General features: G+C 61.6%; 7 protein-coding genes across 14 annotated transcripts; 4 read left to right on the top strand and 3 right to left on the bottom strand.

Annotated features, from left to right (window-relative positions):
* Nucleotides 1–2,441: 2,441 nt before the first annotated feature.
* Nucleotides 2,442–7,181, top strand: LOC138394407 (tryptase alpha/beta-1-like). Its single transcript, XM_069486345.1, has 6 exons — nucleotides 2,442–2,456; nucleotides 5,129–5,189; nucleotides 5,301–5,472; nucleotides 5,583–5,848; nucleotides 6,780–6,943; nucleotides 7,017–7,181. The coding sequence occupies exons 1-6, from the start codon at nucleotides 2,445–2,447 to the stop codon at nucleotides 7,179–7,181; spliced, it is 840 nt and encodes a 279-aa protein (XP_069342446.1). The 5' UTR covers nucleotides 2,442–2,444.
* Nucleotides 7,182–11,735: 4,554 nt separating this feature from the next.
* On the bottom strand, nucleotides 11,736–13,542 carry LOC138394677 (mastin-like). Its single transcript, XM_069486908.1, has 5 exons — nucleotides 13,485–13,542; nucleotides 13,130–13,310; nucleotides 12,686–12,960; nucleotides 12,025–12,182; nucleotides 11,736–11,906 (listed from the first exon to the last, which is right to left on the bottom strand). The coding sequence occupies exons 1-5, from the start codon at nucleotides 13,540–13,542 to the stop codon at nucleotides 11,736–11,738; spliced, it is 843 nt and encodes a 280-aa protein (XP_069343009.1).
* Nucleotides 13,543–20,298: 6,756 nt separating this feature from the next.
* Nucleotides 20,299–36,957, top strand: UBE2I (ubiquitin conjugating enzyme E2 I). Of its 2 annotated transcripts, none has more exons than XM_069487133.1 (7): nucleotides 20,299–20,672; nucleotides 27,639–27,715; nucleotides 27,819–27,902; nucleotides 28,900–28,972; nucleotides 31,301–31,410; nucleotides 31,492–31,571; nucleotides 34,758–36,957. In XM_069487133.1, the coding sequence occupies exons 1-7, from the start codon at nucleotides 20,543–20,545 to the stop codon at nucleotides 34,819–34,821; spliced, it is 618 nt and encodes a 205-aa protein (XP_069343234.1). In that variant the 5' UTR covers nucleotides 20,299–20,542; the 3' UTR covers nucleotides 34,822–36,957. The 2 variants fall into 2 exon arrangements, with proteins under 2 accessions (XP_069343234.1, XP_069343235.1); XM_069487134.1 differs by lacking the exon at nucleotides 20,299–20,672 and adding an exon at nucleotides 23,354–23,494.
* A 4,277-nt stretch (nucleotides 36,958–41,234) lies between these two features.
* On the top strand, nucleotides 41,235–54,982 carry BAIAP3 (BAI1 associated protein 3). Of its 2 annotated transcripts, XM_069486342.1 has the most exons (35): nucleotides 41,235–41,335; nucleotides 45,498–45,638; nucleotides 45,817–45,904; nucleotides 46,053–46,133; nucleotides 46,404–46,511; nucleotides 47,063–47,122; nucleotides 47,292–47,358; nucleotides 47,447–47,642; nucleotides 47,920–47,964; nucleotides 48,064–48,141; nucleotides 48,245–48,347; nucleotides 48,597–48,704; nucleotides 48,783–48,878; nucleotides 48,962–49,065; nucleotides 49,496–49,616; nucleotides 49,827–49,951; nucleotides 50,235–50,325; nucleotides 50,472–50,528; nucleotides 50,601–50,698; nucleotides 50,787–50,838; nucleotides 50,958–51,088; nucleotides 51,254–51,377; nucleotides 51,450–51,593; nucleotides 51,701–51,793; nucleotides 51,891–52,082; nucleotides 52,172–52,240; nucleotides 52,332–52,411; nucleotides 52,485–52,593; nucleotides 52,903–52,974; nucleotides 53,131–53,211; nucleotides 53,279–53,399; nucleotides 53,468–53,591; nucleotides 53,668–53,873; nucleotides 53,956–54,335; nucleotides 54,939–54,982. In XM_069486342.1, exons 2-34 carry the CDS (start codon nucleotides 45,508–45,510, stop codon nucleotides 54,057–54,059), a joined length of 3,459 nt encoding a protein of 1,152 aa, XP_069342443.1. In that variant the 5' UTR covers nucleotides 41,235–41,335; nucleotides 45,498–45,507; the 3' UTR covers nucleotides 54,060–54,335; nucleotides 54,939–54,982. The 2 variants fall into 2 exon arrangements, with proteins under 2 accessions (XP_069342443.1, XP_069342444.1); XM_069486343.1 differs by lacking the exons at nucleotides 41,235–41,335; nucleotides 48,597–48,704; nucleotides 54,939–54,982 and having other exon boundaries at nucleotides 45,508–45,638; nucleotides 53,956–54,142.
* Nucleotides 54,983–55,033: 51 nt separating this feature from the next.
* TSR3 (TSR3 ribosome maturation factor) lies at nucleotides 55,034–57,900 on the bottom strand. The gene is made up of 6 exons (XM_069486344.1): nucleotides 57,726–57,900; nucleotides 57,424–57,643; nucleotides 56,851–57,044; nucleotides 55,823–55,999; nucleotides 55,626–55,689; nucleotides 55,034–55,368 (listed from the first exon to the last, which is right to left on the bottom strand). Exons 1-6 carry the CDS (start codon nucleotides 57,835–57,837, stop codon nucleotides 55,206–55,208), a joined length of 930 nt encoding a protein of 309 aa, XP_069342445.1. The 5' UTR covers nucleotides 57,838–57,900; the 3' UTR covers nucleotides 55,034–55,205.
* A 95-nt stretch (nucleotides 57,901–57,995) lies between these two features.
* GNPTG (N-acetylglucosamine-1-phosphate transferase subunit gamma) lies at nucleotides 57,996–73,887 on the top strand. The gene is made up of 11 exons (XM_069485718.1): nucleotides 57,996–58,047; nucleotides 58,123–58,174; nucleotides 58,249–58,316; nucleotides 70,875–70,929; nucleotides 70,996–71,079; nucleotides 71,155–71,248; nucleotides 71,329–71,443; nucleotides 71,515–71,597; nucleotides 71,672–71,803; nucleotides 71,884–71,965; nucleotides 72,056–73,887. Exons 1-11 carry the CDS (start codon nucleotides 57,996–57,998, stop codon nucleotides 72,151–72,153), a joined length of 915 nt encoding a protein of 304 aa, XP_069341819.1. The 3' UTR covers nucleotides 72,154–73,887.
* Nucleotides 73,888–73,927: 40 nt separating this feature from the next.
* Nucleotides 73,928–110,859, bottom strand: UNKL (unk like zinc finger). Of its 6 annotated transcripts, none has more exons than XM_069487124.1 (15): nucleotides 110,770–110,859; nucleotides 109,610–109,819; nucleotides 100,595–100,771; nucleotides 100,143–100,276; nucleotides 96,651–96,786; nucleotides 94,156–94,273; nucleotides 92,726–92,810; nucleotides 91,871–91,956; nucleotides 89,083–89,142; nucleotides 85,224–85,401; nucleotides 77,640–77,732; nucleotides 76,960–77,187; nucleotides 75,856–76,055; nucleotides 75,511–75,769; nucleotides 73,928–74,964 (listed from the first exon to the last, which is right to left on the bottom strand). In XM_069487124.1, exons 1-15 carry the CDS (start codon nucleotides 110,844–110,846, stop codon nucleotides 74,870–74,872), a joined length of 2,136 nt encoding a protein of 711 aa, XP_069343225.1. In that variant the 5' UTR covers nucleotides 110,847–110,859; the 3' UTR covers nucleotides 73,928–74,869. The 6 variants fall into 6 exon arrangements, with proteins under 6 accessions (XP_069343225.1, XP_069343224.1, XP_069343226.1 ...); XM_069487123.1 differs by having other exon boundaries at nucleotides 75,515–75,769; XM_069487125.1 differs by having other exon boundaries at nucleotides 75,662–75,769.
* Between the last annotated feature and the right edge of the window lie 1,062 nt (nucleotides 110,860–111,921).

The following is a 111,921-nucleotide window of genomic DNA, read 5'->3' as shown; positions in this document are numbered from 1 at the left end:
GGAACCGGCTCGCCCGGAGGGGCTGTCTCCGCAGGATCAAGGGCCCAAACACCAGAGCATCAAGAACACAGAAAACAAGAAAATATATTAGATACAAGTGTCTCTCACCACTTTGGTCAAATGTATCATTCTTTTGGATGCTATTGTAAATAAAATTGTTTTCTTAATTTCTCTTTTGGATTGTAGCAGCTATTTTTTGTAAATAAAGTTACACTTTGATTCAGCTATGTCACCCCTGGGTATTTATCCGAGAGAAATAAAAACCTCCGTCTTCAATAGTCATATTCACATCAGCTTGGTTTGTCACAGCCCAAAGAGGAAACCACCAAAGCCAGGGACAGGGGAGAAGACAGGTGGACCGCGGCTCATGGCGACCGTGGGAGATGGCACAGCCCGGAGGAGGAACACGGATGCGGACTGCGGCGCGGCAGCCTGACTGCCCTGGGCGCCACCACGCACGGCCAAAGCTGCGGCAACATGAGCAACAAAGTATATGATAAATATCCGAGAGTTGCTGCTGATGTAAATATATACGCGAATAAATGAATAACCGGGGCAGAGAGACGGAGCTCCGTGCAGAAGATCCCAGACAGTGTGAGCAGCGCCCCCTCCCCCATGGACCAAGATGTCCTTCTGGGCCGCACGGCCGTGAGGCCAGGGAGGGGACTCCAGGGGAGACGCCCGACACGCTGCCCCTCTGCCGGGGGGCGAGGTCAACGTCGGAGGAGGTCGGGATGATGGCGTGTGCCCTTGAGACGATGCCATGAGGACACTTCACCTCCCGGCCCTTCTTCCCAAACCCGCAGGCTCAGGCCAACCACGAGCAAACCCCACGGAGGGGACCCCACGGCCCCCGCCCAGCACCCCGCAAAGCTGCCCAGGCCACCAAAGCAAGGACAGACTAAGCCTGTCACAGCCAAGAGGAGCCAAAGGAGATGTGACAACTGAATGTCATGTGGGCTTCTGGATGGGCTCCTGGGACAGAAGAGGGACATTAGGGAAGAGTCAGGGAATCAAGATGAACTCTGGACCTCAGCCGACATAATGCATCAGACCGGTTCATGGACCGCAACAAGCGCGCGCTGCCAGCGAGCGCTGCCAGCGAGCGCTGCCGACCACAGGGAAGCTGCTGCGGCGCAGGGGCATCTCTGTACTGTCGCTGCACCTTCTCTGTAGCCCCCACCTGTTCTGAACTAAGAAGTGTAGTTTCTAAAAAGAAAGAAAGGGCACAGAAGCACAGTTCCAGGCCCAGACCAGGCCAGTCTCCGGGTCCCAAACAGCCCTGTGGAGACAGCTCAGGCCCCGTGACAACCTGCCTCCGAGATGTCCCTGTCCCCACATCCGGCGGTGGGTCCCGAGGGCCCCACCACGATCAGATGGGCACGGTCACACAGCTGCCAGCGGGCAGGCCCTTCCCAACCGTCCTCTATGCGGCCGGGGCCTGATCACCCAGCTGATTAGGGGCCTCGAGCAGCTGGGCCTGCCCAGCTCCAAGTCACAGGCCAGAGTTGCAGGGTCCCACTGAGACCCTTGAGGTCAGGGACCCCCTCCTAGATGTGAGGAAACTGAGGCACGAGGAGGCGTTGCCTGATCACCCACCAGGATGTGGCCTCTTGGGGCCCACACTTGGCCTCCTGCAGGCCAGCACCTGGCTGGTCGGTAGCCCAGGCTCAGAACTCCAGCTAGATGTTGACCTGGTGACCAATGAGGACATCACCCCACTCGCTGTGGCAGGGCCCCTTCCTCCCCCAGGACGGCCACACACCTGGGCGGGTGCAGCTGGCGGGGGGGGGGGGGGGGGACCTGCCCGATCAGCCCTACACAGGGGGAGCAGGGTCTGAGCCAGCAGTCCCCGCCCACCCCTACCGGGGCCCAGGAACCTGGCGTCACCTAGTACAGGGGACAGAGGGCAAGATCTTCATGGAATCAGGTGTCCTGAGTCCTGAGCTCCAGGCCATCCCCGGGTGCCCACAGGAGGGGACTTCCGGGCCCTCACCTGTCCCAGCTCCGTGCGCCTCCAGCACTGGGACCCCCCAACCTGCACCCCGGCATGCGTACGGGAGGCAGGAGGACGGCCCCGAGGGAGGTCTGCACCCTAATCCGCGGGCCTGTGACGACGTGGGCTTACAGAGCAAAAGGGCTTTTGCAGGTGTGATTAAGGTGCCAGACCCTGAGGTGTGGAGAGTGGCCTGAATTACCCAGGTGAGCCCGACGTACCCAGGAGTACCTAAAATCAGGGAACCTCTCCCAGCTGGGGACAGAGGCAACGGAAGCAGCAGGGCAGGCGCAGGCTCGGGAGGGGAGGAAGTGGCGGCGGCCAGCAGGTGGCCTCAGAAAGCGGGAGGATTCTCCCCGGAGCCCCAGAGGAACCAGCCCTGCCGACACCCCGGCGTCCCCCCTCGAGACCGGGAGGACGACGTGCCGTGGGGTTGGGGGTAATTTTGATGGCACCGAAAGCAAATGGACACACCACGGTTCTCTGCAAAGCCTGCAACACTGCAGGAGCCGTGTGGAAGGAAACACCACGCTCCACCCAGCGTCAGCTGTGGACTGCCGGGGGACCCAGTGCAAACTGAAAATGCAGGGTCCCTGGTGCAAAAATGATGACAGATTTCAAATGGTGGCCGCAGCACAGTGAGCCGAGCCCAGCGCCCTTCTGAGGTGCAGCCCCCAGCCTTGGCGACGGCCTCCTGGCCTGTGGGGTCTCCTCTTGCCCACAGCCCCAGCGGGCCCAGGGCTGGGACTGCCTGCAGTGGCCTGACCACCTGGGCACCGTCCCCTCTGGAGGACCCTGGACCTGTCATCGTCAGGCAGGCAACCCTCTTCCTGGCCCCTCCCCAGCTCCTGGCTCCACCTGACCCTGAGGACAGGCAGCCTTGACCGTCCCTGATGAAAGCCAACATCCATTGCTCTTAACTGCTCCGGGGCCAAGCCAGGCCCCATTTCCTGGGTACCCAGGGCCAGGGAAGGCAAAAGCCCTGGAGCCGGAGCCCCTCTGGCCTGCCCCGAGGCCTGTGGCCAAGGCCCTGGGTCCCAGGTATAGAAACCCCCACAAGGTGAAGCCACCTGCCCCAAATCATGTGGCTTCTTCCCCGAAGCCACCCCTCTGCTACCCTGCCTGGGAAGGGATCCCTGGGGGACCCAGAGAAGAGGGGGTCAGGGTAGATGCTGCCCGACCATGACACCATCCCCAACCAAGACGCAACACCAACTGCATCCCAACGTGACCCTGTCTCTCCTAACTGACCCTGAGGTCCATCAGGGCAAACACGCAACAGTCTCCTGGCCACAGAAGCCACGAGGGCGAGCTCAGCTCTCAGTGCCCCGGCCCGGGCCTCTGCCCCGTGGCTGGTACACTCTCCCCCGGACCGTGCAGCCACACAGGCTGAGGCTCTCTGGGCGTCACCAGGCTCCGTCCTGGGGCTCTCAAGGGTCCTGCCTCAGGCCGGTGGGCTGCACTGCCCACGCAGTCAGGACCCCCGTGTCTGGCCCTGGAGTGACCCCGGCGCCTGGGCTCCCCACCCCCTGGCAGGACAGGCCCCGCCACGGGGCTCCCTGCTCGTGCGTCCAGGGCTGGACAAGCACAGGGGCCTCAGACGGGACGGGTCCTCCCTGCTGGGGCCTGGGGGCCCAGCGAGAAACCCGCACAGGGGCCCCCGGGTGCTGGGAACACCCACGGGAATTCATTCACTCCACGGTCTCCAGAGCGCCGGGATTCCGCGGTGAGGTCAGGAGGTCACGGTCTCGGGGCCCTTGGTGGACGCTGCCTGCCGACAGCACGCTCCCAAGCCCGGGACACACATCCCCGCAACGTGGGGACCAAGTCTCAGGAAGCTCTGAACACCGGGACCCCCAGTGACTGCCCGGCTTGTTGTGCGTTTTGGTGACAAACGGGATTGAATCCGCTCCTGAGCACACGGTCACCGGCATTTCTTCAGCGAATTGCGGGTTTTGCTGGCGGATGACACGAGTTAGGATGTTGCATCTACAGCCTGAGGACACCTGCCCTGAGAGGAGCTCTGGGCAGGACCCTGTGGGTCCCTGACCCGGCCTGGCCCTGGGCCCTGCAGGGGACGGGGCGGAGGGGTCCTCAGGGCCGGTCCGGATTGGTCCAGCGTTAGCCAATCATAGCTAGGGCATCCTCTGCTGATTGGACCGCCTGCCAGGCCTGAGCCAATGGGAACACTTCTTGGAGGACGTGGTCCCGGAGCCCCTGACTGGGTGGGGCCTGCAGGGGAGGACCCCCTGGACTCCCCGGGCCCTGGCGCCCTTGTCCCTATGTCCCTGTCCCATCCCCTCACCACCTGGGCTCCTGAGGGTCCCACCTTGTTCCTAGAACCAGGACGGGGCACTTGGAGGCCTCCTGGGAGTTTGTTGGGAGAACGATGGGGACCAGGGTCGCTGACCAAGAGGGGTCTGGACAGCCCCTGCCCCGCCCCCGGGGGCTGCTGCCCGGGAGGAGTCCCCATAATGTGCCCTGGCTGTGCAGGAGAGCCAGCGCGTCCCCAGGCAGGGTGGGGGTGGGCCAGGCCCCCCTTGGGCGCTGTGTGGGGTGCCCAGGGGGACCCCAGGAGTTCAGAGGGTGAGGAGACGGCCCAGCAAGAGTCAGGAGGCGGCAGAGTCTGCCCTGGACGGGGGACGGGGCCCAGGGGTGGTGGGACCAGGGGCGTCCAACGGGGGCAGGCGCTGGCCTCTTGCGCTGTGGCCGCCTCAGTCCTCTGCTCCTTCCTCTGCTGGTGCAGGCCAGATCCCCAGATAACAAGGGGGCCGCACAGATGGCAGCAGAGATGGTGGCCACTGGAGTCCTCCGAGCAGCTGGGTCTGATGTGGGCTGTGGGGACAGCAGGGTCCCTTCCTGGCCGAGCAGACTTGGGCCCTGGGTCTGAGTCACCCACTTCCTCCACGTGTGCCCTGGAGGGGGGAGCCCCCGACCCCATCTGGGTCTGGAAGGATAAAAGGGGAGGGGAGAGCCCACTGGGTAGAGAGGAACAGGAACAGGCCAGGGTGAGGACCCCACCCTCCATACCCCCGAGAGCCCCGATCCCCGTGGACCCCGGCTCCCTCCTGTACCCCACACCCTGCAGACCCCGGCCCAGCCCCGCTGATGCCCCCTCCCTGCCCCTTCCAGATGCTGAGCCTGCTGGTGTTGGCGCTGCCCGTCCTGGGGAGCCTGGTCCACACAGCCCCGGGTGAGTCCTGACCACGTCCCGCCCTCTCCCTGCCCCTCACCCCACAGGCTGGGACACGGGTGGGTCCAGAGGGGGCCAGGCTGACACAAGCTGACCTTGTCCCCTCCCCAGCCCCAGGCCAGACCCTGGAGCGAGCAGGGATCGTGGGGGGCCATGAGGCACATTGGAGGAGGTGGCTCTGGCAGGTGAGCCTGAGATCCCCAGGCCAGTACTGGGAGCACTTCTGCGGGGGCTCCCTCATCCACCCCCAGTGGGTGCTGACGGCGGCGCACTGCGTGGGACCGTGAGTCTCCTCGGGGCCTGGCGGGTGGGGACGGCCCAGGGTCCACCCGACTCCCGGGTGCTCCTGGGGCTGCTCAGGCCCCCTGAGGAGGCTCCGGTCTCCTCCCCCAGGGAATACAGGAACCTGTCAGACATCATGGTGCAGCTGCACGAACAGCACCTCTATTACCGCGACAGACTGCTGCCCGTCAGCAGGATCATCCCCCACCCCAACTACTACACCGTCTGGGACGGGGCGGACGTCGCCCTGCTGGAGCTGGAGGTCCCCGTGAACATCTCCAACCAGGTCCACACGATCACCCTGCCCCAGGCCTCACAGACGTTCCCCCCAAGGACGCGGTGCTGGGTGACAGGCTGGGGTGACGTGGAATATGATGGTACGTGTCAGGGACGGCTGGATGCTGGGTGAGGTGGGGCAGGGGCCTCCCTCCAGGGGACAGGGGCCCGCCAGGCCGGCCCGGGGGTGGGAATTTGGAGACCCTGGGAAGGGGGCGCGGTGGCAGGAGGCAGCGTGTGCGGGAGCAGGGCCTGCAAGTCCAATAGGCCCAGGCCACACCTGGGGGCCTTGAGCAAGTCGCTGGCACCTCTCCGCCTGTTGCGCCTGCCTGAACGGGCCCCTCGCCAGTTCCCATTGCACGAGTTTGACGCGAGGAAGGTGAGAACTCGCCTGTGCGGTGTCTGACTGTGAGGAGGGAAGGAGAACTGCCCGGCGCAGGGCGGAACAGCCCACACCGCACCCCTGTGCCCGGGGACATGGGCAGACACTCCAGGAACTGGGTCTTGGCAGGAGGGCGTTGGGGGGCTAGGACAAAGCTTAGTCTGACCCCTCTGGGGGGCACAGCTTCAGTTCTAGAAGGTCGTATCCCCGTTTTATCCACAAGTCACAGCAAAGTTTTGGCGACACTCACCAAGCAGAGTCACAGCATCCTGTCCCCCTTCCCCATGCACAGAGAGGAAACTGAGTCACGGGGCCAGGGCAGGGCCAGGCAGCAGGCTGGGGCCAATCTTGGGCCATGGCCCCCCTCCCAGACCAAAGTCAGAGGAGCTGGGAGAAGACGGTGAGCACGAGCCCTGCTCCTCACCACCCGGACCCCTTCCCCACGTGGGGCTGAAAGGACGGGGGGGTCCGGGTGCAGAGCGCCCACCACCCAGCGTGCAGGGCTGCGGGCCCTGAAGGCAGGAGCAGCTCTAGGAGGCACTTCGGGAGCACTGCTGTCACTCCTGCCCCATCAGGTGACAGAGTTAGCCCAGGCCATCTGGTGGCATGGCCCAGGTCCAGCCTGTGCCACCTTCTCCTCCCACCCACAGTGCCCCTGCCACCGCCGTATACCCTGAAGGAGGCGGAAGTCCCCATAGTGCCAAACCCCATCTGTGACGCCCAGTACCACACTGAAGTCTACACAGCAGACAACATTCGCATTGTCCAGGACGACATGTTGTGTGCCGGGAACGAACATGGCAACGTCTGCCAGGTGGGCTCCGCGCGTCCCCCACACCCCACCCTCCCGGGCCTGGCCAGCGAGCACTGACTCTTGCCCTCCGCAGGGCGACTCCGGAGGGCCCCTGGCCTGCTGGGTGAACGGCACCTGGGTGCAGGCGGGCGTGGTCAGCTGGGGCTATGGCTGCACCAAGCCCAGCCTGCCCGGCATTTACGCCCGCGTCTCCCACTACGTGGACTGGATCCGCGGCTACGTCCCCAAGGAGCCGTGAGCCAGGTCTCCAGGGCTGCCACCCGGGTCACTGGAGAAGCCAGCACCCTCCTGTCTCCAACACTGCTGCTTCCTACCCAGGTGGGGACCACCCCCAGCACAGCTTCCCCGTCCTCTGGTCCTGAGCCCTGTCACCTGTCCGGAGCCTCCTCCCCTGTCCCACCCGAGCCCCTCCCCCATGCTAACCTCCCTCCCCCATCCGGAGCCCCTTCCCCTCTGCCCCCCCCCCCCGCCCACACACTAATTGTCCCGCACATTGTGTCTCATTAAAGTGCATGAGAAGCAGGCACGGCTGTCACTGTGTTGCTGGTGTGGGTGTTGCTGGGAAGGGGCTCCAGGGCACGGCCGGGTGCAGCTGCCGGAGCCGCAGGGTCCCCGGTCCCCAAACCCCAGTGTGTCACTGTGGGACGGGGCCTCCTGGAACCCAGGGCCGACCCCTCCCTCACAGGCATCCTGCACTCGGTTTGGGTAGAGCAGCAGGGAGGGACCACGAACACTTGGTTACAGGACACCAGGCACCCTGTGCCCGGGCCAGAGACAGCAGGGCCACCGCGCCCCGCAGTCCCCCACCTTCCCCGTGGGCTCTGGGCTTGTCCTGCACCCCCGGCTGCGCCATAGCTTTGTTTCTCCTGAGTTTGTCATTGGTGTGACTGCTCTGATTGTCACACCCTGGGACCTGCTGTTTGCGCTCAACACCAATGGCCTTTCGTTAGAAATTCACACCGATTCCGTGCCCTTGCTGGCGTAAACAGCGCTGGGGCTGCCGGCTGTCTTCCTGGAGCCGCTTCTCTAAGACCTGCTTAAGGGCAGAGTCCCAGCGGACACCATGGCAACGCCACGCTGTTTCTAGAAAGAGGGTTCCCAGCGATCTGCCCGGTCCCCGGCCACAGTGCCGACTTCAGCCCTGGCCAGCACTGGGCGCGTGCTTGTGCGGTGACGCGCAACGCGGGGCACAGATGACAGGTGCACGTGCCACACGCGACACAGTGTGATGCACGTGTCCTCTGCTGCCTTGTGAGAAAAGCAAAATACGTTAACATATTTAAAATTCGAAGTACTGTCTAAGAGCATTTGGCACCTTAAAGAATTCTACTTTCAAGAACCGTCTTAAAATGCATCGTCTTCCCCATTTTAAAGAAAATGGGCAGCGGCTGAGGCACATCCTGGGTGCGCGCCGGGTGCGGCAGCGACCGCGGGCTGTGGGGCCCAAGCCGCCTGCTGCAGGGTCGAGAGGGACCCTGGGCCTGCTGTGGGCCGGGTGCCGTCCGAGGCAGCGATGCTGTTCCCTGGGCCTCCCCAAGTGTAGGATGCGGGACTCCCCTGGGGAGACGGTGGGTGGCGTCAGCACCCACTGGTGGCTGACCAGGCTGCCGTTGTGACCCACTGACCCACCATTCTCCTGTTCACCCATCTCCTCACCCACCCACCCATCTACCGTCCGTTCATCCACCCACCCGCCCGTCCGTCCGGGCGGGAGCCTGCCCTGGGTTCTTGGTGTGCTCTTGGCCAAAGAATGACAAGACACCCCAAAGTGTCAAGTCCAGACTATTATCCGGGTCCTCTGGCTCCTTGCTTGGAAAAATCACCAGCAGGGCCGACGCGACGGAGTAACCTCAGGCAGGAGCAGTTCCACACGAGCCGCTCTTTATTGTAGAGTAAGACAGGTCGGTCCCCGCCAGTGGGGACAGGCAGAGCCACTCTCCAGCGACCAACTCACTCACTCACTCTGACTTCTCCGATCGCTCCTTTGATTAGCCCAGTCGGGGGAGGGCGCTCGGGAGCTGTGGGATGTGATCACGTGATCACCAGGTGTCCTCAAAATGCCGTCTGCATACAGGAGCTCCCTCTAAGAAAGCGCGCTTGGGAAGGGGGGTGAAGTGCAGCGCAGAGTCACGCTAACGGCGTCATAATGACCCCCCGGTTACTCTGGGTCACTTTCCAAACCCTGTCACTCCTGGGCTGGGGAGTCCCGGGCTTCATAAATCGCTCCCTCCTTCCCCAGGTGGAGCAGTTGCTGGGGTGGGACTAAGGGTGGGGCAGCGCCCTGGTGGACGGGGACGCCAGCCTCATCCTCCTCCCCCCGTGGGGCAACTGCCCCAGACAGCACCAGAGCAGGGAGCCTTGTCCGGGAAGAGCCGAGACCCTGACTGTCCACCGGACACGTCCCCACCCCTCCAGGATCCACCCATCTCTCTCTCTCTCCTTCCGTCTCCGCCAGCAGCTGCCCGTTATCAGACTCATCCAGGCACTTCTCCATCCACTCAGCCGCCAATTTACTCCTTCACTCATTAATTCGCTTAAATAAAGCAGAGCCATTGCACTCAGGGTGTGTCCGCCCGAGTCACGGGCCAGGGGCGGATTCCGGCGATGGCCGGACCGGAGCTTGGTGAGGGGCTCCCCGCAGGGCCCTGCCCACCGTGCGGCCTGGGCTGTGGACAGGGGCTCTTGCAGGCGGCACACAGGCCCTGGGGGCTGGGCGCTTGACCACCCCGCTGGAGACAGGAGTGGCCCCTGTCTCGGGGCAGCCCAGAAAGTCCACCTGGGCATGACTTGCCCCTCACATGGGGACGGGCTCCCGGCTGCTGCTGTTGTCCCTCCCTGGCAAGGTCATTCGTGGCAGGGCAAGGAGGAGGCCCTGGGTCCCGGGACGTGCTTGCGTGCTGCAGGATTCCACGCTTCCGATCTTCCCCTTCTCGGGTCTCCCTGTTCCCGAGACTTCTGAACTTTCCCGCCAGCTCCCCGGGCACCCCCCTTGGGCCTCCTCCTGCTTCTCCTGGTCCAGCCTGGGCCCCTCCGCACCCTCCGCCGGCCCGTGCTCATCTCGGGAGCCCTCTTCCCAGATGCAGCTCGGGGATGGGTTTCAGGTAGTCGGTGCTCCTTACACTAACCAGGGGGGGAAGCGGGTCTGGGACGCAGGACGCAGGATTCTCGGGGCTGAGGAAGGAGAGGGAGCTGGAGCCCGAGCCGCTGCACTGACGTCCTCCTCCGCAGCCCGGGGCCTTCCCGAGGAGGGAGACGTCCCCAGGGTCTCCTGGCCAGGTGCTGTGCCCCCACCTCACTCCCCAAGGGCTGGACCGGCGCCCAGGGCAGGCTGCTCGGCCTGGGGCTCGGTTCTCGGGATCCTTCTCTGGCCTGAGGCGCAGCGGAGTGTAGCCCAGGGTGCAAGGCACTCCCAGGCATTTGTCCTCAGCTGTCAGGAGCACGGGGTCCAGGACGGCCAGGTAAGGTGGGGCCGGCGGCCAATCACAGCGAGCCGCCCCAGCCAAGGTGTGTGGGGCACAGGGGGCAGAGGCTGAGGGGGAGCAGAGCCGGCACGGCTGTGGCCGGGCTTCAGGGTGACCTGGGCTGGGCAGTGGCTGTGGGCTGCGGGGAAGCAGGAGCCTTGGGCCCAGGTGAGTTCCCGGCCAGGTGGCCCCAGCTTGTCCCGAGCAGAGGCAGGGACATCCCCGAGTCTCACTTGCTGAGCGTAGGTTATGCTTTCCTGTTTTTTTTTTTTGTTTGTTTGTTTATTTTGTTTTGTTTTTGAGACAGTCTCACTCTGTTGCCCGGGCTAGAGTGAGTGCCCGTGGCGTCAGCCTAGCTCACAGCAACCTCAAATTCCTGGGCTCAAGCGATCCTCCTGCCTCAGCCTCCCGAGTAGCTGGGACTACAGGCAGGCGACACAGTGTAGTGCTCTGTTTCTTGGCCTCTGGGAACGGCTGTATCCCAGGGGACAGGGCGAGGCAGGAACCAGACCCACTTCTTTTTTCTTTTATTTCTTTTTTTTTTTTCACACCGACAAAGCAAAAGCAAAAGGCTCACTATTTAAGCAGAAAGGAATTCAAGAGAAGGAATTAGGTTTTTTAAAAACAGCATTGGAAACTTGGAATGGGCTGGAGTTGGGCCCCCTGGGAGCCAGGCTGGGGTCGGGGCAGGGTGGACGCGGGTGAAGGAGGGCGGGGGAGGACCCCCCTGTCCCTGGACCAGTGACACAGTCAGTCACATTCCTGGCAGGCGAGGCTCCTCCATCCTTTCTTCTCAAACGGGTCTTGGACATGGACGAGCCGGCCCTTCACCCTCGGGAAGGATGAGACTTAGTGTTTTGGCTTAAACCTGCCCAAATCGCTGTGTGTACCTCACCTCCAGAGCTGGCGTGGAGGACAAACTAGAGGGAGGATCGAGGTGTCTTCCCGGCCACGAGACAGGTGGCATCTGGGTGACACTCATTCCAGTGAGGTTGGTGTGGAGGGTCAGCGAGGACAGCGGTAGGCTGATTTTCATACATTAGCGGGTAAGTTTGATTTCTGGTGACAAACATTGCGTATACCTCACATCTTTAAGAGAGAAATTTTGTTCGATGAACGTTGGAGACACCATTTAATGAAAACCAAATTGCCATTAGCCATCTGGGATTTGTGGATTTTGCTTCCACGCCCGACTCACCTCCGTGGCCCGGCTGACAGGAGCACACAGAGCGCTGGGGGGGCCGCAGGGCCAGAAAGGGAGGGTGAGGCTGGGACAGGGGAGGGTGGAGGGCCGCCAGGGAACACGGGGGTCTCCTCCCCGTGAGACCCGTCTAGGGCCCAGGGAACCTGGGGACGTACTGGCGGATCCAGGACACGTAGCTTGTCACACGGGCGTACACCCCAGGGAAGTCCTGGTGACCACAGAAGCTGCCCCAGCTCACTACCCCCACCTGGACCCAGGAGCAGTTCCACCTGCACACCAGGGGGCCCCCGGAGTCGCCCTGTGGGGAGAGGCGGCGCTCAGCGAGGCTTCCCGGGTGCCCCATGGCAACGGGGCACATGGGTCCCCATTTCATGGGCTGGCAGGGACAGTGGAGACAGGGCGGGCGGGGCTCTCACCTGGCAGGAGTCCCTGCCCTCCCTCCCGGCGCACAGCATGTCCTCCCGGATCACCTCGGAGGGGCCGCCTGAGTGGTTCTGGTACTGCCGGCCACAGTCCTCGTTCCCCACGATGGGGACGTCCACCTCCTGCAGGGGGTAGGGCGGGGGCAGCGGCTCTGTGGGGAGAACAGGGGTCGTCCTGGGTGTGAAGGTCCTGACTCTGGGGGGCCCCGACCGTGAGCCCCGGCCCCAGGATCTAGAACCAGCTGCACCGACGCTGTGGTTGGTTTCCCCACACCCACGGGGATCCCATCTGCCACCTGACACCTGAACGTCTAGACACCAGCCCGGCGCCAGGACGCGGGATCCCCTCCGCGGGGGCAGCCTCGTACTCACGAGCCTCCCCACAAATCTGCTTCAGCCGCAGAGGAGCCCTGGGGCTGCCCGTGGTGGCCTGAGTGGAGCTGGGGACGCAGCAACGAAACCCACACCCTCCACCACCCAGGCCTGCCCAGAGCAGTCCCCGTCCCTGACGTCTGTTCCACCAACTCCTGTCCTGGAGCTGGAAGCCACGTCCACCTTGCCCACAGAGGGGGATCCCAGAAGGTCTAGAGTAAGTAACGTTCTGTAAAGACCCCACCACCCCCACCCGTCCCCACCGAGTCTCCTTGTCACCCACTTCTGTACATAATGTCACCCCAGCCGGTCACCCAGCAGGTCTTCCCCGGGGGGACCCTCAGGAAGGCAGGTGGCAGGGAGACGGGGTGCACGTGCTCGGACAGCGTTGCGGGGGCCTCCAGCTCCAGCAGGGCGACGTCCGCGCCCCCCCTGGCAGCCAGGCTCTCGTTGAACTGGGGGTGGCGGATGATCTTCACCACCCTAGTGAGCTCGTCGTGGTCGTAGAGTCTCAGCTGTCCAACTTGGACCCTGAAGGCGCAAGCCTCCAGCTCCTCCCTGGGGACAGGGACCAGAGCCCCTCAGAGGAGGAGCCGGGCTGGATGCTCAGAGCCAGGGCTCCCCTGAATCTTGGGGAGGGGTCCCCAGAAGTCCTGCGTCCCGCCCCAAGACCCTGCCCCACCCCCACACCTGTACCCAGCCAAGGGGACGGGGCGGCCCCACTCACGGCTGGACACAGTGGGCAGCGGTCAGCACCCACTGAGGGTGGATGAGGGAGCCCCCACAGACATGCCTCCACTGGCCGTGCCTCAAGCTGTAGAACCGCAGGCTGACCTGCCAGGGGAACCTCCTGGCCGAGACATCGCAGCCCCCGACGATGCCCACCAGCTCGCGTCCCGGTCGGGGGTCTGGGGAGCAAGCCGAGGGGCCGTCAGGGGACCAGATGAGGGTCTGCCCGTAGCTCGGGAGCAGGTGAGGCTACCGGCAAGTGGACGGGCCCCACGCCACCCGGGGTGGGCTGGGAGCCGGGGCAGGGTGGTGGGGTCCTGGGGCAGCCAGGGCTGTGGGTGGGGTGGACTCGCCTGGGGCCCGGGGCACGGAGCCCCCCAGGCAGGGGAGGGCCAGGAGCAGCCACAGCATCTGGGGAGAGGCCTGGAGAGGGCAGCGGGGACCCCAGCACCGGCGTCCGGAGCAGAGGCTGCGGCTGTCTCGCTCGGGGCTTTATCCTGCCAGCACAGGAAGTGGGCAGTGGCTCCGTGTCTGTGCCAGGTGGGTCCCCCTTGCTGGGGCTGGTGGTGACCGAGGCGGCCCAGGAAGCGCAAGCACACCTGGCCCTCCGAGGGGGTGGGGGCAGGTGGAGGGAGAGGCAGGAGGACAGGACCCTGTGTCCTGTCGGTGACGGACACGGGCCGTGACCCCGCAGTCTGGAGAGGGTGGTAAGCATGAGGAAGAAAGGACGGTCCCCAGGGGGGCTGGCGGCTCAGGTGGCTGGGACGCAGCGCCCAACCTCTGTCTCTGACCCCAGGGCTCCCCGCCAGGCAGGCTGCATCACCCTGAGCCGAGGAGCCTCACCCTGCGGGACGGCAAGAAGCCCACCGGCGGCGCAGAGGGTGGGAAACCGCACGGGGTCTCGGAGAGCGGGAGGCTGTTCCTTTCCTCTCCCCTGGACTGCGGAACCGGGTTTGGGCCTGGAGGGGGTCACTTAGAGACCAGTCAAGGTGAAGACAGAGATGCCGCCTCCCTGCCGGGTCTCCCTGAAGCCCCCTGCCCTGCACCAGCAGGCAGCGCCCACGTCTGCTCCTGTCCACTGAGTCACAGGCTTCTGTCCAGAGAGACCCCTGAACGCTGCAGGCCGAGAGCACGTCTGTGCCCCACCGGGCTCATCACCATGATGACAGGCCACGGCACACAGGCTCCAAGGAGGGAACAACGTCACAGCCAGGACGACAGCCCCCCGAGAACACCATGTAGCAGGGACTTCAGGCAAATGCCCCAGATGCGTCCTCCCATCCCCCCGCCCCTGCCCACCCAGGCTGCCACTCTTCTTCCTGGGTCTCAGACACGAAGGGGCTGGCCATGGTCCCCTGAGGAAAGGACACTTCTCCCCATTGTCCTCCCCCGTGCAGGGGGGGAGGGCCACTTCTGTGCCCACAAGGAGACCTGCAACGGCGAGGGGACCCAGCCTGTCACTCCATTGTGCAGACAGTCCATTTTTCACCAGAGTTAACATGTTTTCACCCCTCTGCGTCGAGAGCAACGTCGCCGGTGCCAGCAGTTTACCCGCTGCAGGGTGGCTCACGACAGGGACACACCACAGCTGCTTTGTTCATTGCAAGCGGAACGGTGTTCAGGTGGCCTCCGGTTGTGGCCACCACAAACACAGCAGCATTTTCGTTCAAACCCAGCGCTGCAGGGCCCACTTCTCTCGGGGCACACGGGCTGGGCTGCAGGGCCCACTTCTCTCGGGGCACACGGGCTGGGCTGCAGGGCCCACTTCTCTCGGGGCACACGGGCTGGGCTGCAGGGCCCACTTCTCTCGGGGCACACGGGCTGGGCTGCAGGGCTCACACATCCGCACGGCACAGGCCGCAGCCGGCCTGCCCCGCGGGGAGGCGGGACCGTCTCCACCCTGCCCCGGTGCGGAGAGCCTGTACCTCGTCGGGTCCCGCCAGCACCAGGCAAGGCCGTGCTCTGAGCTCTTGCCAGCCCAAGGAGTGCAAAATGGCCCCCTGGATATTCTAAATAGCATTTCCCTGGCAACCAACGAAGGTGGCCAGCTTTCATATGCTCCTCGGTGCCTCATCTGTGCACGAGCCTGTCGGCTTTTCTCAAAAGCTCCCTGGGTATTTCCGAGGCCTTGCTCAGGCTGACGAACCACTGACAGCAGCACCAAGGCCAAGGGTCTTCGCTTAGACTTCGAGACCCCACTCCGCTGGATGCCGCGTCCCCTGTGAGCTCACGCTCTGACACCTGCACCCGCAGTGTGCTCCACCGGGAACCTCGCGACCTTGCTCTCCAGCGGACGTCCCTCCACGCCGCAGGAACCAGCGCAGCTTGTCACGTGCTCCCCAGACCAGGCAAACGCGTCCCTTCTTTCCTATCGTTGTGGAACCAACGCAAAGTCAGGTTCTCGTCACACGTAAGCCACGGGCTTCAGTGGGATGAAGAGCGTTCGGTGCCCGGAGCAGGCCCCCACGGAGCCCACACACACTTCCGGGCTCCACCACCTTCGCCAGCTCTGCTCCGGCACAGGGCAGGCTGGCAGTTCCTGGGAGCTGGTGGGTAAAGGCCCCGGCTCGCGGGCCCTCGGAGCTCCCCGGCAGGATCAAACTCCAGGTGCCCGTGGTGGAGACGTGCTTCACGGTGGGCACACCAGCTGCTGCCCCTTCCGACACCTGTGCCTCCTATTCACCCCTGAAGCCTTGTCACAGGGTCTAAAACGAGATAATGAGGCCGGGTGCGGTGGCTCACGCCTGTAATCCCAGCACTCTGGAAGGCCAAGGTGGGAGGATGGCTTGAGGCCAGGAGTTCACAAGCAGCCTGGGCAACATAGTGAGACCCCATCTCTAATAATAATAATAAGCAAATAAAAGTAAAAAATAAATAAAATAAGATAGCATACAACCTTCTAAAGAGAAGCAGGGCCGTGGCTGTGGCGGGTGGAGTGAGGGCTGGGTCCTGTCTTTACTTAACATTTTGAGAAATCACCAATCATTTGAAAAAACACGAAGAAAAATCTATCAGATTTTTCAACTGCAACAGTAGATGCAAGTTGACAATGAAGTGATATTTTAAAATGGTGAGTAAAATAACTTAGAACCTAGAACATTCTATCCAAGAAAACTGCCGTTCAAGGATGAGGGGAACATAAACGCTCTCTCAGGCTTAGCACATCTCCAATCTCTGACACCCTTTGAAACAGTTTAGATAATACTCTTACGTAAAAGGAAAGACAGTTACAGAAACTGTTGTGAAAGAGATATTCGGCAAAAGAAACCAAATAGCATGGTAAAGGTTACTGTTATCTTTTAAAAATAGATAACACCAAAGGAAAAGAGAAAATGTATCCACAATAACCCAGAATTAACAGTCTCGATGATATCAATGAATGTCTCATCTTATTGAGGTTACACGTACATATCTATTCTAGAAAGGAAAGAAAGGGGAAAAAAAACATAGAAAGTAATTGAACCATGTAAAATAATAAATTAAGATGGTAGGAACAAGTCTATCAATGATTCCAATAAATACACAGGAATGAACTTATCAGTTAAAATAAAAATATTGATGGTGGATATAAAAAAGCCAGATAGGACAGTGGGTCAGCCAGTCGGTCTGTCTCCCTCTCCACTCGCAGAAACAGACCCCTTTTATTCTACAATAAAGAGGTGTTTGCATGAAAAAAAAAATCCAGATAGATGCTGTTTACAAGAGAGAAAAAGCTGAAAGTAAAAGAATGGGAAAAGATATCACAGGCAATACCAGCTGAAAAGTAGCACAATTCATTAAAATTTTTTTTTGTTTTGAGACAGAGTCTCACTCTATTGTCTGGGCTAGAGTGCTGTGGCATCAGCCTAGCTCACTGCAACCTCAAACTCCTGGGCTCAAGCGATCCTCCTGCCTCAGCCTCCTGAGCAGCTGGGACTACAGGCGTGTGCCACCATGCCCAGCTAATTTTTTCTACATATTTTTAGTTGTAGAGCTAATTTCTTTCTATTTTTTTAGTAGAGACGGGTCTCACTCTTGCTCAGGCTAGTCTCGAACTTCTGACCTCAAGCGATCCTCCCGCCTCAGCCTCCCAGAGTGCTAGGATTACAGGCGTGAGCCACTGTGCCTGGCCTAAAAAAATTTTTTATTAACTAGATTTTATCAAAATTTAAAACTTACCCTCATCAAAAAACACTCCTTAGCCAGGTGTGGTGGCTCACGTCTCTAATCCTAGCACTCTGTGAGGCCAAGGTGGGAGGATTGCTTGAGGTCAGGAGTTGGAGACCAGGCTGAGTAAGAGGGAGACCACATCTCTACTAAAAATAGAAAAATTAGCCAGGCGTGGTGGCGCATGCCTGTAGTCCCAGCTATTCAGGAGACTGAGGCAGGAGGATCGCTTGAGCCCAGGAGTTTGAGGCTGCTGTGAGCTAGGATGACACCATGGCACTCCAGCCCAGGCAACAGAGTAAGACCCTGTCAAGAAAGAAAGTAAGTTGACCCTTAAAAAAAATGATAAGAATTTGTGAAAACAAACATGAAATCAAGACCATAAAAGAAATTTTATGATGATAAAAGCACCAGGTATGGATTATTTTAAGTGTCAAATTTCAAACAATTGATCAGCCCAGTTTTAACAAGATCTTCCCCAAAAATAGGGAAAGAGGAAATCTGACACATCATATTCTGAAGTCACCATAACATTGATGTCAACACCAGACCAAAATCATTATAAGAAAGGAAAATGTAAACTTGAACATAGCTTTGAAAACTAGCAAATCATATCCAATGGGTATACAGTAGACACTACATTACAACCAAGCTGTGATTATCAGAGGAATTCAAGTTTTGTTTGTTAGAAAATCCATAAATGTACTTTACCACTTGGATAGACTAAAACAGAGAAATCGTATGACCATCTCAATAAGCACAAAAAATTCAACATTAATTCATTGTGTAAAAAAATAAATCTTATAAAAAGTGATAGAAAAAATGTTCTTTATTAGGTAAAGTGCAGTTATAAAAAAGAACCTAGGCCGGGCGCGGTGGCTCACGCCTGTAATCCTAGCACTCTGGGAGGCCGAGGTGGGCGGATCGTTTGAGCTCAGGAGTTCGAGACCAGCCTGAGCAAGAGCGAGACCCCATCTCTACTAAAAATAGAAAGAAATTATATAGACAGCTAAAAATATATATAGAAAAAATTAGCCGGGCATGGTGGCGCATGCCTGTAGTCCCAGCTACTCGGGAGGCTGAGACAGGAGGATCGCTTGAGCTCAGGAGTTTGAGGTTGCTGTGAGCTAGGCTGACGCCACGGCACTCACTCTAGCCTGGGCAACAGAGAGAGACTCTGTCTCAAAAAAAAAAAAAAAAAAAAAAGAACCTAGAGGAAATATCCTAAATGGATGATTAGAAGCATCCCTTATAAAAAAAAAAAAAAACAAACAAACAGGCCAAGACAGAGCACTGTTTCCACTTCTATTTAATATTGTATTGGAAGTCCTAATGATTTGGAAAGGAGTTTCTTTTTTTTTTTTTTAAACTGTCATCATTTGAGTATAGTGTATTTACATAGAAATAACTATTTAATACATACCAATTATTTAAAATAATATGGGTTTGGAAGGTTCCTAGACATAACATTAATATACAAAAGTCTGTTGAATTTTTATATACCGTCAGCAAATAACTAGAAAATCTAATGAAAGTCACCATTTTCATAACCTCTAGAAATAAATCTATCAAAAGAGGTGCAAGAATTCTAAAAAGGCGGCCGGGCGCGGTGGCTCACGCCTGTAATCCTAGCACTCTGGGAGGCCGAGGCGGGTGGATCGCTCAAGGTCAGGAGTTCGAGACCAGCCTGAGCAAGAGCGAGACCCCCGTCTCTACCAAAAATAGAAAGAAATTATATGGACAACTAAAAATATATATATATATATATATAAAAATTAGCCGGGCATGGTGGCACATGCCTGTAGTCCCAGCTACTCGGGAGGCTGAGGCAGGAGGATCGCTTGAGCCCAGGAGTTTGAGGTTGCTGTGAGCTAGGCTGATGCCACGGCACTCACTCTAGCCTGGGCAACAAAGTGAGACTCTGTCTCAAAAAAAAAAAAAAAAAAAAAGAATTCTAAAAAGGGAAACTATAATCCATTCTTGGGATTATTTCCCATTTTTATTGTGGTAAAATACGCATAACATAAAATTTATTATCTTAAATATTAATATTTGTATGTATACAGTTCAGTGGTATTAAGTATATTCATATTTTTCAGCGTCACTTCCTGCCAGGCGGGGCTGGTGGCAAGGCCAGGGACGTGGGCACGACACAGCCGTCAGCCCTGGGCGGCCCCGGTGACGGGAAGGTGCGGTGGGCAGTCCCGCGGCGGGGTCCTCGGGGCGCAGGGCAGCGTGCGGTGCCACCCAGACCGCCCACCCCTCGGGACAGGCTGTCAGGGACCGAGGCCCGGGTCAGGGCGGGACGCGCACCCTCCAGCCTGAGCTGCACCAGGACCCCGAATCCTGGACGACACGGCGCCAGGAAACTTCCAGGGGAGGCGTGAAGGGGGCATCCGGGCGTGGGAGGGTCTGCTCTAATCACGGCGCTCGGAGGAGACCACGTGTCCTCAGACGGGTCTCAGAGGGTCAAGGACCTGCGTGAAATAGCACTGAATTATAGAGCGGATTATCCTGTTCCTTGTAAAACGCTTCCAGTTAAAATGAAGGCAGGCGTCCCCTCTGGCCAGTGCGTGGTTACGCGGAGCCACCTGCGGGCGCAGGAACCAGCAGGCCGCACGGTCTGGCTGGAGTCGAGCAAGGCCGGGTGTGCGCTGCGCCCGCGGGCGGCCAGGGCGGCGCGAGTCTAGCTTCGCCGAGCTCCCGCGCGAGCGCGCGAACAGCGGCCCGGCCAGGCGAGCGCGGCTCCCCGCACTGCGACCCCGGCGCGCGGCCGAGCGCCAGAGCGCGAGCGGGCGGGCGGCGACTCGGGCGGAGGGAAGGAGCCGCCTGGCTGCGCGCCGGGGCCGGGAGGGCGCGGGTCGAGGGGACAGCGCGTGCGAAAGCCCGCGGGCGGGAAGCAGCAGGTGTGCGGGGCAGGGGACCGCCCGGCCGAAGGCGGGGTCTAGAGAGGCGGGACCAGCTGGGGCGGGACCGGAGCCGAGGACAGGCCCCGCCCCGCGCCCGCGGGTCTGTGGCTTTTCCGTCCGCTCCCCACGGCTGGGGGCCATGAATCCCCGCCCCGGCCGCGCGCTCTCCGCGCTGGAGTGAGCGGGGACGTCCCGGCCCACCAGCGCCGGCGGTGGTCGCGGGGCTCCGGCGCCCACAGCGCACTCCGCCCGCAGGTGCTGGGGACGCGCCGCGGGAGGCAGGTCCCCTGCGGGATTCTGAGCGCCCGCCAGCCCCCGCCTCTTTGGCGACTGTGGCCCCTTGGCGGTTAGCAGTGATGGGCATCGATGCGGCTCCTTCTCTTTGGGGACCCGAGAGGCGATCACAGCTGCAGGTCGCGGCCCAGGCAAACAGAGACCGCCCCGTTCTCGTGAACAGGGACCAGCAGCCTGGTGACGACCAACCAGGTCAGAAGCGCACAGTTAGAGGGCTGTCACCTGTCCCCGCGTGGGAGGGAGTGGGCATCACCCTCACTCGCCCAGCCTCCCGGGCCACTGGAAGGCGGCCTGTGTGCAGTGTGGCCCTCTGGGGTTGGCGGATTCCCTGGGGAGCGTGAAGGGTCCTGCGGGGTTAGCAGTGTCTTCCCAACGTCCCAGCCCGTCCCAGCCGTCCTGCACAGCAAGACCCTCATGTGGAGGAGCAAGCAGAGCGCACCTGAGCCTGGGACAGAGCAGGAGGCATTTTGTTGTGGTAGCTGAGTTGTAGATTTTTATATGGGCTGGATGTTAATCCCTCATCAGATGTGTAATTTGCAAACATTTTCTCCCACTCTGTGGGTTGTGTTTTCACTCTTCAGTAGTGGTCTTTGGCACACACATTTTTCATTTCGATAACATCCAGTGTATCTGCTGCTGAGTGTGGCCTGCGCCTCTGGTGTCCTGTCTGAGCAATCACTGCCCCATCCGATGCCAAGGACTTCCCCGTTTCCTTCCGAGAGTTTTACAGTATTAGCTCCTTATGCTTAGGTCTCTGCTGCATTTTGAGCTAGTTTTACATATGCTCTGAGGTAAGGTCCAACCTCTTTGCTTTGCATGTGGAGCTTCCTCCTTTGTTTAAACCAGCCGTGCACAAACCCGTGTGTACAGAGGCCCAGGCCCAGCAGGCACCCAGGGAAGTGGGAGGTCCCAACCCCGCTCAGGCAGCTCCCCCACAAAGGGACTGGCCAAGGGCAGGCACATGACCTGGCAGCCGGCCGATGCTTCCCCGGGATTTTATATGCACTGCTTCTGCACAAACCCCTTGCCTCTCCAAGCCTCAGTTTCTCCTTTGCACCCAGGGAGCTGGACCCAGTCAGGGCCTCCCTCCCTGCCTCACCCCCACCCCATCCTCCAGCTAAATGCCCCCCTCCCTCCCACCAATCCCCTCACAGCTCTGTCCCCCAGGACAAGAATTCTGCCTTGGCTGGAACTGAGCATGAGGGCTGAGGGCTGGTGTCCCCTCCGTCCCTCACCAGCAGACGGGAACCAGGGCCTTGTCCTGTTCTTCCTGTTCCACAACCTTCTTTTTTTTTTTTTTTTTTTTTTGAGACAGAGTCTCACTCTGTTGCCCGGGCTAGAGTGCCGTGGCGTCAGCCTAGCTCACAGCAACCTCAAACTCCTGGGCTTAAGCGATCCTCCTGCCTCAGCCTCCCAAGTAGCTGGGACTACAGGCATGCACCACCATGCCCGGCTAATTTTTTTTTCTATATATATAATTTTAGCTATCCAGATCATTTCTTTCTATTTTTTACAGATGGGGTCTCGCTCTTGCTCAGGCTGGTCTTGAACTCCTGACCTCGAGCGATCTTCCCGCCTTGGCCTCCCAGAGTGCTAGGATTACCCCCCCCCCCGCCCCCGCGATAGCCACCTCTCTCTGGGCCACTGCAGACCTCCCTGGCCTGCCCAGCAGAGACCTCCAACACCCCTCAGGGCTTCTACTCCTCTGGCATAAGGGGAGCTGGGAGCATGTGGGGTTCATCCGCTGAGAGCACAGGACCAGATGTGGGTGATGGGGCAAGGGACCCTGGACCCAGGGAGGAGGAGGAGTGAGGGAGGAAGGAAAAAGGGAGGGAAGGGAGGGCTGAATGAGTGAGGGAACTAATGAAAAGCAAGTCACTTCCAGCTGTCCAAGAGCTCACCGCCTTGGAAACTCGCCCCGCTCCCCGACTAGCCGTCCAGGCTGCCCCACTAGCGCCCCGCCGCGCACCCCCGGGGCTAACCCGGTCGGGGCTCGGGGACACCTGCCACTGCCAGATCCCGGGGCGCCGACCGGCCGAGTTGCGGGGGCGCCCCCTGTCCGTCTGCCAAGTGGGGCGCGGGGGCCCGACGGGGACACCGCGCGGGGCGGGACAGGTCGCTCGTTGGCAAAGGGATGTCCCGCGCGCCCGAGGGCGCCAGTGCGGGGCCGGGGGCGGCTGGAGGCCGCGGGCCCGGCGTCCCTCCCCCACCGGCTCGCAGGCCCAGCTCCCCTCCCCCGCCGCGGCCGGCACCCGGGTTAGGGAGCGTCCACACTTCTCCTCCCGTCGGTCGTGCGAGCTCTCGGCCTTCCGTACGGGGTCAGCTCATTGGGCGCATTCGGAGGACGCCCCACCCACGGCCCCGAACTGGCCAATTGCAAGGGGCTTCACAGGGCGCTGAACTCCGGGTTCGTCACCGTCCTGCGACGCTTCGGGGGATCCTTAGGCCTCGGTGGCCTTTGGCCCCCCGCCCCGGGTCGTGACCTCAAGGAGACCTCCGGGACTTGCGCCCGGAGAGGTGCCCGCCAGGCATCCGGGGAGCCCTTGGAGATCGCGGCCTCCCTTTTCTCCCGCGGCCCGCCGGCGTGTCCTCGAGTGGACGCGCGCACCCCGAAGGGGAGTTTGCAGACGCTCCCTCACTTCGGGGACGCGGCTCCTTTAAGGGCGCAGGTGTCCAGGGCGCCGCCTGACTGGAAAGTCGCCGCCGGGCCGGGCTCCCGGGCCGGGCTCGAGGCGCGGGCGCGCGGCGGCGGGGCGCGGACAGCAGGAGGCGCGCGGCGGCGCGGGCGGCGCGGGGCGCGGGGCGGAGGCGGCTGCGCGCGGGACCGGCGCGCGGAGGGCAGCCCCGGCCAGGCCCCGCCCCGCGCGCCCCGCCCGCGCCGGGGTCCTCGGAGCTCTCGGGCTGCGCGCGGAGCGGGCTCCGGAGGGAAGTCCCGAGACAAAGGGAAGCGCCGCCGCCGCCCCGCTCGGCCCTCCGCTTGTCCGCGACGCTCGCCGGGGCCGCGGCCGCCCGAGGTGAGCGCGGGCCGGGCGGGGCAGGGCTTCCGCCTCCCGCAACCCGCCCCGCCGCGCCGGCTTCCCACGGGCCGCGAGGCCGCCGGCTCTTCCGCACTGTCGCGCCACGGGGCCGCCGCAGGCCTCCGGGCTGGGCGCAGGCCCGGGCCCGCTCGCCGCGACCGCGCACTCGCCCTTCGCGCCGGCCGGTCGCGCTGGCCGGGTCCGCCTGCAGCCGGGCGCGGACACCGGGCCCTGCTCGCCGCGGGGAGCCCGTTTCCGGGGTCTGGTCGCGCCCAGCCGTGGCGCCCTCCTGCCCGGAGAGGACGGACGGCGGGAAGGATTGAGAGTCCGGGGTCGCGGGATGCGGGCTCGGGGGGTGGGGGCAGGTGCGTGGGCTTGTTTTCGGTGTCTCGCAGTCAAAACGGGTCCAAGTTTGCTTGCGCCTCCAGCGACGCTGTTGCAGTTGGTGGGACCCTGCACGTCGGCGCCTCACGGAGGGAGAGTTTTGTTCTCTTTTGGGGATCGCTTTGTGCCAATTCAGTGGGGTGGGATAGGTGGTTACGCGAGTAGGAGGACGGTAAGGAGATGATTAGGCTTGTAGTTGTGGCCTGCAGTCACCCATAAGTAGCAGAATTAACTGATTTGGTTTGCAAAATTTGAAAGTTCCTCGGATTGCAAAGTAACTGTGTTTGTGTTTTGGGGTTTTTGTTTGTTTCCCTTATAGGTTTTACCCCAAATGTTTCTTGCTCTTAAGGAAATGTTGCCTTTGAGTACAGAACCTATCCAACAGCAAACGGTGGATCCTAAGTCTGTCCTGGCTTCCTCACAAAGAGTCCCCTCCCTACGTCTTTGGAATGGTTGCTGCCGTGCCTTTTTGTGGTGTGTCTCAGGGTTTGGGACCTTGCTTCAGAAACAGCCTGGGGTCCTGGGACAGAGGTCAGGTGCAGCCTGGTGAGGGTCTCACCCTGGTGAGCTTGGAGCTTGCAGAAGTGTTACCTTCCCAAGTCTGGGAGAGTTTGCATCTGGGCAGAGGCTTCTCATCCAAACCCGTTATGGCATCGCCCCCTGTTATACAGATGAGTAAGTTGAGGTCGGGGAAATGCCTTGCCCACACTCACACAGCCAGTAAGTAGCGCTGAGGTCCGTGCTTGTCAACCAGGGGAGCAAGATGAGAAGAACAGGTTAAAGTGCAGCCCCTGCAGACCTCTCGCTGTGCTGGCATGCCCAGGGCTCCTGTTCCCTGCAGGTGTTTGTGCCTTGCCTGTCTCTAATAGTTTGGGGATATTTTTGTCTTTACCTCATAAAACTTTCCTGCTCAGAAGCCTCTAGTGACTCTTAGCTGCTCCTTAAGTGCCTCTCTATTAATTTGGGGAGGCAGGTTTGATTTTAAGTGGGGTTTTGAGTCAGTGGTTCTGTGTTGTGATTAAATTGTAACAAACTGGCTGCTTTCTCCTGGATGCTGGGAGCCGATAGCGGTGCAGACGGGGCTCCTGGAGAGCAGGCTTCTGTCTGGGACTGGTGTGCACCTGTGGCTCCTTGCTCTGCTGGTGCTGTGTCTCCTGTGAGACCAGCCTCTGGTACCGCGGTGTTTTGGGGCAGAGGATGTTCAAGAAGCAGGCAGGCCTTGGCAGCAGGTGCGGGGAATCTCACAGGACCGCCCTGCATTGCCTTTCATACCTGGGACGACCACAGCCAGGTGCTAGGAGAGGCAGGCAGGGTCCCCACATCCTTGCACAGGTGGGCTCCTCCGGAGCATTGTGAGCTTTCCCTGTGACAGTACCTGTGGTTTGTGACAGTACCTGTGGCTCATTGGTGTCTGAAGTGCTGGCTTGGGGGTTTCAGGGACCTGTTCTTGATGTGTAGCCCCATTCAGACTCTGGGGACCTTAAGCTTCGCTGAAACCGTCACTTAGCGGGCTGCTTTGCACTGGACAGGGTGGGGGCCTCGGCCTGGGGTCAGGGAAGCTAGAGAGTGCTGAGCCTGGGGGCAGGGGACTCCCCGGGCCCTGGGGTTGGGTGGAACTGTCCTGGAACAGCCAGAGGGTTTTGAGAAACATGTGGAAAGAGTTTCAGACCTTGGGTTCCTGCTGTCACGTCCCGCCCAGAGACAGCCTTCAGAACAAGCTCCTGGCGCTCCCTTCTGCAGCTCTGCCTTCGGGACTGCCCCTTGCCCCTGCCTGGGCCCTTCTGCTCCTGGGCCAGGCCGGTCATCTCCGCTGGCTCTGCCCTGGCAGGTTCCAACCTGACCACCCTCCTTTCTGTCTCAGCCCCCAGCACTCCCCCACCCGGGAGCCCGTGTCCTCGGGCTGCCCCCTGCTTAGGAGGGTGCACAGGGAACTTTGGGGAAGGGGCGGACGCTCTGGGAGGCCTGAGCCTTAGCGGCTACGCTTTCTCAGACAGGCGCATCTCCCCTACGAGGAGGGAGTAGGCGCGCCACAACTCTGGGATCTGTGCCGTAAAGAGAGATTCCAGTTTGGGCCAAGCCTGGTGTCACCTACCTTGGACTCAGCCTTGAGGTCGGGGCAGGTAGGAAGCTGTAACTGCGTGCTCCTCCGCCACGTGCCACCGACACCTGCATCCTGCTGCAGGACTTTGCTGCTTTCACCTTCCCTTTCTCTTAGAACACCAGGAGTGTCCGAAATTACGAAAATGTGCCATGTCCAATGGGTGGTCTGGCGGCCTGGAGTAACCTCACCCAAGGGCTCCTGGACCCTGGGGTTCTTGGGGTGGCACTGGGGACAGCCCGGGGTTTCTGGGATGGTGGTCCTAATGCCCCTCCTTCCACTTTGCTGACCTCTTGGGAAAAGTCGTCCTAGCGCCACCTAAGACCCAGGTGTGCCCCTGGATTCCTGACTCAGTGGGCCCATTGGGGACAGCGTTTGCCTTTCTAACAAGTGCCAGGTGACGCGGCTGTCGTGAGAGCGGCTGTGCTGCGGGGGTGCAGCACTCACGTGGGTCGGGCTGTGTGGGGTTCGTGGGCCGCTTGCTCTGTCTGGGTGGTGCGAGGTGCCATCTGCATCCCGGGCACCACAGTCGTGCCAGGCCAGGCCGGGGCTGCGGCGGGAAAGCAGCCGACCTCGAGGGGCGGCTCTGCCCTCAGGGGCGAGTGGCTCGGGGTCTCCTTTGCTGTCCCTGAGGGCGGGGGATGGAGATGCCCCCAGCCTGTGTGGAGGCCCAGGTGCTGAGCAGGAGCTACCTGGGAGCCTGGCACGAGGCCGGTTCCTCCAAACCCCGTGGAGGATCCCGGTGCTGCCGAGGGGCCACGGCGGTGCTCAGGTGTTGGGCCCTTTCCCTCCGAGGAGCAGAAAGGAGGCCGGTCGCCCGGGACCCCCCACGTGAACTGGGAGGGCTGCGGTCCAGCCCTTGCGGGAAACAGTCACTCGTCTTGGTAAAGCCTGTTTGGTGTTTAAGCTCTTGCCTTGGGCACCTTCAGTGGTTTCACGGACTTTGAAGACCAACACACACACTTAGGTTGGAATTCTCCAGCAAGTTTTGTCACCTGAGCACTGATTTCTCGTGGCGAAGGGTGTGGATGGCAGCTGGCGGGGGTGGCGGTCGGGGGTGGCGTGGAGGCTGCTGCCCTGTCCACGGGGGCCGCAGTGCCGGGACGGTCACCCTGGGCCTGCTCCCTGAGCGCTGCGGGCTCTGAGCCTGAGCAGCCCCCCGAAGGGCCTGGCTGTCCCCCGGCAGACAGGTGGCGGGGCCTGAGGCGTCGCGTCCACAGGTTTAACTGTCCTCCGCCCTGTCTTCAAGAGTAACGGCTGTGTCCTCCTGGCCAGGCCTGAATCTAAACTCGGAGCCCTGATTCTGAGCTGGGGACCCCCACATCTCACGCACCTGGAGGGCAATGCCCCATTCAGGCCAGCGCTCCGGACGTTCCTGCCTGGTCCCTCCTCTCCTACGGAGTCTGGTGGGAGAATGGGGCCCCCGTCACCCTGACCTGTCACAGCGTGTGTGGAAAGAGGGTGCGGCAGGTCACGGCCCAGCAGCTGTGTTGTGGCCCCTCTGAGCCTCTGTCTTCTGAACCGTGGAACAGGCCACTGTGTGTGTCAGAGCCTGCGGCTGGGGGTGGCGCAGGGAGGCATCCGACCTGCCCAGGGTGCGCGAGTGGGCAGCAGGAGCCCAGCTTTGCCTCTGACCCTTTGCCGCCCCGTCTGTTCCAGGGACTGCGAACATGTCGGGAATCGCCCTCAGCAGACTCGCCCAGGAGAGGAAGGCGTGGAGGAAAGACCACCCTTTCGTAAGCAGCCTCGTCCCTGAGCAGCGGGGGGCGGGGGCGTTTCGCCAGCTTGTCCTCTGGGATGCCCCCGCGCTGACCTGCTTCCGTGGTTGTTTTCCCTCAGGGTTTTGTGGCTGTCCCGACAAAAAATCCCGATGGCACGATGAACCTCATGAACTGGGAGTGCGCCATTCCAGGAAAGAAGGGGGTAAGGGCCACCGGCACAGTTGACAGAAGGTTCAGGAGGCAGAGCTGGGAGAGGTTCGAGTTCAAATGCCACTCGTGTGTGACGCCCACACTTGTCGTGGGCTATAGTCATCGCGAGTCCTCTGCTCTGGCCTCAGCCCCCCTGGCAGGACGTGAGGTCAGAAGGTGCCAGCCAGGTTCAGGTGACAACTGTGACTAACCAGAAGGAAGCAGAGCTGGGCTGTGGGGCACTCGGGAGGACAGGCCCCTGGTGCGTGGCTGGGGACGCAGAGCCGTGGTGGTGGGTGACACGGCCTGAGCTGGGGATGTCCTGGAGAGCCTGCCTGGCACAGAGGCCGGCGTGGCCACCCCACTCGCTGCTGGGGCCCTGGTGCTGGCCCTGCTCCCCTGTCCTCGTTGCCCGGCACGTTTGCAGCGTTTGACAGTGGGGGTCAGCAGTGACCCCAGGCACGTGTCTACGGACAGCTCTTCTTGACAGTTAAGGAAGGTGTCTGGGGGATGCATGGGGCCAGGCACCCCCACCTGTCCCCCCCTGCACACCTGCCTGCTGGGCTCGGCTCTACCTGAGGGGCGATGTGGTTTGCGTTTGTCATCTGTTGAGGGCCCATGGGCCCATCCTCTGGCCCTTGTGTTGGGGTGAGGCAGATGCCCTGTTGCTGTCCCCTTTCCAGGGGGACGTTAGGACAGGTGTCAGACTGTGGAGCAGCAGAGGTGCCTTGTCCAGGCCAGACGGGGGGCCGGGAGCTGGCAGGAAGGCCCTGCCGGGGGCAGGGCGCACAGCAGCCCCTCCCCCCCGGGGCGGGTCCCACCCGCTGAGGCTGCCTCCTGCCTCTGCTCCTTCCCTGGGAGGCTCTTCCTGGCTCCCCCGGGCCCAGTGGGGTCTCCATGGTCCCCTGGGGGGCAGGCCGGGCGTCGTGGCCGTCCTGGGTGCCAGGCAGCAGACGCGAGTGCTCTCCTCCCAGGCGCGCAGCACACCTTACCGTGCTTTCTCCCCGCAGACTCCATGGGAAGGCGGTTTGTTCAAGCTGCGCATGCTCTTCAAAGACGACTACCCGTCCTCGCCCCCAAAGTGTGAGTAGCAGAGACGCTGGGTGTCCCGGCGGTCGCCGATCTGCCCCAGGGAGGTACAGGTGGTGCTGGGAGGGAGAGGACCCGACTTTGACCCCTGACCCTGCTGGGCCCTGGTGTGAGTCTGTCCCCAGCCCCAGGGATGGGCGGTGCGTGTAACGGGCTCAGCTCTGGGCCAAGATTGCCTGGACCTTGGGTGGCTGTCGGTGATGAAGCCCACGGACCTGGTGCCCACGAGGCCGCAGCCCTGGGCGACGGACGTGCAGGACACTGCTCAGAGCCTCGCCCTCTGCGGGTCTGCGGGGCCCTCGCTGCCCCTGGGCTGTTGCACGGCTTCACCCCCACTGTGCCGCGTCTGCTCCCTGAGAAGGCGGTGGGACACGGTGGCCACGTTCGGAACAGTGGCTGCCGCTGGATAAGTGATCTGAATGCAGTTTAGCAAAACTCAGGGGACGCGGTAAGTCCCCACCCTCTCGCAGCTAGAAACCAGCAACGCTGGCTAGTGACGAGTCCGCGGGTGCAGGCACCTGGGAGAGCACCTGCGCGACAGGCCGGGCTGTGCGCTTCGCTCTGCTGACCCGTGGGTGTGGCAGGAGCGCGGTTTCCACGGCCGGCACCTCCCGGAAGAACGTGGCCTGTCACCGGGTGGTGGTAACATGGTGACACTGTGACGGAGACCTGTTTCATTCGGGCTTGTCCTTTGCTGTTTGAATGTTTTTGCCGTGGGCAAGTATTGATTAAAACAGTTTCTTAGACAACACGGCTACTTTCATTGCATCAGTTCAGTGGACTGGAGTTCCGAGCAGACGCAGCAGGGCGAGGCGGAGAGACCCCGGGAGAGCTGGGAAGGGAGGCCACGGCTGCAGACGGGCCCTCCTTTAAGGCTGCAGTGTAAGAAGTTAACGTACAAAAATGAATTTTCACGTCATTTCAACAAAGGAAAGGTTTGAAACTGTGCTATTTCCAGTAGCATCAGATTCCTTGGACCCACAAAAGATCGGTTCGAGAGCTCAGTGCTGGAAACAGGAGAACGTGTCTGGCAAGTCAGGGCGGCCCAGGCTCCGCCGCGGGGACCGGAAGACGCGGTGCTGTGCAGGTGTCGGTTCTCTCCGGGCTTGTCGTCAGGTCCTGCGGTCCCAGCGGCTCAGGCATGCTTCGCGGAACTCGGAACTCGTCCGGCAGCCCTAAGCGTGTGCAGAAGTGCAAAGGGCAGGACTGGCTGGGCCCAGTGGGTGGCGGGAACCCACACCGTCAGTGGGCTGGGCAGAGCGCCCCGTCAGATACCGAGACCTGCCAGGGGACGCGGTGACTGAGACGCCGGGGTTGGTGTGAAGGCAGGGACGCAGCCCGTGGCGCAGAGTGGAGCATCCGGAAAGGCTGCGCACGTGGCCCGCTGGGATGTCCCAGTGGGAGAAGAGAAAGCTCAGCCTCTTCCCGCCACAGACAGGCACCTTCCCAGCGGACTGTGGTGCCATGGGGACGCAGAGTGCTGTGGCTTGTGGAGGACGTCAGGGGAAGGTGGGATGGACAAAGATGTCTTAACCAGGAAGCACAGGAGGTGCCACCTATGGGGGGCAATTGCCCACTTGAACCACATGGAAAATGAGAAGAACATCTTTGCCTCAGAAGACCCCGTGGGAGGGAAAGAGGAGGGCGACGTGTGCATCTCAGCACTTCTGACTTGTCAAGAGCTCCTGTGAATCGTAGGGAACAGGCCAGCCACCGTGAGGCCACACGGGCCTTCCCAGAGGAGGCCGTCCGCCTGACCACTAAACACAGGGACGTGTGGCTTCTTCCCCCGGGAGCGGAGCCGGCCCCGGGGGGACCCTGCTGTCCTCACGGAAGAGCAGACGGCCAAGGGCGCGGAGCAGCGGGAGCGCGCGGACGCTCGCCGTGTCTGCGGACGCTGGGCCCAGCCCGCCGTAGGGAGTAGACGCTCGGCAGGAGGCCGGCGTGTGTGCCCCCGAGTGCCTGCGGCAGCGCTCCGTGACAGCCCGGGTGCGTGGAGAACAGAACGGGCACCGTGGGCAGCAGCCAGAGGGCCCGCGGGGTGCAGAGCGAGAGCACAGGGCAGGCGGGAGGAGGGCCGCCCCCCTAGGTCCAGGAACCTAGACGTGTCCTGCAGGCTGCTGCTCGCAGGACAGTGTGTGCTTGTTCCGCTTCTGTCTCCCTGTGGCCACAGTTTTATTTATTTATTTTTTTTGAAGCGTTCTTGGCCAGATACCTGGCCGCCTTCCAGGTGCCCGGCGTGGGGAGGAGGGCGCCTGGGAGGACGTTACTCTGTGGGACAGCAGCTGCCTCCAAAAAGCGTTTCCTTTCCTCGTCCGCCAGGTAAATTTGAACCGCCATTATTTCACCCGAACGTGTACCCTTCGGGCACGGTGTGCCTGTCCATCCTGGAGGAGGACAAGGACTGGCGGCCGGCCATCACGATCAAACAGGTACGGGGCCGGGCCGCCCTGCGCTGTCTGGGGAGCCGCCTTCCACGCTGCGGCGCCAACTGTATGTTTTCTCTCGCCCAGATCTTACTAGGAATACAGGAACTTCTAAATGAACCAAATATCCAAGACCCAGCGCAAGCAGAGGCCTACACGATCTACTGGTGAGTGGCGCCTGGCCCCGCCGGCCACAGCCTCCTTCCTGGTGTTGTGTCGGCCGCCTGGCAGGGGCGCAGACGCAGGCTCGCGCGGCGTGGGGGCCGGGGCGGCACTGTGACGCGAGAGGTCGGGGCCGGGCGAGGCCCGTGGGCCCTGGGTGCCGTGTGCAGGGGTCCGTGGTGGGCAGGAGCTGGTACGGCCAGGGCTTTGGTGGGGGGAGCAGGAGGTCGGGTGACGTGGGCTCTCGTGTGCCACCGTCCCTGGAGAGCTGTGGCCAGCTCCAAGGAGAAGGCCCGCTGAGCGCCAGGGTGGGAGGCCACGCTGAGGGCCGTGTCCTGTGTCCCTGCCCTGCCACGTGCCCACCACACTCGTGGCTCCCACGGTAGGTGAGGCGTGGCCCGGCAGGAGTGGCGCACGCGGCTCAGTGGCGACCTCACTGAGGCCCTGGGCCCCCGTCCTGGCCTTACGAGGTGCCGCTGTGGCCAGAGGGGTCCCCGTGGCCATGTGTCCCCCACCTGTGCTGAGGAGGAGGGCCTGGAGCCAGTCAGGACTTGAGTGGTTAACCTGGTGCCAGGGCAGCAGGGTCCCCTGGTCCTGCCGGCCAGCCTGTTGGGCTGGACTGGTGGGTCCTCAGGAAGCTGGGCTGGGGGCTCTGACCCCACACTGCACCTGTAACTTTCAGCAATTGTCCCCACCCGCCTGAGGAATGGGCTGGGGGGCTTTCTGCGGACAGTCTCGGGCGCCCCACAGCTTGGGACCAGAGGGGCTTGCTGGGCAGCTGCCCCACGCCCAGCCTTGCCTGCCGGGCCACGGGGCCAGCCAGTCCCACCTGGGCAGCAGGGCCTGTGCCTCCCAGGGGGCGGTTCCTGGACGGGCCGGCCAGGAGGGAAGGCCGAGGCAGGATTGGCCACCGCGAAGCCGCTGGCACATGGTGCGAGGAGAAATGCCAGGTCGTGGGACATGCCTTTCTGCCCGGGTGCGGGCCCAGCCCAGGTGTTGGCAAGGGGCCCTTCCTGGTAGCCACGGGCAGCTCACAGGCCCCAGGCGGGGAGCGGAACGGCTCGGCTTTGATCAGTCCCCTGGCCCTGGCTCAGTCGCCAAGCTGCCGCCGAGCGTGGGCCTGGCGGGACGAGGCTGGACTCCTGCCCCTGCTCCCGCCTGCTGTGCGCTGGTGGCTCTGTGAGATGCTGTTGGCTCCCACGGACACGGCCGCTCACCTGGCCAGCCGCCACGGAGAGGCAGCGGCAGAGTTGACGGCTCACAGCGGCGGAGCCGCCCGTGAGACAGAAAGTGCTCTCCTGGCCGGCCCTCGGGGCTGCGGCCGCGGCTCCTGTCTGTGGTCCCAACTCGCCAGCCTCGGCGGGGCTGTAGTGGCCGCTCTGCACCCGCAGCCCCGAGGCCAGCGGGTCCCTGCTGTGCGGCTTCACGCCCTGTGTCACCTCAGCTCACCGCCGCCGGCTGGGTGGCACCACTTCACTTCACTTAGAACAAAATGTTCTTTCTCCTGCAAACATCCACTTCAAAAGCACCTTCTGTGGAGTGTACCCGAGAGCTCCAGTTCCCTTTTCTCGTGTCGCTGAAGGCCTTGGGGCACGGCTGCCCCTCCTGGCTGCCCCTCCTGTCCTTCCTGCGCCCGCCCGCCCGCTCGCTGAGCTCCTCTGCCCTGGGCCAGCCTGGCAGCCTGAGCTGGGCCCCCGGTTAGGAGCAGGGTGCAGGGTTAGGAGCAGGGTGCAGGGTGGGGTGCGCCGTGGCTCTGACCCACGTCCCAGGACGGGCGTGCACGGCGGTGCAGCTCTGCTCTCGCCCCATAGCCCATCTGCGCCGTAGTCCCCCCGGCCTGTTAGCCCTGGGGCCTGGGCCGCAGGTGGCCACAGTAGGGGGGTGCAGCGCCCCATTGAGAGCAGGCTGGCTCCCTGGGGAGCTTCACACACCACGTGCACAGACATGCAGGCCTGGCGCGCTGCTCCCCTGCCACGCCCAGGAGCAGTGTCCGCCACTCACCCGCCACTCACCCGCCTGGGCGGCCTGTGCACCCTGTCTTCTCAGCTGTCTGGGGCTGAGCCCCACGCGGAGGTCCAGCTCGAGTCCTGCTCACCGAGCTGCCCCCTCATTCCACACTCAGGCTGGGCCCCTTCCTGCCCTTTGCCCCCGGGGCCGAGAGCCTGGTGGAAAAACCCTCTATTTTGAGAATTGGGAGCAAATAACGTTTAGCAATTATGTTTTGTTTTTGGTTTTTTGAGACAAGGTCTCACTCTGTCTCCAGGGTGGGAGTGCAGTGGCGTCAGCCTAGCTCACTGCAGCCTCCAACTCTTGGGCTGAAGCGATCCTCCTGCCTCAGCCTCCTGAGTAGCTGGGACTACAGGCGCCACCATGCCCAGCTAATTTTTCTATTTTTAGTAGAGACGGGGTCTCACTCTTGCTCAAGCTGGTCGCGGCCTCTCGGAGTGCTGGGATTGCAGGTGTATGAGCCACCACACCCAGCCCAGTCAATGTTCTTGAAAGTAACCACTGTCTCAAACTTCCACAAAAGAAACCTCCGATGCCTAGTTAGGATCGGTGGCTAGTTAAGATCGATGGCTAGTGAGGATTGGTGGCTACTGAGGATCGGTGGCTAGTTAGGATCTGTGGCTAGTTAGGATTGGTGGCTAGTGAGGGTCGGTGGCCAGTTAGGATCTGTGGCTAGTTAGAATTGGTGGCTAGTTAAGACCCATGCCTAGTTAGGATCGGTGGCTAGTTAAGACTGATGGCTAGTTAGGATCGGTGGCTAGTTAAGATCGATGGCTAGTTAGGATCTGTGGCTAGTTAAGATTGGTGGCCAGTTAAGACCGATGGCTAGTTAGAAGCGCAGATTCAGCACAGGCTACACTGTTGCAGGCACCCGTGGTGTGGACCCACCTCTGGTCCTGAGCTGCCTCCCTGCCCAGCGGGGCCGCTGTGCCCAAGAGGCTGCTGTCCCTGCCCCCCACTGTCACTGTGTCCACCAGACGTGGCCTCCTTTCCTCCCTGCTCCCGCTGGCCTGGTCTCGGCGACCCTCGGGCTGCCCTGCCGAGCACAGCTCCCCGGGCCACGCGCTCTGCCAGGAGGCCCCGTGCTGCGGGCGTCTGGAGCCTTCCTGGGCGCAGCCGCCTCAGTCCGGCACGGGCCCAGCGCTGGCCTTTCTAACATGTCTCTTCTCTCTTGACCTCCTCAGCCAAAACAGAGTGGAGTATGAGAAAAGGGTTCGAGCACAAGCTAAGAAGTTTGCGCCCTCATAAGCAGCGACCTGTGGCACCACAGAAAGGAAGGGATTGGTTTGGCAAGAACTTGTTTACAACATTTTTGCAAATCTAAAGTTGCTCCGTACAATTACTAGTCACCGGGGGAGGGTTGGGTGGGCGCCATCTTCCATTGCCGCCACGGGACACAGTTCTTGATTCGCTGAATTGCCCAGTTTTTCATACAGGGTCTCTTCCTTCAGTCTTTTGTATTTTTGATTGTTATGTAAAACTTGCTTTTATTTTAATATTGATGTCAGTATTTCAACTGCTGTAAAATTATAAACTTTTATACTTGGGTAAGTCCCTGGAGCTCGCTTCCTCCGCTCTGCCGCAGGCATGCTTCTCACCTGGCCTGGCTCACCTGGCCCCGCCGGCTGTACAGAAGAGAAACCACACGGCCGCCCGCCTTGTCCTCCGGTGTCTGGGGCGTGTTGCTCTTGAGCCTCAGATCCGAAGCCAGCGCGTCTGACCGCATCACTTCCTTTGTGTTTCTATGGCGTTCTGTCTGTGTTGCTGTTTAGAGTAAATAAACTGTTTATATAAAGGTTTTTGTTGCATTATTGTCATTAAAAGTGTGAGGAGGCCTCGGAGTGCCCTCCCCTCTGTGCAGGCCCTGCGAGCACCAGCCTGGAGGCCCAGCGTCGCGGCCAGGCCAGCGACAAGCACTTCTCACGTCTCTGCTTCCGGATGCGCCTCTTCTGTCCCGGTTCTTTGTAAATAGGACTGTGTTCTCCCCGCCCCGGACCGTGGTAGAGTTCTAGACAGTTCAGATCTGGCCGAGTCGGCGCTGGCACCGAGAGCCTTGCGAAGCTCGTGGGGCAGAGCGGGCGGCGCGGCTGTCCAGACAGGCCGCTGGCGTGTGCGCACCCGCAGTGCCAGGCCGCAGCAATGGCCCCTTGGCTGTGGACAGCGGCGTCTGCCCCTCCCCATCTGTGCGCTGCGCCCTCGCCGGCCTGGCCTGGGGGCAGCCCTCTGCCTCCACGTGCCCTTCCCCCGAGTCCTGAGGAGGCCGCCCTGCTGCCCCCCAGCGACTGGCGCCTCCAGCTGCTGCCCTCCAGCGCTTCCCGGCCTGTCGGCCCCACCCTGGGCGCAGGTGGACGGGCCCTGGGCGTTGTCATGGCACCAGAACCCTGAGTAAGGCGCCACTGTCCCCACATCCTTATCCTGAGGATTTCTGAGCACAGGACGGGACCTCGAGCCTGGCGCCGCAGGGCTGGCCGGCCCATCCTCTGGGCTTCCCGGGGCTGGTGGCTGAGCCGCCGTCCACTGCTGGGAAGCTGAGTGCAGGTCCCAGCTCTGCCAGGAGGCGCGGGGGTCTGGGGGAGTCCTGCAGGGACTAGGCCCAGCGCCCATCCCCTGACCTGGCCGGCAGGCGCAGTGGACGGGGCGCTCGGCGGACCTGCCCTGGAGCCCAGAGGCTGGATCAGGCCAGCGCCCTGAACGCCCTCAGCGCTAGAGCTGGGTGCCCGAGGCTCGGGCACAGACCAAGGCCCCCACAGGCACAGGAGTGCAGAGAGCTGGCCGCGGGCCCCGGGAGGAAGGAGCTCGGCGCCCTCTGGTCCATGTGGGCCACCAGCCGCCAGCCAGGGATCTCCGAGGGTAGAGGTGACTCCCGCAGGCCCCAGGGCTGGCGGCACTCCGGTGGCTCTGAGGTACGAGTGCCTTGTTCGCTTTCTTAGCTGTACATTTTGTCGGGTCGCTGAGCTCTCGGTTTGCTCTTTGCAGTTTGTTTCTAATGCGGAGGGCCTTCCTCACCTGGGGATCCAGCCGGGTTGTATATTTGTAGCTTGCTCCCGAATGTCTTATTTTGTAATGACTGAACTACATTTAGTATTAGTTAACAATGTATATGGTTAATGTATATGGAAATTCAATATATTTTATAGTTAAAGTATTCTAAAGTAATTGATGTTTCTAGCCAACTGTAGTGACTTCAGCTAATGAAATGTTTCCTTTGTACCACAGTCCTCGGGTTAGCAAAGATGTGAATCTTGTAACATGAGCACTCTGGAATGTGACCTGTGGCCGATGTCAGGGAGAGGGTGTGTTCCCGGCATGGCGTCTCGTAACTGGTCAGGAACTGTGGGCAACACGTTAACCACTGTATCTAAGAATCCTCGAATTAAAATGTTTCCACAAACTGCAGCCTGCGGGGTGTGTCCTTTTCCTGCCTGTCCCCGTCCTGGCTGGGCTGTGGGGTGGGCGGCCGCCTTGCCCGGCACCGCCCCTGCTGTCCCTGTGCTGTGCTGGCCCCCCCCCCCGGGAGGCGGCCCCCCATAGCCTCCAGCACCTGGCATCAGACCCTCTGTGGCCCCCCTCAAGCCTAGGCAGGAGCCCCCTGCCCCTCCCCAGCTGCCCAGGGTGGGGGGTCTCCCAGGAGCACGTGTGTCCAGGACTGGTGGAGCTTCCAGGCCACCGTGCAGGAGCACACAAGGAGCCTGGCCTCAGGGCAGCTCCCAGGGGGACCCTGTGCCTGACTGGGAGGGGGGGCCTCCTGTGGCCTTGGGGGTCGGGCTGGCCACACTTGTCTATCTCGCCATCCCCTGGGACTTGGGGCTGGCTGGGCCGAAGGAGGCAAGACCCGACCACCACACAGGACTGCTGCCCCCAGGAACGTGGGCTCCTGGCCAGGCCCCCATGTCCCTGTCCCCCTTCTGAGCTGTCCAGCCCGGGCTCCGGCTGTGTCCTGGCGCCTGTCTGCCTACCTGCAGAGGTACCCTGGGCTCCCTAATCAGCCCAAGGCGCGACCATCACTCATGGGAGCAGCTGATGGAAACCTCCCGCTTGTGGTTGCCATGACAACAAGTTGCCAGGTTGGAGGGCCTGAGCACTGACTTGGACCGGCTGGAACCGGTCTGAGCTGGCTCCAGCAGGGAGAGGCCCAAGGGGTGCTTGCTTTCAGGATACGGATGCTGAGTCTGGGGGTGTCCTGCCTACTGCTCAGGAGACAACGCCCGCCCCGTCTGAGGGAGCCCTGGGGCCTGGCCGGGGGTGGGACCATCGGGTGGGAAGGGACCGAGCAGCCGGCCCTGCCCAGAGACTCCGAGAAGTAATGAGGAGAGGACGGAGGGCACGCGTGGGGCGGGCTCTGCCCCTGCCTCCTCGGAAGGGAGGCGGCTCCCACCCCTTGACGGGGGTTCTGCTTTGTGGAAGGACTCGAGCCCCCAGAGCCGGGACGAGGGCGCCTGCCGCCACCAGCTCTGCTCAGAGGCTGCGTGTGGAGGAGCCGGTGCGTCCTGAGTGGGCGTCTGCTGGGAAGCGGCCCTGGCACACCCCCCTCAGGCTGGCTGGAGGCCTCCCACCGCCCAGGCCTCGCAGACAGCCGGGCTGTCCTGCCTGCCGGGCTGTCCCACCAGTGTCCTGGGCCCACTTTGCCCCCACCCCACCCTGGCCTCACGAACTACAGTCCTGCAGCGGCAGCAAAGCCCAGGCCCAAGGGCATCCCTGCCTGGCTCAGGGTGGTCACTGCCAGCCGGCTCCCCTTGCTCACGGAGCCCCTCTCTCAAGCCGCAGGTGGCACCTCTACCCCAGGGATGGTGCAGGGTAGGTTCCTGCTGTCCTCGGAGCCCTCCAGCCCGGGACAGACAGGGCCCCTGGCCAGAATCCCTGGGCTCTGGCCCCACGCGCTCCGGGTGACCTACCCCCCTTCCTCCGCGCCTGTCCTGTGCAGGGAGTGAGGGCGGGTGGGAGGCAGAGGACAGGGAGGAGCTTGGCTGAGAGGGGAGGCTGTGCCTGCAATTCCAAGGACTGCCACCAAAGGGCGGTGGCCCTGGGCCCTGCAGGAGTCGGGGAGTCCCAAAGACGGTGAACATCTGCCCTACTGAGCTGCCCCTGGCCTGGGCATGTTGGCAGCTCGGTCTGTGTCTCCTGGCCCTAAAGTGGAAAGGCCACGCTCCCTGCCTGCCAGACCCTTTCCAGCTCGAAGCTCCGAGAGTGTGAACATGGCCAGGCTTGGGAAGTGGCTTTTCTCAGCTTTGCACGGGCAGTGTCGGCCTCCTCCCCGCCAGCCTCCTCCCCGCCAGCCTCCTCCCCGTCAGCCTCCTCCCTGCCAGCCTCCCCAGCCCCGTCCAGGCCGGGTGAGTCAGGCCCCGACACACCTGCCGTCCCCTCACTTTCCCCAGAGGGGCCAGGTGACCCCCCAGAGCGAGGGCTGGGGCTCAGGCATGGGGTGGGTGGGCGCCCACCCTCCTGTCCTCTCTCCTGGCCCTGGGTCACACACAAGGACCTGCTTCCACCCTCCACCTACAGATGGGGAAACTGAGTCACTGGAGGGGCTGGGACTCACCAGGTGGCCACAGTTCCCATCCCCTACTAAGCCGGGGAGGACTTGGAGCTGACACTGACTTGCTGGGAGCTGGGATCGGCCCATGAGGTCCCCAGCAGCGCCCAGGGGCAGGGGGCAGTGGAGGGGTGAGCTGGGGCAGGGGTGAGCAGGGGGCGGGGCCCTGACCCAGGTCACCCTGACTTCACTCTCAGCAATCAGGGCAGAATGAAGGACTCGGTCACCAAGTGGGCCAGAGCTTGTTCATTCAACAACCCCGCCAATGTCTGTGGAGGAAAGAGCCCTGGAGATTATCCTACCTGGGGAAACTGAGGCCCAGGGCTGGGTTTGGGACCCAGCCTCTTGCTGTGTGGCCCCAGACAAGCCTCTTGCCATCTCTGGACCTCAGTTTCCCCACCTGTAAAAGAGGATGTTGAGAGGTCTCCAGGCAGACTGTGGTGTTTCGTATGGGCTGCTTCCCCCGCATGGGGGCCGTGGCCCCTCCCAACTTCCTGCTTCCAACAGCTGCAGCATCTTATCCCTTCACCCAAAGCCACTGCGATCACCATGGCAACCGGGCCTGTGTTTGTTCCAACAGGTTGGCAGCGTCTGACGCAGATTGCACAGGTGGGGGCATCGGTGCCCTGGCTCAGGACCCGCAGCCCCTCTGGAGGGACATGGCCGCCCCAGCCCTGACTCCCCTCCGCACAGCTGGTGGGCAGGGGTCTGACCCCCTCCCCAGCTCACCTGACACATCTCTGGGCTAAGCAGTTGGTGCGTTTCCTGAGCCCCTGCCCTTGCCCGGCTGTGCTGGGTCAGGATGGGGGCAGGGCCTGGGGGCTGCGTGTCCTGGAGGACAGCCCTCCCTGCTGTGCTGCCCCCACCTCCCCCATCCACGTCCTCTGTCCCCATCCTGCACAGACAGACGGGGCCAGGCAGGGACACGAAGCCCCATCAGTAGAGTCTGACCCATCCTGGGTGAGGGGAGAAGCCCCTGCGTTCTCCTTGGGCTGGGGACAGTGGCCACGCTGCCCCTTCCCCAGCGCCCAGGGAGCGGCAGCTGGGGCAGTGCCCGCAAATAACCCAGGGACTCGCAGGAGGCTCGATCCCTGCGAGGGGCCTGCGCTGGAAGCCTGTCTGGCCTCGGTCCCCTCAAAGGGGACCACCCTTGTCTCTTGGCCTGAGCTGGAGTGGGCTCCAGGCCTTCTGCTCCTCCCACCGGCGAGGGGCCCACCCCTAGGGCCGGGCCCTTTGGGGTGAAAACTTCTCCAAAGTCTGATCCTCCCGGCCCGACGTGCTGCAGGTGTCAGGGCTGTGATCTAGGGCCGCCAGGAGCCTCAGACAAGACTGACATCTGCGCTGCCCCCAGGACGACCTCCAAGTCTGGTCCCAGGCCCGGCAGCGTGTTGGCGGGAGCGTGTCAGAAAGGCAGCTGTCGGCAATCTGCTTTCACACGCCCTCCAGGTGCCCGGTGCGCTCAGGCTTGAGCACAGCTGCGCTGGAGGTTGCACCGTAGCTGCCTGGGGGGGGGGGCCGGCGGCGGCGGAGTCCAGTTCAGACCCTGAGGTTCCAGCTGCGGGGACCTCACCAGAGCTATCGGGACGACACCCCAACAGGTGATCGGGGTCGTCGTGGGGTGCCCCGTGCAGGCCGTCCCTCTGCAGAGAAAGAGCGGCTTGGCCCGCGGTGGCAGGGTCCCCAGACGCAGGCTGCGCCAGGTTGGTACGTGGACGGCGCTGGGCTGGGAGCACGACTCTGGAGATGGCTGCGCAGCCCTTCGAGAAAAGTCTGCGCTGCAGCCCGGCGCGTCATGTTGGAGATCGGTGACTGGCTTCCTGGGGGCCTCGGGGAGGGGACCCCACCGACAGCGCCCCGCCCCGCCCCCTCCCGCCGCGGGGAGGGGAGCGCGGCCAGGCGGGATCCGGACGCGGAGCGCAGCCTGCTCCCCTCTCCGCGCCCACCCGAGGGTCGACTGACGGCCCCGCGCCGCCCTGCACCCCGGGGCTGGGGCACAGGGACCCCTGCGCGGATCCCAGACGGAGCGGGCGCGGGAGGGGGCCCGGAGCGGGGGCGGGGCGAGCACCGACAGGCCCCGCCCCCGCCCGCCCCCGCGCCCCCCGCCCGCCGCAGCCGCGCGTCCGCAGTGCTCAGACGTCGGCGCGCGCGGCTGCGAGCGGTCGCCGTGCCTCGGCGTCCCGGAGCCGGTGCCTGAGCGCGGCGCCCGCAGGAGCCCTCCGCGCCCGGCCCACGGTGAGTGCCGCGGCTGCAGCCGGTGCCGTCGGGCCGCCGTCGGGGCTCGGCCCTGCGCCCCGACCCGGACCGACAGACGCAGCCGCCGCCCCCCAGGAGCCGCTCCCGTGGGCCCTGGGGTCCCGGCACCAGCGCTGCGCTCACCGCTCGCCGCTCGCCGCGGACCCTCGGGGCGGGGGCGGGGGGGGGGGGAAGGTGTCGAGGACGCTCCCTTGGCCCTGGGGATACTGAGGCCCTCACAGTCGGAGAGGCGGGGTCTCAGGGGCATTTCTCTTGCTGCCCCCTCAAGCCCTCCTCTCAGAGCGCGCAGGGGCGCGGCGGCGGCGGGGTCCGCACTGCGCACGGGCGAGGGCAGGGCCAGACTTCCGAGCCGCCGGGCGCCCGCGACCACCGTCCCCCATCCCCCGTCTCCCCGCTCCCGGGCCGACGGGCGACCGGGCTTCCACCCGGCGCCCCCTCCCCGATGGAGGCCACAGACAGGGGCGGGTCCTAGGACCCCGAAGACGCTCTGGGCTTCCCAGCACCCTTCCTGGGCTGGGAGAGAAAGATGACCTGCCCTTGTCTCTCCCACCCTCCCGCCGGTCCTCGTGAGGCCCCCTAGTCCCCCCTAAATCCCGCTGACGCAGGCCCCGCGCGTCCCCTCCTCGCTCTCCCTGCCAGGGCTGGGGGCCCTGGAGACCGGTTCCCAAACTGCCCCCGGACCGCCCGCCCTCCAGTGGGAGAGAGACCCCCAATAGAACTGGGGGCGGGGCTCCTGAGGCCCCCACAGCCCCGGGAGGCCGAGCAGGGGTACGCGGAGGGAGAGTGGAGAGGAGGTCGCTGGGGAGACAGGTGAGTGGAGACAGGTGGGGGCCTGAGCAAGAAGGCACCGAATGTCCCAGTCTCCTGCGCTGGTGGGGGAGGGTCCAACTGGCTTCATGCTTCTGGCCTGGCAGCTCCAGGCCCACGTGCAGCGCTGGGTAAAATGCAGACGCCCAGATTAGATCCCAGTGAGACCCTAGGGAGCGTCACTGGCTCGCCAGGGGCCCTGCACTGTGTGGCAACCGTCGGGGGTGGGGGGAGTCAGTGAGACCAGGGGGAGATGCCAGCAGGATGTCCCAGCACCTGGCCAGGGGGGCTGTGGGGGGGTTGCGTGGGGAAGACCAAGAGGGGCCATGGGCAGCAGGTGTGGGGGGGACATCCTGCCCTCCCCCCCCGGCCCCCCGGGGCGGTGGCAGCAGGTCCCCTACCCCCGAGGCATCTGCAGTGCTGTGCAGGTGGAGACTAGGAAGCCTGACCCAGCTGTCCTCCGCTCAGATGCCCCCAGCCTCATCGGCCTCAGAGCCACGCAAGCCCCCAGTGGCCTTGCAGGAGACTCCAGGCTCAGCTGGAGTTCTGGGTTTGAATTCTGGCTCTGGGCAAGTCACCCCATCCCTGGGATGTGACATGGGAAAGTGTCACTCCCTGTTCAGCCCAGGTCTGGGGGCAGAATGAGCCACACAGTCAGGCGTGGCTGGCCCTTGCTGACCCGTACTCTGCTCAGTGGACAGATGGCCGGGTGTCTCGCCTGAGCGGGTGTGGGCACATCCTGCTCCACACTCTGTCCAAGCACACGAGGGACAGAGGTGGGAAGAGCCCATGAAAGAGTTACATCCGGGCCCCCTGCCCGCCCCCACTGCTCCGCCCCAGCTGAGCCCCCAGGCAGCGGCGCTTCCCGCCTGGTCACAGATAAACACGCAGGCTGACAGGACATGCCCACTGTCCGTTGTTTATGGCAGCAACGGACAAAGTCCCTGGCCAGGGCACCGTCGCCCTCCGTGGCAGGTGGCTCCCAGGTGCAACGAAGTTATTGCTGCCCCGGCAGCCTGCGTGTCTGAGTACCTGTGCCGAGTGACAACTGTGGTCCCTGTCCTGGCAGCAGGCTACAGGGGGCTGGCCAGGAGCTGTAGTTAGGGTGGCCCACCCAGCCGGACCCCAGACCTCAGGACATCTCAGGAGCTTAGCACTTGGACGCCTAAGTGGCCCTGCTGCCTCTGTGCCCTGGATGGGTTCCTAAGCCTGGACCTCAGTGTGCTCATCTGGGACGAGGCGAACGCAGCAGACCCCTCCCCCGGGCTGCTCTGAGGGCTAGCCGGTGGGAGGTGCAGGGAGGGCGTCCGGCCCCCACTTTCCTGGGACAGTTTGTTCCCAGACACCCCCTCCCCGACCCTGCAGCTCAGCCTCAGCTCCTGCGTCATGTTTGTCTCTGGGCCCACAAGCCCCTGTAGCCCCTGTCACATGCAGATGCGGCAGGCGGTTGCCCTGGCGACAGCTCAAGCGGTGGCTCCTCCACTGGCTTTGGGGGGCTGAGGGGGGAGCGGCCTCTTTCACTCAGCTGGCGGGGGGGGGGGGGCCTGTGACTCCCGGCTACCTAGGGCTTCCCGACTGGCTGCCTTGTGCGCCATGCCCAGATCTCTGGGACCCCGTCTTTGGGGGGCAGGCTCACAGAGGAAGGCACTGATGGATTTGAAGGAGGTGAGTGCTGTCCCCACAGGGCAAGAGCCTCAGGCCCTCTCCTGTCCTCAGCTCCTGGGCCTGGCCGGGTGAAAGCGCTCTGAGCCCAGGGCCCGCCTTCGCTTCCCTGGCTGGAGCACCAGGATCGGGGTGAGGCGTTGTTGAGGGTAGAGGCGGAGCTGGGGGCGCAGAGCAGACATGGTGACCCTGGGCCACCACAGACGGACCTGGGAGCAGGGAGCTTGTCCAACATCTGCTTAGGACCACAGTTGCCAGGTGTGCACGGGCCCAGCCCCCCCACCTGGCCTGACTCTGGGGAGGAGGCAGCAGGGGAGGGTGACAGAGCTGGTGACAACACGGCCCAGGGGCTGGCCTGGCACGCAGGGCAGGGGCGTCTGACTGCCCTCCCACCCCCAGCTGCCCTGAGCTCCCGGGCAAGGGGTTGGACCTGCTCAGGCTCCATTTCCCACCTCGTCAGATGACAACAGTGGCCCCTGCCAGGGTGGGCGTGCCGGGCCAAAGCGCCCTCACTAGGTGGCCAGGTGGGTGCCAGCAAGGAAAGGGGCCACCAGCCGTGCACAGGCCCTGCTGCCATTCATGGGGGAGGGACCTCCCTGGGGCAGGGGCTGCACAGGATGGAGGAGGGGCTCCGGAGGCCTCAGTGTCTGGGCCGTCATCCTGCCCTTCCTCTTGGGGTCTGCAGGGAATGCCGAGCCCCACTGAAGGCTGCGTGCAGGTGTGAGCCGCAGGTGTGAGCCGGGGGCAGGGGCAGGGGCAGGGGCAGGGAACAGGGAAGGAGCAGAGCAGCCCATGCTCTGGGGGAGAAGCGGAGGCTCCCCGGTATTCAGAGGTGCCCCCTGCCTGGGCCAGCTCCAGCCCTTTGGGCCAGTGCTGCGACTGTCCCCTTGGCTTCCCAGCCCCCACGCAGGTGGCAGACATGTTCAGTGCGAGCAGGGGCTGGGCCCAGGCCGCACATCTCAGCACAGGGCCACTCTGCCCGGGCAGGATGCAGCAGGGGCGGCTCGGTTGCCATGGCAACATGAGGGCAATGGAAGATGAGCCAGGAGGGTGTGAGAGCCACTGGGGCTGATTGCGAGGGCCAGGTCCTGCTCCCTGGGGCACCGTCCACGGGTGTGCTGACGGGGCCCTGGGGTGAGGGTGAGGCATTGACCACAGCTGTGCCCAGAGGGTGAGGGCTCGGGAGCGGCCCCCTCTGGGGCATCCTGGCCACGTGAGCCCTGGCTGGGCACGTGGGCTGAGGCCCAGGCCACAGGCTTCCTTGCTGTCCAGGTGCCAGAGTCCCACGGTGCACTTCCCACCTGTGCCCCGCCATGGTACCGGGACATCTGGGGTTCTGGCCATTGTTTTGCTTCCTGCATAAAAGGCCTGAGCACGAGGAGGCACCTGCCCTGGCCGGAGCGCGGCAGACACGTCCCTCCCCGATGAGACCCTGGCAGCTCCGAGATGGAGCCCCAGCCCAGACTGGCACTGCCATCACCTCTGGCCCCTTCCGCCACCACTTCCCCAAAGCTACCTGGCAGGGGACGCTCGGGCTTGGCAGGTCACCCAGCAGGTGTGGCTTCAGGAGCCTCACAGCCCCCTGGGTGCCAGCACAGCCAGGGCTGCGTGTGGGCTCCGCGCCCCCACCGGCCTCCACGCCAACGACCCCGGGCTGCGCTCTCTGCCGCAGGTCGCCCACCATGTCCGCCCTGCTGGAGATCAAGAGCAGCGTGCTCCGGCAGGTGCAGGTGTGCCCATCCTTCCGCCGCAGGGCCGAGCAGGAGCCGGAGAGCACCAATGCCGACCCGCAGGAGCCTGCCACGGGGGCCTGGTGGGTTCCCCAGGGGCCGACCTCGCAGGGTCGTGTGCCTGGCTGGGCGGGGGTCACTGGGAGGCCGCGGCTCCCTGGACACACGCTGCCCCACTCCAGACGCACCCCAGAGTCGTGTGGCTGGGGCTGGGCGGGGCACATGCTGCGGGCTGAGAGCTGACCCGGGCCTTTCTCCCAGGAAACCCGGGGACGGCGTGGAGTTCTTCGCGCAGATGCGTCTCCTCCTGAAAAAGGGGGAAGGCAGACAGGGCCTGCCGGGCCCGGAGGTGAGGATGCAGCTCCCGTGGCCGGGCCGCAGCCCTGCCTGGGGGCGCTGTGCTGCAACCCCTCCTGTGTCTTCCTCCCTGGAGCACCCCCTGTCCAGCCAGCACAGCCCTGGGGCAGCCTGAGGCCCTCACCCCAGCACCCCCACAGGTCCTCTTGCGCAGCAGCTCTCCAGCCCCTGCTGAGCCCGTGGACCCCAACCGGGGCCTGAGAACCCTGACCCAGGAGGAGGTAAGGGGGGATCTGGCCCCAGGGAGGGCCCTCAGCCATTTATGAGCACCTACTGTGTGCCCAGGGTCTGGTGACAGGTGGACAGCAAAGGTGGGTGGGATGGGTGGGTGAGGCGTGGAGGCCCCCAAGTGCAAAGGGACTGAGGCAGGGGCTGGGTGTGGCCGATGGAGGAACTGCCCAGGTCTGGGCCAGGCACTCGAGGGGGCGGTGGACAGGAGGAGCCTGAGACCCCCGCATTGGCTGGGCACTCAGGGCCTGGTCCCCGTGCAGGTGGAGATGCTCTATGAGGAAGCCTTGTACACGGTCCTCTACCGTGCGGGGACCATGGGCCCCGACCAGGTGGACGACCAGGAGGCCCTGCTGGGCTACCTTCAACAGGTGAGCCCCGGGGAGGACAGAGACCACGCCCCACCCCAACCCCCCACTGATACCACCGTCACCCGAACGGGTCACGACTGCCCTCACCCACGCACAACACGGACAGATGGCAGCACGTGTCGCAGACACGTATGTGCACAGCAGCATACAGACAGGCTGACAGGAGGAGGGAGGAGGACGCGTGGAGACACAGCTTAGGGAGGAGAGATCTTGGATCTCCCAGGACGGGCAGATGGACACACACCTTTCCTCCTCATCTGTGCTTGCCCTGAACTCCCTGTCGCTGGCCGCCACACCACGACCCTCACTTCTCCACGTGCACTGGTGTGCCCCACTGACGTCTGCCGCCCACGGGTGTGACTCGCACCCCTTGGCACAAACCCGCCAGCTGCCCTCCCAGGCCACACGGCAGAGTGGGTTTCCCTGCCTCTGTGCGCTGAGGTCTGAGATGGGACCTTCCTGGCTGGGGCTGAACCTGAGGCCCCTCAGGACAGTGGCTAGCCCCGCTTCAGGGGTCCCCTGGGCCCCGCCCACGTGCCTGCCGTCCACAGGTGTTTGGTAGCAGCCCTGAGGAGCACGCCGAGGCCATTGGGCGTGTGAAGGCGGCCAAGGTAAGGAAAGCCACCGCCTGCCCGGGCAGGAGCTGGCCGGGGCAGTGCCTGCGGGCAGGGCCCTGGGGGTGGTGGGGGCACCAGGCCAGGCCCTGCCATGTCCATGCTGAGCAGGTGTCCAGAGGGGCAGCTCAGCCCTGCCAGGCCCCCTGTGCCCCTCTGTCCACAGGCCCCCACGTATGCCTTGAAAGTCTCCGTCATGCGCGCCAAGAACCTTCTAGCCAAAGACCCCAATGGTGAGTGGGGCCCAGCGGACCCTGGTCACACCCGTGCCTGGGGGGTAGGGGTGCCAGGTCGGGGGCTCAGGCAGCTGCCACGTCCCAGGCTTCAGCGACCCCTACTGCATGTTGGGCATCCTGCCCGCCTCCGGTGCCCCGCGGGAGCCGGGTGCGCAGAAGGAGCAGCGTTTCAGCTTCCGAAAGGGTGGCAAACGTGGCGGCCCACTGCCAGCCAAGTGCATCCGGGTCACCGAGGTCAAGAGCAGCACGCTGAACCCTGTGTGGAAGGAGCACTTCCTCTTGTAAGCCCCTCCGTCTGGGTGGCCGGGCGGCCAGGCGGGGGCGGGAGGGTGATGGCCCACAACCTGCTCCAGGGCGCTGCGAGGGGGACGGGAACAGCCCACTGTCTAGAGAGGGACATTGTGCCCCCGTGGCCACACAGCTGGGAGCAAGTAGCAGGTCAGTATTTGAGCCCGGGCAGCCCCTCCGGGGACCAGAGCACATGGCCCCGTCCATGCTGCGCCTGGACTTCTTGGCGCACCTGGGACTTCCACGGGCATCTCCGTCTCCTTCCTGTAGCGAGATCGAGGATGTCAGCACGGACCAGCTGCACCTGGACATCTGGTACGGCGCCCGGGAACGGGTGCCTCTGGTCTGGGGGGACACGGGGACCCCAGGCTGTGCTGGGGGCTCCAGACAAGCCAGGTGCTCCCCCACCCCCAGGGATCACGACGATGACGTGTCCCTGGTGGAAGCGTGCAGGAAGCTGAACGAAGTCATCGGCCTGAAGGGCATGAGCAGGTACAGTGGTGGGACCCTTGTGGCGGCGCGGCCTGGCCACGGAGCCCAGCGCACAGTGGTTCCCCAGGGACCACCAGTGTGACGCCCACCCTGCTATGCCCAGGTACTTCAAACAGATTGTCAAGTCAGCCCGAGCAAATGGGACGGCAGGGCCCACCGAGGACCACACTGATGACTTCCTGGGGTGCCTCAACATACCTGTTCAGGTGGGCGGGCATGGGGAGGGTTGGGGTGCTGCATGCAGACACTGGGGTGCCCCAACCTTCCTAGGTGTTTCCAGTGGTCATGTCCTGTGGTCCCCCTGAGCAGCACACACCCCTGGGACTGCCCGGGCACCTGCAGGGGCAGGGAGGACTGCAGGGCAGGGAGCACCACAGAGCGCTCCCTCGGTCTGTGGGAGAGGGAGGGGCGCAGCCTGGCGGCTCTGACCCCTGCTCTGACCCCTGCCTCCCCAGGAGGTGCCTGTGGCTGGCATGGACCGCTGGTTCAAGCTGGAACCGCGCTCCAGCGCATCCCGCGTGCAGGGGGACTGCCACCTGGTCCTCAAGCTGATCACCACGCAGGTGGGGAGCGTCGGGCCCCGCCCTGCCCCCACGGACCGCGGGGGGTGGGGGGCGGTCAGTGACGGGGCTCTGTTGCAGAGGGACACGGCCATGAGCCAGCGCGGGCGATCCGGCTTCCTGTCCTACCTGCTGCTGCTGAGCCGCCTGCTGCAGTTCGAGCACCGCGCCGAGGAGGTAGTGGGCGCCCACGGGATCCCGGCGGCGGCGCGGGGCTGGGGCGTCTCCCTGCCCCCGCTCACGCCCAGCCTCCTCCCCAGCCCAACTCCAGCAGCTGGCGCGGAGAGCTCAGCGCGCCTGCGGCCACCGTGCTCTGTCTGCACGGAGCGCAGAGCAACCTGTCGCCCTTGCAGCTGGCCGTGCTGTGAGTGGGCGGGGGCGGGCCTGGGGGGGCGGGCCGTGGGAGGGGCCTGCTGTGCGTGGGCGGGGCAGGGCATGGGCTGTGAGTAGGTAGGGTGGGGTGGGGGGCTGTGAGTGGGCGGGGCAGGTGGGGTAGGAGCAGTGCTGAGAGTCGGCGGGGTGGGGTGGGGTCGTGAGTGGGTGGGCCATGGAAGGGGCCTGCTGTGCATGGGCGGGGCGGGGCATGGGCTGTGAGTGGGCAGGGTGGGGGGGTGGGGGAGGAGCCTGCTGTGAGTGGGCGGTGCAGGGGGTGGTGGTGGTGGTATTAGTGGGCGGGGCAGTTAAGGGGTGGAGCTATTAGTGGGCAGTCCGTGGGGAGGGGCTTGTTGTGAGTGGGCGGGGCTGAGAGAGTGGGCGGGGCCAGGCGCAGCCTGACCACCCGCCGACCCCCACAGTCACTGGCAGGTCAGCAGCCGCCACCATCAGACCCTCACGCTGGACTACGGCTACCTGCTGGGGCTGCTGGAGGACTTGCAGGTGCACTGGGAGGAGGCGGCCTCGCTGCCCCAGGAGCAGGTGCGCACGGCTGCGGGTGGAGGGAGGCTGTGGCTGGGCCTGCTCGGTTGAGAACTGAGGGCCGAGCCGAACCGCTGCCGTGGGAGAGAGCAAGCGCTCTGCAGTAGCAGATGGGCGAGGGCTGAGGCAGGGAGGATGCATCTCAGCATCAGTGGCGGAGCAGGGCTGCTGGCACTGGTGTCTCCAGCCCTGAAGGGCCCTGTCCCCCAGGAGGAGAGCCTGGCTGACAGCTTTTCCGCCTTCTCCGAGTTTGGGCTGCGGCTGCTGCGCCAGCTCCGCGACTACTTCCCCGCCACCAACAGCACAGCCGTCTACCGCCTGGAGTTGCTGCTGAAGTGGGTGCAGCTGCCGCGGGGGCGGGGGCATGGGGGGCTTGCGGGACAGGCTGTGAGTTAGCAGCTGCCTTCGCCCAGGTGTCTCGGGGGCGGGGGCATGGGGGGGCTTGCGGGACAGGCTGTGAGTTAGCAGCTGCCTTCGCCCAGGTGTCTCGGGGGCGGGGGCATGGGGGGCTTGCGGGACAGGCTGTGAGTTAGCAGCTGCCTTCGCCCAGGTGTCTCGGGGGCGGGGGCATGGGGGGCTTGCGGGACAGGCTGTGAGTTAGCAGCTGCCTTCGCCCAGGTGTCTCGGCAAGCTGCAGTTCTTCCAGCCCTCTTTCGAGATCTGTCCCTTTGAGACGGAGCTGAACATGGACATTGCTGCCGCCCTGAAGGTGTGTTTCAGGCCCACTCTGAGTCAGCCTCTCAGGCCCTGCCCTCCCCTACTGGGCTGGCCCCGGACCTCTGGACCACAGTCCCTGGCCACAACTCTCCCTTGTCCCTCTGACCCACGGTGCTGCCTTGGTGGCTTCTGTTGCAGAGAGGCAACCGAGAGTGGTACGACAGGATGCTGAATGCCAAGAGTGCTCGAGAGCAGGTGTGGTTCTGGGGGCTGGGCTGTGTGGGTGGAGGTGGCCAGAAGGCCGGTATGAGCTAGGCTTCCTTGCAGCCTGGGCCCCAGCGGCTTCCTGGGCTCATTGAGCTAGCTGATGCCATCTACGATGACCTGCAGTCCTGCTTCAGCATCTATGCCAGCCTCTTCCACAGGTGGGCCTGGGGCCTGGGGTGCCGCGGCAGGTGGGGACCAGCAGGGTCTGCTGTCAGGGGGCGGTTGGCTGAGACACATCCTTTGCAGCATCCTCCAGGTGGACTTCTTCACCCTTACCTTCCGGCAGCTGGAACGTCTGGTGAGGAGGATCCCCGTGCCCGACCCTGGTGCCTGCTGGGTGTGGGGAGTGGCAGGAGGCCCTGGGGGAGGGGCCTGGGTTCCTTGTTGCCTGTAGCCTGACTGTGCCCTCCCGGGCAGGTGGCTGAAGAGGCCTGGGTCCTGACAGAGGAGCTGAGCCCCAAGATGACCCTTGAGGTGGCCTCAGGGCTCTTTGAGCTCTACTTGACTCTAGCAGACATTCAGCGGTTCTGGAGCAGCATCCCTGGCCGGTGGGTGCCCCTCCACCTGCTCCCTGCCCTGCAGCTGGGCTCTGGGACCAGCACCCATGGCCCTGTGAGGGAAGCCCTTCTGGGTAGCCCTGGACTGTGCACCGGGAACAGGCTGGCTTTAGGTGTCTGAGTCAGGGATGAGCTCTGACCAGCCTCCCACCGCAGGGACGGCCGCTCCCTGGCCCTGGCCGGCATCCACGCTCCGTTCCTGCCTGCCGTGAAGCTCTGGCTGCAGGTGCTGCGGGACCAGACCAAGTGGCGGCTTCAGGGAGCTGTGGACGTGGACACGGTGAGTGCCCAGGCCTGAGGACACTGGGGCATGTCTGGGCCTCCCAGCAACCCAGGCCTCCTGCCTTCCCAGCTGGAGCCCACGGACACAACCTCCAAGCACAGCAGCTCTGCGGCCACTGCTAGTCTCTGCTTCAGCCACATCCAGGAGCTCTGGCTCCGCCTGGCGTGGCCTGACCCGGCCCAGGCCCAGGTGCTGGGCACCCAGCTCAGCCAGGTGCGAGGGTGCTGGGGGGTGAGGGGGTGGCCTGCAGATGGGGTGGGGGAAGGGCAGCAGGCCCAGGGGAGGGTGCCCACAGCTCCCCAGCCCCTCTCCCACCCCAGGACATGTGTGAGGCCGTCCTCTTCTACACGGAGCTGCTTCGGAAGAAGGTGGACACTCAGCCCGGGGCGGCTGGTGAGACAGTGAGTGAGCCAGTAAGTGGCCCGGCCGTGGGGCAGGCAGGAGGCTGGGTGGGGCCCCCACCAGGCCGTGGGCCCCAGACCCACCCACCTCCGGTCACACCTCCCTCAGCTCTGCGTGGTCCTCAATGACGTGGAGCTTGTGCGCAAGGCTGCTGGGCAGGCCCTGCGGGGCCTGGCGTGGCCAGAGGGGCCCTCAGGGCTCGAGGGGGTGCTCCCCCGGCCCCTGCTCAGCTGCACACAGGCCCTGGACGAGGACCTGCAGCGGGAGGCCCGCACTGTGACGGCGCACCTGACCTCCAAGGTGGGCAGGAGGGCAGGGCCCGGGGACCTGGGCCTGGGAGGCCGTGCCTGGGGCCCCTGTGCCCCTGCTGAGCGCCACCCCTCCCTCAGATGGTGGGCGACATCCGCAAGTACGTGCAGCACGTCAGCCTCTCCCCCGACTCCATTCAGAACGACGAAGTGAGTGCCTGGGCCGAGGGCGGGACGGAGGGTGTGTGTCAGGGCAGGGTGGGGCCCGGGAATGGATGGCCCTGAGGACCGCTGCCCGCAGGCTGTGGCCCCGCTCATGAAGTACCTGGACGAGAAGCTGGCCCTGCTGAACGCCTCCCTGGTGAAGGAGCACCTGAGCAGGTACTGGCTGCACGGGGTGGGGGGTGGGGGTGGCGGGGTGAGGCCCTGAGGTCGCTGACGCGGCGCCCTGCAGGGTGCTGGAGGCCCTCTGGGAGCTGCTGCTGCAGGCCATCCTGCAGGCGCTGGGCGCAGACCGAGACGTCTCTGCTGACTTCTACGGCCGCTTCCACTTCACACTGGAGGTGAGGCCATGCGGGGTTGCCTTCCTCACTGGCCCCGAGTGACCAGGCTGCTCTGACCCCTCCCTGTCCCCTCCCACCCCCTGCGGGCACGCCCAGTCTCCCCGGCGGGAGGGCGGCTATCCGGGGCTCCCCCCAGCGGTCTGGCCTGAGCTGCCAGCACCGCCCCAGGCTTGCTGGGCTTCTGATGCCAGGTGTGGGAAGCAGCTCTACCTCGAACTTGAGACCCAGGTGCTGCTTGGGGTCGCACCTGTCCCTGTCTCCAGCACAAGCCAGGCTCTCTCAGGTGTCTCCCTTCTTTCCCTGTGCCAGGCCCTGGTCAGTTTTTTCCACGCTGAGGGCCAGGGCCTGCCCCTCGAGAGCCTGAGGGACGGAAGCTACAAGGTGAGGCCAGACTCTTCTCGGGGTGTGTGTGTTGGGGGAAGGACTTGGGGACCTGAGTTCAAACTGAGGCCCACGCTGGCCACATCGAGCATGAAACGGCCCCACCAGGCGGCCGCGAGGAGTCAGATGGTGTCCCCTCCTGACCCTGCCCCGCAGAGGCTGGAGGAGGAGCTGCGGCTGCACAAGTGCTCCACCCGCGAGTGCATCGAGCAGTTCTACCTGGACAAGCTCAAGCAGGTAGGGGCCGCTGCGGGTGTACGGCCCCGCCCCGGGAGCCCCCGCCCGCTCACTGGCCTTTCTGCAGAGGCCCCTGGAGCAGAACCGGTTTGGACGCCTGAGCATCCGCTGCCATTACGAGGCGGCCGAGCAGCGGCTGGCTGTGGAGGTGCTGCACGCCGCCGACCTGCTCCCCCTGGACGCCAACGGTGAGGTGCGGTGCTGCCAGGGAGGGCGGGGTGGGCAGGGCAGGCCAGCTCATGGCTGTGCCCCTCAGGCCTGAGTGACCCCTTTGTGATCGTGGAGCTGGGCCCACCGCACCTCTTCCCGCTGGTCCGCAGCCAGAGGACCCAGGTCAAGGCCCGGACGCTGCACCCGGTGTACGACGAGCTCTTCCACTTGTGAGTGCCCCACCCCGCCCGAGCCCCCTGCCCCGTGCACCCCGAGTAGGGTCAGGTGACGGGCCTCCGTCTGCAGCTCTGTGCCTGCAGAGGCGTGCCGCCGCCGCGGGGCCTGTGTGCTGTTCACCGTCATGGACCACGACTGGCTGTCCACCAACGACTTCGCGGGGGAGGCGGCCCTGGGCCTGGGCAGTGTCAGTGGAATTGCACGGCCCCAGGTGGGAGGGGCCGTGAGGGCTGGGCAGCCTGTCACCCTGCACCTGTGCCGGCCCAGAGCCCAGGGTGAGTGCACGTCTCGGCAGCGGTGGGGGCGGAGGGGTGGCTGGCCTGACCTGGCTCCCACACGCCTGTCCGCCACCCCCAGTGCGGTCGGCGCTGCGGATGTTGGAAGGCCGTGGCAGCAAGGAGGCGCAGGAGTTTGTCAAGAAGCTCAAGGAGCTGGAGAAGTACATGGAGGCGGACCCCTGAGCTCCCACCCACTGGCCGCCAGCCCAGCCCAGCCCCTCCCCCAGGTGCCCTGTGGTGTCCTCCTGCTCCCTGTGGCCAGCTTTGTGCAGCCAGCGCCCATGGCGCCCCTCCCAGCTGTGAGACGTGTGCTGTGGCTGGACCCCTGGCTTCCGCCTACCCTGGCTGTGTCCCTTTGGTGTGTGCTGTGAACCTTGTGCCCCAGCCCCCAGTCTCAGCAGGACATGGCCAGCAGCTGCCCCCTGGACACAGTGCAGACCACAGTGGGCCTGGCTACAGGTGGGCTTCTCCACCCACTACCTTGGACGGGTGGGCGGGCACCTGGTCTTGGTGGCTTTGCTCCCCAGGGACACACGGCAACGTCTGGAGATATTTTTGGTTGTCACCACTGGGGAGTGCAGGGGGCTTGAGGGGCTACGGGTACCAGTGGGTAGAGGCCAGGTGCGCTGCTCAGCATCCTGCCATCAGCCAGCCCCCAACAGAGCCGCAGGGCAGAGCCCCACAGCAGGGGAAGCTCCATCTGCTGTCTCTCCTGGGGGAGGGCGAGGCCTCCGCAGGCCCGAGGGGCAGGAAGGCCGGCGGTTAGGTTTGGGCAGCCCAAGCTTTGGAGAGAAGCAGCTCCTGGGACCCAGGTGCAGGGCAGCGGTGAGAGCAGTGTGTTCGCAGCCCCCTCCGGGCTGTGGACTCCTCCAGAGTGGATGTGGAGCGCAGGTCTGCTAAGAGCTGCACAGGCCTCCACTCCCCACCAGGCTCTAAGCCTGGGAGAGGTTCCTGTGGGGTCACTCTGTGAAGCCGCGGGTGTCAGCCAAGGCAGTGGTCAGTGTAAGGGGCTCCGTGCAAACCGGTCACTGTCCTTTCACACACACATACGTGACCACACAGGACTTACTCCATGGCCCAGACCCTTCCTTACCAGAGGCCAAGAGCCCCCAGCCCCTATCAGGCCGAGTGCAAAGAACCAGACTCACACGGGGGCTCCTTCGTGGCCGGCAGCTTCATTGAGAGGCTCCGAGGCGGGAGCCAGAGCAAGGCCGCAAGAAGCTGGAGTGGCCAGTCCTCCGGGGGCCAAGACCGCCAGGCCTGCCTGTGTTCCCCCGTCTCTCGATTTCCCTTGTCACCCAGTCTCTGCAATATACACGCCTGCTACCTTCAGTCTCTCTGCCGCTTCTTGATTCCTTTCCAAGTCTCGGTTGGGGCCCTGGCCGCAGCCCCTTGTTCTGCAGTCCCCCCCTCTTTGGAGCAGCTGCTGCTGTCCTCCGCGTCAGGCCCTTGTTCCTCGGACTCGTCACTGTCGTCAGTGTCCGGGGGCAGTCTGGAAGGCGGAGTATGTTCAAAAACAACGTCGTCCCTAGCCAGCCTGAGGCAGCCCTCCCTGTTGCACTTGTCCACCCCTGAAAACAAGTTCCTCTTATGCCCCACACTCTCTAACCAGAACCTCTCCAGAGGGACACCCCTTCCTATTTCTTAGGCAGAAAACATCCACTCCCATGCAGCAGGAAAAGCTGAGGCCAGGGGTCAAGGGGAGCCCTGGGTCTGAGCTACCGAGAACTGGGAAGCCCAGGGACCTACCGGTTGCTGGCCACCGGCCTGTTGGGGTTTGCAAACTCTCGCCCTGAATCCACATCAAAGAAGTCTGAACCAAGAGAGGAAAGCGGGTAAGCTTGGGGCAGAACCCAGAACCCAACCCCCAACCCCCAACCCCCAACCCTTCAAAAGGAGGTGGCAGGCCTGGGGGCAGTCTCAGCTCCCACTGTGCCAGGGCTCACCGATCTCCTCCTCCTCGGGGCTCTCCCTGGGGCTGGCCAAGAACTCCTGCTCTGCCCGCAGCACCTCCTCTGGGCCACTGCAGGCCGCGTACTTGTCTAAGAGCTGGCGGTTCAGGTCCAAGAAGCCCTTGCCCCACTTGAATTTCCGCAGTAAGATTATAGCAAGATCTGAAAAGCCTGATGGTGCAGAAACAGGAAACCCAAAGATGCTGACAATCCCTTCAAGAATGTGCCCTGATCCCCCGGGGTGATGGGTGGTGCTGCTGTCCCAGGTAACTGTGAGTCCCTAACAAACACCAGTTTACAGCCCTGACAGCCCCTGCCCCACCTCCACCTCTCTTGCTACAGTCCACAGCCCTGCAGCCAACTGAGCCCCTCCCCTTTGCTGAGAAACACAAACATCCCCACTGAGGCTGCCCCCATGCCTCCTGGGTCTCTGCCTGGGCCTCTCTGGACCCCAGATTCCAAGGACAAGTTGGGGAGGTCATCAGGGCAGTGCCGACAAGGATAGTGGCACCAGCTCTCGTGGGACAGCTGTCCCACTCTGCCTCAACTCAACTACACAGGGCCCGAGCTTTTTTGTTTGTTTGGTTTTTTGAGACAGAGTCTCACTCTGTTGCCCAGGCTAGAGTGCCATGGCATCAGCCCAGCTCACAGCAACCTCAAACTCCTGGGCTCAAGCGATCCTCCTGCCTCAGCCTCCCGAGTAGCTGGGACTACAGGTGCACACCACCACACCGGGCTAATTTTTCTATTTTTAGTAGAGATGGGGTCTCCTCTTGCTTGGGCTGGTCCTGAACTCCTGACCTCAAGCGATCCTCCCGCCTCGGCCTCACAGAGGGCTGGGATTACAGGCGTGAGCCACCGCACCCGCCCAGGGCCTGAGCTTTAAGCGGGACTTGGGACTGAAACCCTGGCCTGTCCTGACCACCTCCCTGTACATCCCTCACATTCTCCTGGGTTCCACCCACAGAACAGCTGGACCACCAGGCTGTCACATCAGGCCGGTGTCGGGCCCTAAAACTCACCTACTATGCAGAAGGTGGCAGCAAAAGCCTCCACACAGGAAAGCTTGCAGGGCCGGCCATAGTTCACAGGGTTGGCAGCCACCAGATAGGGCAGCAGCCGCAAGTGGCTCCCTCGCATCTTCCCAAACGGCGTCTCATCCAGTCGGGCCCAGGAGCAATCAATGACAGCGACCCCTGACTGTGCCACCAGCTGTCTGTCAGGAACAGCATTTGGTTAAGGTGAAGTATGTCCCTAGAGACTGGCCTTGCTAGGGAAACGAGGACATCACTCCCTATCCCCAAAGGGCCCTCGTGAGCAAGCTTTCCAGGCAGCTGCGTGGGGTACCTGGAGCATGTTAATTTATTCACTCAACAAACGTTTATCCTAGGCCCTCCTACATCCCAAACTCTGCACTAGGCCATGGGGGCAAACCAGACAGACACGTTCCCTGTCCACGCGTGGAGAGTATGTGTGTACGATACACAAGTACAAATAAGTGAGCCCTGAAAACAACGATGCGCTGGAGACGGGGCGGCTTATTAAGAGGAGGAGATAGGGCAGGCACCCGCCCCTCCCCTGTCCCCAGCGCCTACCTGTCTGCTGGGGACACGTACTGGGAGCCCACGGGGCTGAGCACGAGGCCGCCGAACCTGTGGCCCAGGCGCAGGCAGCGCACCAGCCCCAGGCGGGCCAGCTTGCGGCCGGTGCAGCGCCGGGGGTCGCAGTGGCCCAGTTCCCACATGGCCAGCGCGCAGGGGAGCGCCGCTGGGCCCGGGTCGCCCTCGCCCTCGGCCGCCTCTGGCTCCACCGACGCTGCTCCGGGAGAGAAGGTACCGGACTCAGCGCGAGCTCCGCGGGCGGCCCCCGCCCCGCCGGCCCCCGACACCCCGCTCACCGCGCAGCGCGGCGCCCACCTCCCGGGCGAAAGCCTCCAGGGAGCGGCCGGGGAGGTGCCGAGCTCGGCCGCCTTCCTCCCCCGGCCCGCGCGCTGCCCTCCTGCGGCCCATGGCGGGGAACCAGGTCCTGGAGACCTGCGAGACCCCGAGCACACCCCTTAGCCGCCAGGCGTCCGCTTTAGGCGTTGCGTCTGCGCACGCGCGAGACGTCACTTCCGGTTCTCGCCGCCACGTGACCCGACCGGCGCCCACATGACCGCCGCCGAGCTATGGCGGCGAAGGCGTCGTGTGTTCTGCTGCTCCTCTGGCTCGCGGCGCGCGGTTAGTGGCCCCGTGCGCCCCCGCCCCCACCCCTTCCGCGCCCCCCGCACCTCCTCACCAACCTCCTCCCCGCAGGGCCCGCAGGCGCCGCCAAAATGAAGGTGGTGGAGGAGCCCAACACATTCGGGTGAGCGGCGTCGCGGGGCGGCTTGGGCCGGGCGGCCTGGGCCGGTTCCCAGCTGACCCTGCCGCTTCCCGTAGGGTGAACAACCTGTTCTTGCCCCAGACCAGCCGTCTCCAGCCCAAGAGGGAGCCGGCGCCCGTGTCTGGTGAGTGCAGAGCCCTGGCGGTGGGCGCGGGGGCTCCGGTGGGGAGGAGGGGCGGCCTTGGATGCGGGACCCTGCGAGTTAGGCCTGGAATCTCGTGCCTTGGTTTGTCAACCTTCTGAAATGAATGGTTAAGCGCGCGAGGATATACCAGAGCGTTCCTGTACCGAGTTAAAGTGGCTGTCTCTGTTATAGTATGGAGTGGGAGAAATGACCACCTAGAGACCGAATTGAGTCAAGTTATGAGTCTTTATTAGCTGGCCAGCGACCACCCCCTGCCCTGTTAGGATATAGGTACAGAGAATGGCTCTGAGCCGAAAAAATAGGAAGGTTTTACATTATTTTAAGTTAGAATTATGTGACTTTAGGCTACGTGACTTTAGGCATGGTGGTTGAAATAACATTATGTTTTTTTGTTTTTTTTACAGCTGTGGGGTCTGGGACCGGTCTCGGACCCCCGTTTCAGTTACAATTTTTAAGTGAGTAGGTTTACAGAAACAGCACTAATTAAGAACATTTTTTTAGGCGTTAAGCAAGCACAATAAATTTTACGACAGGCAGCTGGAAAGTTTAAACAATTAGTTACAAGTTAATTGCTTTGTTTTATCTCTGTAGGGTACATCTTTCCAGTTACAGACATAGGTCAAGCCGAACATAGGTCACCTAGCGAGCAAACATAGGGTTAAATTATAGACTTACGTCAAGCGGACATCGGCCATCTGGTGAGCAAGCATGTTTTCAAGTGGGCCTTTACATCCCTACTGGTTTTTTGTGAGAATTAAATTCTTGATTTGTCATCACAGATGTGATGATAATGAGTTCGGAGTACCATTAATTTTATATTTTGGATTTGTTTCTGTATGTATGATAACAGGTAATTTAGTATATATGGGCCAATTAGTAAGGTTAGTAGGAACAAGACTGGTGGCCCGGCCATTGTTGATAAGAGAGTGGTCAGCCAAGGGAACCATGAAAAAAGATTTTTATATTAATTATTGTTATTTTTATGGTTTTTGTTTTTTTTTTAGTCTATTTTGTATTTGGGAGAGGTTATTTTTAATTATTTTTGAATGATTAGTGTAAAAACACCATGTTTTTTTAGAGTTATATATAAGCCACCTTATTTAAGGAACAGGAGGTCCAGGCCTTGGTGATTTTGTAAAATTACTTTTATAAGGGAATTTATTGAGTGTTTAAGTGAGTGACAGATTTTTTTAGTTTATTGAGATCAAGATCGATTTGTTGGCTTAAGATTTTAAAATTTTGATTGTTTATTATTAAGGCAGAGGTTTTTATAGCTGTTGAGCCCGAGATCTTTAATTTTACAAGTAGGGGCACTAGGACAGGTGTGGCTCGTTTGAAACGGGCGGGCGCTGGAAACTGTTTTTTCCCCCAGAGTAATAGTATATTTGGGGGACAATATGTATAAGGACGTAAAGGTCCTTTTTCTGGGATATAATGGATGGCCGTATGTAAGGGGTGATTGTAGTGGTACAAGTAAACCAAGTTTTTTGGGGGGCCACCAGAAGTGTTTTCTGGATCGGTGGAGTTGGTTTTTATAACAGAACTATAGGAGTCACTATAGGGAGATCTGGCTACGATGAATTTAGGGGAGTAGAGACAGGTTCCCTGTTCCTGGAGATCTTTTAAAGTGAGTTTTGGCTTTTGACCCCACTTACAGTAATGTTGTTTTGGGGTTTTTTTTTGTTGTTGTTGTGGAGTTTTTAATATCTGTTTTTGTGGGGCCAACAGAGTTGGTGGCTTTGATCCCCATGTAATAGGGAGGTTCTGGGTTTAGGCAGAGTTAACAATCCTCGGTTATATTAGGACTAGTTTTATTGAGGAATTTATAGACTGAGTTTAACAGATTAAGGGGTGGCTGTCTTTGTGGCCTAGGCGTCTGGGTATGGGAAGGAGGGGTTATAGGGATGTTTTTGGTAGGGTTTGGTTGATTAGTAGGCTGGAGAGTTTGTGCCGGCGGCAGATTTAAATATAAATCATGGTTGGGTCTTACAGGGTTATTAGGCCATGTAGGAGTGAATTTTTGAATGGTGAATAGGACCTCAGGTCTGAGTATTTTCCAGTTGTGGCATAAAGTTTAAATTTGTATGTTTTTTCCGAGGCCCAAGTTTGAGTGTGTTACTGATAAATCCTGATGGCCTTGGGGTTACAAGACCCGAGTGTATTAGTGGTGTAGTTTTGTTTGTCTTGAGTCAGTGAAATATAGGGGTCCTTGTTTACCCATGATGTCATTGTCTCACAACCCGAGTTGGCACAATAGTACTCGCCCTGCTTTTGCCATTTTGGCAGCCTAGTTGTAGGATAAATATAGTGTTGGTAGGTCTGTAGACCCTGTTTTAGACCTCTGTCACCACACCCGTAGTTTTTGGCTCCGGTGTAACCGCCTCCCGAGTGTCCTTGTGAACCCATTTGGTATCCCCTTTTAAGATGCTCTTTTATTTTATTAAACAATTGACAAAGATTGAAATGGAAGACGGGTTGAGATAGGGAAGAGTTTTGGGCCACTACGGTTTTATCCATTGTTCTGGTAAGTACCTAGGTGTAATTTATGGGTTGGTGGGGGTTGTCATCTGCTGGATTGAGACAGATAACTAGGAGGAACCAGAGGATTCTCTGGAAAGTTTTATTTTTAGTGGGTTTTCAGTGGGCTGGGCGATCTATTTTTCAGGGAGTTGATCTGGGGTCGTCTTTTTAATCTGCGTGCAGTGGATCCAGTGACGTTTTCGGGCAACTTTTATGGCTGTTGGCGTGGTGAGGATCACTGGCAGGGGTCTAGTCTACCTGGCCTCCAAGGTAGCTGGTTGGAGTTTTTTTATTTAGACAAGGTCTCCCGGCTGTTTCTGGAATGAAGTCTTTTCAGGGGCAGGATTAGTTGGTCCAGGATGAATGGCCTTTACAAGGCCCCAGGTTGGGCTGCAGACTGTAAGGCCTGTAATGACTTAAGAAGGGAATGGTTATTTAACTCTGTTACTTTGTCCTCCCCCAGCTTGGGGATGGGGGGACGGTGGGCCGAACATGATTTTGTATGGGCTTAAGTCTTTAACATAGGGAGTGTATTTAGTCTTTAGTAGGGTAAAGGGAAGGAGGCCAACCCAGTCTTTGTTAGTCTGTAGTTTTAGTTTATTTAATGTTTTTTTAATGTCTTACTTATTTTTTTTACTTGTCCTGAACTTTGAGGTTTATAAGTACAGTGTAATTTTCAATTAATTTTTATCACCTGGGCCAGTAATTGAGTTGTTTTGGTGATAAACGCTGGGCCATTGTCCAATTTTAGGGTCAGTGGGAGGCCAAATCTGGGGACAATTTTAGTTACTAATTTTTTTTTAGAACTACTTGTGTTGTCTCTGACTTTGTAGGAAAAGTTTTTGTTTATTTAGAAAAAGTGTCAACGAATATAAGTAAATACTGGTATTTATATTTACCTGTCTTTAGTAAAATTTATTTTTTATTGTTTTTTGGGGGCTTGTACCTGTAGTCTAGCCCCCCAGGGGAAGATTAATTTTTTTACCTGGATTGATTTGTGTACAGGTGGAACATCTTGTTACCTGTCGAGTCATCTGGTGAAGTTGAGTTGGTTTTCTTAATTATACAAGTCACTAGTTAGAAAGGGCACGTAGACCATGGATGGTGGCCGATCGGAACCCGATGTGGGAGGCACTTGTCTTAAGGGAGTGAGGCCACCCCTGGGGATGAATTGGGAGAGGAACCATAATGTGAGCCACTCTGAGTGGCCGGGGGCTCGTTGGCTCAGGGCTCGGTTCCGGCTTGTTTTGGGGTTTTTTAGGGGCAGAAGTATATGGGGGAAGTTTTGACAAAATAGAATCCTCCGCTGGGTATATTTTGGGTTGTTTGTTATTCCCAGTGGAAGGTTTGGTTATAAGAACTGTTGTTTTAGCCTTTTCACCTGGCTTTTTGTAAGTCTGTAGCCACTTTGGGTTATTTACTAAAATATTATTTTAAATTTGTATATAAGGAATCTGATTAGGGCACCCTGGGTTTTTAAAAACTATAGTTTGAACACGATTGGCGAGGGTGGCCTGGGTGTGTGGTGTTTTTGTTTGTTTTTTTTTTTTTTGGCGGACATCCTACACCAAATGTGGGCCATTTTTGTTTACAAAATTTTTGTAAATTAAAAGTATTAATAGTGAGTCCATAGGGCTTTGCCCTGCGCTGAAAGTCCTGGAAATTTTTTAGAAAACATTTAATAGGTGTATAGTGAACACAAGGTACAGATGGGACTGGCCCATTATTGTATAAGAAAATATAAGTTTAAAGAAAATGTCTAACTACTAGAGTGGAGGCATTTTTACCAAAAGACACACACCAAGTCGATTTCGGAGCCAGCGGAGGAGCCAGCGGAGGTACCGCTATCTGCCGTCTGTCGGTGGGTGCCCTTGGCAGGCCAGACAGTAATGGTGGCTACGGGGAGGTCGGGATCAGGTCCTTCTTATGTATAAAAACCGCGTCTGTCACTGGCCGGGTCTCTACCTGGTTTTACACTGTTTACAAAATCGCATGTAGAATGTCTAAAAGGGAATTGGTTATGATATAATATTTTTACTGTTAGCCCTTTTTTTTTTCCTTAGAGTTTTACCCAAATGAGACACTTTATAATTTTGAGGGCTTCCAGTGTAGTAGTTTTAACCAGTATTATTGTTACTGATGTCTAAACTCTGCTTTGTTGATCCTATGTCTTTTCTGGGCTTTGGTTTTTACATAAAGTTCTGAATTTTTCCCAGCCTCTGCTTGTGTGAATTTAATTAGTCCGTTCTGTCTCTAAGTAAGTCATTATTTAATTTTGTACTTGTTCCCCCCCTGCTGTTTTAATCTTTTATTATAATTTTTAGCACATAGTGTAGCCCGAAAATAGAGAGCGCCACGGGCGGCCCCAGTTGGGACTCCCTTTTGATCGGCCAGAGCTCTGGGCAGAAATTACGTCGCGTTAATACTCGCCGCGGGCCTTCGCGATGCTTTGTTTTAATTAAACAGTCGGATTTTCCTGGTCCTGGTGCTCACCGGTTCTAGGTCGGCCGATGCGAGGGGCTGCGCGGAACCTCGGCCCCGGGGGGACCCGGCGGGGGGGACCGGTGTGTGCGAGGAGGGGAACGCCCACCGGGCTCCCCAGGGCGGCCGCAACGCCCACCGTAGTCAGGGCGATCCACGGGAAGGGCCCGGCTGGTGTTCAGAGTCCCCCCCCCCGCCGGCTCACACTGATACTACACATTTACTTTGCTACTTTGTCACTCGCTGTGTGTCTTGAATTCTTCATTCTGTTCGCTGGGTGCTTGGTCTCCGCAGGACGGCTGTGCATTCCTCTCTTGGCACGCGCTGTGCTTAGGCTGTTTACACGTTTTGGCCGTGAGTAGTAGTATGGTGGAGAACAGCCCTTTGTGGGCGCCTGTCTCTACCCCGTGTGAGTGGCTTCCCAAGAGATCCCAGAAGTGCAGGTGTGGGGCCATGGAGTGTGTGCATTTTGAACACTGAGTCCTGAAGAAACAAAAATCTAGAAGAGGGTCTGTGCTGGGGCTGCAGCAGTGAACCATACACAGCTGCGGAGCTGACGGTGGGGGATGGAGGAGCAGGCAGTGAAGGAAGTGGTGAGATACGTGCCCAGTGCGGAAGATGCTGCGCAGGCACGGAGGCGGAGAAGGGAGGGCGTGTGTTGTTTTGGGGACTGCCACTTTAAACAAGGTGGTCAGGAGACGTCTTGAGAAGTGACATTTGGGCCAAAAGCTGAAGGAGAAAGGGGAGGGAGCACGGTGGCTGTCTGGGGGGAGGGGTCCTGCAAAGGGACCTTGAGCGGGAAGCCAGGGCCAGAGGGGACAGAGCGGCCGGTCAAGGGTGAGGTTGGGGACACTGGGGCCAGATAGTGCAGCGCCATGTTTGTGGTTTGTTATGTGGACTCTGACTCTGAACAAAAGTATTTGATGTTTTTGTTATTAAAAGTATGAAGTAGAAAAATGGGAAGACTGAGAGGAGACACCAGCGGGCTCTCCTTACGGCAGCAGCTAACACTCTGCCCTGCTGGCTGTGTCTTCTCCCTCTGTGGCCATTTTTAAAAAGGTGAGTATTTTCTGAACCACTTGAAAATCAATTACAGACATCATGACTCTGCTCCCAAATACTTCCAGTGTGACTCTTCCGCCCCAGAATCGGCAGTGATTCTGTAATGTAACCAGTGTGTATCCAGACTTCCCCGGCGTGTCAGGAAGGCCTTTGCCATCGTCCCCACCGCGTTTCCGTCCAGGGCCAGTCAGGGTTCTCATGTGCATTTGGCTAATTACGTCTCGTGAGTCTTTTCATCTGGAACAGCCCCCTCCCCCTTTATGTTTTTAGATTTTTATGACATTGACTTTTGTGGGGGGTTGTTTGTTTTTGAGAAAAGCCAGCATGAAGCACTTTGATTGCAGAAATAAAACTTGGAACTCATATGGGGTGCAGCAAAAATTTCTCTCACCAAATCCCTACACAGGACAGCAAAGGGGGGAGAAGGGACTGTGGGAACAAAAGCCAGGAAACTGAGCGCCAAGCGTGAAAAACAGGAGATGCTGAAGGTGCGGTGACCAGTATGATTTTTTTTTTTTTTTTTTGAAACAGTCTTGCTCTGTCACCCTGGCTAGAGTGCAGTGGCATCATCATAGCTCACCGCAACTTCCAATTCTTGGGCTCAAGTGATCCTCCTGCCTCAGCCTCCTGAGTAGCTGGGACTACAGGTGCACGCCATGACACCCTGCTAGTTTGTGTGTGTGTGTGTGTAGAGACTGGCTCTCTCTATGTTGCCCAGGCTGGTCGTCAACTCCTGGCCTCAAGCAGTCTGCCCACCTTGGCCTCCCAAAGTCCTGGGATTACAGACATGAGCCACGGTGCCTGCCCAGGGCTTTTAATTTAACCCAGGGACATTTCTCATCTTGGAGAATAATTGAGCCCTCAGTGGCGCGTAATATTTGCTAGAGCTGTGTAGTGCAGCAGCAAGAATGTTTGATATATAACAGGTAGAAATTTCATCCAAAAACAAAAAAGATTCTTGCAAACCCCACCCAGCACCAGTTCTGACTCTAAAGTTAACCCATCACTTGTGCTGTGAGTACTTGACTGTATCCTTGATTAGAAACCTAGACCAAAAGACTGGAACTGACCATTAGCCCCAAATGAAAACAAGATAAAATGAGTAACTTGAGCCACAGCGGGTAGTTAAGGTAAACACAGGTAGGAGGAGAAAGGGCAGGGGAGGAGACGGAGGTGTCAGAAGCCACGGGAGGCTGCAGGAGGGCTGGTCTGGTGTCCAGAGGCGTGGCTTCTGATGTCATCAACACAGTGACTGCCCCTGTGGCAGGTATGTGCCGGGTTCGAGACTCCAGGAAATACATGTTCTTGATTCACTGCAGATGATTCTTTGCACTGTGAGGTGACGATACTGATCATACACAGTAAGATTCATTCGCTTTGTTTTCGGTTTATGGACTTATTTCGTCCTTTTTATTTTGTATTTGAACATGTGTGTGTGAAAACATTTACATGCTGGGTTTGGTGTTTCTTGATTTCTGGAAGTTCTGTACGTCAGGGACCCGACTTCCTTATCTTGATGTGAGACAAGACCTGCTTTTCGGCAGTTCATGTTTTTCCGTCCTGCTGATGGAGTCTGTCCTCAGACCAGTGTTTTCCCTGGCTGTGCCGCCAGGTGCGTCTGTGTTAAGCGCCTGCTGCTTCTCTGACGTGACGCTCCTTCAGCGTGAACTACGCAGCGGTCCGGGCGCGGGCCGCAGGGCGTGACGCCGGACAGACCCGGCCTGCGCGCAGGGCGCTGCTGTCAGTTCAGTTGAGGGAGCCGAGCGGCAAGGTGAGGCTGAGCAGGGCACTGTCATGATCGCGGCCTGGGGCTTGGAGGTCCCGGCAGAGGTGGTGGCACCAGCTGGCCCCAGGAGGAGGGGTGCGGCCTTGCCAGGACTGGCGGGCCGGTAGGGCCTGGCCCCTGCGCGGTGGCAGTGGGCACCCCAAGGGCCTGGGTCTCCACCCCATCAGCGGAGCGGGCAGTGGTGAGTGGTTGTCAGGTCTGTGATTTGGAGCCAGTGTCCCCGATGTGGCAGGAGAAGCAGGCAGGGCAGGGTGCTGCTGGCCACGGCGTCCCCCGAGGGTGTTCTGGCTCGGAGGTGGTGGTGGGAGGCAGTGGACAGCCGGGAAGACTCCTGACGTGGGCAGGGCCGGTCCCCGGGTCGGGGAGAGGGTGAGGGTGGAGCAGGGCGGCCCCTGGCTCCTGGCTGGAGAAGCCGTGGTGGAGGTGCCTCCCACAGGGATGGGAGCCCGGTCGGTGCGTGGGGAGGGGTCGCGGCTGACCCGGGAGGCTCAGGGTTCCTCAGGGGGTGGGTGTGGGTGCGGGTGAGGCCCTGGGGCAAGTTGTGGGCGGGCTGTGGAAACCAGGAGCGGACTGGGGCATAGGTGTGGGGTCGGGCCAGGGAGGAAGGGCCCCCTCAGGAAGGCTTGTCACCGAGAGACACGGGGCCGGTGAAAGCCTCCCCCGCTCCGCTGGGCCTGAGCAGGGGCAGCGCTGGCGGGGACGGAACGAGGGACTCTGCACTCAGCCAGCCGATAGGGTCTCGCAGAGCTGGGGCCCAGGGGCAGCTGGTGGGGGTCACCTGGGCCTGCGGGCAGAGGGCAGCAGTGAGCGCCCTGGCAGTGCAGACTGCGGCGCTCAGGCAGGTAAATACGGAACCTGGGGATGGTCCCCGCCGGCAGGGGTAGTGACGAGTCCAGCCCAGGTGTCCGGGTGTGTCTGGCTCAAGGGGAGCGGAGCAGATACCTGCAGACAGAGTGGGGGCCGGCGTCTGCACGCTGCCCGTACCCCCATCAGGAAGGCTGGTGCGGGGGACTGGAGGAGGGAGGGCGACCAGGTTGGGAAGGGGCCTGGGGCTGCACTCAAGGGACGTGGTGGCCCCACGGCTGAGGAATGCCAGCGTGGTGGGCTTGTGGCATCATCCCCTGGATGAGGGTGACCATCCAGCGGCTGGAGCCCCCCACACTGGGGCACCATCCCGGTGCCAGCCACACGTGGGCGCAAGTGAGCAGACTGCTCCAGACTGCCTCCTGCCACTGCCAGCCTTGTGGGGGGGGGGGGCGCGAAGCCTTGGGGTTCGGGTGGAAGGTGCACGAGGGGGCTGAGGGTGGGAGGTGAGTCCGGGTGCAGGGGCCGCCCACACGCAGCCAACCCAGAGGAGGGGCCGAGGTGTATCCTGTGTCCCCAGGTAGGGACAAGCGCCACAGCCCCAGGGGAGAGCCGAAAGTCAGGGAACTAAACTCCAGGCAGGCTCGGCAGGGACAGAGTCAGGGTGGCCTTGGACAGTGGTTCTCCGGTGGCAGCTTCTGGCTTCTGCAGGAGGAAGGGTAAGAGCCAGGTATAGTCGCCCTGTGCCTCCTGTGTGTTTATTTTGGTTAATGGAGAAAGTAATACTGCAGACAGCTTTTAAAAGAGAAAAAACGTGTGCTTTTATCAAGAAAGGGTGTTGGTGTTTGCCAGCTGCTTTTTCTGCATTGCTCAAGGTGAATCGTGGTCGTTGGCCCCTTCGTTCTGTTCCTGTGGTGCGTTACAGGGGTTGATTTTCATGTGTTGAAACAGCCTCACCTTCCAGGAAAGAAACTTCACCTGGTCATGGTACATGATCCTTTTGATACACTGCTGCGTTCATTTTGCTGGTATGTTGTTGAGGATTTTTGCATCAGTGTTTATAAGGGGTTTTTTTTTTGGTTGGGTTTTGTTTTGTTTTGAGAACAGGGTCTGTTGCCCAGGCTGGAGTGCAGTGGCGTCCTAGCTCACTGCAGCCTCCAACGCTTGGGCTCAAGCCATCCTCCTGCCTTGGCCTCGAGAGTAGCTGGGACTACAGGCGCATGCCACCACGCCTGGCTAAGTTTTGTATTTTTGTAGAGATGGAGGTCTCACCGTGTTGCCCAGGCTGGTCTCGAACTCCTGGGCTCTAGTGATCCTCCTGCCACAGCCTCCCAAAGTGCTGGGATTACAGGTAGGAGCCACCGCACCCGGCCTATAAGGGATAGTGGTCAGGCTAATTGTGACATCATAGAGTTAGTTAGGAACTGTTCTCCCCCCTCCCATTTTTTGAGCATTTGAGAAAGACTGATGTTCTTTAAATGTTTGATAGAATTCACCAGTGAAGCCAGGTCCTGGGCTTTTCTTCCTTGGGAGGTTTCTGACTGCTCGGTCTCGGCACGCACAGCTTGTGTGTGTGCCGGGATCGGCCCGTCGCGTCCAGGCCACCAAGGTGGACAGGCGCTCACAGTAGTGCAGATACTCGGCCTCTTTATTTCTGTGACCTTGGTAGGTACAGGCCCCCTTCGTTTCTGGTTTTAGTAATTTGAGTCTTTCTTCTTGGTCAGTCTGGCTAAAGCTTTGTCAGTTTTGTTGACATTTGGAAGGAACCAACTTCTAGTTTTTATTTTTCTCTGTTTTTACAATTGTTATTTTATTTACCTCTAATCTTTATTGTTTTTTTTCCTTCTGCTACCTTTGGGTTAGTTTGCTCTTCTTTTTTGAGTTCCTTAAGGCTGTGGTCCCCAAGCCCCGGGCTGCGGACCAGTACGGGTTTGTGGCCTGTTAGGAACCCGCGGCAAGAGGAGGTGAGTGGTGGCGAGGGAAGCTTCGTCTGTGTTTTACAGTTGTCCCCACCCCCGTCACCACCACCAGCGCCTGAGCTCCCCCTCCCCCCTCCCCCCTCCCCCCAGCGCTGGAAAAACTGTTCTCCACGAAGCTGGTCCCTGGTGCCAAAAAGGTTGGGGACCGATGCCTTAAGGTACAGAAAGCTGGGTTATTGATTGGAGGAACTGTGCACAGCTGTAAGCTTCCCTGGTGGCACCGCTCTGCCGCGTCCCTAGTCTGGCGTGTCCCGGGGCATTGGCCGCTGCTTGAGAACGTGTCGATTTCCATGTATTTGTGAATGTTCCAGTTTCCCTGTGGCCACCGATTTCTAGTTTCATTTTCATGATCAGAAAAGACACTGTACGGTTTCATTCTATGTACGTTTGTGGAGACCAGTGTCGTGGGGTCACCTCTGCCGCTGCTGTGGGGGAGTCGTCGAGTCTCGTCTCCTCTTGTTCCCGCTGTTCCACCCGTTGCCAAAGGGGGACATCTCTGTCCCCAAGCATTAAGGTAGAACTGTTTTCCCCTCAGTTTTGCCAGTGTTCACTTCCCGTGTGGCCGTTAGTCTGGGTGAGCTGCGCCCAGTGCCGGCTCCCCGGCTCCCGTGCGGCTGTTCGCAGCGCGTCTTTCCCGTCCCTGCCCTTCGCTCCTGCGTCCCTAGATCTAACTGCGTCTCCCGTGGGCAGCTCGCAGCGAGAGCCCTCGTCTCTCCGCTCGTCCCGCCCTGTGCCTCTGAGCGGGGAGTTAATCCACGTTCTCCCCGATCACAGTAAAGAGAACAAAACAGAAAGGAACGGCGCGAGGCTTCCGGTCTTTTCCTTCATTCTTGCCTCTCTGTTGGCTTTTGTTGTAGTGACATTTTGATTCCTTTTCTTATGTATTCTGTTGCCATTTCCTTTGTGGTGACCATGGGGATTACGTATAACATCCCGCAATTATCCAGTCTGAGTTTAAATTTACCGCAGCTTAGCTTCCGTCACCTGCAGGAGCTGATGCTCCACGGCTCTGCGCCCAGCGCTGATTACGCCTCTGCCTCTCGGGGACCCCCCGCGCAGATTTCTCATCAGCTTTTATGCATTTGTCTTTTAAGACCTGTAGGGTTGTGAGTCTGTGCGCGTGTTTGCCGTCAGTGGAGACCTTCCTCTCCACCCAGCTCCCGGTCACCGCGCAGTGTTCTGTGCGCACGCAGCGCGCCTGGCGTGTCTTCTAGGGCAGGCCTGTCGGTGATGAACACCCAGGTCTGCGGACAGTTTAGCTGGATGTACAATTCCCAGTTTGTCCGTTTTTTTCCTCTGAATGGGACGTGTTTTCCTGTTTCTTTTGTACGCCTTGTGATTTTTTGTTGTTGAAAATTGGTCCTTTGGAAAACGGGCTACTCTGCCCGCCTTGCCAACTGGTTCTGTGGCGCGGCCCCTCCCCTGCTGGCTGGGTGTGCCCTGCGCCTCAGGGTCAGCCGGAGGGCCAGGTGACTGCCGTCCCAGGTCCCTGTGTGCGTGGCTGCTCTGAGTGTCCCTGAGCCCCCCTGCTGGGCTCTCCGTGGTCTGTCGCATGTCCGCCTGGCCCTCCTGGGAGCTGGGTAGGCAGCGTGAGACCAGTACGAACGCCACAGAGCCCGTCCTGCCCATTTGAAAGTGGCCTTTTGTCGGGTGGGTGCTCACCGGCTGCGAGACCGTCTGTGCTCCAGTCTGTGCTCCGGCTCTGCGAGGTTGGCTCAGCCAGTTCCTGGTGCTCTGGTTTCCATGGGAACCGAGCTGGGAGCTTCCTGGTCTGGCGTTTTGCTGACGTCAGTCAAGCCCCCGGGCTTCACTATAGGCTTTCCCCGACGGCCCCGAGCCTGGCAGGGTGCCCGCTTTCCCCCGGCCTGGCGCAGCCCCGTCTCACCCGCCGCTCTGCTCTCCTAGGGCCCGAGCATCTCTTCAGACTCGCCGGCAAGTGCTTCAGCCTGGTGGAGTCCACGTAAGTGGGGGCTTGGGGGTGGGGTGGGTGGAGCCAGGGACCCCCTGACAGCGCCTGCGCCCCCAGGTACAAGTATGAGTTCTGCCCGTTCCACAACGTGAGCCAGCACGAGCAGACCTTCCGCTGGAACGCCTACAGCGGCATCCTCGGGTGAGCAGGGCACGGCCGGGGGGTGCCTTGGCCCGGGCCCGGCCTCACGCACCCCTCGCCCCCCTCGCCCCCCAGCATCTGGCAGGAGTGGGAGATCACCAACAACACCTTCTCGGGCATGTGGATGAGGGACGGTGACTCCTGCCGCTCCCGGAGCCGGCAGAGCAAGGTGGGGCTGCGAGGACAGGTGCCCGGGAGGAGGGGCATGGGCTCCCCCAACCCGCGCACCAAGGTCCCCCCCCCCCGCAGGTGGAGCTTACCTGTGGAAAGAGCAACCGACTGGCCCACGTGTCTGAGCCCAGCACTTGCGTCTACTCGCTGACGTTCGAGACCCCCCTCGTCTGCCACCCCCACTCCTTGTTAGGTAGGACGCCGGGCCGCGGCCAGGGGGGTGGTGCCGGGGCTCGGCCAATCCGGGTTTGGTTGGATCCTCAGTGTACCCGGCGCTGCCGGAGGCCCTGCAGCAGCGGTGGGACCAGGTGGAGCAGGACCTGGCCGACGAGCTGATCACGCCCCAGGTGTGTGCACTCGAGGGGGGCACCCCGGCTGCCCCGTGGGGGGCGGGTGCTTCATCTGCCACCTCCACCTTCAGGGCCATGAGAAGTTGCTGAGGGCGCTTTTCGAGGACGCCGGCTATCTAAAGACCCCAGGAGAAACCGAACCCGGGCTGCAGGAGGGAGGGCCCAAGGGCCTGGGGTTTGAGACCCTGGAAAACTGCAGAAAGGTACAGAACTGGAGAGGGGACCCTGGACGTGACAGCCTCCCACCAAGCGGCTTGACTTTCCCTTAACTCCTGTGTCCTAGGCGCACACACAGCTGTCACAGGAGATAAAAAGGCTCAGAAGTTTGCTCGCCCAGCACGGCATCCACTACACAAAGCCCACAGGTGAGTCACACCTGGGGGGAGGCGGAGCCCACCTTGCAGCCTCCTGCTGCGTGGGGCCGCGGCCTGACATGCCACCCGGTGTCCTGGCAGGAACCTCCAGCTCTGAGCACTTGGCCCACGGCACACCCACAGACAGACCCTCCGAGCAGCTGCGAGGTGACCCAGGACCACGTGGGAACTTCCTGTGACTCAGAACCTGGGGGGGGGGGGTGGCGGGGCAAGTACACTACAGCAGGGGCACCAGGCGGGGACACTCCAGGGACCAGCTGGCCAGTCTGTTTGTGCACAGAGATGCAGACAAAATAAAGATTCAGAGTTTTAATTAATTCCCATACTGATAAAAATAATTCCATGACTTCTGTAAACCATTGCATAAATGCTATAGTGTAAAAAACTTAAACAAGTGTTAACAACTTTAAACAATTCACTACAAGTAAATGATTATGCATTATAAATACTACCTTCTTGGTTAAGAAAATTCCGTTCAAATAACATTCTCATCTAAATACTCAACGACATATTGGGGCTTCTATAAATTAATCCACATGAAGCGTCCACACTGAACAAAGAACTGCTGACCACGGTCGCACGAACGTCATGCTGCTCTACTGTTCCCGCCGGTGCTTAACACGGTTGAAAGACAACAGGCAACAAGAACGAGGCGTGACCGGCCCAGGCCTGCGCCCAGAACAACTCCCCCCACCCGAGCCCGTGTGGGCCTCTGAGGCCAAGGGAGGGGGAAGCTTCTGCCCACTGCGGTCACCTGGGCTCGATCCCAGCGGCCGGGGCAGTCCCCCAGGGCTGCCACTGCCGCTGCCTGACGGTGCCCGTGTGCCTCGGAGTCCCCTCCTGGGCGGGTCTTTGGTCTCCCCCCCGCACAGCCGTGCCACCGCCGACCCTGGCCTGAGAGCAGCGTGTGCACAGGCAGGCCTGTGCCACCCCCGTCTCCCAGCCGCCACCACCCCCAGAACGTGTCCTGGAGACACACTCCGGAGACCAGCCAGATTCCACAGAAAACTGACCAGAATAGCTTATAGACAGACCTAAAGCTTAATTGTCCTTAATTATTCATAATTTGAAAATGTCTAGGCGAGACATCAATGATAAACATCGTCCTGTCATCCCAACAAAGACCAAAGGCTTGAAGTGGGAAACAAGCGCATAAATAATAAAAATAACTTTAAACAGTGATAACAGTAGCACAAAATATAGGTAATTTCTAGGTACTGAGCTAATAAATCATTATCACTATAATTAAAAACAATAGATTCACTAAAACCAAGTCAATAGTTACCTTTAGTAGCGGACTAGCGGCAGACTGTCATGGGTCCACGTCCTTCAAAATGATAAAACTTTGCTATCAGTTTGTTTTACATTAAAAAGTGTTCCTAAAACTCCTATATTGAATACATTCTAATTTGGTCACGGATAAAAATCTTTACCTAGTCACTTTGCACTTTAAAAAATGCTATTGAAAGTCTTTGGCAAAGCCACGGGCCAGCAGAAGTGTGTCGCTGTTCCCTTCCGGGCCGGGGGGCTGGCGCCCGCCCCTCCTCACACACCCTCGCGGCAGGCGGACCCGCCTCGCAGAGCGCCAGCCCTGGGCAAGCAGGGACAGCCGTCCCTCCTCCCCGGGTGTCCAGGGAAAGTCCCGCTCCTGACCAGAGAGGTTCATGTCACCGTACCAGACACGTTCTCAGGAGCGTTTCCGCTGCAGGCAGGGCTGGGTGGACGGACAGAGGGACCCTGGCCACCCCTGCTCCAAGTCACCGAGGCCCTGTAGCCTGGTCCTGTCCGACCTCCGTCACGTGGCTGAGCTGAGAGCAACTCGGCGTACAGACCAGGCGACAGTGTCGGCTCAAACCGTCACCCCGACTCCAGAACGCGCCCTCGCGAGCCCCTCCGCACAGCAGCAGCGCCACCCCCCCACCCCCGCTCAGACCGCCGCCCCCCGCTCAGACCGCCGCCCCCCGCGCGAGCCGGAGGCCCAGCGGCGCGAGAAGTCACAGAGCACCGTTGCCATCGCTACCTCAGCAACCAGTCCAACACCGCTCCTTAGAAATTTTAAAAACCTCTAAAATCTGACCCCTCGGGGATAAAACAAAACCAGATCAATTGTCCCTTCACTTCTCTTGCAGGGCACAGGCACTTAGAGAAAGTGGCCACGGATCACAGACGCGTGACAGCGCTCAGTGTCACCCCGGGACACAAATATAAAACTCCAACTGCACGTGCACATGTTTAGGAAAATTAGTTCCTTTCATAAAATTAAAAACAGCTAAATGTCTGTGTGTCTTTCAATAATCACTCTCTGCTTATAAATACTATTTGCACTTAATTCGAAAACAGTAAAAATCCTAGGTCTCGTTGCTAGATAAATGCTCATTTCGTACGTGCTGGTCTCAGATACGAACTCTTAATGTTCAGCACACGACGAGTGAGCAGCCGACGGAAACGTCAGGGTCACACATGTAAAGCTTCGTGTCACCGAGTGTCACCGCATATCCAAAAACACGAACTGAGAAAGCAGCTTAGAGCAACTGGTAACATCTAACTAAATCTCTCACTTTACAAAGTGCTTTGACGCAGTGGCCTGGTCACAGCAGTGCAGGGGCCACCCAGACCGCCAAGGCGACAGTGCTCTTGGGGACAGGCGGGTGGGGGCCGTGGGTCTGCTGTGAAGGTTTCCAAGAATACCTTGAAACCGTCGGCGGGGCGGGACCGGTGGAAACGCCACGGAGGGCGGAAGGGCTCCAACATCGGCTCCAGGGTGAGTGACGAAGCGGCCACATGCACGGGGACCGCTGGAGCCTCCGAGCCCAGCGGTGTGTCCCCCAGCAGGGTCACCACTGCAGGGGCCGGCCCTCGCAGTAGGGGCACTCGGGCGCGCTGGCCGCGCACGGCTCACAGAGCACGCGGTGCTGGCACGGCTGCAACACGGCACCGCGGGGCTGCTCCCGGCAGGCCCCGCACTGCTTGGCGAGCAGCTGGAAGATCACCTGTGGGCAGAGACACCGCGGCAGGGGTCAGGGGGCACCCCCAGGGCAGGCCACGCAGGGGCCAGCACTGAGGCCACCGGCCGAGGGCCTCCCGGGCAGGCAGAGCCTGACGGGCCTCGGGAGCCTCTCAGGACAACCGCTGCCGCTACGGCTAAAGGAGCCAGCGCCCCCGTGAAGCACCCAGGCACGGCTGTAGCCATGTGACCCCAGTTCCAGCTGCACCCGGAGGGAAGGGACAGGGCAGCCTCCTCCCCAGAGAGCATAGCCTGGCATGCACTGGTAAGGGCACAGGGAGAGGGCGAATGTAGAAGATTCTGGAAAGGGGCAGGGACCAGCCTGCCCTGAGAGGAGCACACAGTCCCAGGGAGACGGGCAGAGAGGGCCACACGCTGTTCACGTGCCCCGGAACAAACCCAAGGGCAGCGTGGGGCGGCAGGGTGAGGGGTGGGAAGAGCAGGAGACGCCACCAGACTGGATCCCAGGCCCTACCCTCTCCCGGGGACAGCAGCCCCCAGAGCTGGTCCCTCACGCCGCCACCAACAGGACTCACCCCGTCCACCGCTTCCAGGTCCAGGCGCAGCTGGCTCTGCAGGGAGTGCAGCTCCGGCAGAGCGAGGGTGCCGACGTCGCCAAAGCTCCGCAGCCCGGGCAGCGAGGACAGGCCCAGGCCCTCGAGCTCCTCCTGCAGCTGCCGGACCTGGGCCTCCACCTCCTCCTTCCTCCGCAGCGCCAGCTGCCGGGCGCTGTCCGCCGCGCGGGCGCGCTCCCTGGCCTCCTGAGCCTCCCGCTGCCACGCGTCACAGGCCTGGAACCAGGGCCGCGCAGGAGTTGGTGGCCAGGGCCCCCACAGCCCCAGCGCCCCCGCCCTCCCCAGCCCCCAGCGCCCCTCACCTGCTTCACCTGCCGCCAGGACTCCTCCCACTGCCGGATCTTCCTCTTGGCCTCGTCCAGCTGCCGCCGGACCCGGGCCAGCTCGGCACCGTTGGGACTTGCGCTCAAGGACGAGGGACCGGTGTTCAGGACGGGGGACGGGCTGGGAGAGAAGCTGCCGGAAACAAAGTCCCAGATGCTCCCGGGGACACCATTCAAACCTGGGTGTGGAGGAGGGGATGACACAGCCCAGCCACGTCCCCGTGTGGGGACCCCCGGCCCACGCACCCTGACTGCAGGGACGCCAGCCCCATCCGCACCGACCTGCCCCTTCCCACACAGGCCTTTGGACAGGATGGGAAACCGACCCGCAGCCCCACTGCGTGGTCGGGGGCCCAGACACTGGCCCCCGGTCACACACGCAGACCCTCGGGGACCCCAAAGAGCTTTGCTCACAAGCCTGACATCTCCTGATACATGTGGCATTAGCAATTACATCTGGGATCTGAGATACTCAGAAACGTTAACTCTTTAAAACAACAAACTACATAAGAAAACGTTTTCCTTTTATTTTTTTTTTTTTTCAGACAGAATCTCACTCTGTTGCCCAGGCTAGAGTGCCGTGGTGTCAGCCTCGCTCACAGCAGCCTCAGACTCCTGGGCTCAAGGGATCCTCCTGCCTCAGCCTCCCGAGTAGCTGGGACTACAGGCATGCACCACCATGTCCGGCTAATTTTTTCCATTTTTAGTAGAGATGGGGTCTCACTCTTGCTCAGGCTGGTCTCAAACTCCTGACCTTAAGCGATCCTCCTGCCTCGGCCTCCCAGAGTGCTGGGATTACAGGTGTGAGCCGCCCCACCTGGCCATAAGATAACATTTGCTTTTTTTCTAGGAGACCAGTACGGTGATGTCAATGTTTTCTAAGGGAAAGACAGCGTGAACGCGGCGCTATTTCCTGCTACGGATCAGGCACATGGCACTCCTGGCTCCTGCGGCTGGTCCACGCGGCCCCCCACTGCGCCGTGCCTGCAGGGGGCCCGGGCCTCCTCAGCCTCAGTGGGCGGCAGCAGGGGCGAGAGCCCCGCGCGGGTTCCACGCCCCGCGGTCGGCCCACACCCCACTCACCTAGGGAGCTGTAGGAGGAGGCCGAGGAGCCCAGGGCGCCCGGCTCCGAGCGGAGGGGCGGCGGCTGCTGGGGGGGCGTCATGGCCGTGGAGACCAGCGGCCCCGGCAGGGACTGAGAGAGCGAGCTGAGCGGCGAGGTGGACAGGGAGGACGCGGAGTGCAGGGACGGCGAGCGGGGCAGCGAGCCCGGGATGGTGACGGGCGCCGAGCCTGCCAGTGACCTCGCACCTGCGCGGGGGGAGGCTGGTGAGCGAGAGCCGGGGCGGCAGCCAGGGAAGGGGGGCCTGGGATGCCGGAGGCACCTGGGGGGTGAAGGGGGTGGGCCGGCAGCGGCCCGTCAGGGTGTGTAACTGGCGGGGCCCCCAGGAGGCCTCGCCCCTCACCGCTCAGCCACTCGCACGTGCTCCCAGCGCTAAGGGCCCCGAAATGGTCTATTTACTTCCAAATCAGAAAGAACAGATGATCTTTTAGGTTGAAGGGGACAGTTTAGCACGTGGCGTTAACCTGTCCGTCTGTGTGCGGCGCGGTGGTTAAAGATTCCTGCATCCCTCAAATGCTGTCTATCCCTGCAGGGGCCACGCGTCTCGGACGGGGGAGGCCGAGGAAGAGCGGGGGCTGCCCTGCACAGAGAGGAGGGGACCCCCCAGCGCTGAGGGGCGCACAGGCCTTCGGCGCCCTACCTGCTGGCCCGAGGGTGCGGCCGTCACGCTCCTCCAGGTCCTTCTCCAGGGACGCGATGTTCACGTTGCTAAGATGAAGGTCCAACGCGGGACCTGCGGAACAGCCTCAGCTCAGGGAAGCCCCATCCGCCCCAGCCGAGACAGAGCCAGAAGGCGCCAGGGGTCCTGGGGGTGCTGGGGGCCTGCAAACCAGCCCTCCCGCCTCCTGCAGTCGGCCAGAGGCCGGGTCTTCCCCAGAACAGAGGAGTCCGGGCCACTCACCCCCGTCCCAGCGCACAGCTCTGGGCTCACCAAGTATCAAATCTGACCAAGTGGGCCGGGCGCGGTGGCTCACGCCTGTGATCCCAGCACTCTGGGAGGCCGAGGCGGAGGATGGCTCGAGCTCAGGAGTTTGAGACCAGCCTGAGCAAGCGAGAGACCCCGTCTCTACTAAAAATAGGAAAATTAGCTGGGTGTGATGGCACCTGTAGTCCCAGCTACTCAGGAGGCTGTAGTGAGCTGTGATGACACCCCTGCACTCCAGCCTGGGTGACCGAGTGAGACCCTGTCTCAAAAACAAGAAGTTTGACCCAGTGAACATACTTGACCATAAACTTTCCCAGGAAAGCGATTTTCATCAGCAAGTGGCTCACAGGCAATTCTATGCCAAGCACCAAGACGACACTTCCTAAATCCAGGACGACAGAACAGGACACAGGACCCCACACAGGGACGGAAACTTGGAGCACAGACGCCACCCGGCCTCAGACGCAGCTGGTGCTGTTCATCCCACCCCCGGGCACCGAGGAGGGTCCTGCCCAGCCCGGCCCCCACGGTGCGGACCCTGGTATGGCCCATGAGGGCGCCTGGGCCTCATCCCCCCACCCAGAACTGGCCCAGCCTGGCAGGGCCGAGACACCCGGGAACGGCCGCGTGTCAGGGTGACAGCTGTTTGCTGCACGGGGGTGGCCCCCGGATGGAGGACAGAGACAAGTGTGTGGAGGGGAGGCTCTGGCAGGAGCGGGGACGGCCGAGAGAGGCTGGCCCAGAGGAGCCGAGGCCAGGGACAAGTGAAAAGATGCCACAGAGGGGAGGAGCCGGCACAGGGACAGGAGCCACTGCTGCCTTTACCAGGACCAGCGAGAAATGCAGGCCTTGCGGGCCGGGGGAGCACAGCTTGTGACGAGGGACTAGGTCCCGCTGCACGGGGGCTGTGCGGAGTGGCGTGCGGAGCAAGGCTCCGGTCAGCCCCGATGGGACCCAGCCGCTCCGTCCTTCCCAGCCAGGCCCGAGGACCCGTTAGCTCCGCTCGGCCTGTGGGGACCACACGAGCCAACCGTGGAAAGTGCGCCTCGCCCCATGCCCGGCGCTCGGCAGCCCCACCCGAGGGGCCAATGTGGATTCCCGACAGCCCCGCCCCCTGGCACGACCCCAGACCCCACCCGGCCCTCACGTGTTCCTCGAGGGAACCTGGGGGCACGGAGGCCGCTGAGCTGCCCTGGAGCCAACAGCCCTCCTGCTCGCACCGCGGAGCCAGCGGGCCAGGGTCCGGCGCTGGGAGGACGGCAGCGGTGCCCGGGAGCCGGGCTGGCGCACGGAGCAGCCCCCCGTGGTGGAACCACTTAAATGAAGCTTGAAGGAAGTTGTCCACGGTCTTATCCGGGAAAGAGACGGATGGCAGGGTGGCCACGGGCCAATACCCCGCGGAGACCAGGAGCCCACAGCCCGTTTCCCTCTGGTGGCTCTGGGGGTGACGGCGCGGAGGCTCGCCCTGGAAGACGCCAGGCGGGGGAGCAGCAGAGGACAGCCCCAGGCTGGCAGCACCCAGCGCACTCGAGGGTCAGTGGACACTCAGCGCCGTGGTGTCCTGCACAGCAGGTCCCTGGGACCTACCCGACGTCCTCGGGCCACAGCAGAGGACAGAACCCACGTGGAAGGGGGCTGAAGCAAGGGCCAAGACAGGACAGAGACCCACAGTGAGGCCCCAGGGCACAGGAATGTCACCTTCCTCAGCCAGAAGAAACTGTCAGAGACAAAGCGCGGAAGACCGAGCAGGTGGCCGGGGCAGCAGGAGAGGGCAGCTGCCACCTGCGTGCACACAGGCCTCGCTGCTCCTGGGTGTTCCCGGGGCCCCTCCCGCGGTGACAGCCTCACGTCACCCTGGGTCACGCTGGAGGGAACACCGGAAGGAACAGGGGTGTTGGCGTCGGGCCGCTGAGTGACAACGGACCACGCTGGGCAACTCTGAACGGCAGAAACCTGTCCTCCCACAGCTCTGGAGGCCGGGAGCCCTAGGCCAAGGTGTCAGCAGGGCACGCTCCATGCAGAAGCTCTTCCGGAGGGCTCCGCCTCCATCCCGCACCTTCCATGGCTTCCATGGCCCGTTCCTGGCCGCAGCTCTCCAGTCCCTGCCACCGTCTTCACGCGGCCTCCTCCACGTCCGAGTCCAAGCTTCTCGTAAGGACACGGGCCGCTGGACCAGGGCCCACGACACCCACCTCATCCTACCTTAATGGCACCTGCGAAGTCCCTACGTTGCCCCTCCTCCACGGGGGGGGGGAGGGGTACCTCCCACAGCCACCAGCGGACGCCTGAAACCACGGACAGGGCTGAACCCTGAACATTTTGTTTCCTGTACGTACATCCCTACGACAGGCTTGATTTGTGAGCTAGGCAAAGAGCCCAGGAATAAGTAAGAACACAGAACGATGACAACTCGCTGTAATAAAGCTACGTGAATGTGGTCGCTGTCGTTTGAAATGTCTCCTGCCGTCCTCCCCTACCCCCCGCCAGCAGAGGCCCAAGCCCAGCCCTCGCAACACCCCAGGAGTGACCTTAACACAAGGACCGCTCCATCGGTCCCGCGCGTGCTGGGCACGGCCTCCTGGGGTCTCCCCTGCAGCGCCCGCCCCGCCACATGCTGTGGGCTCAGCCGGGCCCAGCGTCCCGGGCTGAGCATTGGGGCTGGCTCAAGCCCACCTTCCTGTGTGGCCTGGCGCGTGTGCCATGGCCGGTCCTTGCCCCACACGTGCTCCTCAGCCGGGCCCGGAAACCCAGACTTGCCCTCTGCACCCGGAGCCCCGGGGCCAGGATGGGGGGCCCCTTCCTAGCTCACAGCATTCCAGGAACTCTTCAGAGAGCAAAGGCACAAAGGAGCCCCAGTGGAGGAGCCTTCTGTCCCAGGCTGTGACTCGCACCAGTGCTCCTGCTGCTGGCCTGTCCCTGCCCCCCAAGTGCAGGCCCCCCTGGGGGCCACACGCAGTCCCTGTCACCTGACAAAGCACAGCACTTGGCTGTTTACAGGCACCAGCCACAGCCTAACTGGGACAGATCCGCCCTGAACCGCAGCCCGGAAAGTTCCCTGGAGAGGCGTGTGGGGAGCCCCCGCACCCCCACCCCAGGGTCCCCGGCCCTATTTCAGAGACAGTGACTGGCAAGAGGGAGCCCTTGATCCAAAGCGGGGAGAGTCCCCGGAGGCCCCAGCACTCCTGGGGTGCCGTGGTGGGGCAGCTGCTCCCAGGGCGAGCCTCCCTTCGCCTACCTCACCGCACTGTGCCCCGCGGTCAGACCCAAGTCTTCCGCAACATTCTCAGAGGGAGAACTGACTTTTAAACAGACACTCAGAATCTGGGTGAACTCAGTTACGTAAGCCACGCGAGGCTGCGCTGTGCCACCTGACCCGGAGCCAGCCTTGCCGAGCCACCAGGAGCGCCTGGTGTTCCCGAGAAATCACAGGAAGCTGCTGAGTAATAGCCTGGCACAGCCGCCAGGGGTGACACAGCACATTCGGCCGCTGCTCCCCTGGGGTCAGGGACAAACGGGGACAAGCCACACAAACTGTACTGCATCAAAGACCTGGACGGGGAACCCCCCGGCCGCCACCCAGATAAAGTGCACCCCTCAGCCAGACTGTCACCGACGAGGGGCGGGGAAGCTCTGGCAAACCCACTCACCTCTCCCCAAATCCGCTCACCGGCGCGCGCAGCTTCAGGCGGTGCCGCAGGCGACTCACAGCCCGAAGGAGCAAGAGCCCAGGGGGTGGGGCGGGGGGCGGGGGGCGGGGGGTGGCGACAGGTGCCCTGTGGGTCCCCCACCCTGAGAACCCGAGAGCCCCCGCCCGAGACAGGTTCCTCGTTCCCCAGCCCGAGAAACCCGGAACCGACCTCGCAGCTGCCACCCCTCGCTCTGGGACGCGGGCGCTGCGGACCTGAACGAGATGCACCTGAGGGGGGTGCACCTGGGGGGTGCACCTGGGGTGGGGGGGTGCACCTGGGGCGGAGGGTGCACCTGGGGCGGGGGGGTGCACCTGGGGCGGGGGGTGGTGGTGGTGGTGCACGCACCTAGGGGAGGGAGGACGCACCTAGGGGAGGGAGGACGCACCTAGGGGAGGACAGCCCGCTCCAAAGCGCCGCGTAACGAAGACCCGCACCTTGACCGCGCAAGGCCGACGAGCGCACAGGGTCCGCCACCGATGCTGACTCACGGTGCGCGGACGGCCCCGCCGCCGCGGATTCAAACCCGGCCGGGCCCCGCCCCCAACCAGCCCCGCTCCGCGCTGGCCCCGCCCCCAACCAGCCCCGCTCCGCCCCGGCCCCGCCCCCAACCAGCCCCGCTCCGCCCCGGCCCCGCCCCCAACCAGCCCACTCCGCGCTGGCCCCGCCCCGGCTCCACCCCCACCCAAGCAGCCACGCGCTGGCCACGCCCCCCGCTCGGCGTCCTCAGAGACCCCGCCCCACCCCGCGGGCGGGGGGCCCCAGGTGGGGCGCGCCGTGCGAGGCGGCTCCCTGGGGTGCTCAGCCCAGGTGACACGCAGGCAGCACGGGGAATGCTAGCTGGATCGAGCCCCCTTTCGTGCGGGAGGTACAGGGGTCTTCGCACGGAAAGCCCTGGCGCCGCACCGCCCGGCGTCCCCCGCCCTGCCCACCTGCACGTGCACCGGCAGGAGGCAACCAGAGGCAACAGGACGAACGCGGACCTCCCGCCCCTGCCTCTGCCCCTGCCTCACCCGGCATGAGCTCGCGGGTCACTATTTTAAAGGTCACTTCTCTAACCTAAAACCTAATTATGTAGCGGAAGGTGAAAAAACATGCAGTTTATCCAACGGTCCCGAAATGATTCTAGAACCCTTAAACACAGAATCGGTCCGGAAAGAGCACCTGTACTGCCGTTTACTCGTCATTCTCATTCACGCTTAAGTGGTAACTTGAGGGGAACTACTACGAGGACAACGCGACCCGGCCTTGCTGCACAAGCCGGCGGAGGAAGGGCCAGGCAGGAGGGCAGCCCCCTGGGCTCTCACTGGAATAACACCTCACCTGTGACTGGATTTGGTGGCAAAAGCTCATGATTTCAACGACCCCTGTCTGTAAAGAAAGGCAGCAGCCCACCTCTTCACCTCCCAGGGGGCTCAGGAAATAAAGTCAACGAAGGCCTCTCGGGTGACAGCAGAGGCCAGTTCCAGGTTTCTGGGCTGGGGAATTAGTAACGCGCACTCCGTTAGGAACCCGCACATCCAGGCCGGGCGCGGTGGCTCGCACCTGTAGTTCCAGCACCCTGGGCGTCTGAGGCAAAGGACTGCCTGAGCGCAGAAGTTTGAGACCAGCCTGAGCAAGAGCAAGACCCTGTCTCTACAAAAAACAGAAAAAAAATTAGCTGCGCAACCAAAAATGCTGGCCATGGTGGCGTGCACCTGTAGTCCCAGTTACTAGGGAGGCTGAGGCAGGAGGATCGCTTGGGCCCTGGAGTCTGAGGCTGCAGTGAGCTAGGCTGATGCCACGGCACTCCAGCCAGGGCAACTCTGTATCAAAAAAAATTAAGAACGCCCTTCCAGATACCCAGTGATGTGGCCGCAGATGCTGAGTAGCGGCTGGAAAACCACTGCGAACACCTCACCGCAGGGTGTCTGGCGGGCAGCCACGCCCCGCAAAGCACGGGCACCTGGTTCTACTTCTCACTCAGGTGAGCAGAGTCCACCAGTCTCGCTGGTTTGGGGCAGGGACTTCATTTTCCTGAACACTTTTCTGTTATGCTTGAATTCTACCATTACTACTTGTCTATTGAGGAAGATGAGCTTTATTTAAAAAAACAGAATTTGTGCTTATCTGTAAGAAAATAAAACCCCAAGACATGGCGGTCAGGCCCCTGGCTTTTCAGCTCCCGTCGGGGTGGGAAGAGAGGAGGCCTTTCCGCACACACCTGCTCCACACCGACTTTGCAGCAGGACAAGTGAACGGAGGCACCAGCCAGGACCCTGAGTGACGAGACCCGTTTACAACAGCGATTTCCTGTGACAACTTGTTCAATTCATGAGACTGCTAGAGGAACAACACGCTTTCCCCCAATTTCAGGCTGAAATAAAGTACATGGACACACACACTCTGACACCACCTGTGAAGTACTTACAACGTCAAGAAACTGTCCTTTAGAGCAAAGCCCTAAGGGACCCATCTGACGTTTGTGTACTCCTAGAAAGAGGCCATGAGGTGGTTTTCAAAACAGACCAGCGGGCGACGTGGGAGAAGTCTGAGCCCTCCAGGCCAGGACGGAGGCTACACCGGGAGGGAGCAGGCCCAGGAGGGTCCCAGCACCTGCTGGGCCCGGCACAGGGAGGTGGCGGGTCCATCCGGATGCCCGCTGTGCCCACAGCTTCCTGAGGGAGGTCAAGCCCTGAGTCTAGAGCGTTCTTCAGATGAAGCGGACGTGCGACAGAGGTCGTGAGGGGTGCACGTGCCGGCCTCAGAAGGTCCCAGTGCTTTGGAGAAGGGACCTTTGAAGAATGGGAAGGGGGGGCGTCCACACTCCAGAGGACTACGCGGCTGACCAGGGCCCAGCCAGCCAGGGGCAGACGGGCCTTCCGCGAACCCCCCCACCATCCGGCCAGACATGCAGGCCAGGTCGCTGGCACTGGGCATCCCGGAACATGGGACCTCCAAGTGTCCCACCCCTCACCAAGCACCTGTGCAAGCAAAGCCCCCACGGGTGCCACGGTGCCCTCCACACCCAGATGTGGCCTCTGCCGGGGGCGGAAAGGGGCCGAGTTCACCGCAGCCCCAGCGCCGTCTCGCCTACCAGCTCTGCCCCGTCCTGCCCAACCCTGGACGTCCACAAGGACCTCACTGCAGCCCTGGGCTCCTGGCCAGGCCCCAGAGGGGACCCCCAGCCCAGCTCCAATCACGTGTCATCTGTCCCCAAGCCCCTAGCAGCTAAAGACCTCCCAAAGCCGGCAGCTGTGCCCACCCGCTCCAGGGCCCATCCTGGCTCCCCCTCCACACCCTTGTCACTGCCCCCCGCTGAGGTGCCCTCGGTGGCTCCACCACTTTCCTTTCTCAGTGGCCCCACCACTCTGGCGGTCTCGGGGCAGGAAGGCGCCCGGTGGCCTGGGCAGCTGGGCGCGGCACGCGGCCCCCGAGCCTCCTGGTAAGTCCGGGCTCCTTTTCACGACCACACACACAACACAACCAAGGTGACGGCTGACCAAAAACACGCATCTGGCTTTTCTATAAAATTAGGCATTTTGCAACGTGTCCTGAAACAGAGAAGCCACTTCTGAGCCATAGGAAAGCGCAAAGAGAGTGAGCAGGAGGAAGGAGGCGGCGCGGGACTTACCTAGCACGGCCTCCGCGGCGCTGCTGGCGGGGCCCAGTGGGAGGGAGCGGGCGGGGAGGGCGGGCAGAGCGGTGGGGGAGGAGCCGCCTGAGCCCGCGCTGGACGCCAGGCTGGACGCCACACTGGAGCTCACGCTGGGAGCCAGCGGGTGGACCACGGCGAACACAGCGAGGTGGTTCTGTTCAAAGACACACAGACAGGATGAGCACACGTCCCGTGCACGGGGCAACGGGCATCGGGGCAGCAAGTGGGAACCAGGTGCAGAGACCAGAGGGCCCGGCGGTCACCTTCTACCCCCAGGGCAAAACACAAGGGGGCCTTCCCAGCACCGCAAAGGGACCTTTGCTGCCTCTGACACGCCACAGGCAGGGTCAGCTCAGTCACACAAGCAGAGGAAACTCGCGTCTAGAGAGTGTCTCGTGAGTTTCTCTGCAGAAAATGATTTTCAAAAGCAGACATTTGCCAGGAAAGATCAATCCACCGGTGCAGACAGAGGTGCCAGACGCCAGGGGCCAGCCAGGCGAAGGGGACAAGCCCCCCACCTGCCTGCCCTTCCCCCACCTTCCCAGAGAGCTGCCCTCCCCTCCCCCAGCTGCTGAGCACTTTGGGGGGGAGGAGGGGCCCTGGAGAAACGTCCTTCCAGGGCCGTAAGCACAGAGCCAGCACCGCTTCCGAAAACATGGATAAAACGGTCCTGTGGCCTCGTTACCCAAGAAAAGTAGAAAATGGGGGAATTCATGTTCTCTCTGATGGGTAAGAAAGAACCAGCTCACAGCACGACCTTGGGTACCCGGCAGAGGACAGTGCACCACTGTAGCTGTGTCTAAAAAGGCAAACTTCGGCCGGGCGCAGTGGCTCACGCCTGTAGTCCCAGCACTCTGGGAGGCCGAGGCGGGAGGATCGCTGGAGATCAGGAGTTCAAGACCAGCCTGAGCAAGAGCAAGACCCGTCTCTACTAAAAATAGAAACAGGCCGGGCGCGGTGGCTCACGCCTGTAATCCTAGCACTCTGGGAGGCCGAGGCGGGTGGATCGCTCGAGGTCAGGAGTTCAAGACCAGCCTGAGCAAGAGTGAGACCCCGTCTCTACTAAAAATAGAAAGAAATTATATGGACAACTAAAATATATATATACAAAAAAAAAAAAAAATTAGCCGGGCATGGTGGCGCATGCCTGTAGTCCCAGCTACTCGGGAGGCTGAGGCAGTAGGATTGCTTAAGCCCAGGAGTTTGAGGTTGCTGTGAGCTAGGCTGACGCCACGGCACTCACTCTAGCCTGGGCAACAGAGTGAGACTCTGTCTCAAAAAAAAAAAAAAAAAAATAGAAACAAATTATATGGATAGCTAAAATATATACATATACATATAAATTGGCCAGGCATGGTGGCGCATGCCTGTAGTCCCAGCTACTCAGGAGGCTGAGGCAGGAGGATCGCTTGAGCCCAGGAGGTTGAGGTTGCTGTGAGCTAGACTGATGCCACGGCACTCTAGCCCGGGCAACAGAGCGAGACTCTGTCTCCAAAAAATAAAGAAAAAAAATAAAAAGGCAAACTTCAAGGTCACTATAGAATCAAGAGTCTAAAACTGTATTAATATGACTTTCAAGCCGGGCATGGTGGCTCACACCTGTAGTCCCACCTACCATGGAGGCTGCGGCAGGAGGATCACTTAAGCCCACAAGTTTGAGGCTGCAGTGAGCAAGGCTGACACCACTGCACTCTAGCCAGGGTGACAGAGCAAGACCCTATCTCAAAAAAAAAAAAAAAAAAAAAATTCATACTGAAATACGTTTGCAGTTGAAACGGTGTATCATTTTGAATTTGCTTCAAAACAACACGGGAATAGTCACCTTGGGCGGGAGGTGTGCAAGGCAGATCTTGGGAGAGGGGCCATCTTGCTGGTCTGTCAGCTTAAGCAAAACCGTCCGCCCTAAGAAACGCTAACGAGTATGGCCTAAGGGACAGAACCTGGCGCAGCCCAGTTCCTCCTGAGCGACCCCTGGCCCCCGCGCCCTCCGCGGCTTCGGCTTCACGCTGGTGACAGATTAGCTCTTCATTCGTGCAGCAGGTGCACAGAGACCCCGTGACTGATCTGGGAAACGGTCCCCAGTGCCCGGGAGTCTGGAGGGGCTGCCGCCCAGCACTGCCCCGTGCGGGTTCCAGACGGGCCGCCTGCTGCATGCTGCCCACCAGCCCCCCCGCTGTGCCCAGGGCCCACAGACCACCCTGCTCTTCTCCCCAGGGAGTCAGCGATGGCAGTGAGGCCTGTGCCCGAGCCGGTGGCCCACCCGCAGGCCCAGCTCAGCCCTGTGGACACCCACCCTAAGCCCCACGCCAGGCGTGGGCGCGACGGCTGCTGCAGGCCCCACGCTCGAGAGCAGGAAGCCCAGACATGGGACAGGGCGGGGCCGGGGCCTCCCCGTCTCAGGGAAACCTGCCACCACGTTGCTTCCGTCCCTGCTCGGGTGCCTTGGTGGGAGCACCTGTGCCGGGTGCGGGGCAGGCGGGGCTTCCGTGCCGGTGCAGCCACAGGACGGGGCCGGGAAGGGCCTCCCGACAGGCACCCCCGGACCCCGGACCCCGGACCCACAAGCTCCTCACGCTCCGACGACAGGGCCTGGGTCAGAGACAGGACTGACTTTCTCTCCCAGCAAAGGACGGGGCCGCCCGGGCCACGGCGGAGGAGACGGGCCCCGAGGGAGGCGTCAGTGCGCGGTAACTGCGTCTGGCGGCTGTGACCCCAAATCAACAGCTGCGGGGGGCTCGCCCCACCCACGGGGGCCGAGGGCACTGTGCAGCCCCTGCGTCGCCAGGGGGTCCAAGTTTGGGGCACAACCCACACAAACAAGCCGGCCCTGCCCGGCCAGGCCGAGGCCTGCCAAGGACAACCTGGACACCCCCTCCTGACTAGCCACCAAGAGGCCACTGTCCCGGGTCACGGCCACTTTTGTGGACGCTCTGCCCCACCCACCCCCTTTGCATCCCAGCTCGGCCTGAATGCGACCCCAGAGCCTCGCCCAGGGCCCAGGCGCCTCTTCCCAGATGAGGGAGAGACTGTCGCCCTCGCAGGGTCCCAGGCTCCGCTAGGGGTCGGCTGCAGTTCTTGGTCTCACAGAGCAGGTCTGCGCTGCCCCTGTCGGAGAAGGAGCCCTGTCACCCTGTCACCCTGTCACCTCTGCGTCTTTAAAGCAGAGCCAAGAACACAGAGGGCCCAGCAGTGCGGCACGATGCAGATGCCAGGCCCACCCAAGCGCTGGTCCGAGGGCTGCGCACAGGCCGGGCCCTGCGCTCACACGGGGGTCTCGGGCTGCTCGAGCACAGCCTGGACCAGGGTGAGCGCGGCCGCCTAGGGCAGCACGTGTCCCCTACCGGCCTCGCTTTGGTCAGCAGATGTCTTTGCTGCGAACAGAACCGAGTCCTGCCCCCGAGCCAGGGCCTGTGAGGATGTGAGGGTGGCCCTACACGACTGTCGTCCTGGTACAGAGGGACGAGCCCGTGAGGACCCCGGGGCCACGGCGTCCACAAGCTGAGAGAGGCCTCGGGGGGGACCAGCCCTGCGGCGCCTGAGCTGGGGCTTCCAGACTGTGGGAAATGGCGACGTTCCGGCCGCGCGGGGACAACGCCGGCAGGCCGCGATGGGCAGCTCGTCTTCCCCCAGGAGAAAACGTTGGGAGGTTTTGGTTTTGTTTCCCAAGCACGACACAAATGTTTTTAAACGCTAAAACAGACACACAGTACAAGTGAAAAGTAATTATGTGACAAATGACGTTAACCAGGTGACTCTGTGGCCAAGGATGTGTAAAGTGCCCCGAGAGGCTGCACCGTGTGGTGGCACAGGCCACGGAGCCTCCTGGGGACGGTACCTGCGGGTCCTGCCCACCAGCTCGCTGGCCGCCTTCCGCAGGCGAGTCTGTCTGCTTTGCCTGCAACAGAAGAAATACTCACGTTGGGTAAACAGCAGGGAGAAACGTCAATTAAAAATATACATGAAGACCAAAGCTGTGCTCAGAACTTAGAAAATGCTAACTCTTTTTTTTTTTTTTTTTTTTTGAGACAGGGTCTCACTACGTTGCCTAGTCTGGTCTCGAACTCCTGGGCTCATGCGATCCTCCCGCCTCAGCCTCTTGAGTAGCTAGAAGGACAGGTGTGCGCCACCACGCCTGGCCTAAAATGCCGATTCCTGAAGGTCTCATAAAACAGACGGCATTCAAACCTGCCCCCTGCTAGTTCTCCGAATTCCACTTCTGCAGTGTGAACGTCAGTCTCTGGCCTCTGGGCCAGTCTGCGTGAAGGCAGAGCGTGAGGTCCACGCGCCCCGCACCAACGACGTCGTCAAACCCCAAACAAAGCCGTACACCTGAGGCACAGGCTCAGGCCGAGACTGCAGGAAACACTGAGGTATAAGTAAGGGTATGAGTCTGCCACCCAGACGCCGCCACTCTGGCAGAGATGATTTGGGCTGAGGGCGGTGGAGAGATGGCAGACGCCTAACAGCCTCTGCCTCGAAGCAGGGTGTGAACCCCCTTTGCGAAGCTGCCCCCACTCGGAGGGGAGACACAACCATCAGCACGGCGCAGACCGAGCCTGCGAAACAGGCCGCACTGGTGACCCTAACCTCCCTCGAGCTCCCCCCGCGCATTCCCCTCCCCACGATTTACTGTCCCCAGGTGCCCGGGTCCCCCTGCCTCCGTCTGGTCCCATCCCTACAGCTCCTCACTCTCCGTCAAGATGGTAGCCAGCCCCAGGTCTCACTGCTCCTCGGGGGCTTCACTTCTTCCCTAGGCAGCCCCTGCATAACAAACTTTCGCTCCCGTGATCTTGTACCAGCTTAGTTTGCAGGCCCCATACACGGAGCCCAAGAGTTAGAGGAGAAAGCTCTTTCCTCCCTTACACATGTCAAAACCCTGACCCTGACGCACCAGCTTCCGGGAAAAGTGCCCGGTGCTGGCTCTGCTTGCCGGTCTCGCCCGTTCCCCCAGGGGAGCCACGAGCACGGGTCACAGCCCAGACGTGCTCCAGCTGTGAGCGGCCTCCTGACTTTCACGCCCAGTTTCGTAAGTGAGCTCGTGGAGGCTGCCTGGGTCATCCCGCCTTCCCTTGCTGGAGTCTGGATTTGTGGCCGAGCCCGGGGGGTCACGGAGGCTTCTCCAGTGACCACGGGCAGAGGATTAAGAATGCCCTCGCCGGGCTGACCCGGGCAGGCCCTCGGACTGCACGTCCCTCTCTCCTGCTGCCTGGCTGCGGAGACCCGGGTCACCTCTGCACTCCTCCCACCCGCAGTGACCCACAGATTGAGGGGAGACCTTCAAAGCGGCTGAGCAAGACCAGGGCAGCAAGGCTGTTACTGAGGCCAGGAGTCTGAGACCCGTGTCTACTGCAAATAAACAAACAGGCCGGGCGCGGTGGCTCTGCCTGTAACCCTCCGCCACGCTGGAGGAGAGGAAGGAACAGCAGAGAACGAGAAGTCCCTGGGCGATGGGACACGGCCCTGCATCTTGGGTGTGGTCAGAGAGACTTCCAGAGACTTCCGGGACCTGCCCACCAGCCGGGTCAAACCCGACACAGCCAGACCCACCGCCTCGGCTGGGGACAGTCACACCTGCCACGCGCTGCCGGCCGGTCGGCTCTGCCAGGTGAATCGCGAGGATGTTCCAGTCCAACTCGAGCAGCTCTCAGAGCAAAAACTGCCACCAGCTTATTTCTGAGTATGGGCCACGGGCCCGTCCCTAGCGCCCAGTCACCATCACAGGGGTCCACGCGAACAGCCCCTGCGGCACGGGGTGACTTTCTAGGCACAAAAGAGCACGAAGCAAACACGGCCCCTTTGTTCCTGGTCCTCCCGAGGGGCCGGGAGCACAGCGCTCGCCAACGACCCCGACGGCCCCTAAGCCGCAGCCCCGGGAGCCCTGCTGGCCGCGGAGCGGGGGGCCCTGCACCCGCCGAGCACTGGCGCGGCTACAGCTGAATCCCGTGGCCCAGAACACCCCTGGTCCCCCAACAAGAACCTGGCAGGCCCCCAGGGGGCCCGCATCCAGCCGGGCGTGATGGGGGCCCGGCACCCAGAGGACCAGCCCCCGCGGCAGAGGGCAGCCAGGCGTCATCCGCCGTCAAGGGCTGAGGGACGAGGGCCATTCCAGACCCCGTGTCACCTCAGCGCTGCCCCCACGCAGCGGGGCAGACCCAGCCTGACGCCTCCTCGTCTTCAGGCTCCGCGGCCTCAGGCTCAGACACGCTCGGCGACAGCGAAGGCGGCCCTGCTGGCACTGCCAGGCATGCGCTCACGCTGCTGAGTGTGGGGGACGCGGACCCACGTGGAGAGGAGCGACGCGGAGGACAGCAGGTGTCACTCCCGCGCTGACGGCCCCTCCCGCAGGAGCCTCCCCGCCCGCCTGGGCCGCCAGCCCTGCGGGGACGTCCACCCAACTGCGGCCGCCCAGCCGCCACCCCGAGACTGATCTCCTCTCATAGCCGTGTGGGCAGCTCACCCTGCTCTGGCCCAGCGAGAACCAGGCTGGGACTGTTCTAGACTCTTCTAGAAGGAGGCACCAACGCCACAGGCAGAGATCACAGAGATCACGGCCATCTGTGTCCCCAACAGCTCGATTAAACCCAATGACACTGGGCATCCTCCTCGCAACGCCATCCACTTACGTTTCCGGGGTGGCTGCTGCCGGCCGAGGAGCTGTTGGTGGAGCCGAGGTCGCGGCCGCCCCAGTCGCTCGCGGCCCCGAGACCTTCTGCCGAGAGAGGGGAGCAACGTCAGGGGCCGCCGCTGGCACCGCAGCCCCCCACATTAGGCACCGAGAGCTCTGGGCGAGACACGACAGTCCTGCGGGTGGGGGCAGCCGGAGCAGCAGGACGTTTAGATTCCAGTTTCTAAGGGTTTTATCGCTGACAACCACGTTTAAAGCGTGGACGAGAGGAGCTGCGCTTCCCACCAAAATTCAAAACGGAAAGAACGTGAGTCGGCAACCACGCCCACAAATCCCGGGGCCCAAGCTCCACAGCCGCGAAGAGAGACAGGTCGAGGAAAGGCCGAGTCCGCGCGTAGGTCCCAGGGGTTTGTTTCTGCCACTGGGAACTTGTCACGGGCTACACGGTCCCCAGAGCTCAGCCCTCATTGTAGGGACATCAACAGGAGGCTCGGGAAACCACACGCTCCGAGGCCACCGGGCAGCCCTGCCTTCAGGGCTCTAGTGTCGGCGTCTGGCAGGGCGGGCTCAGGGCGAGGTCAGGGGAGCAGGGGTGAGGCCCCGCAGGCCGGGCCAGGCCCGGTGCACCCAACGGCAGGGGTCCCTCTGGGCACCGCAAGGCCTGGGCCACAGCAGGTGTGGCGGCCACTGCCCGGGCAGGTCTGTCGTGCCCCCGACCCTGAGCTCCCACCTGCTTCCCTGGTCCTGGGCGCCTGCTCTGGGCGGAAACGCTAATGACAGTCTGCGGAGTCGCTAAACCGACGTGGCTGCGGTGGCGGCTGAGATGGCACCGTGCCAGGAGCCAGTTACTCACTTTCGATGTGTGCGAAGGCACAGAACGGGCCGCGCGGGCAGTGCCCGGTCTGACGCATGTCGTTGCACTTCGTGGATTTGTAGATCTAGGAAACGAAAACAGAGTGAGAGACCAGACCGGACGTGGGTTTCGGGGGGAGACCAGAGCCGGCTCTGCCGCCATGCGGAGAACTAAGCTCCAAATCGGGACCGGAGTCACCCGGCAAGAGGGGTGTGGATGCCGCCCCCCAGCTTTGCACCCTTGGTCCCGAAATCCCTGCTCTGCAGAGCCGGTCGGCCAGGACCAGGCGCACGCGTGAGGCTGTCCCTGCGGCACCTGTCTGTGAAGTCACATGTGAAGTCACCTCCCCACTTGACACGTTCTGAAAGACGCACCCGACTCGTGTCCGGTACACAGCAGGCGCTCGGGTGCCTGCGAAACGGACGTGTGCACCTGCTCCGTGACCAGACCCGGCGCCGCCTCACCCCGTGGCTCTCAGGGGCCAGCAGCGCTGAGGACTCAGGAAGGGACAGACCCGCCTGGAGGCCCCGTCAGATGCCAAACCCACTCCTGCCTCCTGCCTCCCTCTTGGCGAAGGGCGTGGGGACGGCACACCTGCCGGAGCCTGGCAGGAAGGGTCCCCCACCCCCGACGGCCCCTGGTCCCCCGGCTCTCCTGCCACCTCAGGGGCCCTGAAGGGGCTCATTTGCTTGTTTTTTGTTTTTTTTTTTGAGTCAGGGTCTTGTTCTGTGGCCCAGGCTGGAGTGCAGTGGTGCGACCACAGCTCGCTGCAGCCTCCAACTCCTGGGCTCAAGCCATCCTCCCCCCCAGCGTCCCGAGTAGCTGGGACTCCAGGCAGGAGCCACCGTGCTGGCTGCCTGCTCACTTTAAACATAAATCTGAGCGCTCTGATAGCAAGCGCGCAGCACAAGTGAACGCAGCAGCCCTGGGCTGTCCACACCCTGCACATTCTGAGGGCAGGCGCCGGCCCAGCTCTGCCCACCTCTAAGGCCCTGGCAGGTGCTGCTCAGCGTGTCTGTGCCAGGGGTTCAGGGCCAGGCCGACAGTTCGCCTCGCGGGAGTTACGCTCAGGCTGGGGCCGTGTCCTGGCCGCCTGACTCTGGGGTCCCGGACACCCAGGCCCGCTGCAGAGCAGTCAGCCAGCCCTGCACCACCAAACCCGGCTAAAAGCCTGGACGCCAAGGCTCCTGGGAGGTCCCTGGTTGGCAACTGTCACGTGCTGTCACACGTCACTCAGGGAGAACGGAGCACACCCGCCATTCCACCCGGGGGGACGACTGGAAGGCGGCCGGTCTCTCCCGGCCTCCATGTGGCTGACGCAACGGCCCAGCCGTGAACACGACCGATTCCCTCTGTCCCCTGAGCCCTCCTGTGAATCACTGGGGGAGGGCGTCTTGGGGACCCCCAGGCCCCGCCAGGCAGGGACGTACCTCAGGGTGGAACTGCTGCTCCGTGCGCGAATGGCAGTACTGGCAGCTGTCGCCGCCGTCACAGCGCGAGGGCTCCCCCCACTCGTCCCCACGCTTCACGCTGGGGCAGGGCGTGGACCTGGGGAGGAGGACACGTCATGGGGCACCCGAGGACACGCCCCGGACACGCCCCTGCTCCTCGAGGGGGACAAAAGAGGCCTCTGCCCATCTCACGCCAGGAAGCAGGTTGGGAGCCGTGTCCACTTCTCACGACATTAATGCGAGTCTGAGTTGGGGCCGCGGGGACGGGGCCGCGGGGACGGGGCCGGGGGGACGGAGCTGCGGGGACGGAGCTGCGGGGACGGGGCTGCGGGGACAGGGCCACGGGGACGGGGCCGGGGGGACGGAGCCGCGGGGACAGGGCTGCGGGCCGCGGGGACGGGCCGTGGGGAGGCAGCTGGGCGGCCATGGGGGCTCCGTCTCCTCTTGTGCCGATGCAAAGCGGAGCCTGAGACTTTCGATCCCACAGTTGAAAAATCCTAATCAAACTCTCAACGTTACCAATATCCTCTATTCTTCACGTACTTTCTGGAAGCTTCATTATAACTTATTTGGATTCACAGAAAAAATAAGCACCCATGGGAAAGAAAACTTTGTTTTTTAATAATCTTCTCTCCCTTCACCCTGCAGTAAAGCCACCACCCTGTCAGGGTGACGCTCTGTGACCAAAACCCGGAGACCACATGCTTCAGCCCTCTGTTCCGTGAGGCCTCAGCTCCAACTCCCCGACTGCTGAGACAGCGGGGAGGACGGGGAGGATGGGCAGGATGGGAGGACGGGGAGGACAGGGAGGATGGGCAGGATGGGAGGACAGGGAGGACGGGGAGGATGGGCAGGATGGGAGGATGGGCAGGATGGGAGGACGGAGAGGACGGGCAGGACGGGGAGGATAGGGAGGATGGGCAGGATGGGAGGATGGGCAGGATGGGAGGACAGGGAGGACGGGGAGGACGGGCAGGATGGGAGGATGGGCAGGATGGGAGGACGGGGAGGACGGGCAGGACGGGGATGACGGGGATGATGGGCAGGATGGGAGGACGGGGAGGACAGGGAGGACGGGCAGGATGGGAGGATGGGCAGGATGGGAGGACGGGCAGGACGGGAGGATGGGCAGGATGGGAGGATGGGGAGGACGGGCAGGATGGGAGGATGGGCAGGATGGGAGGATGGGAGGACGGGGAGGACGGGCAGGATGGGGAGGATGGGGAGGATGGGAGGATGGGCAGGATGGGAGGACGGGGAGGACGGGGATGATGGGCAGGATGGGAGGACGGGGAGGACAGGGAGGACGGGCAGGATGGGAGGATAGGCAGGATGGGAGGACGGGGAGGACGGGCAGGACGGGAGGATGGGCAGGATGGGAGGACGGGGAGGACGGGCAGGATGGGAGGATGGGCAGGATGGGAGGATGGGAGGACGGGGAGGACGGGCAGGATGGGGAGGACGGGGAGGATGGGAGGATGGGCAGGATGGGAGGACGGGGAGGACAGGGAGGATGGGCAGGATGGGAGGACGGGGAGGACGGGCAGGATGGGAGGATGGGCAGGATGGGAGGACGAGGAGGACGGGCAGGACGGGGAGGATGGGAGGATGGGCAGGATGGGAGGACGGGGAGGACGGGGAGGACAGGGAGGACGGGCAGGATGGGAGGATGGGCAGGATGGGAGGACGGGGAGGACGGGGAGGACGGGGAGGACGGGCAGGACGCCCCCGGGCACGCGAGGCAGCGCCGCCTTATTAGAAAGAGGAGAGCGCGGCTCCTTCTGCCGGAAGAAAACGCTGGACACGGAACACGGGGCAGGAGGAGGGAGCTGGGGGCCCAGGCACAGCCTGCAAACCCCAAGGGGGCTGGGCCGGGCGCAGACGGGGCGGCTGGGACGAGGAGGGCACAGCCGTGGGGTTGGGGGGCAGGCACAGCCCATCAAGGCCCAAACCCAGAGGAGGTCAGAGCCGGGAGGAGGGGAAGGCGCCAAGTCACCCGGGGGCGCGAGGGCTGTCAGCCCAGGACTCGGCCTGAGGCCCGCGGCTCTGAACGCCTGTCCGATCCCCAGACAGCTGGGAGTGCCGAGACGCCCAGGGAGAGCGCGGTGGCCGCACATCCTCATGGCCCAGGAGTGTCACGGTGACCAGAGGTGGGTGGGGATGGAGACACAGGCGCCATGGCCAGGCTCGGGGTCCACCAGTTGCGCCCCTGCTGCCTGTCAGAGGGCTCCAGCTGGGGGTCTCGGGGTGGACAGACCCGTCCCCAGGCCTCCGTCCTGCCTGAAACACGCTGCTGCCCTTTAAGACAACGTCCTCTCCCAGGGGGCTGCGGCACCAACGGGGGACCCTCACCCCAGAGCCAGGCACAGTGGGGGAAGAAGAGTGGGCGGGCGGCCAGGCCGGCACAGTGAACACCCGCCCCAGGAGACCGTCAGATGGGCCCCCACACGGGGACGTCGGCCAGGCGGGCTCACCTGTACTGGAACCTCCTGGGGTTCCGCCGTCTGTCCCTGCTGCTGTGGAAGTGGGGGCAGGCGTAGCCCTGGCGGCACAGGCGCGGCGGCTTCGGGCACTGCTCCGTCTTGTAGCTGCCCAGCACGAAGTTGGAGTCTGAAAAACGGGTCCACACAGCCGCCAGTGTACACGTGCTCGCGGCAGCGCGGCACACAGCAGCCGGCGGGGGACCGCCACATGTCCACCCACAGACGAAGGGAGAAAGGAGAGGCGGACCACGGTGCAGAGGGAGGCACACGCCACCACCTGGGGGGCTGGGAAGACGCCAGGCTCCGTGAGGGCCACACGCCAAAGCCACACGCGTGTGACTCCATTTGCGTGAAACACAGAACAGGCAGATCCACAGAGACGGGGGTGCGGGAGAGCTGCCAGGGGCTGGGGCGGGGGGTTTAATGAGTCTGGGGTTTCTTTCTCTGTTTTTGTAGAGACGGGGTCTCGCCACATTGCTCAGGCTGGTCGCGAACTCCCGGCCTCCAGTGATCCTCCCACCTCGGCCTCCCGGAGCGCTGGGACTACAGGCAGAGCCACCGCACCTGGCCAGCTCCTGTTTTCTTTACGGTGATGTAAACGTTTTCTAACTAAATAGGGAGATGGCAGCACAACCTGGTGAGTATACAAAACACCACTGAAACGTGCCCGTTAAGATGGTTAATTCTTGGCCCCGGTGTGACTGCAGATGGGGGGGGAGGGGAACCTGACCAGCGTGGGCTCATCAGCCGTGACAGGCGTCCCGCGCAGGTGCAGGTGGGGACAGGAGGCCGGGGGGCGGGGGGTGGGGGGGTAAGGGGGTGGGCGCAGAGAGAACCGGGGAAATCCCTGCAGTTTCCACCCCATTTTGCTGTGAACCTAAAACTGCTATTAAATAAAAAGATCTATTTTTTAAAATGGTTAACTTTATGTCCTAAGAATTTTATCCCAAAAACCACAAAAAACAGGCAATTTAAAAGCAATAATCAGTGGGTGAGGATTCCTAAAAGTCAGACCCTTTCTAGGGATGGTCGGCGACTTGCACCTTAGTGACGTACACGGCTGTTCCTAGTCACACCTGCCCAGGGGGCTCAAGTCCGGTGGGCGCAGACTGTGAGACAAAACTCAACGTCACGATGCCACCGTCCACACCCAACCCACCTGCAAATGACTCATTAGCGAACAGAAGATGCACACAGCACTGCACGGAGGAACGAGAGAGGCGGGGAACAAAAAAGCTGCTTTTAAGAAAAGAGAAGTTGGATGGCCGGGCGTGGTGGTGCCTGTCGTCCCAGCTACTCGGGAGGCCGAGACGGGAGGATGCTTCAGCCCAGGAGTTGGAGGCTGAAGTAAGCTGAGATGATGCCACTGCACTCCAGCCTGGTAACAGAGCGAGACTTTGTCACAAAAAAAAAAAAAAAAAAAAGGAACCAGCAGCTGTGACGCACTGGTTGGTGAGTGTCGGCCAAGCGCCTCCCACAGGCGAGAGGTTCTGCGCTGAGTGACGTGAAACCCACAGAAAGGAGCTACGTGCTCGCGTCTCCTCGGAGAAAACAAACCCCGCTAAGTAAACGCTGAGGCTAAACATCGGGAACCCAAGGCAGATGTGTCCCTACGGTCCCTAAGGAGAAACCGCGAGCAGCGTGCGGACCGCACGGGAAACACGGCCGCCCGCCGCTCTGTCGCGCTCACAGGCAGCGAGGGACAGTCTGGGACGGAGACGCCCCTTAGCAGGGGAGGACAAACAAACCGTGGTGTGTCCAGACAGCGGCACACCATGCAGAACTGAACAGAAACACGCTACCACGCGGCGAGAAGACACGGAGGAAGCTCAAACGCACGTTGCTAGTGAGGGGAGGCGGGTGGGCTGGCAACGCAGAGGCAGAAGTGGCCTTCACAGGCAGCCTGTGCCCACAGCAGCGACCCCGAGTCCTCCCGAAACGCAGAGGGGCCCCGAGGGCGGGCGGTGTCCCCGCACCTCCTCCACCCCAGCACGACCGGAGGCCGCGGCTCACGTGCCCTGCGCAGCTGAGACCCGGGCGCCAGCTGGGGCGGGGGCAGGGAGACGCCGCGGCCGGAGCAGTGAGGAAAAGCTCCCACGGACCCTGCACGCGAATGTCCTCCGCAGAGCAAGCCGGGACGTGCGTGAGAACGTCACTGCCCGTGTGACGCGCCCAGGACAGCCGAACGCGGGAGACAGGGCGCAGGGTGGGGGAGTCGCGGCTGCCGGGCGTGGGGTTTGCGCCCGGGCAAAGGATGTTCCGGAGCCGGATGGGGCTGCGGCCACGAGCTGTGGACGTGCCGCTGACCCGCACTCCAAGCACGTGAAGGTCAGGGAGTGCGTGTGCTGCCGCGATAAAAAGGAAAACCCGCGGCGGCTCACGCCTGTGATCCTAGCACTCTGGGAGGCCAAGGTGGGCGGATCGTTTGCGGTCAGGAGTTCGAGACCAGCCTGAGCAAGAGCGAGACCCCATCTCTACTAAAAATAGAAACAAATTATAGGGACAGCTGAAAATATATAGAGAAAAATTAGCCGGGCATGGTGGCGCTTGCCTGTAGTTCCAGCTACTCGGGAGGCTGAGGCAGGAGGATCACTCGAGCCCAGGAGTCTGAGGTTGCTGTGAGCTAGGCTGACGCCACGGCACTCTAGCCCAGGCAACAGAGTGAGACTCTGTCTCAAAAAAAAATAAATAAATAAAAAATAAAAAATACTGGGGGAAAAAAAGAGAACAAAAGAAAAACCCAGGCCGGGCGCGGTGGCTCACGCTTATAATCCTAGCATTCTGGGAGGCCGAGGTGGGCGGATCGTTTGCGGTCAGGAGTTCGAGACCAACCTGAGCAAGAGCGAGACCCCATCTCTACTTAAAAAAATAGAAAGAAATTATCTGGCCAACTAAAAATAGATATACAAAAAAATCAGCCAGGCATGGTGGCGCATTCCTGTAGTCCCAGCTACTCGAGAGGCTGAGGCAGGAGGATTGCTTGAGCCCAGGAGTCTGAGGTTGCTGTGAGCTGGGCTGACGCCACAGCACTCAGCCTGGGCAACAGTGAGACTCTGTCTCAAAAAAAAAAAAAAAAAAAGAAAGAAAGAAAGAAAAAGAAAAAAGAAAAACCCAAACTTCCCCGCTGTGACCTCATCTTGGCGCTGGCCGGGATCCCGGGTCCCACGGCTGGAGGGACAGGCCCAGGGACGAGCTCTGACGACCCCACACGTCTGAAAGCCGCACCCACACAGGCACAGGCCGGCCAGGCGGGACCCGGGTGCCACGGGGCGGGAGTGTGGTGGACACCAGCCCGGCCCCAGGCCCGGCGCCCCACAGGTGGCCATGGGAGCTGTGCCGTTCCGTCAGCCCAGTGGCCAGTCACAGCCCAGGTCCCACCCAGCCACCTGCGCCTGAGACTACCGCGTGAGTCCTCGGGGTCACTCTGCGGGCAGGTGTGACAGCGGCTCCCCCCGCCCACCCCCGAGGCAGCCACGGGGTTACCTTGCCACCGGGGGTCCTCACCCAGGATCTTCTCGATCATGGCCTGGCTGGCCAGGACCCCGGGCTGCAGGTCAGGGGCACCGTCGCCGCCACTGAGCTGGCCGTTCTGGAAGGTGTCCTGGGCCTGCAGCTCCCTGCAACCAAAGGACACGGCAGTCACTCGCTGCAGCTGTCCCAGCCCCTCCTGGCACCCCAGTACCGACCCCAACACCAGCACCCGAAGAGCCGAGTGCTGCTGAGAAAGTCCCCTCTCCTGCCGCGCCTGGACGAGGCCGGCCACCCTCGCAACCTCACGCGATGGCCGCCACCGGCACGGGAAGAAGCGCCCGGTGAGGAGCGCGGTCGTTTCCTCATCAGGAATAAAGCCAAGGCTCAGGAAAAGGTTTCCCTGGGCCAGCGGCGCCAGAGCTGCAGGGGGTGGCCGGCTCCCACGCGCCCACAGAGCCACTCACCGGACGTCGCACACGGGCGGCCGCAGGTCCAGGGGGCCGTGCGCGAAGGCGCAGTGCAGCCCGTTCTTCACGCAGTGGCCGCGCGCGTCTGTCTCGTGGATGCAGGTGCCCGTCTTGTAGTAGCGCAGGTGGTACTTGCGCTCCGTGTCCCCGGCCGTGCGGTGCAGGCAGGGGCACCTGCGGGCAGAGGGCGGCGCTGCAGCGGTTCCCGCCTGGAGACGGCCGGAGCCCCCACCCGCCGCCCCCCAGCGCTGGACAGCAGCTGACGCCGCCGGCCGCCTCCCGGACGTCTGGTCTCCCGGGAAGGATGACGTCATCGAACACGGCGCCTGTCCCCTGAGTTGGGCCCCCACCAAGGCACTCAGACCACCGCAAACCCCTCTGTTAAACACAGCACCAAATTTCCGAGAAAATTATCCTTCCTAATTTTTTGAATAGACTTTTTAAACTTACGTAGAAAAATAAAGTTCATGCCCCGCACGCAGGGATGGGACCTCTCCCGTCCAGCATCCTGGTGCTTTCGGGGACCCTGAGAGGGAAGGAGGGAGGGACTCGGGGCCCTGGGCGGGGCAGGAGCACCATCGGGAAACAGCCCGGAGGGAGCACGGGCGGCGCACACGTCACACGGGCCTGGAGCTACGCGCTCCCAGGGAGGGTCACAGGCAGCTCCCGGAGCAGGGCAGGGCGCGGGTGGACGAGCTGCTGCCGCCTCCCTGGACAGCCAGCAGCAGCAACAGAGATGACGTGGAAGGTTCCGGCACTCGTGGGGCACCCCCAGGCCAGTGAACGGCATCACAGACGCAGGAAGAGGGGAGAGGACAGCAAAGGACCCTGAGCCGCAACGGTGCCGAGGCCCAGGCTGGCGACCGGACCACCTCGAGTAGCCCAAAGGGCAAGGCAGAGAAAGGCAGGGGCCGCTGTCACAAGTCCCCAAATCCAAGGACAAAGACCTTCACCTCCAGCTGGGCGACACCGTGAAAGGCCGTGCCCGCCGGGAGCACCTGCTGGGGTCAAGGCTAATGCAGCCGTCGCTCAGCCCAAACCCCCGTCCTGGGAGGTCAGGAAAGGGAAGCCCGGCGCAGAGCGGGACCTGGACCGTCCTGAGCACCCGTGCGGAGCCAGCCCTGCCGTGCGAGGGGGAGACAGAAGACAGAGCACCCAGCTGGTCCCCAGGGTCCCCAGGAGCCAGTGACGCCAGAGTAAAACCAAACAGCATCTCGGGCCCAGCGGTTCCACTCCTGAGCGTGTTTCCAAGAACTGAGAGAAGGGGCTCGAACAGACACTCGCGAACCGGAGTTCACTGCATCATTACTCACGACAGCCAAAAGTAGAGACCACCCAAGGGTCCACCACGGGTGAAAGAATAAACAAAAATGTGGTCTATCCACACAGTGGACCTTTTGTTGTTGTTGGCAGAGAGGTGGTCTTGCCCTGCTGCCCAGGCGGCAGCCGTGGCGGGATCACAGCTCACTGCAGCCTCCAACTCCTGGCCTTAAGCGATCCTCCCACCTCGGCCTCCCAGGGTGCTGGGACTACCGGCGTGAGCCACCGCGCCCGGCCACACAATGGATTGTCATTCAGCCTTAAAAGGAAAGGAAATTCTGACACACACTCCGACACGGATGAACCAGAAAACACCACACTAAGTGCAAGAAGCCAGAGACAAAAGGACAAATTACACACAATTTCCCTTTCCCAAGGTGGTCGCAGCGGATCAGAAGTTGCAGGGGCCAAGCAGGGGAGGACGCACAGCTGTGGTTTAATGCGATGCGTTTCTGTTTCGGACGACAGAAAAACGTTGGAAACGGTGGTGACGGCAGCACAACGTTGTGAATGTAACTTTAATGCCACTGAATTATACGGACAAAATGGTAAAAAAAAAAAAAAAAAAAAAAGAAAAGGCAAATTTTATGTTACATATATTTTACTGCAATTTTAAACAAAGGTATAATAGACAGACACGTGGGAGAGAGGCCTTTCCCGTGTTCGTATGTTGAGATGGGATTACACGCAGACAAGGGCTCTGACCGGCCTCGTGCCGTGCAGGGGATTTGGGGACCGAACACACCTGGAGTGACCAGCACCTGGACAAGACAACAGGACACAGCTAGCACAGGGACCACTTCAGAAAAACACAAACGGGGCAGGGAGGTGGCTCACACCGGTCGTCCCAGCACTCTGGGAGGCTGCAGCGGGAGGATCGCCTGAAGTCAGGAGTTCGAGACCAGCCTGAGCAAGAGCGAGATCTTTTCTCTACTAAAAATACAAACAAATCGTATGGACAGCTAAAAATATATATAGAAAAAATTAGCCGGGCATGGTGGCGCATGCCTATAGTCCCAGCTACTCGGGAGGCTGAGGCAGGAGGATGCTTGAGCCCAGGAGTTTGAGGTTGCTGTGAGCTAGGCTGACGCCACGGCACACTAGCCCGGGAAAAGAGCGAGACTCTGTCTCAAAAAAAAAAAAAAAAGAAAGAAAGAAAGAAAGAAAAACACAATGGGCAGGTGGACAGCAGCTCTCTTGAAAACGGCAGAAAACCCCAAACGGGAAGAATGTCCACCAAGAGGTGATTATTTAAATAAATGTCATGTAAACTCTTCCTGTGAAACACCACAGTCGTTAAGAATCAAGAAAGATCTACAAGACAGAGGAAAAACGAAACACAGAGAAAGCAGATTACAGGACAGTTTGTTCCTAACTTCCTAAAAAGAAAAAAGAAAAAAAAATTTAAATTTAAATGACTAATGACATACAAACATGAAAAAGGAAACAGTGCACGTGTGCACACCGTGGCACACGCCCACACAGGACAACCTTAAAGTAACGTGCTTCCTTCATGTCCCCCATGAGGGGTTTCTGGAAACGCTTTTGCAAGGTGTGAATGGAACGCTCCACACCCAGGGGTGACGCTCAAGGCGTCTGTGCATCGTGTCTGCCGTCTCCCGCCACGCGGGCTGCGTCTCACAGTCGGGCCCCGGGCCAGCCCGGCACCGTCTCAGGGCAGCAGTGGTGCCCGGCACCGGCCCATGGCACAGTGTGCCAACACACAGATCAACGCTGCCGCAAGGTAAGGAGACTGGGCGCTAGAACAACAGGCTAGGGAAGACACAGGACTTGCAACACGGAACATGCCGATGGCCCGTAAGCACAGGACAGGCACGCGCCCTCACGGGACGGGAGTCAACTGAGACCTGCCTCGGCGGGGGCGGAGCCTGCTTGGCGCTGCAGGTGGGATTGCAGGGCCCCGCGCCCTTTGTGTCTAACAAGATGACAGGTGCATCTAACCTCTAACCTGGCAACCCTGCTTCTAGAAACCTACCTCCAAAGATATACTGGCAAAAAAAAAAGAAAAACCCAAAACCGCCACCGAAGGGAAAAAGGCTCCTGCTCAGGGTGAGCGCTGCTCCCGCAGGACCCTTGTAACAGCCAGAGGCTGCAGACGGCAGAAGGTGACGGACAAACCACAGAGCAGCCAGGCAGGTGCAGTGTGGCTCTGAGAACGGGAGGGGGGTGGGAAGCACCAGAGAAGAAAAGGGGTACAGTACGCCCCACTCCCTTCAGCAGCAGGGCAGGAACACATGGACGTCTACGTACATCAAAAATTATGGAAGGAGGCCGGGCGCAGTGGCTCACACCTATAATCCCAGCACTCTGGGAGGCCGAGGCAGGAGGATCGCTTGAGCCCAGGCGTTCAAGACCAGCCTGGGCAACACAGCGAGACCCTGTTTCTACAAAAAATTTTAAAAATTAGCCAGGTATGGTGGCGCCTGTAGTCCCAGCTACATGGGAGGCTGAGGCAGGAGGATCCATTGAACCCAGGAGTTAGAGGCTGCAGTGAGCTGTTTTGAGGCCACTGCACTCCAGCCTGGGTGATAGAGACCTTGTCTCAAAACAAAAAAAAAACCATCATGGAAGGAGGCAGCTAGTGTTCAGTGGGGACAGAGTTTCAGTTTGGAAGGATGAGAAAGTTCTGCAGACGGACAGTGGCCATGGCTGCCCAGCATGAACGTACTTAATGCCACTGAACTGCTCACTTACAAGTGGTGAAGGCAGCAAATTTTGTTACACATATTTGACTAAGACAAAAAAATAAAGCAAAACTGAGCTAACAGGAAGATGGACACTTTACCCAAATGGCTCCAGTCTTCAGAAACCCCGTGCGCTGGGCTGTAAGTTCACACGAGAGCTCCCCGGGGAGGGTGGGCAGAGCGCCAGGACGGGGAGGCCTCTCGGTTTGCCCCGGGCACACCCGCCACACGGGGCGGGGAGTGGGTAGAACAGCTCTGAGGCGTTGCTAAAAGGCTGGAGGGGAAGGAGGGTGGGGAATGCTCCGGACACGGCAGGGTGCCAGCCACGCCGCACGCACACGGGGATCACGGAAGGTGACTGCGGTCGCACCCCATCTCCCCGATTTTGAATCTAAACCTGTGCCCGTTCCCTTGTGGTCCTCTCAGGTGAGCATCATCTGGCTGCTTCTCCCGGACCATTGCCATGGCAACCAGAGCGCTGGTAGCCCGGCCTCCCTCTCTCCAGCACAGAAGCACCACCTGGGCGTGACTCTCCCATCCGGGGCTCCGCCTCCTGCTCATGACATGTCCCCAAAGCTTGGCCTGACCTTAGGACACTGGGGGAGGTTTAAGGAAAAAAAAACGCCTTGACCTTCAGGGCGTCTGGGAGGCCAGAGGGGACAGAGAAAACACGACAGCTCCCGGGACGGCCGGGGAGGGGCTGGGAGACACTCGTGGGACTCACACCTGCCCGACACAATCAGCAACCAGAACAGTGGGACTGAAACACGGCTCCACCGGCCGGCCCCGCCGGACGCAGCCGGCACGACGCCCCACGCTCTGCGACCAAAACCAGCCTGGCAGGAAGGGGGGGAACCGCCAGGAGCTTAAGGTTCCCGACCTGTCTCCAGGAGCCCCGGAATCTGCCCCCTTCCCTCAGGCAACCCTCACCCCAGGGAGGGGGTCTGCCAGACCCAGGACCACCCCGGGAGGCCTGTGAGCCCGCACTGTCCACCCAGCACGTCTCCATGGAATGCTGACGGCTGGTCTGGGGACGGCACAGCCTGGAGGGACACACGGGGCCAGGTGACAGCCTCCCAGCCCTCGGGGACGCAGGCTCCAGTGAGGGTCCAGAGAACACGACACACAAACTGCCGAGGCGCGGCACAGTGTGGAGACTGAGCAAGGAAGGTGGTGGGGGGAGCGACGGGGCGAACGGCAGGGCTTGGGGGCAGAGCCCCTCCCCTCGGACACTGGCCAGCTGACCCCACATGGGCCCTGCGCCCCCAGCCCGCCTGCCAAGGCTGCCCTGGCTCCCTGGGCAGGGTGGGGACACGTGTCGCTCCCCGACGTGGCCCTCCTTCCTCTCCCAAGGAGCCTCTCTGGGCAGAGGCGTCTCCCGCCAGCCAGGCTGAGGCCTCCTCGCTCTGCCCCAGCTTCCCCCCTCCCCACCCCAGGCAGGCGGGGCTCAGGTGCCGCAATCAGCTGGTGGAGACCACCGAGCCTCGGGACTGCTTGTCACGTTTTCCTACGTGCCCCTCACAGGTCCCAGCTCAGTCACCAGGCTGTGACTCCACTGAGCTGGGCAACCTGGAACCCGCAAGATCATGTCTTCTGGGCTGTGAGTAGCCCCTGACCTTACACACTGTGCCCCTCACCCCGGACGCCCAAGCCGAGTCCGCACGTGACGCCAGGTCCAACTGCCACAGCAGTCACCACCCTGCGGCGAGGGGGAGGTGCACCTGGCCCCCGTGCCCAGGCGTCACCCCGTCACAGCTCAGCAGCGCAGGAGAACTTCAACAGAAACAGGCTCCAGACAGTAAGACAGCAAGGGTCGGTCCTGCTGGGACACGGATCCCAGGAAGTTTCATGCATCCTCCCGCCAGACATCGTGGAACACACGTGGAGGCCACCAAGTCACAGCCCCTTGGCCACCCGGCAGTGGCTCTGCGCAGATGCCCCTCGTGCAGGAGAAGCCGTGGGGGGCTGCCCGCTGGGACCCACCGGGGGCCGGAAAGGACAAGACAGACCTTACCGCCGCCCGGAGGGTCGCGCCACGTGAAGGGAGTGAGGCCGTTGTTCACGGAAAGCAGAAACACTGACGAGCTGGCGGCCACGCCCAGGCAGCCCGTCCACCGCGGGGCTAAGGACAGGACCTGACGCGGTAGCTGCGGTTAGAGCGTTTGCTCCGACCGTTTTCCCCATGAAACGGACCCTCGGAGGGGCCCCTCGGTGCCGCACGGAGACCGTTTCTTCTCGTTGATCAGAACAGACGTCCGTTTAAAACAAACCACCTGGCCATTCCCCACAAGTTGCGCACACGTGCTCGCGTGCACGCTGGCGGCGCCAAACACACCTGGGTTCCGCTGTGAAGACCGCGGCGCCCTGACCGTCCACGGCCCGCGTGGGGGGCGGGAGCAGCGTCAGGCGGCATTTGGGCCCCGGAGGCCCCAACTCCGTGCACCTGCCACTGCCCTGGGGCCAGGCCGGGCCTCGCCCCCACGCAGCCGACAGTGCCGGGCTGGTTCCCACAAGGGGGGGATCCTGCCAATCATGCCCCGTGCCCGGGAGGGGGCGTGTCCGATAGAGCAAAGGGTTTGGGTGGGGGAGGGCGGGACGCAGAGGGACCCTGTGTCCCAACGCCACAGGTGTGTGTGGGCAGAGGGCTGTCGGCGAGTGGGTGGCCGCCCACCAAGGAAAGAGGTGACTGCGAGTGCCCCCACGGGTGCCCAAGGAGGCCTGGGGAGGACACGGAGAAGTGACTCGGGGGCACAGCCGGCGGGAGGGAGGGCTGACGCGGGGGCGCAGGAAGACTACCCACTGGGCAAAGGGATGACAGCAGGGGTGCCCACGGGGGTGCTGGTGGGGGTGACACTGAGGGGGCACCTGGAGGGACAGCAGGGACGGGCACAGAGGGGAGTAAGGCCGGGTGCGAACCCCCCTGGGGTCCCCAGCCCCCTCCTGCCGCAGGGAGCCCCCGCCGGAGCCCGAGCAGTGAGGACCGTTCCGCCTGGCGCTGCCTAAACGGTCCATTGCTCTCTGACACGTGTGCGTGTTTTAAAACAACAGGTTGGTAGTACATACGCCCAAACTACAATTTCAAGAGCCAGTGAACTGAAATGTAAAAAAAGGCCCTGTCCTTGCTCTGAAAGGTGGTGTCATCTGTTTACAAACCCTGTGGCAGCCAGCATGAACCGGAACATGGACCTCAGTGGGACGAGCTCCGGCGACGCCGGCTGTGCAGCGAGGGGAGGTCCCTCTCCCGTGGGTCGCGTGGTGACTGCTAAGGAGACTGTCCCGGGGGACACAGCCTGCCAAACACTTCCTAAAGGGCTACAGCACGTCACACCATGTGCTCCAGAGAAGTTACAAACAAAACCTTTAATAAGACGCGTGTGATTCTTACTGCGTGTGTTTGGACACAGGATGCCTCCAAAACACAAACACCAAACAGGCATCTCAGTCCCACCGACGTCTGTCAACAACAGGCTGCAAGCCACTCAGACTGCACGCTAATATTTTTGTAATAAATAACTGCTTATTACCTAATTACTGCTTGAGCACAGCTTTAAACACCACCCACAGGCACGTGTCCACTGAAGCGCTGGCCACCACCCTGATGCCCCCACACCAGGTCACCCCGACTTGGGAACCCAAACAGCTATTAAAAGATGCTCTCCTTATGTGCATTACAGGCATCACCAATGAATACCACCAATTAGTCCCCCAAACTCAACTCTGAGCTAGGACAAGCTGGGTGACTGGTCTTCACACGTCCAGGGGACCCCCGGACCAGGGCCAGGCAGCAGTGGGCCCACTTTCAACTCAAGATCCCTGGTCTGGAGAGATGATGGGTTTGACCACAGGAAATTAGAGACTGAGCCCAGAGCTCAGCTAGACAAACACCTGTGACGGTCTGCAGAAAGCAGTGGCTCAATAAGCAATTAAATAACACGTTCTTACAACTGCACAGAAGTTGAACACCATCCTCACCAAATTGGGCTGACTACACCGTTTGAAGTGTAGGCATGAAGCTGCCTTAACAGCACTATTTAACTATCTGAAAAACTTTTTAAGGAGTATGTTAAAGTTGGTAACATGATCATCATAGATCAAAAGCTTACTCCCTGGCCTAAGCACTTTTGAAAAATAAAGGAAAACAGACTTGGTTCGCATGGGTCTCTGTGTGTGGTGGGGCGAAAGCAGTCTTCCAAAGCAAGGGTCCCGAGAGAATCAGGTCCCTTCACACGATCAGGAGACGGAGCCGTCAAGACTGCAATTGTCACCTCGCCCCTAGGCAGGAACGCACCACCCTGCGCGCTCCCGAGCAGCCCACAGGAAGAAAGTAAAACCTGATGCCACCTTCCGCTTGCCACGTGAATATACAATCTGACTAGTACTCTCCCTGTTTTCCCATTGTACATATTTCAAAATAAAGACATCTGCTCATAACACCATTAGGAAACTTGTTAAAAAGAAAAAAAAAACCAAAACAAAACCTTGATTTCTCAAACTTTAAAAGTGCTATGTAAATGGCAGTCGGCAGATAACTTTCCTATCAATTTTTTAAAAAACTAAAGATGTAACCATCAAGGAAGGAAACATGCCAGATACGTTCTATACTGTGAACCAATTTTCCAACAAGCTCTGCCTGGAAAGCAACCAACTAGCAGGAAAGGGTCCCACACCCGAAAGCCACGCCTCTAAGGGCAGGTTCTGGTGCGGCCAATTGGGAGAACTGCGCAGGCATCAAAAGTGGGAAACGAAGCCAAATCGGTTTGACTCACAGAAGGGTTATCCCTGACACACACATAACCCTTCCCGAACTGGCCTAAAAGCAGGGCAGTGTCCCCCCACCGCAGGGCACTTGTCCACTTGTCACTGGAAACCGCAGGGCAAATGCGACCCATCGCCAGGTGCCAGGTGTCGCGAAGAACACGGGGCTTCAGGCGCCTCGGCGAGGTCCAGGGGTGGAGGCCCCGGGAGCCCCGCCCGCCCGGCCACTCACTCGTCGCCGTCGGGGCACACGCCGGTGGCCTCGTCGTACTTGGAGCAGTACACGTCCGGGCTGTAGTTGAAGGTGCCATCGCGCCTGCGGAGGGGTCTGCGGCGACGCTGATTTAGGAAATGCCAATGGAAACAGGTAAATGGCCTGTGCTGGGTGCACTTGTGCTGCAAAAACAGGGAGCACTGCTCTGTCCTAAACTCCTTTAGATACCTAAAAAGACAAACAGCGTTGCGGGTCGCCTCCACCGCCACCGCCGCCGTTGGGCGGCCGGGCTCCAGGGCGGGGGCGGGACCGGCCGGCCAGGGCCCGACGCCCCCCACGTGAAGTGCAGATGACCCCGCCGGCTGTCCCCGCAGCCCGCCGGGCGCTTCCCCCGACCCCAGGCGCGCCCCTCGACCCGGGCACGGTCCCCGACCCCCGGCAAGGTGCCCGACCCCAGGCGCCCCGCTCGACCCTGGCGCGGCCCCCGACCCCGGGCACGCCCCTCGACCCGGGCACCCTCCCCGACCCCCGGAAGGGTCCCTGACCCCAGGCGTGCCCCTCGACCTGGGCACCGTCCCCGACCCCCGGCAAGGTGCCCGACCCCAGGCGCCCCGCTCGACCCTGGCACGGCCCCCGACCCCGGGCACGCCCCCGACCCCCGGAAGGGTCCCCGACCCCAGGCGTGCCCCTCGACCCAGGTACCGTTCCCGACCCCAGGCGTGCCCCTTGACTCGGGCACGGCCCCCGACCTCGGGCACAGTCCCGACCCCAGGCACTTCCCCCGACCCCAGACGCGCCCCGCGAGCCCGAGGCGCGGTCCCGAGCCCGGGCGTGGCCCCCCCTCGGATTCCCGACGGGCCCGGCGCGCCCCCACCCCGGCCACGCACGGAGCCCCGACCTCAGGCGCGGCTCCGCGACCCGGGAGCCCGGCGCCCAGCCCGGCCCGAGCCCGGCGCACGCAGACCTGGGCGCCCGCTCCGAACTCGGGCGGCCGCAGCCCGCGTCTCCGCGGCGCCGAGGCCCGGAGCGGGCGGCGGGGGCGGCAGGAGGGGCGGCCAGGGCCCGCCGCGGCGACTCCCCAGGCCCGGGGCCGGGGCGCGGGCGCGCGTGGAGCGGGGGCGCGCGGGGCCGCCCCCCGCAGCCTCGCTGCGTCCCGGAGGCCCCGCGCGGGCACTGACCTGTAGTGGGTCGGCTTCTCGGTCTGCGGGGGGGACCCGCTCAGCGCCGCCGCCGCCGCTTTCGAAACCGACGGCATTTTCAGTCAAAACAATGCAGCGCGCATGCGCCGCCGGCCGCCCCCGCCCCGGCGCTCCCCCGCGCGAGCCCACCGCGCCCCCCGCCCGGCCCGGCCACGCCCCGGCCACGCCCCCGCGCCCACCCCGGGCCGCCCGCGCGCGCCCGCGGAGCCCACCCGCGCCTCGGCCGCCGAGGCCCCGACCTGGGCGGTGGGGTGGGGGGCGCGGGTCTAAAACCAGACGGCGGTGGCTGCCCCGCACGACTCCAGACCTCTGAGTTGTGCTCTAAGGAAGGGGCCGAATCGTCATGAATTCCATCTCGGGAGACGCGGGGTCGCCGCAGGCTGGGAGGGCTGCGGGCCAGACCTGCATGAAAATAACGTGTTCCCGCCGAGGGCGGCTGGAGCCTCCAACCCCGGCACCGTGGGAGGCCGAGGCAGGAGGATCGCTTGAGGCCAGGAGTGGGAGGCTGCAGTGAGCTATGACACCACTGCACTCCAGCCAGGGCGACAGAGCTAGACTCTGCCTAAAAAAAGCTCCCATTTAGGTTAAAAGCAAGAGAAAACACTTTCATACATTTGCTCCAAGATGTTAAGTTATCTTCTGAAATACTAACAATACAGTAAAATAACAAAAGTTATCACGCCCTGGCAGGACGATTTCTTCGTATGTTCACATTGTCTAAATGAATTATTACATCTATAAACATTACATTTAAATCTTGAAAATAAAATGATAAAATTAAGAACATATTTTCGTAACATAAGCCAAGCAAGAGAATGAAGTGAGGAGGAACAGGGCCCAAGAATTGTCTGGAGGAGTAAGAAACAGATCTTGGAGATCCTTTATAAACCATTTCCTCTTCCTTCTACCCAACAATCTAACATCTTACAAATCAAATTGGGGCAACTGCTTGTCCCAGCATCCTTATAACGTCCTCCCTCTCATGTTTGCTGAGCACTTATGTGGGGTGTCAATGTGTCAGGTGCCCTGGGAAAAACAAAAGCCACAGCCCAGTTGGGGAAATAAGACAACTGCTCTACAAAGTTGAATACGGAAAGGATTTAGTTAACTGCTCACCTGTCAATCTGCTGT

The sequence above is a fragment of the Eulemur rufifrons genome, chromosome 14 (assembly GCF_041146395.1).
Source record: "Eulemur rufifrons isolate Redbay chromosome 14, OSU_ERuf_1, whole genome shotgun sequence".
Lineage (NCBI taxonomy): Eukaryota > Metazoa > Chordata > Mammalia > Primates > Lemuridae > Eulemur > Eulemur rufifrons.
This window is presented reverse-complemented; position numbering and strand designations above follow the sequence as displayed.

Excerpts from the sequence above, each read along its gene's own strand:
- UBE2I (XM_069487133.1), top strand. The coding sequence starts at position 20,543 with ATGGGCATCGATGCGGCTCCTTCTCTTTGGGGACCCGAGAGGCGATCA. Across the intron at positions 27,716-27,818 it reads GGAGGAAAGACCACCCTTTC|GGTTTTGTGGCTGTCCCGAC; the intron begins GTAAGCAGCCTC and ends GTTTTCCCTCAG. Across the intron at positions 31,572-34,757 it reads GAGGCCTACACGATCTACTG|CCAAAACAGAGTGGAGTATG; the intron begins GTGAGTGGCGCC and ends TGACCTCCTCAG.
- TSR3 (XM_069486344.1), bottom strand. The coding sequence starts at position 57,837 with ATGGGCCGCAGGAGGGCAGCGCGCGGGCCGGGGGAGGAAGGCGGCCGA. Across the intron at positions 55,690-55,822 it reads CCCCGAGGAGGAGGAGATCG|ACTTCTTTGATGTGGATTCA; the intron begins GTGAGCCCTGGC and ends CTCTTGGTTCAG. Across the intron at positions 55,369-55,625 it reads AGGCCGGTGGCCAGCAACCG|ACTGCCCCCGGACACTGACG; the intron begins GTAGGTCCCTGG and ends TCCGCCTTCCAG.
- LOC138394677 (XM_069486908.1), bottom strand. The coding sequence starts at position 13,542 with ATGCTGTGGCTGCTCCTGGCCCTCCCCTGCCTGGGGGGCTCCGTGCCC. Across the intron at positions 12,961-13,129 it reads GCTGCCCACTGTGTCCAGCC|GGAGGAGCTGGAGGCTTGCG; the intron begins GTGAGTGGGGCC and ends CCCTGTCCCCAG. Across the intron at positions 12,183-12,685 it reads GGGTGACATTATGTACAGAA|AGCCGCTGCCCCCGCCCTAC; the intron begins GTGGGTGACAAG and ends TTCTCCCCACAG.
- BAIAP3 (XM_069486342.1), top strand. The coding sequence starts at position 45,508 with ATGTCCGCCCTGCTGGAGATCAAGAGCAGCGTGCTCCGGCAGGTGCAG. Across the intron at positions 47,359-47,446 it reads TCTAGCCAAAGACCCCAATG|GCTTCAGCGACCCCTACTGC; the intron begins GTGAGTGGGGCC and ends GCCACGTCCCAG. Across the intron at positions 52,241-52,331 it reads ACTCCATTCAGAACGACGAA|GCTGTGGCCCCGCTCATGAA; the intron begins GTGAGTGCCTGG and ends CGCTGCCCGCAG.
- LOC138394407 (XM_069486345.1), top strand. Across the intron at positions 5,190-5,300 it reads CCTGGTCCACACAGCCCCGG|CCCCAGGCCAGACCCTGGAG; the intron begins GTGAGTCCTGAC and ends TCCCCTCCCCAG. Across the intron at positions 5,473-5,582 it reads GCGGCGCACTGCGTGGGACC|GGAATACAGGAACCTGTCAG; the intron begins GTGAGTCTCCTC and ends CTCCTCCCCCAG.
- UNKL (XM_069487123.1), bottom strand. The coding sequence starts at position 110,846 with ATGCCGTCGGTTTCGAAAGCGGCGGCGGCGGCGCTGAGCGGGTCCCCC. Across the intron at positions 100,772-109,609 it reads GTGTGCCCCGACGGCGACGA|GTGCCCCTGCCTGCACCGCA; the intron begins GTGAGTGGCCGG and ends CTCTGCCCGCAG. Across the intron at positions 100,277-100,594 it reads CCGCCCGTGTGCGACGTCCG|GGAGCTGCAGGCCCAGGACA; the intron begins GTGAGTGGCTCT and ends CTTTGGTTGCAG.
- GNPTG (XM_069485718.1), top strand. The coding sequence starts at position 57,996 with ATGGCGGCGAAGGCGTCGTGTGTTCTGCTGCTCCTCTGGCTCGCGGCG. Across the intron at positions 71,080-71,154 it reads GCCTACAGCGGCATCCTCGG|CATCTGGCAGGAGTGGGAGA; the intron begins GTGAGCAGGGCA and ends CTCGCCCCCCAG. Across the intron at positions 71,966-72,055 it reads CCACTACACAAAGCCCACAG|GAACCTCCAGCTCTGAGCAC; the intron begins GTGAGTCACACC and ends GTGTCCTGGCAG.